General features: G+C 39.2%; 2 protein-coding genes and 1 long non-coding RNA gene across 12 annotated transcripts in view; all 3 read left to right on the forward strand.

Moving 5' to 3' along the window:
- The first annotated feature begins 1113 nt into the window (after nucleotides 1–1113).
- Nucleotides 1114–118629, forward strand: fgf11a (fibroblast growth factor 11a). The gene is made up of 5 exons (XM_065248638.1): nucleotides 1114–2706; nucleotides 49456–49566; nucleotides 95699–95802; nucleotides 115581–115779; nucleotides 115887–118629. The coding sequence occupies exons 1-5, from the start codon at nucleotides 2514–2516 to the stop codon at nucleotides 116021–116023; spliced, it is 744 nt and encodes a 247-aa protein (XP_065104710.1). The 5' UTR covers nucleotides 1114–2513; the 3' UTR covers nucleotides 116024–118629.
- LOC135730734 (uncharacterized) lies at nucleotides 54698–61291 on the forward strand. 9 transcript variants are annotated; one of them, XR_012335223.1, is made up of 9 exons: nucleotides 55164–55234; nucleotides 55393–55467; nucleotides 55562–55711; nucleotides 57588–57629; nucleotides 58182–58410; nucleotides 59520–59592; nucleotides 59695–60049; nucleotides 60152–60310; nucleotides 60909–61291. It is a non-coding gene; the product is annotated as an uncharacterized lncRNA (long non-coding RNA). The 9 variants fall into 9 exon arrangements; XR_010526079.2 differs by having other exon boundaries at nucleotides 54698–55467; nucleotides 55549–55711; nucleotides 60909–61290; XR_010526078.2 differs by having other exon boundaries at nucleotides 54698–55467; nucleotides 60909–61289.
- An 8062-nt stretch (nucleotides 118630–126691) lies between the features above and the next one.
- The window catches only part of chrnb1 (cholinergic receptor, nicotinic, beta 1 (muscle)), a 26098-nt gene continuing 8610 nt past the window's right edge, over nucleotides 126692–144179 (forward strand). The window contains exons 1-9 of one of the 2 annotated variants that reach the window (XM_065248640.1): nucleotides 126724–126853; nucleotides 127393–127551; nucleotides 127673–127806; nucleotides 130314–130358; nucleotides 130778–130887; nucleotides 141182–141290; nucleotides 142586–142730; nucleotides 143093–143278; nucleotides 143516–143739. In XM_065248640.1, coding sequence (XP_065104712.1) covers nucleotides 127542–127551; nucleotides 127673–127806; nucleotides 130314–130358; nucleotides 130778–130887; nucleotides 141182–141290; nucleotides 142586–142730; nucleotides 143093–143278; nucleotides 143516–143739 — 963 coding nt within the window. In that variant the 5' untranslated portion in view covers nucleotides 126724–126853; nucleotides 127393–127541. Of the gene's footprint in view, nucleotides 126854–127392; nucleotides 127552–127672; nucleotides 127807–130313; nucleotides 130359–130777; nucleotides 130888–141181; nucleotides 141291–142585; nucleotides 142731–143092; nucleotides 143279–143515; nucleotides 143740–144179 lie in introns of both variants that reach the window. The other variant, XM_065248639.1, reaches the window with a different exon arrangement.

Below are 144179 nucleotides of genomic sequence, written 5' to 3' on the forward strand. Positions count from 1 at the left end.
CAAATCTTCCATAGCACCAATAAGCGTGCTGGCGGCTGATCAACACGCAAATAGAGGCGTCACAGGCCATGACTAATTCAAACTTGCTGTGGTTATAAAACCTTATTATAAGACTCATTTCAATTAAGCTGCTGGTGAAGAGATCAGAGCCCCATTCAACCTGTGTGCTGCTCAGCTGGCTAAATGTCTCCGCACTGAACTCAGACAGAAAAGAGGAAAAGATTTAAATCAGCATTCACTGTGTGTGTTTTAAAGGGTGATTTCTTCTCCATAAAAAGCAGTGAAATGCTGCTGACGCACGTCAGTTTCTTTGGTTTCCTGTCTTAGATGAATCATTTTTGTTTTTATCAACTCATACATGAATAATTTAAAAGAAATAAATGTGATGGATTTAGGGTTAAAAGATTGAGAAGAATGGAGATGAAAATCATGATATGAAAGATATTAAAAATTACAGATAAGAGTTCTTATTCACAGTGATAACTAAAATAAGTAATATCAAGCAAAAAGTAATTTGTATTAATAGGTAATAACATAGTAACAATGTAGTAATTAGAACACATCGACTTTCAGTACATGATTTTGATTTGTCAGCAGAATTGTGTGATCTTGTGTTACATTAATGTGAGTTGTCCTCACAGACCTTGCAATCATGTCTGTAATGTGTTGATTCACGTGGGATGTGTGTTTGTGTCTGTTGGAAAGAGAGCAAATAAGGACTGAGTGTTAAACAAAAAAGAGGCACCTCTGTCTGACTTCCTTTTTGTCACTATCTGTCGCTTTAAGGCAGCATGAGGCAGGTTTAATTTTTTAATGCTCCCAAGCAGAACAGCAGAGAGAGAGAGAGAGAGAGAGAGAGAGAGAGAGAGAGAGAGAGAGAGAGAGAGAGAGAGCAGACAAGTGGGAGGGAATAAAGAAATGAGAGGGGTGGGCGTGAGGACACCGAGAGGAGGGATTTTGAGTGATCGGAAAAAAAAGGAGGGATCTGAGTGACAGAGAGGGAGGGAAAGAGGGAGGTCAGAAAAGAGGTAAGGGGAGGGTTTACAAAGAGATAGAAAGAGAGAAAGAGGAAGTAAAGCGAAGCATGTTGCCAGTGGGGAGGGAGAGCAGACACACAGTCACTGGTTCACACACTTTCTCAATCACTCTCATCCGCGCACACACACGTCCTCGTATGGAATCAGAGGTGCCTTGCTAAAGAGACTCTTATACAGACGCTTGTGGGAGTAAAAATACTTTCATCAGTCTGCGCTCTGAACAAAATTCTGGAAAATTGGGTTAAAGCTGAGCACGGGAACACAGGACCTAAAGGCACCTGGGGATGTTCTTTAGACGGGACCTTCATGGTAAAACCAGCATCTGGAGTTAATCGATACCCAGGAGCGTCTGTACCGGACAGATGCCTGCAACATTCATCCTGAGCATTTCTTTCTCTCCCTCATCTTTTCATTATTGCCTCCCTGCTCTCCTCTCAGCTGGTGTGAAGGACACAGATCTAAGTCCTCCTCAGCGCGCTCTCAGTGCCTGGATGTCTTACAGGAGGGAGGTTTGATGCTCCCCTGCTTGGTCTCTCTACTTGCTCTCGCTCGTTCATGAATGTCACCTCTATCCGTGGAAGCCGCTGGAATTTACAAACATAGGAGCTGACGGAGAAGAGCAAAGGGGAATGTCAAGAGGGCTGAGGAGGAAGATAACTTTCCAGATTCATCTGTCAACTCATCTGCTGACCCAGACATGAGGTCCAGGGTCAAACGCATCAGTTTTTGACTTGTACTCATTGTGTCTTTCTTTCTTCGCATTTGTGGTCACAGTCTGATGGATGCGATACTTGAAACCAGGTAATGGATTTTCTGAGTTCAAGTACGATTGTCTCAGGATATCAGTGTTTATGTCCATAGGATCTGTTTTTTTTTATGGTCTTCTGTCACTTCTGAGGATGTAACGATTGGATGTTTTTCTGAACTTGCATGATATTTGAGGATCGGCAGTTGATCCAAAACTAAAACTGAAAGGAAGTGAGGCACGAGAGTTTGTGCCTGACAGGGTGGAACACAATCGCAGGAACGAGTGATATAGACAGACCGACGGAGAGAGTATGGTGGCACGGTGTCTATTTCAATTATCTGTCAAAATACAACTACAGCTACATGGATCATGTACCGCCACTTTCCAACTGTGCAACACTAAACAAGTCTCACCAAGGAGATCTTTTATTGACCGAAATTACAATATCAGGAATTCTGCATGCCAGGACTAGTTTGATAGCCAAAAAAGAAAATAAAGTTAATTTTGAACTTCGCTAGGGTTATGCCCCACCCCCTTTTTCCTGAACCTAACCCCTTTGGTTGCCTATTTAGTTGTGACACGTTCTCCCATTCGGTATTGTGGGAGAGTCTGCTTCACTCTAAACGTCTGCCCTAGTCTGGTCCTCTTCTCTGTGGCCCTGGGTGATCGAACAGGTGGGCGGCCCACTGACGCCCTCTGCGCCCCACGGGTGAGCGGGGAACGGCAAAATGGCTGCCCTCGCCAGCTCGCTGATCCGGCAGCGAAGGGAAGTCAAGGACCCCCAGGCCAACCGCCAGATCACCAACAAACGAAAACCTTGCCCCAAGAGCAACAAGTCACTCTGCCAGAAACAGATCCTAATACTTATCTCCAAAGTCCGGCTTTGTGGCACCCGAGGGAGAAAGTTAGAGAAAAGACCCGGTGAGTTTTTCAAAAAAACACATTCATGTAAATGTTTAAAGAGTTTGTTTTAAACTTTATGTAGTTTTTTATACTTTTCACTTATGTTGAATCAAAAAGTTTGTGAGTTGCATTAACAAACGATGTATAAATTGCATGTACACATACGAAATTAATTTCTTTGAGTTATGACATATTACCTACAACACACATCATTCTGCATGCATATTCTTTTATTTCAAGTTTCGGCTTTGTAGTTATTGTAGTTATGGTTTTAGTACCATTAACAGTGTATTGCGTTCCAAGAGATTACACATTTTCCCTCAAAATCATTGCAGAAAGTGTGATCAAAGTCTACAGATTTCATCTTGGAATGCTTATGTGTGATTGTTTTAAAGGAGTTCTCGGTTATGGGACTTCGAATGAGTTTATGGGTTACATAAAATAGAATTAAAAAATGACATTTTCAATTATGATTTATTGCAAATAATAAACTGAGCTGTTTGAGAAGAGACATCCTTGATTAAATCTTTACTTGAAAAAATATTGCCTGACATTTATAACTCAAGAATGTACTTTTCCCCTGTGTCCGATGGTAAGTGTATGTGTGTTACATCAAGTCTTTGAAGGCTGATAATCGTCTAGTCCTTGCTGAAAAGCTTGTGTAGGCTATATTTTGGATCAAGACCTGCTCACAGTTTTTAGAAATTGCCATGATCTTTTCTCTTTATGTTGCAGTACTGCTTTTGACATTGTCTGATCACATGAACAACCAAATACAGTACACACATCGATTCTTTACACGCACATAAAAATGTCATGGCCTCATTTGGAATGAGCTGTTCCTGTCTTTTCCTTTCTCTCGCACCCCTCCATTCCCTAACCGTGTGTTTGTGCTTTTTGGAGAGGTCATACAGTACATGTAATAAACCCTATTGACACCTACCCTTTATTTGAACAAATCATTCAGTCAGTTGGGTGTTTAAAGCAGAAATGTGTCCTTCTTTGCACAATTAGCACTATTAAAGGGAATAAAAACAAATAAAAAAGATATCTGCCACACTGTCAGAAATAAAAGTATAAAACAGTACCTTTATTGTCAATGGGGCTGTACCCTTAGGTTTCAGTTTGGTACCTTTACAGGAATACAAAACAGAATACAATTTTGGGTAGATTACCGTACCTTAAGGACCTTCATTGTTAGAAAAAAGTCAAAATATGTACCCTAGCTGTCAGTGGGGCAGCACTCTTTAAAAAGGTAATTGTATGGACCGTTAGGTACAGTTATATAAACATTTAGTACCAATATGTACCTTTGAGATACTAATATGTATTTTTGAGGTACTAATAAGCTCTCTTTGGTCCCAGTATGTACCTTTGAGGTACTTAAATGAAATCCTTAGGTGCAAAGCTATACTTTTTGAAAGGGTACAGCCCCAGTGACAGAAAAGGTACATTTTTGTACCTTTATTTTTGACAGTGCACCAGTTGGGCAAACATAGTCCTGCCCCAAACTTACATTATTGGTTGATCTACTCTTCCTTTATCAAACCAGCAGCGAAATGTTTTGAATGAGTCACAGAGCCACAGTCTTATAACTAACAAATGGCTTACAATTTTCTCAGAATATTAGGTTTTGAAATAAATAAATGAGACTTTAGCTTTAAGATATCACAGGAGAACAAATATGGAACAAAACGGATCATCCATATGCATTGCATTGTCATTTATATTTTCATATCAAGTACAGTTAAAGGCGGGGTGCATGATCTTTGAAAGCCAATGTTGCCCTTTTGATAGACCCGCCCCACACATAACCCAGGCAACAATGTCGTTTAGGAGACACGTGCCTTACTGCTGATTGGGTACAAGTATGTTTTAGGACTCCGCCCGACTCCCTTTTCCAAAGTGTTTTTTTTTAATCATGCACCCCTCCTTTAAGTGAGCTTTAAGTATAATTTTTGAGGAGAAGATAACACTTACATGAAACTGAAAATGACGATTTGTAGAACACACACAAATTATTTTATACGATTTTTGCTGTGGAAACATGCGCTGACTGATATATAAAAATCAAGTGTTTTTGCCCCTCACAGCAGGGGGAGCCGTAGAGATTGATGAAGTGAAGAAATGCGAAATAAATCTGAGTTTGTTCGGGAGATCGCAGCATGAACATGACTTCATGACCCCTCCGGTGTTTGTTAAAATAAATATTTCATCACAGTAAATGAGTAATTCTTTATAACTTTATTTTTTAATGCAAATTACTTGCCGTGGCCCGAAGGAATGTTAAATGCAATTTTAAAATAGAACAGTAGGCTCCCAAAAGCTCATTTCAAACAGAGATAGTAATGTTTGGAAGAACTGCCTGTGAATATTTGCCTTTGTGCTTATGTTGCTTATCTAGAAGTACAGACAAGCCTTTCATATATTTTAGTAGGATTGATTTTGGACTAGGTTTGATAAACATAAAGACTGCATATTTGTAACAAATCCTTATTTGTGTATAAATACTGTACACCCAAACTTGAACCCATATTCTCACAAAGCCACTCTCCTTGGGACCCAACCTGCTCTTAGGGCCCAGCTGTGTGAATGTCACCGCTGTGGGATATTTATGACGCGTGTTTTCCAAGTTAATCATGGTAATCGCCATGGAAACCATATTCCCGTAACGCAGCATCTGCCGCCGCAAAGCGCTCACACGCCAGGCTGTAATTACCTCTGTGAGAAATGGTGCCGCTTGGCGGTATTTGGCGCAGTGAGGGCAGAAACGATTTCTGTCAGTTTTAGGTTGTATGTATAGCTCAGTCTGCTGCAGTAGGGCGCACGTTCTGTGCCTTTCTTACCTTTTGATGGAAAGGATCAGAGAGACTGCATGACTAGCGTTGCTTTTTCAAAAGCACAGTTTTGCTTGTGAGCACAAAAGTACTGTAGAGAGAGCTGCTTAGTGCGTACTTTATGGAGTGTAGGTAAATTTTCCCTTATTTGATTTAGAAACCGACTGCCTTTTTAAACCTATTTCTTTTTTCCCTTGTATTTATCATACTACTGTATATCATAGCATCAGTGTCACTTCTAAAAAGTGACCCTGTCTGTGATGTCCAGCCCAAAGTCTTATAATCTTATTATGAGAAGCACCAAAGTTTGATTTCACATTGAATTTTTGGCATAGCCTTACTCTGTCAATATTACAAATATCAATGTTATATTTTACTGAATGTTTTTTATGTAACGTATATCGATTTCATGGAAAACTGTATATCACAAAAAATACTTTAGCTGGGTTTTCACAGGCATACAAGCAATAAACCGGCAAAATCCTCTTTTTATTGTAAGTTAATATTTGAGGTTAATTTGATGTTTACAGGTTGAAAATAGCATGTGGATATTAGAAACAACCAAGCAAGCAAGCAACCAAAACTACCGTATAGCATTTCTAAATATTATTAACTATCTGTCAAAATAGAAGTCTCTATCAAGTTTATGCATTTTGTTTTAATATATAATAGTTGCTTAATACAGTTAAAAGTGTATTTTATGTCGCTTTTATAGTTAGTCACTAGCTGTTGTTTGTGCATTATTAATAATGACCGCATCTTTTTGGATCATTAGTCACCAAATCCTGTGTAAACACTTAAAGTGTAATGATATTTCCCCTGACACCAATGCAATACTTCTGGATATCAATGACAACACAGTGAGCTCAAGAGAGACATCAAAGACGCTGTCTTCCTCTGAAACTGTCTCTGCTGGTGATGCTGTTAGACAGCATTCCTTTAGAAAAGCATTGTCTTAGAGACTATCTGACTAGTCTTTCCACCTGAAGACATGATATATTTACTCTTTTCAGCCTATAGTCTGGGTCTTAGGCATTAATGTGCATTACATCTTTTAACTTCTTTTCCACCTGTCTACAATAGCTACGATTCATGAATTTCATTAAAGTTGCATCTGTTTGCCTGTAGATGTATATTAGTAATCATTGTATATTCTGTGGCATTTTATTTCAAATTTCACAGTAACAAAGCAAGCAGATGAGTGTGCACGGTCACCGTCTGAGCTGTTCCAGACAATTTTATGAGTCTAACTTATGCCCAACTAAGTTCTTATCGTGAATAACTCTTAAAGGGGACATATCATGAAAATCTGACTTCTTTCATGTTTAAATGCTATAATTGGGTCCCCAGTGTATTTATCAACCTGGTAAATGTGAATAGGATCAACCCAGTAACTTACTTTTGGTAAACCATTCTCTGCCAGCAATTAAAAATATAGGTCATTGACATTTGGCTCCCCTTGTGATGTCAGAAGGGGGTAATATCGCCCCTTAATCTGCATTATCCAACCACAGCACTGCCATTAAGTGCATCAGCTCATTTGCATTTTAAAAGACACCCAAAATGGCACATTTTTGCTCACCCCTACAAAGCGTCAATTATAACATTACATATAATAAATGATCTATAGCAGGGGTTTTCAAACTTTTTGTGTGTGTGGACCACTATTTGTAATAAAAAATTTTCGCGGACCACCTCATAATACTTATAATAAAATATGTCTACACAAAGTCCTGAAATAATCTGCACCTCTAAACAGGCTTACTAGCACTAAAACTATAACTGGTCATCACATCAGTAACAGGTTTGTTAAAAGAAAGTTTACTGCACAAAATGGAAGCCACATATTTTATTTATTTATTTACTCAAGCGCCCGAACGCATGGTTCATTTGAACAACGGGCTTATTTCCATAGCAATCGAGTAGTATGAAATCCATGCAGTAACAAGAACACTTGGATAGAGTCAACATATAAAAAAGTTTTTTTGTAACATATAAAAATTTTTTTTTCATATAAGTTGCCTATAAAGGCTATGCATGAATGAATTAATGAATTCTTCATTTCGAACAATTAAAAAATGACAATTTAATTAAACATTTATATCAATATTCTTATATCAATATCTTTATATAGATATTCTTAAAAATATATATTATTTTATATTTTATTTTGCCTTTACACGGACCACCTGCAGTACCCTCATGGACCAGTGGTCCGCGGACCACAGTTTGGAAATGGCCAATCTATAGGATATTTTGAGCTAAAACTTCACATACGCACTGTGGGAACACCAAAGATTTATTTGAAATCTTAAAAAAGGCTTGTAAAATGTCCCCTTTAAATGTCTTTTATAAAAAAAATATTTTTTATAACTGAATGCATGATTTTCCTTCTATGCGTTTCAGCATATAAATAGCCTTGGATCTAATATATGGCACTAAAAATGTAGAATTAACAACTTATAATTACGCTAAGGTCTGCCACTGACAAGAGGAACTGCTAAAGCCGTATAAAGGGAGATTTAGAAATAGTTTTAATATGAAGAGATATAATCACAGGTGCTTAAGGCAGCTAAGGATTTGGGTATTGACAGCTAAGCGAATATGTGCCCAAAATATCCTCTCAAGTGGGATTAACAGACATTAATGAACAACCAATCACCAATCACGACTGCCCACTCAGCACTGAACTGAAGGTCATACCCACCCCAACCCAACACTGCACCAAACATCTGAGACATGAGTACATTTGACACTTTTAATCTGTGAGGTTGATTTGAATCAGGAGATTACAACAAAGTTTAAATGTGTAAACACATTCTTCACCCCTAGACTATAAAGCTTGTCCTTTTGCCTCAAGAATGTATGTGTGTGCACTGTGTGTTTGTTTGTAAGGCGATAGGAGGACAACAAGCGATTGATAATGGAAATTTGTATGCGTTGCGGTATTTGCAGATCGTTGGAGCACTTCATTGTTACAACGTGATTCTTTCGTCCGCACAGTCTCCCTCTTATTAACACACTCGGATTCATCAATAACACTGTCCAGTCCAGCTCTCCTTATTTCATTCCTCTGTTTCCAGAGCTCTCCATTACAACTCACACACACTTTTACTGTCTATCTTATTATCTCTGTGTGTGTGTGTGTGCGGCATCTTGTATTGTATCTCTTTCTTCTGTTCTTTTGTTTATTCTCTTCTGAGTTTTCCTTTTTTACAGTAAGTCTTTACTTGCAATGCTTTTGGCTGGCTTGGGTTGTTTGTCTTATGTTGCCAGTGGCACAGACAGTCATTGTGAGTGTATAATGGGAACGTTGTCGGCTCTTTTTCTGGGCTAACGTCTCGCTCTTATTGGGTGACTGTAGATTGCTGTTTCGAGCTTATTACACTGTGAGTGCATGTGGTTGTAATTCTTTCTGTTTGTTGTTCAGTAGCCCGGATGACGTATCTGTTGTGTTTCTCATTTTATTGTGTGCTCACAGATTTACACCTTCACTTTATTGAAAAATTACAATAAAAATCCTCTTGGTTTGTGAAGCTTCAGCTTGATATATATTCCAGTAAGCACTGTAATGCTAAACAAGTACCAGATGGAAGTGTTGTGATGACAATTGTGTCAATTTTCATGTTTTAGTGATTGTGGTTTACATAAGAAATGCTAAACAGGTGTTAGCAGAAGTGGGTTTTGTATTTGGCTTCCAACATTGTTTTAACATCGGATCCAATGTTCTGTCCTTTCTCACAGGAGGAGAGACATGCTGATGGAACGCTGTTGTGTGTTGTATTTGTATCGCTTTATCTGATCTTGACGTGACCTCAAATATTTCCTGCCAAATTCGCAGAGGGACCATAACAGAGGTCACACACGCACGCACACACAGAGAAAGACACATACTGAAAGACACACACTGAAAGGATACCTTTCAAGGTAGTGTAACCCAACACAAGAAAACCAATTTAACAAGAGCGCAGGCATCAACAATTTAAAGCATAAAGACAGACACAAACACACTGAGAGCACCCTACTTGTGTAACTTAAACCAAGATGACTATGGTAGCTTAATAAAAGAACAGACGTCATTCGGTGTGGAACACACACGCGCACGCACAGACACAGACCAAGAGAACTTGAATCCATAACCTAAAGAGTAACTCTGATCAGATCACGTATACTAATACATACAAAAACGCAGATTTTTTTTTAAATTAATTAAAGTATGCTGTAAACAGTAAAATCAGTTCACGTGAAGCAATTAAATGGTTATAATGTAAAACCAAATTAGCATGTAATAATATGGAATCTCTACCTGATATACAGGTAAGTGGCACTGTGCTGATTTCCCTGAATTTTTGGGAAGAAATAAATTTTTTTTTTTGAAGACATTCCAGAATATTTCTCCATATAGTGACTAGTGAACCTCGACAGTTTACAATTAAAATGCAGTCTAAAATTGCAGTTTCAATGCAGCTACAAAGGGCATTAAACGATCCCAACCGAGGCATAAGGGTCTTATCTATCGAAACGATCATGGCCCGGTTCCCCAAAACGTTCTTATCGCTAAGTAGTTCTTAACCTATTCCTTAACCTCTCTCTTAACTCTATGGCACGATTCCCAAAACGTTCGTATGCTAAGTATATCTTCTGTAAGTCACACTTTCGTAAGGTTGGTCTGGACCATTCGTAAGCTCTCTCTTAGCATTGTTTGAGCGCAAAACGCTATCGCCGCAGTCTTTAGAAATCAGCAAAGCGCAGTACAAGTCAAACTATGGTATGCTAACAATGATTTTATGTTATGGACATTTTAAGACTTATAATAAAATATGTTTGCAATGGATACAGGACTATTTATGCAGTTCACTTTATTTGGTATCAGAACTAATGAATCAAAGACAGCGCCGGTGTTTGTTCCTCATTGAAGTCTGTTCCCTCTATGTTTATAGCGTTTTCATCACGTTACATTTATAATTTATTTAGAAAGATTAAAGATTTCAAGATTTGGTTACACTAAAAAGCAATAATATCATGTATTCTATTATACAATTTATTAAATATTTCATATGTGACAGTTTTATGTCTTTTAACATATAGCCTGTCTTTTTCTTTTCTTTTTTTCTCTACTGTTTGTTTTAAAACTGTTATGTTTCCAAACATAATAAATATATATTATACATATAATATGATTCATACTGTAAAAATAAATGACTTACAATCAAGAACAGTCAAGATACATTACATAAATGCCCACATATACATCTCAGTAGCCATTAAAACTTTCAATGTATATAAAGAATAAACGTATAATGTGATAAAAATGCTATAAAAACCTTCGCGTGAAGTGGAAAATCGATCCCTGAGTGATCGATCGCAAATAATTCAGCACCTTCACTTGGGACAGCGCCATTGTACGTCGTTCTTAAAGGCAGCGTGTTAAGAATCTTCTTAAGAGACACTTCGGGGAACACACTTAGGAACATCAACAACTTTGGTAAGATATATCTTTTTGAGTCTTCTTAGCACGCTAAGAGTGAACGTTATCGGGGAACCGGGCCCATAATTTTCATCTAAAAAAAGTACTTTTAAACTTCTCGAACAAAGCCAACACCTGCTTAAGATACAAAAACACACATTATGCATTTAGAGCACAGTGTCTTTAAACAGCAATGTCATTGTGTTTCAGTGAGTGTTAGGTTGTCTCGGGTTAAATCCCCTTGTGGATCAAGTTTACACGCTAGATACACATGCATACTCATACAAACACTCATTGGGAACTCACATGTTGAACATTCACACCTGCTGGGCTGTTAATCTCGGTCTCTGATGTGTGTGTGTGTGTGTGTGTGTGTGTGTGCGTGCGTGCGTGCGTGTGTGTGTGTGTGTGTAATAAAGAGAGAGAGAGAGAAAGCTCACTTGCAAGAAACTTGTGTATACTGTACATTTCACCATTAGAAAGGTTTGATAACAGGTGTGTTGGATCAGAGGAAATAGTTATTTTGATGTGCTTTGAACACAAACACACTCAATAGGATCCCTGTTACTGGGTTGCATACAGTATGTGAGTGTATGTCAATCGACAGTCCAAGTCCTTGTTAATGTGACCACACAATGACGTCAGTGTTTGATTGAAGCCTGGAGTATAGTCTGTTTTTTGCAACATCATCTCACGGAAAGTTGTGTTATAATCACGAAAAATTTGATGAATTTATTTGTGTCTATGGCACAAAATTTGGCTTTTTTTGTGCCTTGACCATGAATGTCTTTTTCGTGCCACTCAGCACGAATTTTTAAAAATAGTTTTTTGTGTCCGTGGCTCAACTTTCTTTTAAGTGTCATTTTATGTATTGTTTTCTTTTATCCCCCTATTTTTAAATCATTGTCGCTTGGGGATAGATTTGGGGTTTGGGTTAGGATGTACTTTTATGCATTATTTTCTACATGTTTTTCTTCCACTTTTAAAAACTATTCTCGTCTGGAGTTGGGGTTAGAGTTGGGGTTTGGGTTAAGATGTCTAAAAATGTAACCGAATGTGATCTAACCCCAAGCGACAATGGTAAGAAAATAGGAAAAAACAATGAGACCACAATACATAAAAATAAAATGAAACGAAAAAGAAAGTTGTGCAATGGACACAAAAAAACTATTAATAGAAATTCGTGCCAGTGACACGAAAAAGACATTTGTGCTCAACGCACGAAAAAAGCTGAATTTCGTGCCATGGATATGAATAAATTAACAAATTTTTTTGTGACTTTATCACTTTTCATGAAATCAGTCTGTTTTTTTATATCTACACAATCATACGCGCACGGCCGAACGCACAGCCTTAAAAAAAATTTTTTTTCACTCATACGTGTACAAATGCACCTTCTCCTGTAGGCACATGCGCCACCTATGCGTACAATGTGCGCAGGTTTTCAAAAACCCTGCGGTGCACATATAGTACTGTATAGTTATAGTGAAAATTGCATCATGTGCATTGTAGGTGGACCCTCACATATGCATAAAAAATTGATCATGCTTCGGCCTTGGCTACTTTGTCCTTCAGATCTTACATAAAGATAAGCCCACCATGCTTTATGCAGCTATTTCAATATTTTTATTATTCGATTTGTGAAAGAATTGTTGAGAACAGTTTTGTGAAAGCTTAAATGTTAGATTTTATACATTTTAGATCGGCATTAGACGTTGTGATAATTCTTTCAATATGCATCACTAAACAAAAGTGCATTTGCAATATCAGGCAACGTTTTAAACTATTCAGTATCTAACTTTTACATATCAAGCCATGACGTTGTAGATTACATAAAAAATTTATTTTATATTTGGTTTTAATAATTTTAATTGCACCAATAGACTGTAGCAGATGTACTGTAGACAGCAGTGTTATGAACGTTTACAAAGATTGAAGCTAGCAAACAAATTACCAGCCAGCAAAGTCAGCATGCTAGCAAATAAAATAAACACACCTCGAACAGCTGACACCTACACAGTATCAGTATCCGCTGGTGTAATTTAATCTGTCCTTTCAAATAGTTGTTTAAGTGATATATAATGAAATAGATAGGAAATAGAGATTATTTCATTTTGAAGTGGAAACTTTATTTCTTGTTTATCTTGCCCATGCCCAAAATGTAAAATAGTTACATTTATTTTATTTTTCAACAAAAAAGTAAATGTGCCTTCTTGCAATAAGCGTACCATTAGCTTTCTGCGCAGAGCAAAAATATGAAAAAAATAATGAAGCATTCTGGCAGTGTTGTACTGTACTGTGCTGTCATATTTTTTATCTTTAGAGTACATTGGAGTCAAAGAGATCCTGAGAGAGGAACATGGGTCTATCCGTACTGTACATCATTACGGGACTTGTATTCGCTCCACAGGCTCACTTTAAAGAATGTGCGTGCAGAGGCGATTCTAGGGTCTATGGGGGCCCCAAGCAGAAAAATCCCTGTGTGCAAGAAGTGTGCAAAACTTTTATACAATGTCCTTTGCTTAACCCACTATTCCGGCCATTCCCAAACTGTGGTCCGCAGACCACTAGTGGTCCGTGAGGGTACTGCAGGTGGTCCGTGAAAAGGCAAAATAAAAATATGTATATTTTAATATTTTAAATATGTTCATATTTTGGGCGAACGTGTACTGCTGCCTAATAAACGTTACTGTGAACTCATTCATTCCGGTGCCTGTGAACGGCACGCTCTCTCAGTTTAACGTCGTTCAATAGGGTGCCAGATTTGTATATTCTTCCAGGCGAAAACCTGACTAAAACACACTGTAAACAGGCCTTAATGTGTAGCGGAAAAAACACCCAATCTGGCAACACCGCCACCACTCGGCGTTCACCAGTCACGCTGCAAGCGTCATCACAACAACACAGACGCTGCAGAAATTCCTGCCGCGCAACTAAAATAGTTTAACATTAAATAACATCATATTTGTCCTAAATCGTTAACGATTAACATAGGCTGCTAACGCATATTCCGGATCTTGAAATAGACTTTGAATAAGCTCACGCTATTTAACGTGCACGTGTGGTGTGCAATACCTGCGAGTTGTCATACACGCAATGCCTCGCAACGCTTCTCGCCCGGGGTGCGACCCCCACCCAGCTAGCCTTTCAAGGTATGTGTAAGCAAATACAAAAATTAAAAGACAGTCAATGCTAATGTAAACCCTGGTTGGATAAGGATTTAAAGTTGGACATGAAGATGAAATCTGACGCATTTGGCTTCAGTGTTAAAACTGATCAAATAATTGCTGTCTGTGGTGGTTCTATATGGGCTATAATGGCAATCATTTAAAAAAAATAATATGGGAAAAAATAACTATAAATTAGTTCATTTTAAAATTTGTGAACTGTGAACTAAACTAGTTCATGTAGAAAGTGAACTTTCCCAACACTAAGAATATGTATATAAATAATTATGATATAAGGTTAAGAAACCTGTTGTACTGATGTGATGACCAGTTATAGTTTTAGTGCTATTAAGACTATTTAGATGTGCAGATTAATTCAGGACTTTGTGTAGACATATTTTATAATAAGTATTATGAGGTGGTCCGCGGAAATTCTTGATTACAAATAGTGGTCCACACACACAAAAAGTTTGAAAACCCCTGCACTATTCTACAGTGCAACAGTTACTGCGAAAGATACATATATACAAGTGTAATCTTCATCATACCTAACATTATTAACATGTTTGGATGCATAAATGGCATAACATGTTTGGAAATAATGACAGCAGAGAAATATTTTCTACATTATACAATGATAGCAATGATTAATAACTTATTTTTACAAGAATTTTTTAAGAAACCATTCATTTTATGACTGCTATACTAAATAATCTCAGTCATAGTTACTGCTAACTGTTATGTAAGTTAGTGTCCTAGAGTTAAATATTAGTAAACTAAATATTAATTTCATATCTGAAAATACAGAACAGTATAACACATACGTATGTTGATTTTCTCAGCAACAATGCAATTCTATAGACTTGACAAGAGGTTTTCCAGAGATTTGTTTGATAATGTTTGAGACCTGACAGGGTGAGGATGTAGTTTGTCTTACCTCCCTTAAACTTATCATCTCTCCTTTCTGCTTTCCTTTCCCTGCTGTGCACAAAACATTTCTGATGTCCATCTACAGGAACCAATAATGATCGAGTCAAAATAGGATTTGCATTGTTATTTAGAAACTCCCTTTAGTCTCGTCATGTTTTCATAAGCTAACTCACTCGCGTGGCGTCTTTTGAATGCGGTTGTGCGCGAATGAACGCAAAGACGCGCACGGACATGAATATGTGCGTGTACGCGTCATTGCGACTGCTTTGTTGCTTTTACAAGCGTAAATTGGTAACTACATTGCATATCCGTATTTGCCGCGATTGTCTTTGTAAAGGATTGCACTAGTTAACTGCTAAAATTTAAACATGAGATTTACACTTGGGCACGTGCCTGACTGGAGCTGGACCGGACACATTAAACCGCATGTGGGTACGAGGCTGCTCACTTTAGCGCCTTTCTGCGGTTAAATTGTTTTAAATCACTTGAGTGTTAGCATTTGCAAGCCTTTGAAACACGTGCAAATAATAAACTTTTCCTATTTAAATTTGCGTATTAATCTGGCAATCGCAAGCAAAACCGTGGGTCGTGATCCGTACGGATCAACTGCGACAGCACGACTGAACGATACAACGTCACCCATTCGCTACGTTCATTTTCGAAACTGGCAAGTTATCCACCTGGGTTGGATTTTGACTGGGCTAAGCCAATGTCAATCAACATTCCATCCAATCGGAATTTTGATATGCAGTCATGTTGAGTATCTATGTTCATCTACCGGGTGTAGCTGGCCATCCGAGAAACAAACTCGGGGGCCCTCTAGTGGCTCGGGGCTCCAAGCAGTTGCCTGCCTTGCCTGTTGACAAGGTGCGCCTCTGTGTGCGTGCATGTGATTGTGTCCCTTGAGTGATATGCGGTAAAGCTTAGAGGGCAGTTGAATTTAGACAGTGACAGCTGTGTCACAGTGACTGTGTGTGCGTGCGTGTTTATGTATGTTTTAGATTTGTATTTGTATATTAAATTACCTTTCTTTTGGATGTGACATGCAATTGTGGACACCCCATGGCGGATTACTTATTTGCAGAATTGGTAAGCAGAAAAACTGTAAGTGGAGGAAGAACCACCAGTTTAAGATTAATCATCATTTTTTTTTATAAAATCTTTGGTTCCCTTTAAAAGTCGTAATTTCAGTGATGGAATAATAAGTAAAATCAGAACGGTTTTAATTGCTGAAAATGTATGGATACATGATCACTGTAATCTCAAAAATTATTTTTTACAAGAATAATTCACAAATATGCAAAAAAGATTTTATAAATGTTTCGAAAGTTGCAACATTTCAGCACCTGGGAGAGCGCTGTGAGTGTTTTAAAGGAAAACACCACCGTTTTTTAAATATTTTACTATGTTCTTACCTCAACTTAGACAAATTAATACATACCTATCTTCTTTCAATGCGTGCACTTAATCTTTGGACAGCGCGTAGTGGATGTGATAGCATTTAGCCTAGCCCATTCATTCCTTAGGATCCAAACAGGAATGAATTTAGAAGCCACCGAACACTTCCATGTTTTCCCTATTTAAAGACTATTTTTACATAGACAGTTACATGAGTAGTTACTAGTGATGGGATTTATGGCTCTTTGAGGTGATCCAGATCTTTGCGATCCGTTCCTTTTAAAGAGCCGTTCAAAAGAACGGCTCTTTTGCTCTTTTTAAATATTTTGTTTTAAGAAGCAAGCTTAGGGGCATCTCAGTTTATCCTGGAAATAATCACTGGGAGGAATGATGAGGTGAGATTTATAGTCAAATAATTAAAACTGAGATATCACACACCAATATCTGAGTTTGAATTATTCTGAAATATTTATTATTACCTCATTTGTCATGTGTAGACTATATTCCATAGGGTTGCACAACATCCCTCTGCTTGTACAGTGACATCACTATTTTGGATTTACCTTTAGTACAAAGTGTGTGTATGTGTAAAGCAATGTTGACTTATTTTATTCATACAATACCTACTCACAAATAAACATCAAAAACAAAGCCGGCTGCAATGAATTTCTGTGCAAAACAGCTTCCCTACTACAAACACTTCCACAAATTAGAATAAATAAAATGGAAATGTCTACATTCAATCCACTATTACTACTATTACTACTGTAAACTTTGCAAATAGGACATCAGCCCCTTCAAGTCTTAAATGAATGTCACAAGGTGACGATCTTTTTAAGGGCGGAACCAAAGTTAAGGAAGTTTGGTTCCGCCCGGAAGGTTTCCCACCGGGCCGCATTCAAGGACGGACCTTCTCACTTCCTGGTTTCCAGGGAAACCTAATCGGGCTTTACGAGCCACAGGTGAGAAGAGTTAAGTAAGCGAAGTGTGATTGGAGGCTGTGGGAAAGGGAGATGAATAAATAGCTCTGCTGAAACACAAAGAGAGGCACGTCAGACACGAGAGGCGATCGACACGGGGAAAGCTCCTCTGCTTAAGGCAGCAAGAGTATCCGCACCTTTTGAAGAGCCCGTAGCCTCTGTTGATCCGGGCTGCGCTACGAGCGCGCGGAAAGAGGACAGGAGCCACGAGAGGCGAAAGAAAGGCAGGATGGGAAGAGAGAGAGTAAAAGAGCACCCCGAAGAGAGCTTTTGCTGGCTGGAATAGTGCGATTGTGAGGACATCGTGAACCTTAAAGGTTATGAGGAGAACGAACATATGACGGATTGAGACGAAGTGGAAAAAGGGATCTAAAATGGCATCGCTGTGAGTACTAGAGCAAGCTGAAAGTGACTGTTGTATTGACCTGGTTTATGGTAACTCCCTTCAGGAGAAGGAGGACGGCCCTACCCCTCATAGAGCGTGGTGGGTGAGCTGAGGAAATATTTACCGAAGCAGACACAATAACGAACGTCACTAGCTGGGCCGCATATTTCCATCGCCACACCTGAACGAAGCGAAGTAAGAGAAGACGGGCGTCCTTTTTGTACACTTGGAGTGGTGGGTGAGTCTTTGTGCTGTGGAAACCTTTATTTTTGACGTGGTGCTGTCTATTGCTGTGGGTTGCTGTGTTTGGCTGTGTGTTTTGTCAGATTAACCCCCGCCTTCACACACTTCGTCAAGGGAAGACAAAGAGGCTGCTGGCGTAGTTAGTATAATACAGGATATGTTGTGAGCGTGCTTCGGGCCTCCAGAAATAGTACGGTGCTCAGAAACGATTCTTCCCCCCTGTCTAGCCATTGGGTGGGTGTGAAGAGTGGCGGTGAAGAGCTGAAGAAACAGCAGAGGTGTGAGTACGATTTGGGGCTATTATTGTTGATGTTTTCCATTGCATAAACATTGTTGTTGCAGAGAGAGAGGTGACGTAATCCCTTCGTCCCGTGGCCTCTACAAAGGGGCGCCCCTGTCCAGAGTTCGAACACCTGACGGTAACGAGGAAAGGGCAGCGCTCTGCCCGGTGAGACGCTGGGATTTTCCGCCCCTCTGCTACCATCTACTGGTCGTGAGGGTTCGCCCCCGACGCTACCTAGGAATTACTTACCCCAGCACACGTCGCGCCGATTGCTGTAAAGCCCGCCACTGTGTTTCTGTGTCCAAGTCGATACCTGTGGAGAGAAGAGGAGAGAGAGTGATTATTCTGAGGAGAAACAGAGTGAAACCTGTACTTACGGTACGCTGAGTCCAGCTAAGAGGTGAGAGCCATCGTAAAGCCAATTTACTGTGCTTTTGTGTCCAAGTCGATACCTGTGGAGAGAAGAGGAGAGAGAGTGATTATTCTGAGGAGAAACATAGTAAAACCTGTACTTACGGTACGCTGAGTCCAGCTAAGAGGTGAGAGCCATCGTAAAGCAAGTTAACTGTGCTTTTGTGTCCAAGCCGATACCTGTGGAGAGAAGAGGAGAGAGAGTGATTATTCTGAGGAGAAACAGAGTGAAACCTGTACTTACGGTACGCTGAGTCCAGCTAAGAGGTGGGAGCCATCGTAAAGCAAATTAACTGTGCTTTTGTGTCCAAGTCGATACCTGTGGAGAGAAGAGGAGAGAGAGTGATTATTCTGAGGAGAAACAGAGTAAAACCTGTACTTACGGTACGCTGCGCCCAGCCAAGAGGTGAGAACCGTCCAAAGCAGAGTAACTGTGCTTTTGTGTCCAAGACGATGCCTGTGGAAAGAGAAGAAAGAGAGCGAGTGAACGACCTGAAAAAGGAACTGCGTGAAACCCTGCCAGGGAGATAACGAGAGCCTGAAGAGGCCGTTATTTTAAGTTCCCCTCCCTCTCTCCCCTATTTATTTTATTTTAAGTAATTTAAATAAAGAGTATTTTAATATTATGCTTACTGTGTGTGTCTGGTCATTGGGGTGGCTTTGGGAACCTCCTCGAGGTGGAGAAAGGGGCGTGACCTTATTAACATCTGGGTCCCTACCCCTACCTGTGACATGAACAATAACATCTGTTCATCTGTGTGAAACACGCATAGGAAAAAAGAACGACAGAAAGAACGGCTCCCCTCCAGCAGCGACTCGGCTCCCATCGTTCATGTTTATGAGCCTTTCAAAAGAATCGGTCCGTTCGCGAACGTCACAACTCTAGTAGTTACAGGAGTACATTTGGTGGAACAAAATAAAAGGTGGCGAATTTTTAAGCGGTATTGTATCGTGGAAGAGCACTTAGTATGCAGCACTTCCACCTCGGGCACAGTAATATTGATGGGAGTTTGAGCAAGAAGAGGAGTAGTCAAGAGTGATGTTATTGCACGCGAGGTCGAAGTGCTCTTCGGTCATACAATATAGTTCTAATCTTTATCTGCTTAAAAATTCGCCACATATTATTTTGTGCCAGCTTACTTACTCATGTACCTACTCATGTAACAGTCTTTAAATGGGGAAAACATGGAAGTGTTCTAAATCCCGGTTTGGATCCTAAGGGATAAATGCTAACACAGTCACAACACTGTACAAAGATTAAACACACACATTGAATAAAGATAGGTATGTATTAATTCGTCTAGGTTAAGGTAAGAACATAGTTAAATATTGAAAAACTGTGGTTTCCCTTTAATAAAAAATAGCCCAGTTGCCTATCACTTTCCCATCTCACCATATCCAGAAGTAAAAAGTAATCACATACAATAAATGCACACAGTAATAATCTTTTACATTATAATCCTTGAATTTTCCATATTTAAAACATTTTTGTGTGCTGTTGCATGTCCCGTATGTAATAAGCAAAGTGTATGCACGTTGTTGTCCCGTCTATAGGTGCATATTTACTAACACGTTTTAAATAACAAAAAATCTGTCTATTTCAGTTGCCTCCAAATAGCAACTTGCCAACAATATGCCTTAACACAGGGGTTTTCAAACTTTTTGTGTCTGTGGACCACTATTTGTATTCAAGAATTTTCACAGACCACCTCATATACTTATTATAAAATATGTCTACACAAAGTCCTGAATTAATCTGCACATCTAAATAGTCTTACTAGCACTAAAACTATAACTGGTCATCACATCAGTTCGACAGGTTTCTTAAAAGAAAGTTTACTGCACAAAACGGTTGCCACATATTCATACACCAATCGATTTTGGACGGCACTGAACTTGAACGTCACGGCTGAGCGCCACTGGCCTATTTTAGTAATCACACAATAACTTGACAATTTAATTTAAAATTTAGATCAATATTCTTATATAAGTTTTATTTATATACATATATTCTTAAAATATACATATTCTTATTTTGCGTTTACACGGACCACCTGCAGTACCCTCACAGACCACTAGTGGTCCGCGGACCACAGTTTGGGAATGGCCGCCTTAACACACTTCGTTTTCAGATCAGCATGGTGCACACATGGGCACAAATGCATTGGTATTTAAACAACTTGACGCAGGACGTGAAAGTGATAACTCCGTTGAGCTGAAACTAGCAAAAAACACTTGCGCTTTTCGCTGCATTGAGCCAGGTGTATAATAGGCATAGAGTTCATTTGATTAGTATATTATAAATGCTAAATGTTCAGTTTATTATCTTAAGCCTTCCACACGTTTCCTTCATGTACGTAAATGTAGGTTGCAGTAGCCGAACATAGTCATGCTGACAGATGGCCCATGGGGTTTCAATTTTTCTGCAGAAAAACATTTATTGATATCTTTCCTGAAAAATGAGGGATGACTCCATACAACAAAAACATGAACTCTCCATCTATGCACGGGCACAAATAAAGATGTGTGTATTGATCTCGGAGAAAATGAGCAGCCCTTGGCATAACTGTACTGTAAATACTCTTGTGGTAAATACCTTTTAGATTTTATGGATACAGGCTGTCATAATAAAAATGAAGACAAGTAGCAGTGAGGTTAAACAAAATGACTCTGAAATAATGCTAATTGTTAGAAAAATTTTAAAGGCTTGTGACAATTATTTTCTCCCTGTGGTCCACAATAGTGGTTTTGTTGTTGCTCTAAAAGCATCAATAACTACTTCTTCACTGACCCTCAGAATTAAATGGGCCATTTTGTGATGCTGTTCTTTAAAAGATTTTGAATTCCCTCTTCACGTTTAAAATGAGTATGCTTACTCACAGGCTGATGGTTTGCTCTTGGGTCCAATATTGCTGGCACTTACCCATCTTTAAATAACAGCCTCTTTGCAAAGCCCGCATTATATTGTGACAAGTTCACAAAGCACTCTGTGCCGTATTGTAATGTTCAAACTTTTAAAGTTGGACTGATGTGATCAGGGACATTGTTAAAAATAAGCTTGTGTCTGACATGCAGAACGGCCTGTGCGTTTCCTTGTCGACATAAAGCACAGATTAACCTCATATTTTTTATAATTAGTTTGTATATCTTTATGATAAATAGTATTTTATTTTTTTATATCTCTGAAATTTTTTTGTACCTGTTCAAATAATATTGGAACAAACTGTTAGGTAGCACAATTAGTGGAGTTAGTGCTGAAATTACACTACTGTATGTGCAGTACAGTATGCATTATGCTATTTTTATAATAGTTTTTTCTTCAAGGGTAATTTTGCAGAGATTGTGAACATAAAAGTGCACTTTTTTCACATAAAATCATTGGTACACTCATTTTCAACCAAGTGGTGGGGAAATATTAGACAAAACACAATGATGGGTTGCTTCAACCCAACTACCGGGTTATTATAACCCATGGTTGGGCAACAACTACCCAGCATTTGGTAACTTCCAATATTTTCCCAACGCTGGGTTAAAAATAGTGTAGCCAGGCCTTCAGTACTGAAGGTGTGTAATTCATGGCAGCTTTCTTTGGCCAATGCCGGCCCATGAGGCCATTTGACCGACATGTCAAACGACCAATAACATTTTGTTTCAGGGAATGGAAAGTCCCCACAACAACAGACCGGCGTGCAACATGTCAGTCATTGAAATAACCAGCCACAACCAAATAGCATCTAAATAAACAACATTACTCAGCATAGAACAACAGTGTGCACTTCATCAACAGCCACACTAATGAGACGCTCCCGGTAAACATCTGTTTAAAGCATATCTCTCCACTTTTTAACACCTACATGCAATTCGGGAAAACTGAACACAAGACTAAATCAGCCAGCTGTGACATACAGCATGCGGCTGATATACCCTTCCCAGTTAGGTACTTTACTTGATCTTCTATAATCGATACGAGGGGGCACAAAACTAGTACAATCAAATCTGCAGGGAATCCTTCAAGCTGCTGACAAAGGGTCAGCCAGGCTTGAAAAATAATACTCTTCCCAAATACCATTGGCAAACAGGTCCAAATATCTCTTTTTGGCTCCACTCAAAAAACAAACAGTGCTAAATAGCACTAAAAGTGGTTCACTGGCTCGTATTCATAGGGGAACCATTTTAAGTGCCATATAGTATGTAGTACCTATTGTTCTATATAGAACCATATCTGGTGCTATAGTGGTAATGAGCAAAAAAAAACTACCTGTGACGATCGGTTTTTGCTTATGCCGTTTATGGGCTTTCCCCGATAAAAGAAAACCGTTTTAGACGTTTACATGACCCCACACATTATCAGTTAATCGGAAAGCATAATCGGCGTAAGACTGTGCATGTAAATGCACTCATTATCACCCACGTAAACGTGACTGCTTCACTTCCTCGATCGACTTTAGAGCTTTGTTTCTTGGGGGACACAAACTAATTGCGACACACACTTCTCCTTGAAATCCGGTTTATTTCAACAAATCAAAAGATGACTTCAACATTCCTGAAGTGTTTCTGGTTAAGTGTGCCATAGGCATCAGACGTTTAGCCAACATTTCGTGATGTCTGAGGCTGAGACTAGGTTGAAAATAACTCACAGAAAAATGTCCAGTTCACCTAGGGTAGTCTTGATTATTACAGCGGTTCTATGTTGATCCACATCTTTGTTAATATATAGTTAATAGAGGAACTTAAGCATAAGCTACTGTACCATATGACTTGGATAAGTGTAAAGCATAAGTGGGTGTTTTTATGCCTTTAGCATTGTGATGGTTTCATTTCACTGACAGTACTTTATACCTGCTCCAGTGATTTTAAGAGAGTTTGATTTTATATTCTTCTAAACCTTATTTTTTATTTATCTGTTCCAAAGAGAAAATCATAAGTCACTGTCTGTCTGGTTAAAACTTTATCAACCTCTTAAAACTAGACCTGAATTAATTAAGTCTGAGTGTGCTACTTATCTGTAGAATATAAAGATTCTCATTACAGTTCAGCTTTGCTCCTTGGAGAATCTATAAAAGTTAATATTTAAGAATATATAAGATGGATTTGTTTGTTTGTTTAGTGCTGTTTCTCTTGACTATCATAAACGCTTAAACTGTCCACCGGTCTTCAGAAAAATCTTTAAGATTTTGCAAATTCTTTGCTTTTCCAGTATCTTTGCATATTTTATCCCTATTTCTACAGTGACTGTATATTCATCTTTTTACACTGAAAACATTTAAAATCTCAGTCACAACAATAACACCACAACACAGTACCTATAAAACTATGGGTATGTAAACGTTTGTGGGTATGTAAACTTTAGAACAGGGTGAACAGTGTAAATTGTTATTACTTTAAACAGGTAATATATCTTAGGTAGCTTCTGAAGGGCATTAAATGAGAAATTATAAACAAAGTACATTCTTCTTTGTGTGTGTTTCCTGGTGATTATAACCCATGACATTTGAGCTGCTTATGCAATGCTCTACCAATTGTGCTACATTTGGCCCCCCGTCTATCCAATTGAGCAATAGTATGACTTGGCAGAACATGTTGCCATCTAACTTCATGTTTATGCTCTTTGTTTGCACATTGTTGTATTACATAAAAACTAGGGCCGGGACTTTAACGCGTTAATTAAGATTAATTAATTACACAAAAAATAATGTGTTAAACATTTTTAACGCATTTTAATCGCACTTATTTTTGCACCACGGAACATTTCTCATTGGATGAGTTTCGGCGGACCGATTATACTGGAGCACAAACTAGCGTTCATGAGACTACAACAAACCACAGTGAACATGAACGAAGAAGCTGATGAGATCGCTTTGGTTGGCCTCGTGGATGGGAAATTCTTTTATAAAAACGAACGGATGGAAGCGTCGATAAGAGCATGGTTGTGTGTAAGCTATGCAACAAGGAATTCACATATCACCGCAGCACATCGAGCCTCAAGTATCATCTCAATGCAAAACATAAAGCAGCTAGCGTGGACATTAACCCGACTCCAAGTACAATGACTTGGTTGAACAAAAATAAACAATATGTTGTTGCTTAAGCTTATGTATTCAGTCATTATTCATGGTATGCTAAAAATCCATGTGAAAAAATAACTTCTCAATGTTCTCAGGTCAAATATTTAAATGTGATTAAAATGTGATTAAATTCGATTAATTAATTACAAAGCCTGTAATTAATTAGATAATTTTTTTTAATCCTAATAAAAACCTTTTTCATTTACAATATATTTTACATCACAGTTATGACAACTTTTTCAACCAGTTTGCATTTAATGATTCACATTTGGATTCAATGATTTAATTAACTAATACCTTTCAATTAAATTGAAACCAATGATTTAAAACAAACTTTTATTCTCCAAATCTCACAATTTTAATATGATTACGACATTGAGTATTGTTGTGTCACCTATGTGAATTATTGCAGTTGTTATGGACATAATGTTTTGGTTTAATTAAATCCCTTATAAATAATACATTTATTTCAGTTATAGCATTCATTTATTGCTTCTCCCCTGTCCCAGCCTGTACTGTTCTCATTTCACCTCTCTATCAACATCTTGAAATGTTAGCTGGCAGATCTCTCTCTCTCTCTCTCTCTCTCTCTCTCTCTCTTCATCCAAGTCTAGCATTCATCTGTCCATGCTCACCCATCATTAATCTGTTTTTCTCACTCTCTTTTTTTCCATAAAATGAAGGCATCTGTATGTGCGCTTGGACCCCTGGGTTGTGTTTGTGCTGACTCAACATACATTCAATTATAATTCAGAATCCACTCAGACTGGTTCACAGAGCCTGGGATTTCATCTAATTGCAATGTGTGCCCCCCTGCGATGTGTCTGCAAATGGGCGGGGCCACTCTGCACTTTCAGGGAGTCCCTAGTCAGCAGAAAGTGTTATGGGGGACGGCAGGGGGCGTGGCATGGTCAGAATCAGAGTGTCTCTATGGGAGAACAAAGTGTAATTAAAAGATTCTTAATGGATTTATTAATGAATGAAACATCTCTCTCTCTCTCTCTCTCTCTCTCTCTCTCTCTCTCTCTCTCTCTCTCTCTCTCTCTCTCTCTCTCTCTCTCTGTGTGTGTGCACACTCAGCATCTGCTAACACCACTTTACTCTTAAATCGTTTCTGCATAGATGAATATGCAAGAGTATTACAGTTTCATTTTCCTTATGATTACAATTAAAATTCAATTAATGCTTTACATGCCTTGCTATTCAGGAATGTGGATAGCAGAACGTTGCATTTTTGAAGACTTGTAGCGACTTTACTCACTCTTTTATTTACATCTGTTTTTTCTGGTTATAAGTTATAAGTCTAAGTTATACAGTGTTGTTGTAAGCGATAGTGTATAAAATCTTTAAGTAATTTCTCAATGGTGCCAACAGTAGCTTGTACAAGCACTCAATAGTTTTAGTCTAAAAAAAAAAACATGCTGACAGAGAGAAACTAAACATGATGGCATTTGAAATGTGTTAACCTGGATCATAGTAGCTGCTTGTTTGCAAAGTTCTGACTGATCTTCTATTCATTCTCATTTATCATATTATCTATATCCCTACAGTTTGGATTGCTGCTTGTGCATTAGCTATGTCTGCACTTAAATGCACTCCTGTTAGAGAAAGAAAGGATTTAATAGCTTCTTGTCGCCTTTAAGCAGAAACCCTAACCCAGCCTGCTCATGTCCTCTAATTCTCTATTAGCTTCATCCAAGGTCAGCGGCTATAGGTAAACACGTCGCCTGAAATATGAATGCCTCTTTAACAGCAGGTCACCCTGCCATTGTTCCTAATCAGTTCTTAAGCTGCAATTTCCCATATAAATGTTAAATGGCAGTCAAGGGTGGAAGTGGAAGATGTATTTGTTGGGGCTAGCGTAGCGTGTCATGGTCCTGCTAGGTGCAACAATGTTAACGTTGGCAGCCAAGTAGAAAACTGAAAGAATGAGACCCTGGGCCAAATAAATTGCACCGAATAGAAAGAAAGACAGATTGGTTGACGTTCAGGTTAAGTAAATCCTGTTTACCAATGTAAAAAAATGTTTCTTGTTTGTTAAAATGAATGATTCGGCTATTGGGCCATCAATACATACTGAGGTTTTCTAAAGAAATATATTTGAAATAAATGTCATATTGAAGAGCTTGAAGAACAAAGGCAAGGCTGTTAATATCACTAAAAAACTTTTTTACCCACACAATTCAACCTCACTGGGATCCAATACTGATTTTCTCCAGGTTTCCAAAACTGTAATTATTTCATTGAAATGAAATTTAACGAAAATGCATTTAAGAAGTTGCCAGACATTTTAAAAGGGGGTTATCAGATTTCCTCAAGGCTGCTCAGGGTTTTCTACACAACTTAAGGAAAGCCCTTTCCCTGTGCAGACTGGAAAGATTCGTTTGAGGAATACGTGGCAACCCAGATTCCGCATTACTGCAGTGAATCAATGCAAACGTAGCAGCAATGAATGAATCACCTTTGAGGAGAGTGTGAATGAGAGAGAGAAAGAGAGAGAGACGAAGAGAGAGAGAGAGAGAGAGAGAGAGAGAGTGAGAGAGAGATAGAGAGAGAGAGAGAGAGAGAGAGAGAGAGAGAGATGAGGGGCGCAGGGGGAAGCCTCTGTATGTGTGTGCGTGTGTGTCTGCAGTCTCTGCAGGGTGTGTTCCCATCATGTCTAAATGAGTACAAGTTGTGTGAATAAATGCAGTGCAGTGTTATCACACCTTTATGATAACTGATAACTCCAACAGATTAATGAATGACTCAATTAAATCTTCATTTTCTAATCTGTTACTGTGAATTTATCACATGCACATATTAAGCACCTTACTGTGGCATTACAGGGTGCCCCTAGATTTTGTCATTTTGAAAGACAGATATATAAACCAATAAAATTGGTTGGTACCCTTCTAAACAACCCACAATTTTTTATGCAATAACTTGAAAGTGACTTAAAGTAATTGGCATGCATCACTTTTATTCCAAATTTAAGAAAATCTGAATATTTTAAACAAGTAAACAATTTAAATGGCATAGACATTTCCTGTTTAAGAAGAGTCTGGTTTAAAGTCTGGTCATTCTTTAAATTGCTTGCTTCAGCATTTTGTCACAGCCCCAGTCTCCCTTTGTATTCGTCATTTGACCTTACCTGGACTACATTTCCAATCATCCTTCACACTCCCTCACCCGTCCATTGTCTGTAATCATCCTTATCTGTCAGCATTCTTCTTCATCAACTCCCCTATATAAGCAATGTCTGTTGTCTTTGTTGTTTTCTGGTCTTGTTTATAGTGATGTGTATTACACAGTTTATTGTGATTAAGTATATGTTTTAGAATATCATTGTTGTCCTTACCATACACCCCTTACACATTTTCCTAAGATGTTAAATAGGATTACATTCAAGGCTCAAAGAAGGTCACTTTAGAATGGTCCCATGTTTTGCCTTTGTGCTTTTAGCTATATAGGTCATTGTCCTGTTGAAAGACCTACAAGATGAATAGGACACAGATCTGGCTGTAGGAGGTACACGTTTCCCTCGTGAATTCCTTGAAAGTTTTGTGATCCATTAAACTCTGCACAGAGTCAAGGCACCCCATGACAGAAGCCAAAAGTATAACCGAGCCTGTTTCATGTTTTGCAGTAGGTATGATATTCTTTTCTTTAAAATCTTCTTTCATTCTTCTGTGAATATCGAGTCATTTTGAGGCCAAAAAGCTCCAGTTTTCTCCTCTATCCAAAGGATATCGGCCAGTAGCATTGTGGCATGTCATTGCAAATTCCAGTCACTTCCAGCAAAACTTTTCAGGATTTTCTTCCACTGACATTGATGCACTTACAGTTCAACTTGAATCACTTTGGTTGGTCACGATGCAACTGTGTCCGGCCACCGATTCCTCCTGAAGGGACAAACCAACCCTTACCTCGCAAGCCTGCAAGCACTCGTCCGCTCTGACGTAAGTGTAAATGATTTGTGCCTGACAGAAGGACATGTACAGTCAGTACTGAACTGCTTGAATTTGTTCAGTTGCAAGACAAAGGTACCACTGAAATTATTTCAAAGGCTCCTGGGGCATATGGCAGCTGTGACAGGCATAATACTGCTTGGGATGCTCCATATGGGACTGCTTCAGCGCTGGCTTCACGACTGAGTCCTGAGGAGTGCGTCGCAAAGCGTCATGGACCGGATGAACATCACAGCGCCATGCTACAGCACCTTCACTACGTGGTCAGACCCCTCATTTCTCCGGGCTGGTGTACCCCTGAACAGGTCTCTAGGCATGCTGTCATATGCACAGACACCTCCAGCATGGGGTGGGGAGCCACGTACAACCTGCATGCAGTCTCAGGGATTTGGACGGCACCCCAACTGCACTGGCACATCAACTGCTTTGAGTTGTGGACAGTGAATTTGACACTCAACTGCCTCAAAAGCGAGATTTGAGGCAAAGATCCCCTTGTCCGAACAGACAATTCTGTGACCGATGTGTATATCAACCGTCAACGTGGTCTGTCTTCTCGTCACATGTCACAACTCGCCCTTCAGCTTCCTTTTGTGGAGTCAGAAGCATCTGAGGTCCATTTGCGCTGTCCACATTCTGGGTTCCCTCAATGTAGCGGCCGACAGTCGTGACTCCACCACGAAGCACAGGTAGATCTGTTTGCCTCCCCGGATCTGTAGATCTGTTTGCACACAGCTGGCCATGGGCCTTCATAAGTATGCCTTTCCCTGTGCAACGGCAGGTAGTACAAGGAGCATGTCCTACTAGTGGCCCCAAAGTGGCCCACCAGGACGTGGTTCCCCAAACTCATTTACAATCTACAAGACACATTTATGCGCTGTAATGGAACCTTTTCATCAAGTTGTGTTTTTCTCTTTGAGAAGACCCCCGGAGATACCCTATCAGTGTCATGCTTTCTTTCCTTTAGCAGTGGTTGGAGAGGAGGCTGGCCCCCCTCCACCATCAAAATATGCATTGCTGCTATACCCGCTCACCATGACCCAATAGAAGGTAAGTCAGTTGGCCAGCACGACCTGGTCATTATGTTCCTTAGGAAGGCGAGGATTTCGTCCACCTTCTATACCCACATGGGACCTGTCCATGGTGCTGAAATCTCTCAAGGGCGCTTCCCTTGAGCCTTTAAAGTAAGCAAATATCAAGTGTCTTTCAATGAAAGCTTTGATGCTGACTGCATTGGCCTCAGTAAAGAGGGTAGGGGACCTACACAGATTTTCGGTTGACGATTCGTGCCTACTGTTTGGGCCGGCTGAATCCAGTGTAACAATGAGCCCCGGGCCGGCTTTGTGCTCAATGTTCCCACCACTCCTTTCAGAGGTCAGGTGGTGAGCCTGCAAACGATCCAGCCTTAGCTTTGCTGTATCCAATCCACAAACTGCGACTGTATATGGACCGAACATGAAGCTTCAGGACCTCAGACCAGCTCTTTGTTTGTTACGGAGGACAGCAGAAAGGAAAAGCTGTCTCCAAGCAGAGGATGTCACACTGGATAGTGCACACTATTGCCCCAGCCTTCTAGAAGCAAGGCATGCCATGTCCCTTTAACGTAAGGGCGCACTATACGAGAAGTATTGCAGTCTCTTTGTTCCTCACTGCCAAACATTTGTAGAGCTGTAGGGCTGGAACGACTGTAATTACCACCGCACCACCGCGGTGGTGGAGTGCGACCCATGGTCGGGAAGTGCACCCTGCGGTGGTGTGCACGTCACAAATTATGAAAAATATAAAGTACAATCTCGCCCAGTGAGATGTCTTCAGGTTCGTGTTAACGCAGACAGCCAGCAGACGCGGAGTTAATGAGCTATTTGCAAGGATATCAAGGCTACTGATATCAGTGATGACCCGCTGGCTTGGGGGCGGAACAATTAGGCAAGATATTGGACGTTTCTCAATCCGAAGACTGTAGCCTCCGGAGGTCGAATTTGCAAGCTGCATACGTCACGTCATCAAGACTGTCTTATAACATTAACAATTGTAAAGTGACTATTATTCTTTGTTAATCATACATTGTTGTAATATGCTTATGACTTGCAAATGTCTAAAAATAATAAATCAGGCTTGATGACATATACAGCCTGCATATGCGACCTCTGGAGGCAGCAGCCTTCGGATTGAGAAACGTCTGTTCTCTCTTGGTCACGAAAAAGTAGCACATACGCACAGTTGCTTCACATTTATTTCACATGTCACGTGTAAAACCACGTGGAAAGCGTGACCGCGACTGTGAGGAGCACCCACCGGCGGTGAAAGAATTTGGCGCATATAAACACGCACGTTTGTTAAGAACTGTATATCTGATCATTGTTTACATTTTTATATTTCAAAATATATGTATGCATTATGTATAAGACCTATATGCATCAATGTGCACGTGCGCATGCGCACCCCCCCACACATACACACAATATATAACCACCGCACCACCGCGGTGAATTTGTGCATTACCACGGCGGTGACAAAAAACTACCACCGTCACAGCCCTATAGAGCTGCACGCTAGAGGACATATAACACGCTTAATACACGTTCACTTAGGTTTAATAGTGTTCGTATGAAGCTGGTTTCCTCTTGTGTTCTTACTCAAACCGGTAGAAGCATTGAGAGCCCTGTCTCTTGTGTCAGCTTGCAGTGCTATATTAGTGCCATAAATCCTTTTTTTTTTGTAGAATTTGGTACTTCCTCCAACGTATCGGACTGTCTGCAGCCAGCCTTTCATTAGCTGAATTCTTGAAACCTATGTTAAGGCTTGGTGTCCATATGAGGGACCCCTAAGGGGGATCCCATATGTGTAATGCTCATGGAGTAAAAACTAAGCCCATGTTTTTCACTCAGTAGAGTTGTCCCTGCGGTCTCTTTGTACCCCAGAGAACTCGATATGCAGTAAAACCCTCTAAGGTTATTCCATATTGTAATATGCCATCTAAGAAACCTCTAAGGGATGTGGCTCCGCAGCTTCACAGTCTGGCCTTATAGCCTTTACTTAACATTTGTTCTTTAAAGGTGGCGTGTGTAAATTTTTACGGCATCTAGTTGTGAGATTGCAACCAACATCTCACCCCTCAATTTCAAAACGAATATGGTAGATGCCACTGGACTAACATCATTGTCATTGTTCTGTAGAACAGTTGGTCCGTTTAGGGCTACTTTAGAAACATTACGGCAACTTCCATAAAAGCGGACCTGCTGTGTATATAGAAAAAACAACTCTTCTAAGGTTATAGAAACAATACAATTCATAAATATATATGTATATTATATTGCATTTCTGTCAAGAGCTCTTTCTAAAAGTTACACAATACACCTTTAATTTTCTTTCTCAGTACCTCAAACAACAACCACACAGACTTTGAAGGCGAAGACTTGGCCTTCAAAGTACACAAAGGTCATATTGAAATGACGTAGTCTAGCCTACAAAGGATTTCATAGATGCTTCCAACCCAGGGGTGTCAAACATGCGGCCCGCGGGCCGGATACGGCCCGCAAAGGTGTCCAATCCGGCCCGCATGATGATTTATACAGTTTTATTAAATATTAAATACATATTTTAAAAACCCTTTTAGGTTTAGGTAAACCACCATGTCTTGTTCGTTTTTAATATGAGAGACTTGCGGAAAGCAGCAAAACGCGGAACATAGAGTAAACACGGTGCCCAAAATCTTGCCGTTTTATTGTTACCGCTCCGCTAAAGATCCACCGATTCTGGTAATCCACTTCATGTTTTCCGGCCCGCTCCGCAGCATCTCTGTGTCCACTCTCTGCCTGGAGAGCGAAGACGACAGTTTCCGAAGTTCGTTGCATTAACAGGTAGATTCATTACATTATATCAGTTGTTAAACCGCAGAATAAGTAATTTGTAAGTATGTTTATGTATTTCTTCCGGTAATGATTTGCTGTCGGTGTTCTAAAAGAGCTAACAATTTAGCAAGCAAACAACAACAAAATATCCACATTATTAACGTTACAATGCTTGTCTAATCGATTTAATGTTCCCGATCAGATCTAAGTTAATATAAACACTAAATTTGCTGTTGTTGGCACACTTTGTAGACAAAAAATACAAAAAACACCAATGCCTTCACAAAATAACGACAGAGAACGGAAAGAGAGGCTTTTAGCAGCAGTTCAACATTGCAAACATGGATTCAAAGCTCCATCAAGCCAGCAGGTGAATCATATTGAATATTTAGCAGATTGTCACACTTTAATTCTTATTATATTTCCCATTATAATCACTTGTCTAAGTTGATGCTAGTAATATAACACATAATATTTATAATACTTTATTAAAACCATAATAATAGTACCACCCCCCATAGTGCCATTTTTGGTTTGGGCCACTGCCCCATCTAGCATTTTCATTTTCTAAATGACTGTTCTCATTACAAATATATTCCAAAGAAAAGTGAATGGTTTATAAATAATTTTGGCATTAAGGCAAAAGAAGTTAAATTATAGCTTTTCATCCTATAAGGCCAGTGGGTTTTGTTCAGATTTTTGTTTAAATTTGTGTGTATAATGTATAGTATGAGTGTGACCTTATGAAATGTAGTTTTCACAGAGCTGTGTGTTTCTCTGGTTTTCTTGCTAAACAAACTAATGAATTGGTTTGTTTAGTTAATTTTAACACAATTATCAGCACACTAAGGTTTAAAAAAATTATCCGGCCCGCACTTCATGGCGTTATTTACCATCCGGCCCTCAGCCTAAAATGAGTTTGACACCCCTGTTCTAAACAGCTAACCAGAAATTGTAGTTACAGTAAATATGATAACTAAACAGTATCAAAATAAACCAACCTTAGAAATATATGTAAAATGCAACACACACAAAAATACAGCAGTGATATGAATGCAAAAGATCATATAAAATAGTAACATAGGGACATGAGCCCTTTTACTGGTAATTACATATTTAACTTGGGTTTTAAGTGTTTAATAAAAAAGTATTCAGTCATCATAGGCGTGCAATGTCTCTGAACTGGAACGGCCTTTGACCTTGTTCACAGTGTCAGTCCAAATCTAATTTTCTACATATCCGATTAAAATTTGATCATATTTAGAATGTGTGAACGGCAAAAACAAGGTTGTTTGCAAGGTTGTTGTGTTATTGTCGATGTGTGTGTGGAGATGGACTGCGTATGCCAGCCTCCTACGTCTCCTAGGTTTCTGCTGTCGCTGTATTAGACGCAGTAGTCCAGAGCCACAGCTACAGTACACATTGTCACATTGTAAGACAACATTAAGTGTTTGAATGTAGCATTATCCAACCTTACTTACAGTGAGAATGATTTGAAAGAACTTCGCTCTTGCAGTATTTTGATGTCACACGCTGATCAGTCCGCACAGCGCCGCATGAACTCGGGCACACCTAAACACCGCGCAACGCAAATTGAATGCTATAGAAACCAATGCAAACGAACAAGCGCTGCAGGACACACATATCAGACCTGAACAGTAGTGATACACAGTGTGGACAAGTCAGTCATTCAAACCAGATATGCACAAAAATACAGTACGATTTGGGACAGAAGGGTGTGGATCAGGTGTGGTGTTTTCAGGCTGTCAGTGGGACCCAGGAGATGTAAAGAATAAAGAACAATTAAGATTAATTAACGAATATTGACTCGTGAGATGAGACTGGAGGCTTATGGCATAGAAGGTATGATTACGGACTGATTACAGTGAGAGAATGAGATAAAGACAGATAATAGAGAAGAAAAAGAAAGAAAGGGGTCGAGATGAGATAACCTGCTGGAGAAATATACAAGCAGAGAGAGAGAGAGAGAGAGCGAGAGAGAGAGAGAGAGAGAGAGAGAGAGAGAGAGAGAGAGAGAGAGAGAGGGAGGAAGAATTGGAGGACAGGGAGAAATGTGAAGTAAAATGTAGACAGCAATGAAGGTAAAGAAAAGAGAATAAGTGTATACTTTTCAGGAAGTGAAAAAAAACCCCACTGTATTTCAAAAGCAGTTGAATGAAGCTTTGTCATAATTGGTACGGCATCTTTACATGTAACCATATTCTTGCCAGTGTAATGATATAATCCACATTTGACCAAAATTGAGTTTAAATGGACATACGTGCATATTTTACAGTAACGGTGGTCGATACGCGTTCTTCCGATCATTAATTAGAATGGTCAAGTCGCGTTTCATATTGACAGATGAATACACTCAGTTTATTACAGTAAATAGCCTACGTCTCAGTTTATTAAATATGCTTAGTTTATTTAATATTAATTATAAAACGGGCAGTTCTGGTTCTTCATTCTGATTGGTTGAAACGCGTTCTAAGCCGTGATAAAATACACCGGTAACCTCACGGTTCAGACCACATTACATAAGTATCACTGCGCCACTGTTGCTTCGTACTGATTTATGAAAATAAACAACAGTGTCTTTAATCATATTTTTAATTTGTCTACAATTGCACAATTAATGGCGATATCCAGATAAATGTCAATAAATATTGTTGAGTCATCTCGTCGATAAAGAGAAAACGTTGTCTGAGGAGTTCATAACTCAAGTTCATACGTCCGCTATTATCCACTAGATGGCGATCTTACCTAATTTAAACACTGACACATTCACTCAACACTGAAAACACAGCGTGTAAGTTTTGATGGCTTTGAATCTGATCTCTTACATAAGTTATTCACATAAATGGAATTATCTCCGCTTTTAGCTAAAACATTTGAGAGGTGATAAGAGATCAAATGAAGGTAGGATGAAACGTTTTTTTTTTTTTTGAAGGCGGATGGTCTGTTCTTTCATTTAATATTTTATGTTTATTTAAAGAAGATAATTTTTCTGCAAGGCATTAAACTAAAACTGGGTGGCAACTTAAAAAAAAAAAAAAACGCTGACGGGGAAAGAGTTCAGCATGCTTCCAAGCATATTTGATCATCACTTCAACAGTTGCACAATATAAATGTTAATGTATAAATTAGATGAATGTTGATTTATAAAATAAACACCACAGTCTTAAAGGTAGGGTAACACATTTTGAAAAATGCTAACGGTAGCCGCCTAGCAATGAAATCCCGATCCCACCCTCAAGTCAAATCGCCATCCAAAGTCACGCCTCTTTCCAAACACATGAACACGCACATATCAGACGGTCACGTCTCATTCACCAGTGAAAAAACTTGGCAGTACAAAGTGAATAACACTTCCAAAATAACCAACATAAACAACTGGTTTACATCAGAATTAGTTTAAGCACACGTTCGATTGTGTAGACGTAGTAACTATATCGTTATGCTAATCCCGAAAACGAACACAAATTTCATAAGCAACACAACGTTTCATCAAAGTAGAATATCTGAATCCATCTCAATACAAACATATCGCGTACCTACCTTACCAAAATAAACAGTGCAATGACCCTTTCAGACCTTTGGCCTCCTGCAGCTGTTTGCATCTTGTGGTAAAGCAGTAAAGTTACCGATGTTAATTTGGGTTTTTGCTCTTGCTGATCCAGGCAGTTTTTGCTGTTGTTGTTATAAAAGATGCCTTTAGTTTTGTTGCTCCTGTGTAGGTTGTCAATTCAGCAGAAAAGTTTGCTGTTCTCGCTGTTTACAGACAGAGCGCACGTGAACGCGCCGATGACGTATGGTATCTGCGTGGACTCGCTGCGCGGTGGGAATTCAAATTACACTTACGTATGAGGGACATAAAAGGAAACGTCCGTTTCGGACCGAAATCTATGATTTGTTGAACATTTTTTGGTCCTACGCCTTTCACAGATGACATAAATTTTTACAATACATTTAAACAACTTAACACAGTGACTGCTATCAGAATGTGAGGAGACTTTTAACCAGCATAACTAAAAATGTTTCAGGATCAAATCTGTTACCCTACCTTTAAATCATATTTTCATTGTGTCTTTGCTGCATCTGTGTTGGTTGGGAACTGCGCTCTGTTTCAGTCACAATTGATTCTGAGGAACTACTTTGTTTGGCGGAAGAGTAATATTTGTACTAATATTATTACAACTTATTTGTGTTTTATTTTATAAAATCCCGCTAACGCTATGCATATGAAGTAACCGTTTTATAAACACAATAAACCCCCTCGAAGCAGTGGGGTTACAGTGCATTTTATAACAGCTATGGGGGTCCGCTTCGCGTCGTGCCTAACAACGCCCCTTAGCTGTTATAAAATGCACTGGTAACCCACTGCTTCTTGGGGTTTATTGCTTTATTGCAAACTATAAAGGGAAAAAAATCAATACACTGGTAATGCTAGAGAGATACTTTGTTCGCACAGTCCTACCATAATTTTGTCACTCCTAGACGTACGTCTGGCGTCAGGGGGAAATGTTTACCTCGACGACGGAAAGTCATAGCCAGGCTATGTTTATTCGGCTATCCAGTGCTGAGCTTCGATGAAACTTCACGAGACCGACGAGATGCTTCCACAGGGCGGGAGATACGCGGCGTGATTGACAGCTTTGACACCAAATGTATATACATGAAAATCAGATGACATGATTTCACAACTTTTCATTGGCCATTTAGATATGTGAAGCATACTGTATACGGAAATGAACCTGGACATTCAATCTGTCGAAAAATCTCAAAAATCGGCAAAATGGAAATACGTGGTTTTCATTGGACAGCGACGATATACAAATTAAAATCTGCTCATCTTTGTATTTGTCATTTGGTACTTCTTTATGGTCATATATGTGCAAAGGGTAGCATGACTAGCAAATTACACTGTCTTTGAAGTTTTATTTTAATAAAACATGACTGATGTATTTTGATCATTCATTACTGGCCTTTTGTAAGTTGCCACTATGCTTCCTGTAAACAACGAGTTCTTGACATACCTCAGCCAAACACAATCAATCCTGACATTAAAAACACTTTCACCCAAGCATAAACTAAAGAATGTCTGCCATTAATGTTCGGCATTGTCTGCTATGCAACCTTGAATGAAACAGAGAAAACAATCATCTCCAATGCCCCTAGTTGACACTCTTAACACTTTTCAGGTTATGCAGAAATTTTTAAGTTAAAATAACTTGAATTTACAAATTATTTAAACTTTCTTACCTAGTGCCGAGTTGCTATAAATTATAAAAATAAAGTTGAAATAACTATAATTTATGGCAACAGTTTATAGCAATGTAAATTAGTGTGGCTTTTTATGATATTACCAATAACCACAATTTCTTAAAATTCACAGGTTTATACAATACTCAAGATTAATTGGTGACCATTCTAATACTTCATCGCAATGCAATTTTAATGTCTCTGCACTGGCATATTGTGTATTACATTACCAAAATTATGTGCTTATCCATCACCAGTGCCGTATCAAATAAAATAAAGGGGATTGGTACAGTAAATGAGGATGCATTATGTTCTGTTTAATAGTTGGCTGTGTATTATAGGAGCAGTTTTTTTGCTGCTTACTTTACATTGCACTTAGGGGGAATTGCATCTGAGCTGATACTGTATATATAAATTTCATGGACAGGCTCTTTTGACTTAGGACAGTAAGCAACGACCCAGAACACCCTACATTAGCAACCACTCAAAACACCGTAGCATTTGGGTGGCAACTTCTGCATGAGAAAGCATCTTTGTCAGAAAAGGTCAAACTTTAGTCTGTGTTTTTGTGTTTGTGTCCCAATCAGAGGCAAGACAACCTTTTATGTAAGTCAGCCTGATATTGTTGTATCTGAATTAGGGATTGAGTAAATGAAAGTGAAGGGATGCACAAAGTGCAGCCAGGCTGTTTTCTGACATTATGACTTCTGACATCGCAGCAAGTGGCAGAGAGGCAAAAGAACTCCTGATTAGCATTGTGTTCATGTCCCACTGCCGTGACTCTGACTGGCTGAGCGAGAGCAAAAGAACATGGGCGAGAAGGAGGTGGAAGGACAGAGCGAGGGGAGAGCCAGCTCAGCACTTTCAGAGGCCACAGCGCAGAAAAGAGAGGCTGGTGAACCTGGAGGAGTATGAAAGCAGACACACACACACCTTTCTCAAAGGCTAATTGCTTCTCTATCTCCCTTTCTCTCTTTTCTTCTCGCTCGCCCAGTTTTCTGACTCTTGAGGGAAGGTTAATAAAGCAGGATGACAGTGTCAGGAGCAACTGTTGTTCTCTATAGGAAAACTTTATCTCTGTTCTGTCTCTGAGGTTAACAATGGAACAATACCACAAGAGAGAATACAGCAAGACCTATCCAGAAAAACACATATAGACTTCTGGAGTTACGTTAGTAAGGACCTTACATCTAATAGATGCTATAGTTTTCATGATATTTACTATCCTACACTTACCTGACACACCTGACAGTATTCGATTTGATTTATGAGGATTGTCTATTTTGTGTTTTCAGGACAAGGTCATATGAATTGGTTAGATGTTGACACATTTTTAGCCTTATATAATGATATATTGTAGGCGTGACTCAAATTTACTTTAATGGACATGTGCGCAAACACACACACAATTAACGTTGGAGAAAGATGGAAGTTAAGCACGCAAGTACGGCGACCTGGTGTTAGTTGTGTGTGTGTGTTAGGGCTGTCAAAATGGCTGAACAAGTACATTCGAAATTCGTCCTTGAAAAATAATAAAATTCGAATTATATTCGAATTATAAAGACCTACTTTATCTTGGAGAAAATACTCCTAAAAGCCCACAAGAGGGCGCAGCACAACGCCCCAATAATATAATCATGCAAAGCATATTTTTTGTTAAAACGAATGTTATAAACACTACTAATGAAATCAAAATTAACCAGTATAGTTGTGCACCTGTAAATGTACAAAACGAATGCCATACATAGACAATGCATATTAATATAGGGCATTTTATATAAGTAGATAAGTACGTGTTTCTAATAAAGTATAAAAATGAATTAATCTTTATTTAAGCCAAAATAAGTGGGAAAGATCATTAATCATTTAAATTTTGTCAAGCTTAAACGCTATTCACAACAACTTGTATTATATTTTGTGTGTTCCTTGGTTGAAAATATGTAGAAATATATGCGAGTAATAGGCTAAAGTACAGAACAGAAATGTTTAACTTACGCGCAGAGCGAAGCCGTTAATAAAGCAGACTCTCCGTAATTAATAGAGGACGTGCTGAAACAGTCGAGTTGGCAGATGATCATCATGTTTATATTTCACGCAGATAATGTTGATAAAAAAACTTGCATATTATCAAATGTCCAGGTGAAAGTCAAGTTTCCAGTCAGTTATAAAAATAAAGCCACCGCGGCGTACATATTGCAACTCTCTCATATGCGGTGTGGACTCTGTAGACGCACATATGGTTTTAATGTTGCTAAACAAGCAGCTGAAATATGGCACTTTCGTGTTGATCAGTTATTTTAAACTTTAAAACTGCATTTAGAAGCAGACGACAATAATTCATCTCAGTTAGTTTCACTTTGCGGTTGAATTCCAGTTGATGCTCCAAAAACCAAAGCAGCATCACACAGCCCTTTTAATATGTATTCTGTCCGACTCGTAATCCCCACTGTCTTTTCTTGCTATTTTTCAAATGAATAACGCTGGCTTGCTCCGCATAGTTGGCTGAGCCGCTAACGCTCTGTATAACAATCCGCGTCAGTTACGTCATCATCACGTTGCGTGAGCTTCCTGACACAGGTAAAATTCGAATGCAAAGTTTTACGTTCGAATATGCATATTTTTTTTACATTCGACGAATATTCGAAATTCGAATTAAAATTTGACAGCCCTAGTGTGTGTGTTTGGACCACTTATCTGTATAAATGACTGGATTGCGCAAAGAACGCTTAACGTTACTGTGTGAGGTGAAGCCAGCGCAGAGTTCGAGCGGCCATCTTGGTAACCCCAACCGGCAGAGGGCGCCATTGACTTGCATTCAAAATCATGATCTAAATTCACCAGCTTTACAGGTATCAGTCACACAAGATTAATTTTTTAGGATATGTGTACGTAAATTAATTGTTAATTCTGGTGTTATTTGCAATGTTTATGTTTTAATCGGGCAGGATAATGGATTTATATATATATATTTTTGACATTCAGCTAAATGGTCAGCGTTATTTCTCTGAATAAGTTTAGGTAACTTGTAAGTTTAGATACCATAATTACAAAACCAACAAATTATTGCATGCACATACGGTACAAAGCATGAATATTTATTCAAATTTCAGAATGAGCACGATTGACATTATACTAAAATGCTGCGGTCTGTCTGCTGATCTGATACTGTAATAAAGATGAATGTATAATAACTGATTAAAAAGTAAAATGTACAACTTTCAGTAAATAACTAGGTACATGCTTAGGACATTTGCTTTGTAATAATGTACAGGGTAACTTCAGATATAAAAACGAAGACGAGTAAAGTGATGTTTTATCATTCAAATCTGATAACGTCCATTGATTAAATAAAATGTTTGGGTATACAAACATGGCTGCGCGGTTGCTTCACAATTGTGACGTCATGCACAATCCAGTCATTTATATAGATCAGTGCTTTGGACCAGTTATGGTCATTAACTAATGCATGGTTAGAAGTGTGTAAGGACAGAAAGAGCTCTGGCTCAAGTAGCATTGACGCAAATACACACACTAGACCATCCCTCCATCAACACTTTCCATTTATCTCTGTCACACTGCTTGCCAGCATTTACAAACACACACACAGAAAGAGAAAGAGGTTTGTATTGATGAATTATATTGTTGTCATACAAGGATAATTATATTTTTATCCACTAAACCCAATCCTTACACACACATCAGAAGATTAGCAGTAAATCTAGACATATTAAACTTTAGGACATTTAAAAGGAGAAAAAATAACCATTCCTATTTACACTTTTTTAGGGTTATGAAAAAATTGTCAACGAATGTCATTATCGATTAGGTTGTATGTGACGTCCAGCCCAGTCTCCCGAAATTTTGTTATATAGTCACGTTATTTTTTTTAAATCTTTTTTCGTGAAATTATCACGAATTTCCGCGTTTTTTCGTGATCGTATAACGAGTTCATGTTTTGGTCTGATTATCACGTATTGGTTACTCAACTGTTTTGTCCTATTTTCTTACCATTGTCGCTTCGGTTTAGGGTTAGATTTACATAACCGTAACGCCAGGTGACATAAAAGTAGTATACACCAATATATAAAGTGAAATTCTATTGCAAGCACCAAATCTAACCATATACCGAAGCGACAATGGTTTAAAAATAGGAAAAAGCAGTTGAGTAACCAATAATCACACGAAAACTGGAATTCGTTATACGATCACGAAAAAACCTGATAATATCAATAAAAAAAATAAAAAAATTACGTGACTATATAACAACATTTCGTGAGACTGGGTAGCGACGTCACATGCTACTGCACCACTGTCTGCTTCATAATAATTGGCCGATTAATTGATTCTAAAAATAATCGTTAGTTGGAGCCCTACACTTTTCTTTCGTTCCTTTGCTTTTCTATCTTATTTTCTCTTTCATTGTGACTGTGCTGTACTTTTTCTTTCTTCCTTTACTCCTCAGTGCATTCTCTCTGTCTTGGTATTGGCAGGCTTCAGACATTTCTCTGTGCATTTAGACACAAATCATTAAGCTTTGAGTAAAAAGGCCCATTAGTCTGACTTTAATTATACCCAAACTGGAACTTTCTGTTTGTTACAACCTCTTTATGTGTGGGAATTTCCCATAATATTTCTTCTCTTTATGTCCATTTTTAGAAAAATAATGACAAAACCAAAGCATGCACTTCAGCTCAAATTGGGTGCTTGTCCAAAATATATATAAAGTCGGCAAACAAAAGCTTTAAAAAAACAACATGATAATGGACTCTCATAGCGATGTGATGTTTCGAGCATGCAGGCTCTTCATCAGACATGATGCAGTTTTTTTCATAGATTTGACTGTGTATATAAATGTTGCACTGTGACTCTTAGTTTATAGCATGTTCTTCAATAATAACCTAACTAATACCCCTGGCTAACACACTTTGGAGCCTCTTGCATTTTAGATGACCATAATTGAATAAATTACAAACCGCTTTGACACAGTGAAGATGTGAAATTATTATTATTGATTTTCTTAAAAAAAAAAAAAAAACGGTCTTAGGTTTGCTGTGTGTTGGAGAAGTTGTTCTAAAGTGTGGGGCAATTGTTTGATGAGAATTACGAAAGCCGTTGCCGGGGCAAATGATTGATCGTCCTGCTAAATATTGTCATTACAGAGTTGGCTACCACTGCCCCGCCCCCTTTCATTACTCACAGTCACATTAGGCCGCAGGGCGCATCCACTGTAATTTTATGCACTTTGGCTGAATACGTCTCCTGAATATGAAGTGTGCACTTGTACACTTCTACTCCTGTTAGTTCAGCAGAGACAATATTGGGCTTGACATGCAGGTCTGTGTATTTTTCTGCAAAAAATGTCAGCTGCAACTTTTTACTGTTGAAAGCCTGTTGCAATTTACATGAGAAAAGTCTTAATTACATTACTATGCCTTAAGTCAGTGGTTCTTAACGTTATTCCTGAAGGCCCACTGCTCTGCACATTTTGTATGTCTATCTTATTTAACACACCTGATTCAAATCATCAGCTCATTAGAAGAGATCTCCATGAACTGAACTGAGTCTGTCAGATAAAAGAGACATACAAAATGTGCAGAGCAGTGGGCTTACAGGAATAATTTTAAGAAGCACTGCCTTCAGAAACTTGCAACTACGCTTATATAGCACTGTATGTTGAGCAACGGACGCACACTTGCGTGCACGATCAAGCACGAGCAAAGAAAGAGAGAGAGAGAGAGAGAGAGAGAGACTGCAGCAAGATTGACAGGAGATGACAGAGGAAAAAGCCCTCAACAAAGTGTTTTAACAAAAAGCTTATTGTTAATAACTGTTTTTTTTCTTGTTTAATATAAGCATGTTATAGGAAGTTTTTGTTACATACTGCTGACGCTCTTCGTCATTCTATGACATGAGATGAAGAGTTAAAGTTTTTCGTTCTCCATGCTTGTGCATTCAGCAGACAAATACCCAAGATCGCCATAGCCGTGCCTTTCTCACACGCAGCATAGGGTGCAAAAATGGCTTAATTTTAAATTATAAAGGAAATATAGTGCTGTATGTTTTTTTTGTGTGTCTTTCTCAGACACTTTAAAATGCTTTTACCAACATATTTCACTCTCGGCTGGTAAATGTTTTTATTCGTGTCATAAAAGACCTCATTGTTTGGTAAAAAATATTCGGCCTTTTAAATTGCCGAACACTTTAAAATAGTTTTTTGCTATTTTCGGCTGAATAATTTAATCCGGTGCATCCCTAGCTACCTTGTAAAATAAACTGTAAAAAATATTGTCAAATCAACATATACTATATTTATATGTTATATATTTATATGTTACATAAACTTAACAAATTAAGTTAAAAAAATTAACTTTTTAAGTTTTGTCAACTTATGTCAAAACTTAAAATAGAAGGTTGAATTAACTTGCAAAACCAAGTTGTTTTAACTTCATGCTGCATTGTTTTACAATGATACGTACGAATTGACATGAGATTGTATTGGATATTTTCAGCTTATGAAGAGGCATTGTTGGTGGGTGTAAGATTTTGTTTATTGTACATAATTAAAGTCCCTCCAGAAAAATGCGATTATGTGATCACATGATTCAACATGAATCCGCATATTTAAATTGCAGATTTCCGTGCGCAAAATATGCAGGGGTTGCATGATTTCATAATTTCCGCATTTTCATAGCAAAAATCACATACATCTTAGCAGAAAGTTGAAAAATGTTGCATTTACTTCACACAAGCGCAGCCATGTCCCCTGTTGCCATGGGAACGTTATGAAGTGACGTGATCATGTGACGTGAACATCATGCAAAAGCTGCAAACAGTTTTTGCAAGTTCCTGCAGTTTTTGCAAGTTGATGCCATTACTTTACATAAAATAGCATAAATATCGCATTTTTTAAGAAAACGTGCTGCAAGATCAAGATCAAAAAAAAAAAACTCAGCAGTTTTCTGGAAGGACTGAACTAAATTATAAACAAATAAAATATGGAAAAATTTGTCAAACCTCGTGCTGCTCCTGGCTAGGTGCACACTCTAAAAAATTCTGAGTTAATTTTATTTTGGGCTAAAAAAATTGACAAACCCAAATTAACTTATAAAATGTCCATATTTAATCCAACAATGGGGTTGAATCAATCCAGCATTTTGAGCTAAAACAACCCAGTATAGGTTAAAGCTCGTACGTGCATTCAACCATATGTGCATGGTCGATCCACGCATGCCCATTGCGACAAAATGAATCTCCTTGGCTACATTTTTCTGTAAGCGCATGCGTGACCTACACATTCAATGTACGTGGGGTTTGAAAAATCTGGCGGCCCGCGTACAGTACGCACGTACTCTTCTGATGACAAAAATTCCTTTACCAGCACAGTAAGCGTTTTGATATTTTAATTCCAATCCTCACAATATGTATGGAGCATTTTATAGTATAAAAATGTAATACGGACTGGGAAAGGCACCCTCTCCACAGATAGATTGACAGACGACACAGCCTCTTAATAACAGCTTCCCTGCTTTCCTCTCAACCATTGGAAAAATGCCAGGCTGAAAAAATGTGTCATTTTATTTGTGTGTGTTCAGCTTTGTGCACCACCGCAAGAACCATCAAAGTAATGCCCTAATATGCGACATGCGGAACAAAGGTTCAAAATGGTTTGTGGTACAACGTAAAGCGGGATGTGTGGTCCCCTAACCTGTGCCCTTGGTGTTGCTAGTGCCAGCTTTACTATCAATTGTGCTACAGAAAAGCCTGTGCGATAGATAATAAATACTGTCTTACTTTTGTTTGTAGCCTATCTCTCTATCTCTCCGTTCTCAGAATGAGAAATGGCATTGGAGAGGAAAGACTTTTGTTAAGAGGTGTTATGCCTGAAGGGTTTATCGATGGATTGGGTGAAGTATGAGAGTCTTCCACCGTTATTTAGCGTGTGAATGTCTTCCAATAAAATAACCATGTCATAACTTTCACCCACTGTGCTCTTGTTCTGCCTCCGTAACGCTCTTTTACTTTCTCTCTCCCTTGGGAAGGTAACCACTCCATCTCCAGCTGATTGGTTGATGTATGGTGTTATTCAGTGAGATGCTAAACCACATAACTCATGCTGACGGGGGAGATAGTGAGAGAGTAAAAGACAGAAATAGAGAGGGGGGAGGCAGAAGAGGAAAGTGGTAGATCTCTAACCAGGTGATGTCCCCTGTGTCTGTGTAACTTTTTTCGAAGGCTGGGCTCTTGGCAGACTGGCATCCCTGAGTTCACAGACTCAAACATGCATCAAAATTACCCATCAGAATTGCCCTTCACACCCTCTGTCCCAGAGAGGTGTTTTATGGTTATGCAGTGCAGACAGAAGGCAGAAAGGGCTTGTGTATCGCTGCCGCTCTGTGTGTGGCTTTCAAAGCGTGTCATGCCAGCAGTACTAAAGAGGCTGACAGAGACGGATCTGTGGGGAATTTACTACAGGACCCAGATCAACTGAGTCAGACGAGACAAAGGAAATGTGCCTTATCACAGTGGAATATGGCATTTAATCTGGGAAACTCTTTCTATGCCTGCTCTTCTCCCTACTGTACTGCAAAAGCATAAGCGCACACACATACACGCTTGGTGTCTGCTTTTGAGAGCAGTGATTTGTCTGTGGACAGTGGAGGTGGCAGCCAGACAGTGTACCTTGTAGCTGAATGTTAAAACTAGTTTAGCCCCTTGGGGCTTCACCTTCAGAACTGATCAATGGACATCAGCAAATAGAAGCCTGAAGAGGGAAAGACAGAGAGAGAGAGAGAGAGAGAGAGAGAGAGAGAGAGAGAGAGAGAGAGAGAGAGAGAGAGAGAGACCCTCAAATGGCGAAGTGTGGTTATGGTCTAATATGGTGATCCGAAAACCGAGATCTGAGGTTTATTTTCGTTAAATTTTGAATGCACATTTTAGCGGTTACTTTAATGGCGTCATCAGATAACAAATGAAAGTAAATGGAGCAGTGGGTCAAATTGGATGCGAGGCCACTTGGGTTTCGTTCTATCTGATTGGAGCGTGCGGGGCTGCAGACTGCACACACGTCGGTGCCATTTACATTCGGGTCCAGCCAGGTTCTTAAAAAATGCCACTTGGTCGGGTCGGACTTGGGTCTAATTTTTTCAAGTTAGATCATAAATTAATTAATGTATACACGTCGGGTTCGGGTAAAAAGTGATTTTAGTCATTTCAGGTCGGATACATTTCTTTGGACCCAAGAAGACCTCTCGCTCCCGGCACTCCACACCTCCACCACTCCACGGGGTGGGGGTCTAATATGATGAAATAATACAAAGATGTGGACTTTCGGTGAATGCTGACTCAGCTACCAGGACAACAGACACTTAACCTGTCGTCCGTGCTTTTTATGGGATTCCTAAATATTTCATGCGCTGCCTGTGTTCGCACTTTAAATCCACCTCTCCAAACCTGGGATCTTTTTTGCAGAGGTTTATGTGAAAGAATTGTGCACACACACATTTCGTTTTATGGGGACTGTTCTATACGTAATAACTTTACTAATTGCGTATATACTGTGCATTTTTACATTTTTCAAATAAACATTTAGTATGATTTATAAGCTGTTATCCTTATGTGGAAGCTGTTTCCCCCCAGTCTGGTAGGAGCAAACTTTAATAACTTTTATAGTTAATTTGAAGTTGTGTTTCCTCCCTTTTTATTAGAAACCTGAGTGTTTAATAGTCTCTTTCTTGTATCATTCGGTTCTTTGACCAAAAGCTACAGTCTGCCAGTCCTTGAGCAAAAGGCTACAGTGTCATATAGTACAGTGATGTATCAGATGGTAATACTGTGTTTTATGATATTAGCATGATGTTCCAATGTACTTCATTAAAGTTTATGCATTTGTCAGACACTTTTATCCGAAGCCACTTACAGTGCATTACAAGGTAAACATAGTTTTATAAGCATTTGTGTTCCCTGGGTTCAAACCTGTGATGTTTTGCTAATGCAACTGAAGTATACAGGAGTACTTCAGAGAATACAATGCTAATATTTTTTGATAGTAGCCCAGTTTTATTTCCTACGCAACAATAATAGCAATAGTTCTATCTTTGTTTATCTCTCTGTTTTTCTAGGTCATAATAAATATTGATGTCAATAAATTTTTTTTTGAGATCTTAGTACAGCTACTGAATATGAAAAGAATGAATTACCTCATGCGTAAAACGGAAACATTATACAATCATTTAATTTGTTCAAATCCAAACTCATGGGAAAATGAATGTATTCAAAACAGTCTGGATAAATTAAGGACATTTTAATTGTTTTTATCATTTGCATGTCTACATTGTTTAATAACGTGATTCACAAAAAATAATACAACACAGCCAACAACACAGCCATAATTAAACTTAATTTGTGCATTTAAATCATGCAGCAGACTACCACAACATATTGGCTTACTTACTTAGTATTTTTGTCTTGTTTTCAGTAAAAATATCAAAAAATTCTTAAATTAAGATGTATTTTCCTGATGAGCAAAATGACCTAGGAAAATAAGTCTAGTTTTTAGACAAAAAAATATAAACTTTAAGTAAATTAGTGCTTAAAACAAGCAAAAAAAATTGCCTGCGGAATAAGAATTTATTTCTTGAAATAAGTTTATGTTTTTCATAAACACTTAATTCAAGAAAATTTGTCTTATTCCATTGGCAGATATTTTTGCTTGTTTTAAAGCACAAATTCGCTTAAAAAAGTATTTGTCTAAAAACTAGACTTATTTTCCTAGGTCATTTTGCTCATCAGGAAAATACATCTTAATTTAAGAATTTTTTAAAATTTTTACTGAAAACAAGACAAAAATACTAAGTAAGAAACATGCAGCATCACTTTGCTTTTGTGATCCAGACACCTGAATCAGTACGAATAAGTACATATGGAATCTGGATTCTTCACCATTTGATCAGAATTGTAATTCATCTCAACAGCTTGAAATTATTGATGAAATTGACTGGTGACATGTTTGTGGTAAAAATCTTATGGCTGTATATACTAATTTAGCAGTGTTTGACTGTTAACATCTTTATATTTTGCTTTGTTTGATTTTACTATTTCTTTAAGCATAAAATGTTTTACATAACAAATCCATGAACTCTTTTTATGTTGGTTATGTTTGTGCTGTAAACTTTAAGAAGAATATAAGAGGCACCGAATGTTTTGTTCCCAACATCACAGTTCATTGTCCAGTACAGACAGAAACAATGTCTCGTCTTGCTAATATGCTTTGTAAGCAAGTAATGCTTGTAATTTTTGCTGTTTAAGGCTGAAAGTCTTTTAGGTAAGCTGTGGCAATATAAAGATGTTTTGGCTGGTTTGTGTTTGTTATTGAGTCTCTTTGAGTTTCAATTCTGCCATAAGCACACATACAATACAGCATGTTTTATGAATCTCTCTCTCTCTCTCTCTCTCTCTCTCTCTCTCTCTCCTCTCTCTCTCTCTCTCTCTCTCTCTCTCTCTCTCTCTCTCTCTCTCTCTCTCTCTCTCTCTCTCTCTCAGAACCTCAGCTAAAAGGCATCGTCACTCGTCTGTTTTGTCGTCATGGCTTCTACCTGCAGATGTTACCCAATGGCACCCTGGACGGCACAAAGGACGAAAGCAGCTCCTTCTGTAAGTGCATTTGCCTGTTTGCGGAAATGAGGGCATCTGGGGCTACAGCCCTCAAATATGTTTCGAACACGTTTAAAGGTCTTCAAAATCACCCTTATCTTATCTAATCTTGACATCATTTACATTTAGCTAGGGCCACACTTAAAGATTTTAAAAATGTAAGATACAACAAACATGATGGCAAAAACATCTACGGTTAGGGACATATCATGAAAATCTGACTTTTTTCATGCTTAAGTGTTATAATTGGCTCCCCAAATGCTTCTATCAACCTCGGAAATGTGAAAAATAACAACCCAGTAACTTAGTTTTGGTAAACCATTTTCTACAAGCATACACAAATTTGGCTCCCCTTGTGATATCAGAAGGGGATATTACCTCCTCTTAATTTGCACTATCCAACCACGCCACTGCCATTTAGTGCAGAGATCAGCTCATTTGCATTTTTAAGGACACACCCAAAACGGCACATTTTTGCTCACACCTACAAAGTGGCAATTTTAACATGCTATAATAAATGATCTACTGTATATGCTATTTTGAGCTAAAACATCACATATGTACTCAGGGGCTCAGGGGACACCAAATATTTATTTTTTATCTTTTTTGTTGTTTTGTTTCTATAGTGTGTGGAGTGGTGATCATGACAGCACAACACACAATCAGATTCCAGTGTTTCCCACACATTGACTTTACTTGGGCAGATGCCCAGGTATATTAACAAGTGCCCATATATCTGTTTGTATCAATTTGTATCTTTTTTCCTCTTTAATAATGACATTTCGCATGTCTCTCCCAATGAGCTAGTGCGCTTGCAAGCTCTGTGTCAGCGTCACATTGTATCCTTCCATGTTTGAGCAAAGTTTTACCATTAGAGGTCTGCACGGAGGACCCGGGACCTGTACGGTTCCTGGTTTATATTTTACATGGTCAGCCGGATCCGGGACAATCCTAGTTTAATTACTTTGGGTCCCAAGTCTGATTTGTGTGTAAAACCAGAGTAGATTGGAGAACGGCCGTGAGCACTACCGCGCTAAAGCTCGTGTATAGTTTCAGTGTGCCTCCGGTTTCTGTGGCGATAACAACTGACTCTTGTTTTGAAAGTCATGACCAGGCTCTGCATTTTCTTTCTCCCATTTTTTTAAATATTATTATTATTAATAAGCCATATCTTTTCTAAAATCTAAAAATGTTTGCACAGACATGGTAGCAACAAAGCAATGCTAATGTCAAGTCCATTAAACTGAACGAACAAAGCACAATTGACTCAAGATATAAAAAACACAAAGCTGTAATGTAAAGTCACCTGTCACCGGGACAGCAAGTAGACTTTTGAATCTGAAATAATGAGTGGATTAAGCTTTTTAATCAGCAAGAGAGAAATAGAAAGAGAGGCACTTTTACTGCTTCTGCTCTATCTAATAGAAATTATAGCCATTATAACATCAGTCACATTTATAATTTATAGACCTGCACTGTCTATCATTATTATATAGCTACACTGTAAAAAACATATTGTGAAATTCACAGTAATTAACTGGCAGCAATTGACAAGTAACTTACTTTAGTAAAAGCACAGTAAGTTACTTGTCAATTGCTGCCAGTTGACTACTGTGTTTTTTTTTCTATAGTAAGTTACTTGTCAATTGCTGCCAGTTAACTACTGTGATTTTTCCGTACAGTAAGTTACTTGTCAATTGCTGCCAGTTAACTACTGTGATTTTTCCGTACAGTAAGTTACTTGTCAATTGCTGCCAGTTAAATACTGTGATTTTGCCGTACTGTAAGTAACTTGTCAATGGCTGCCAGTTAACTACTGTGTTTTTTTTCTATAGTAAGTTACTTGTCAATTGCTGCCAGTTAACTACTGTGATTTTTCCGTACAGTAAGTTACTTGTCAATTGCTGCCAGTTAACTACTGTGATTTTTCCGTACAGTAAGTTACTTGTCAATTGCTGCCAGTTAACTACTGTGATTTTTCCGTACAGTAAGTTACTTGTCAATGGCTGCCAGTTAAATACTGTGATTTCTTTTCCACAGTAAGTTACTTGTCAATGGCTGCCAGTTAACTACTGTGATTTCTTTTCTACAGTAAATTACTATTGTCAATGGCTGCCAGGTAACTACTGTGATTTTTTTCCACAGTAATTTTCTGGCAGTCATTGACAAGTAACTAAGCAGAGATTATATGTTTTTAATATATAGTTCATTGTGGTTTTCCCTACAGCATTTGATTGGTTAGTTATTTTCTGTAAACATTCATCAATGTTAAAATAAAGTTGTAACGGCCAGCCTTAAAGGTTGAGTTACAATTATTTAAAAACTCAAGACTGTTAAAAGAAGGAAATACAAAAAACAAATCTAAAACAATATAAAAGTCCAAGCGTGTTAAAAGTCCAAATGTGCAAAGTTTCCACTGTGTATATAAAATCCAAGAAAGTGATATCCAAAGTCCATAAAACGTAACTGGACAGGTAAGCCCAAATACACAAACTCCACAACCCAGCAACCGCTTGTTTTAGCTATAGCGTCAGCTAACCATGTGCTCCTGCTCCTTCCTTTTATACAAAGTTCCATGTCATGTGACCCCTCACATGACAGGCAGACGAAGCAAAGTAAAAGACTTTAGGTGTGTTCGAGATCATCCGGCGCTGCGCAGACCGATCGGCGAGGTTTGCCGCTTGCAGACGAGGGAGGAACTAAAGACGGAGCCGTCAAGCCGGAAACCTGCTGCTTGCCGTAGTGACGTGTGCGCCGTGTTTCCTTGTTTTTAATCGCAAATGAAGTGAATTAAAAGCTGAATTTCATAAAAACAAACCTTTTAATAAAAAGTTGCAACCAGAAACATTTTATATCGAATATTTTAATTGCTGCTTATACTGTATACCCGAAAATAACGGGAAACAAGCCTATATTATTAAAATACCAATAGAGTTTGTTATTTTCATTTTTATTTTATTACACGACACAATATAACATATTTAGGCATATTAAAGTGTTTTTTCCTGTTTTAAAACATGAATTTATAATGTTTATAAGTGGAACTAAAGGTTGGATTAAACTTGAAACGCACGTGATCGTTGTCATCAATGAGGCGACCAATCACGTAAAGCTGTTACGTCATCACAACTCCGGGCAGCCGCTCTGGAGAAGCTGCACCGGCTGAGCTAGCCGGCTACTCTCGAAACGCTCTCGCGGTACTTAAAAACCATATGACACAGTCACGTGCCTGCAGCGCCAGCTGAAGTCGGACAAAAATACTAACCGGAATGCACTGCTTCAAGTCAGCCACCGATCGGTCTGCGCAGCGCCGCATGAAGTCGAACACACCTATACACACATAAAATAGCAAAAGGATAAAATGGCTAAGAAAACACGTAAAACTAATTTAAACTCAAATATACATAAGTCACAATATAATGAGTGGTAAAACATGTATCTTGTGTGATCATGTCACAACGTTAATTATCTAATTTAAATATGCTAAATTACAAAACAATACAATAAGTTTTCTGATTTTAGGGAAAATGCTACTTCATCTTTCACAGATATGTACTAAATTAAAAAAAATTTTTTACAGTCAAATACATTCAATAAATGCATGCTAACATTTGTAAAATAACATTTTAATTTGGATGAAAAAGTATGAATTCCCAAGAAATGTATCTTAAAACATCTTAAACTTTTGTTACAATCTAAAAATATCTAAATATAATTCAGTACAATCTGTAAATAAAACAAAATCATTAATTATAAATCAAAAGTACACTTCAAGTAAACTGTTAAAGTTTCCTCCAATTTTTATTAAACACAATATTACTGTGAAGTATAATAACTGAAATGCAAAACAAATTTATGTCTACAATATTTTCACTCCAAAATAAATAGTTCTAGTGCACAACACAACCATTGATTCTAAAAATGATTCTAAATTCAGAATCCTAATTTTACAGTGTATAAGTAACATTAAAATATGTTACAGTAAAGGTCAGTGAAACCATACCACAACAGACAATGTTAAGAGATTGAAAAGCTGTTTTCATTTAAATTGCTAGTAATCTACTGGATCCTACAGTATGAATAAACATATTTACAAGATTTACTAAAAGTTAGAATTTATGTTTAATTCTATTCAACATGCTTAAACACATTATTGTTTAATTTACATTAAACGTGCCTGTATTGACATTTAAGTACGAAATAATATCAGCTTTGAGTGGACTAGTTATCAGATGTTTAAGTGAATCACCAAAACATGACTCCAAACAATGGACCTTTTCCAATAGATTATGTATCATATATGTGAACAAAGTTATTTATTAAGTTATTTATACACACTTCACTTTGATGAAACTGTGCAATTTTATTTCCTGTGTGCAGGTTTAGCCACTGGTAAAACTCTAATGGGACTGCTCTCCATTCAGATGGCTTATGTGTTTTCATGTCTCACCAGCATATGGCCAAGATGATTTCAGTGTAATACTGTTTAAAGTATCTATTAGCCTACCATGTGTATTTTCTCTAAAATTAAATATTTTAGCAGCAAAAGAAGTCACAGAAGCTAAGCAAGTTAACCCACAAACGAAGAAGAAACAGCAACTTGTTGTGTATAATTTGAGAAGACCAGTAATGATGGAAGTAAATAAGCATCGACTTTTGATGCAGTTTGAGTTAAATCACTCCTCAACTTGGCTCATTTTTGTTTTGACCGTCACAAACGGAAATACCTATGACACAGTTTTTTTTACCTGACCGGAGGGGTTCTGGTGGACCAATCTGACGCGCTGTAGATAGACGCGCGTCAGTAGATCTGATGCGCTGTTAAAAATTTTGTGAGGTGCGCGTCAGGCTACGCAGAGCTATGCACAGGCTACGGACCTATGCACGACTATAAATCGCCCTTTAAACTGACATACTGGGTGCATCCCAATTCAGGGGCTGTGGCCTTCCAAGGCCGTATCTGAAGGCAAATGACATCACCGCCCAGCTAGCATGTATAATCGGCCCGAGCTCGGCTGCCCTGCGGCAGCTGCGGCTCAGACTCGGCATTGGCGTGTGTTAACCGAGCCGATTGTGCCCCGCAGCTCGGTCTGGCACATTCATTTTTGTTCTGGCTGTAAGCACTGGGCCGATTCATGTTCACCGTAACTGGTAACCCAGCTCTGGCTATATGATCTGGACCACTTTGGGAAATGACTCGGCTTATGTTAAATCAAGGATGGTTTTAATGGATGCCATTCAATGTAGGCGACTTTCTTTAACACAAATGTAGATTTTTAACTCCAACCGTTTTAGTCTGTCCATAACAAAAGACAGTAAAAAACAAAACATGGTCAGACAAATCCAAATTAAACCCTGCTGCTCGTTGATGTCCTAAGACACGAAACGATCGGTTTCTGTGAGAAACCGAACTGTATTATATAATTTATACCTCTAATACGGCGCCTTCTTCTTCTTTTGAGTTTTAATGGCGGGTTGCGAAGCAACGTCATAGTTGCATACTGCCATCTACTGTATCGGATGCACGGCTTGAGGGCTATACAGGGACACCCGAAACCGTAGGTGGCGGTATGCACCTATGAAGTTGCTTCGCAACCCGCCATTAAAACTCTAAAGAAGAAGGTGCTGTGCACGGGCTCATTTGACTACGCATAGTACTGTATTAGAGGTAAAAAAATTATATAAATACTGTTCGGCTTCTCGCACAAACCGATCGTTTCGTTTCTTAGGATATCAATGTGTCGTCACGAGCGGCAGGGTTTAATTTGGATTTGTCTGTGCATGTTTTTACTGTCTGAGATTTTGTTACTATTCACATGCATACAGACTGAAACGGTTGGAGTTTCTACATTTGTGTTGTACTGAAGAAACAAAATCACATACATCTTGGATGGCCTCGGGGTAAGCTGATAAATACAAAAAATTCATTTTAAGATGAATCCCGTACGTTGGCGGCTGTTTTAAACTGGGTGCTCGGCTCAGACCCTTTTGCCAGTATGAAGCCGATTTCAACGGTAACTGCAGAAAGCGTCAGCACGCTCAGCTCATCACTGGAGTAACGTCTGTACAACGGGTGAGATAAAACTCAACGCCTGACTGAATCATCCATTCCCTTTTCGATCCTACGCCATACGTTAAACTTGAGGTAAGTCTTGTGTTCAGTTTCCTTAAAAGGCATCAACATTCACGCTAAGCATAGTTTCAATCGAGTTCCCGTCACATCATATATTAATATATATTTCGAACTGTTGCTGATTACATGTTGGTTATTATTGATTCGTTCATGTTCCTTTGACATGTTCATGTACTTTTTTCCAGATGAAACAAACATAAAGAATTCATAATTCATTTAAGAATTATTAATTAGGACAACATCAAATTATTTATCATGTCTGAGAAAAGTAGTGCAAATTTTGGATAATATGAAAGTGGCTCCAACTTTTATGGCGCGAACGAAGCTAGCATTGACTAGCTGGGATGTTAAATAATGCAGGGGCGTCAGTTTGTGTTGAAAAGTGGTGGGGACAAAAGATCAGATAAAAAACACTACAGCAGGACTGGAAAAATATTGAATAATGGCGCATCAACATAGGCATAGCGTAGGCCAGTCAACAACACAAAAATACTCAGCATAAAACCCTCAACAATGTCGACTGCACATGTAACTGCAACACCAGCTTAACTGAACAGTGCCAAAGCACCATACTGTAGAAAACAGCAGCACATTAAGTCAATGATAACAATGAAATTTATTACATATGTAAAAGAAAACACACCATAAGCACACAACGCAACATACACCCGTACACGGCAAAAAATGATTTTCAAGAAAAAAAAATTCTTAGTATTTTTTTCTTGTTTTCAGTAGAAATATCAAAAAATTCTTAAATTAAGATGATTTTTCTTGATGAGCAAAATTACCTAAGAGAATAAGTCTAGTTTTTAGACCAAAAATATCAAATATAAGTGATTTTGTGCATTAAACAAACAAAAAATCTGCCAATGGGGTAAGCAAAAAATCTTGAATTGTTATGTTTGTTTTATGCTCAAAATCACTTAAATTGGATATTTTTGGTCTAAAAACTAAAATTAATTTATCTTAATATAAGAATTTTTAGATATTAACAAAATACTAAGAATTTTTTTCTTGAAAATCTGTACACTGCAAAGAAATTACTTTCTTACTAATTATTATTGTCTTGTTTTCAGTAGAAATATCTAAAAATTCTTAAATCAAGATGTATTTTTTTGACGAGCAAAATGACGTAAGAAAATAAGTCTAGTTTAAACAAGCTAAATTATCTGCCAATGGGGTGTGACATTTTTGCTTATATTAAGTGTTTAAGAAAAAAGAAATCTTATCACCCCATTGGCAGATATTTTTGCTTGTTTTAATCACAAATTCACTTTTGTGCATCTTGATTTAAGAATTTTTAGATATTTCTACTGAAAACAAGACAAAAATACTAAGTTAGAAAGTCATTTTTGCAGTGTAAGTCGCACAGGTATTGCTTGATTTTCAGAACATTTTAACCAAATGCTTTCAAAAAGTGGTGGGGACAAAATCAGCCATTTCAAAAAGTCGTGGGGACATGTCCCCAGCGTCCCCAGTGTAAATGACACCTATGAAATAATGGGACGCAATTTTTATTAAATGCAATTTACGTGATTAATTTTTACAAGCATAGTGTTCTTTGGAGGAAAATTAAGTGGAACAAAATGTTAGCTGGTAGTGCTGTGACAAATCGCAGTTGATCCGAACCACGGTTCGGCTCGCATGTGATTCGCGGATTAATATATACCAGTGTATGGAATGTCACAATTATAGATTTGTGTGTAAACTTAAACATGTCTTGATGGACCCTAATTTATGCACTGTGCAGTTATGCTGGTAGTTGGGTAATGTCATAATGGTTATTGGGTTGGGCTTGGACTAAAAAAGGGAAATTGTAATGGTTTAGTATAATAAGACATTATGTATGGTTTTGTACAATGCTAATCTTTTTTTCTTTTTTCCTCAGGTAATCTTGCTTTTGCTGTTCTAAAATAAACACTGCTCTTAGGTAAGAATGGCTGATCAAATGCATTATTTTAAATCTAATCTGAGACACAAAGCAGTTAAATCGTTGTCTAATTTGCTGCAAGGTATTAAGAACGACAGTAAGCTTGTTGACGATGATCTGACTGATGACTGATATGTGTGATGAGATTAAAACTATGGCTGTGCAAAAAAATCGATACAGCTAACTACCATGATAGTTAGCTGTATCGATAGTGTATCGATATTTCGATCTCTACTGTCGATATTTTAAAAAACATCAAATCCCTCTGTGTGCGTCAAACGACCTCCTCGCCGCTGCTATAGTTGTCACTGTCCAGTTGTCTGCCATATACGGCCATTCGGCCAATGTCTCAGAAGTTAGAGGGAGTGAGAAAATGGCAGAAAATTTAAAAACACCTGCATCTTTCAAAGAGCTGCAGGTGTTCAGCTCTATTTTTTACATTTTTGATTGTATTGTGATACGTATCTTATCATGACCCATGTATCGTGACACGTATCGTATCGGGAGGCCCTTGCCAATACCCAGCCCTAATTAAAACAACTTTTCTTTTAGCACACCACCCATACATGGCACACAAAACAGGTCTTGTGAGGGGGCTGTGCCCACAGGTAGAAATTCTGTAGGTCCACGGGCTTCTCCCCTTTCAGCGAACATCACAGCGCTTAGTCCACCATCGTGGTCTCCAATCTCCATTACCAACAGCCTGAGTGCTACACCTACAGACACCCCAACCCATGCAGCAGCTGGCAGAAGTCAGACATCAGGCCAAACTGGATTTCAAGTAAGAAGGGCGAGATAGCCCATGGAGAGAAAAAAATCACTTTGGTATTAGGGCTGGGTATTGTTTCAGATGTCTCAAATCGATTCAGATACATTAGATCTCAAATTGATTGGATTGCGATTTTCGATTCAATGATTACATTTTCACTGGCCCCACCACAAAAAAAGTAATAAATGAATGAAATAGTTTTTGTAGTTTTTACCCATTTATTCTTGTAATAAGGTTATGACACCCAATATTTTAAATACCAGTGAAAATTAACAATTATCAATTCTATTTTTGATACTACAGCTAAAACTACTAATATAAATTTCATAGATTAAAGACAAGTTAATAGTTGTTAATAAAAATTAAATGCAAGCAATGCAATATAAGTACAATAGAACAAAGATACAAATGAAGAAATCTGTGCATTTCAGGTAGGTCTAACAGTATTTTTCAGATACAGAAATTGAAAAAGTAATCAAATGTAAAATAACACGGCATATCTTCACTAATTAGGATTAACCTTTATTTAATCTGCACAAAGTTACAAATCGTTATTCAGTGAAAAGCAGGGAGTGACTTCCTCTTTTGTAGTTTGATTAACATTTAAAAACACAGACAGGTGAAGGTTACTACCACTTTAAGACTAATGCACGGATCAAATTATGATAGGCAATGAATGCATTCCTTTTCTACTTCTTCTCATAACCGTCTGTTTACTCGCAAAGGCCGGCTTTTTTAAAAAAATTTGTGAATTTGCAAGTAGAGAACTAGAATTAATTTCGTAATTTGCACGCTGTCGCGCAGCTGTAAGCGCTTCCAGTGTGTGCTCTTCTCACATAGCTCATGCAAGTTCTCTTTCGCTTGAATGCTTAAATTGACAAGGCTTAAAAATGCGTGCAAAATGTAAACTTTTATGATCATGCAGCACTGGCCCAATCGGGACATTGACAGTTCCTTCAACCGGAATGCTTTTCAGATATAATGTAATGAAAATAAATACAGAAAAACGATGAGAATTGATATTGAATTGACCACATTTAAAAAAAAAAATTTCACTTTTTTTTGCCTATTCCTATTTGGTATATGTGATGAGATTAAAACATATTTTTCTTTTCTTTTAGCACACCCCACCCTTACATGGCACACAAGTATATGACACACAACACAGGTCTTCTCAGGAGGCTGTGCCTACAGGTAGGAATTATACAAAGTGATCTCTCTCGGTTTACTCTGACATATCTACATACAATGTTTTGCTAGTAATCTGCTATGCCTGCTTTTTCTTGTGTTCTACAGCAATAGGCTTTACGCCCAGCTGCACTACTTCCTGAACTTCAGCCAGCTCCTTGTTTCCTGTCTGCCATTATTGGACAAACTGATTAATCCAGGTGTGCCTGAGCTTAGTAGTCACAACAACAATAATCAGACACACCTGGATTTATCAGTTTGTCCAGTAATGGCAGACAGGAAACAAGGAGCTTAAAGCCTATTGCTAAGGAGATCCTCATCCAGCTCGATTTTATTAGAGAGCAGCAGTTGCAGACTTCACCCCAGACCCAACACATTTTGGGCTCCCACTTTCAACTATTGAGGAGCTACAATGTTTGTAGGAGACATTAAATAATCCAGATGAGAAGAAGAATTTGGTGAGGTAAATTATGGTTTAATCAGATCATTCCTAAAAGTCAGTCCTCATTTTCACTCATGCTATATTCCTTAAATAACTAATAAGGTACATGTCTTTTTGTTTCAGACTGTTTTTCCTGGAATGGTCGGAGACAAGACTCTTAAAGACACCGTGGGGTGGGTCCTGAAAAAAACAATGAACTCTTCGTGGTGAGACTCATCAATTGAAGTGGGGTCAACTGAACGCCTGCATTCAAAGGGCTCACTTTGAAAAGTGTGGTTTTGGGTGAGTGTCAGTGCTGGAAACGGCACTGTAGTGACATCCCAGGGCTCTACAGTGCGACTGACTCGATCAGTGGCTGGTTGCATAAACCTTTAAGACTAGTCTTAAAAGTTAGTCATTTTTTTTTCTTCAAGACTGATCATAATTGTATTTCTATACTCAAACTCTATTTAAAACATTAACATCATAACATTATCATAAATTGAAATGCATTAATGCTACTTCTGAGCCTCATTAAACAGTCTGTAAATATAACTAAATCCCACATTTCTGTTATATGCCACCTCTGCAGTGCAAAGATGAATTGTGTTGCTACTGATTTCATTTGATTGGTAACTTATTCTTCCTGATTGCCTCTTATTATTCTAACTCAATTTATGAATTTGAAATTTAATAAGGTTAAAATTTTATAGTCAAATATCTCCTTATAATGGGAAGGTGATTTTGTCATTGATCAGAATGTGCTCCTAAATTTTTGAATGTGCTCCTAAACTAAAAAGAAATGTAAGCGTACAGCCCTGCATCCAAAATAAGTTTTGGTGGTTTTATGAGTAACATCACATGGTCATGCTGACCTCTTCTATCTTTGTTTTTTTTTCAGATGCAGTCCGCCGGAATGCCCTGACCAAAGATAACACAGAAAAGGAGATAGAGCTCCTCATCACCAGGTGGTCGGTGCTAGCATATGACAGGGATGGTGGCCGAATCCAGACAATAGACAGACAATGAATTAAAATGTTTTAAATTTAAAAATTTTAAATTTAAATTAAGATTTTTGGAAAATTCGTATTTGAACTGATTGTGTGTGTGTGTGCACCTGGTAATTATCACGTTGTGTCCCCACAAAGATAGGAATACCAGTATTTTTGTGACCTTGTGTCCCCATGAGGAAACAAGCTTATAAATCAAACAAAATGATGTTTCTTGTAAATGTGAAGTAGGAGAAGGGTTTCTGTGATGGTTGGGGTTAGGGAATGGGGTAGGTAAGGGGAATAAAATATACAGTTTGTATGGTATAAAATGCATTACGTCTATGGAATGTCCCACAAAACATGGAAACCTGTTTGTGTGTACGAGAGAGAGAGAATGTGTGTTCAAGTGAATAAAAAATGCATTAAACGTGAAATCCTTGTTCTTCCTTGTGTGTTTTATTTTCAGTTAATGTTGCATAATGGTTGCTTAGCAATTTTAGTATTAACCAATCAATAAAATCAATAAATTAAACAAGCCCAAATAAGGAACAGGATTGGAGGGGAGCTTACGTCCTCTCACTCGGGGTTCCGCAATCGGGCCGCGTTAAAACTGAGTGCTCGGCCGTGTCCTCGGGGCGCGTGAAAACCGAGCGCTCGCAGAGCAATCGGACCTAGATTCATGCCGAGGATCGGCCGAGTGTTCCAGCATTAATCGTTCCGATTTCGGCCCGCACAATTTTTGCTAGCTGGGCGGGCTGTGACGAAGGCTGTCACAATTCGAAGGCTCATTCATATAAAAGCCTCTTACTGTGGCCTTTTCCCCACTGATTCCGAGTTAGGGCTGTAACGCTATAGCTTGTCCCATTATAAAGACCTGCCTGATTATGCATCAAAAATCATAATCATTCAAAATAAAACAAAATCATTCAAAATATTCTTTATTATCATGAAAATACCTGAAACTATTTGAAGAACAGCAATATAAATATTCTTGTAGACATTTCCTGGAACAGCGTTTGCAATTCTAGCCTACTTCTTCTGTGGCACAAAGTTAGTTTCTGCACGAGAGCGCCCCCTGGCTTTTGGATGTGGCGGCATTTCACCGTAATTCATGCAAATTCATTAATTGAGAAAACGCGCATTTGCACGATAAATCGTTACAGCCCTACCGAGGATCCATAGATGTATCCTTCACAGCCTTGGCTATCCCAAAATTCAATATGAAGTCTGGGTATTTTGAAATAAACATTCAAAACTGTAGTTAAATAAAATTGTATATTTTGCTAATTAAAGGTCCTTGTGTCTGTTTTACTATTATAAATGATGTTTTAGTGATGTAAATTAATATTATTGCTGCAATGTTGTGTGTTGCATTTTGCTTTTGTATATTTCTAAGGTTGGTGAATTTTACATACTGTTGGATAGTTTAATCTGCATCAATGTGTTATATTTTCTAAAGTATACAAAGAACAATTCCCGCACACTATCTGCTTGCTGAAAAAATGTATTTAATGAAAGTTGCGTTGCAACGTTTCGATCAACTGATCTTCATCAGGCAACTGATGAAGATCATGTTGCTCTTCATGTTGCCTGATGAAGATCAGTTGATCGAAACGTTGCAACGCAACTTTCATTAAATACATTTTTTCAGCAAGCAGATAGTGTGCGGGAATTGTTCTTTGTATATTTTGAGACTTTTTGTCGTCTTATCCTACGCACCCATCTATTGACTTCAGGTGTGCGACGCTAATTTGTTTGAATATTTTCTAAAGTAAAATAAAAAAATCTGCCACCATATTTATTTTTAAAAGTCTGATAGGTCTCAGCTTTTGTGTCCCAGTGACAAGCGTAGTAGGCGGGAAAAGCAAGTGATGCCCCCGTAGGCTAGACCGTCTCATTTCATTTCACTCCGTGGCGTTTAGAGGCTGCTGCCTTCAAATATTGAGCCTTGCCTTCAAAGTCCGCGGCCTTAAAAGGATCCAGACCCTGAATTGGGATGCACCCTTAGTTTGTTCAAACTAAACCAGTGCTCACACAGCAGTCATTGGCCAGTTTACTGAATGACAGTCATATTAACCAATTATACTCAAAGCAACATGACGAGTCAGCCAATACAATTTGGTAACACTTTTTTTCGATAGTCCACTTTAGACATTTTACTAATTATAAGTAACTTTGCAACTATTTATCCTACCAATCTTTACCGTATTAGTAGACTGTCTGCTTAATATCTATTCACACTTTATTGTGATGATATTGTGATAAGTATCTTTGCAGGTGCATGTCAACTTATTCCACTAACCCTAACCTCTTCCCTAACCCTAACAGTCTACTAATACTCTAAGGACAGTTAGACAGTTAGTTGAGATATAGTTGCAAATTAGTGAAAGTTGGTTCACATAGTTGAAAACTTATTTATAGTTGTATAAGTATTAAGTGTAACCTACAATTTATTTCAGTGTGGTAGCATATTTAATGGAATGTTGTGTGTACCATATTGTAGACAAAACAATAATCATAGTGACTTTCTCCTTTAAAGAAATAGAAAATAAATCTAATTTGTCATTACTAGCATAATACTCAAATATAATATAATAAATATACTTTAAAAAGGAATTCCCAACAAAGATTATTGAAGAAATAATTTTCTTCAGTTTATTTTGAGTATCCTGAATAAGATTAGACATCAGCATGTTGCTAACAAAAATTGTTGTTGACTGGACTTAAATACATTTACTGTAAAATGTGCTGTAACACACAGAGGCGGCCTTAGCTATGTTTCAACCGTTTCAATTGAAACGGGCCCCGCCCTAAAGGAGGGCCCCAGCCCGGCGCAAGAATGTTTGAACGTGGGGCTATGATTCCTGCACGGGGGAGCTCACATTGTCAGTGCCTGTGGATGTTAATGTAACGGGATCTACTTTTATAACAATTATTTTTGAGAGACTTTTATTTTGACGAGCAGACTGGTTTACGTGCGAGTGGTGAGAGTGCACGAAGAAGAGCGCGCAGTAGAAAAAAAGTAGAAGAGTAAGCTGAAGTGTGTGTCGTGTCGTGTCCGAGAAGCTCGTTCGATAAAGTTGCTTTAAGAGAACTAAATCGGAGTTTTGGTCGGACAGAGGACAGCACTGTATTGTGGACTGTAAGTGTTTTACAGTTGAAGATTGCGTTTTGACGATCGGTTCACGAGAAGCTCAGCTGTTGCTGGAATGACGCAGTAACTTTATGCTGGCTGCAGGCACACTTTAAAGTGCTTAATATGTGAGTTTTCTTGTCGTATTTGTGACATTTTTGGTATATCTGACATATTTTTGCTGTGTCACGTTATTTACTTTACACTGAAGTGACGTTTTTGGTCCGGACGGATCACGTCGTTTTATTTTGTGGTTTACTCGTGTCTTTACACGTGAGACAGCGGCTGCTGTATATAATCGTGATATAAAGCACTGTTTTGAGAAGATTTGAGTTTTAGTTTACCCTGCCATCCAAACGACATCTCAGCTGATTCATCTCGAGGGTGGTTCGTTTGTAATTCATCTGTGTGATTCATCTGATCGATTTATCGTGATATTGCAACTGAAAGAGGCAACTAAGTTGTATTTCTCGAGTTAATTTCAACGCACGCTACTTCAAGACAACGTATTTCCACGCATCATTCTACAGACTGGTATTTCCTATTTGTTCTTTTGGGACATTGTGGTTTGATGGACGGTACAGTTAAAACCTTAAAGTTGGGTTATAAAACTTAAAGTGAACTGTGGTTGAACATTTAACAAGGACATTCACCAGTGTTTTGAGTGTGAAATTGTGAATGCTCATTGAAACTGTTATTTTCTCACTGTTTAAAAGGTAAATTAAGTGGTGTCATTTAATTCAAAGTAAAGTTATAAGTAAAGTTAGAGCTAAAAGGGAGATTGTAAGTGTTATTGGTTGTCACTTTAAAGTGATTGACTCTATAGTGAATACATTGAAAGTGATTGGGTGACAGTACAAAGAAATTCACACAATACACTTGTTTATGTAACTTTTTATTTATTTTTCTTTGTTGTTTTCATTCTTATTGAGTCATTTCAAATAATTTCTTGTTTGAGAAATTATACAGGAAATAAACAAAATTTATATTTCTTTATACTTACCTGAAGTGTAATCGTAATCTTTAAGTGAAGTCTGTCAGGGAGTAAGGGCGTCTCACTTACCTTAATAGACCTGGGGAGGGAGGATTATGTGAATTTTATATATATAATTCTGTCTCACATACACTTTTACTTCAGAAGGCTTTCTCGTGACGTTAAACTAACTGAAGCCTACCCTTGTCGGTCTGTAGGGGCTTTCACCCATAAGGTAGGGAACAGCATACATACTCTAGTGTGTACAGAGACTAAAAGCACTGGGGGCGGGGACAAAGATCCTTTCGTTACTCAGTCTTCCAGGGCAGCACTAATTTTATCCCTTACTAGACGAGAATAATTGTTCCCGTTACAAAATGGCGTCACGAACAGGATGCGTATAAGTACAATTAACTAGTCACACATCTCCAGGCCCACAAGTTGTTTGTCAAGAAAGAAGATGGCTGAACTCGAAGACTTAAGAAAAGAGATGGCGGAGATGCAAAGGCGATTTGCAGAGCAGTCGGGTGCCCTTGAACAAGCCCGAGCAGAACAAAGAGAAGCTCTCTCTCTCGCAAAGGTTGTAATTGAGAATCAGGCCTCTGCACAAACGTCTCCTGCTGCTATCTATATCCCACGAGATCGAAAACTACCTGAATTCAGTGGTTGCGGGTCAAAACCCGGCGAGTTAAGTATTGAAGAATGGGTGACATCGATGAAGTCTGCATTTCAAGTCATGAGGGTGCCCGCTGAGGACAGGGTTGAGCTAGTAAAACAGCACCTAAAAGATGAAGCCAAAGCCACAGTGAAGTTCATGATGGATGGAAAGGAGGAGACTGTTGATAACCTTTTCTCTGTTCTCCGTGACACTTATGGAGATAAAGTGCCCATTGGAACAAGGCTGAAAGATTTCTACGATCGTGCTCAGAATGCAGGAGAAACAATACGGTCCTACGCATATGACCTTCGAGAACGACTGAATCGTGTTCAGCGTCGAGAACCAAACAGAGTGGCTGATGTTGAAAACGTCCTGAAGGAACAGTTAGTGCTTGGCTTGAGAGATGACTTTCTACGACGCGAGATGAAGCGCAGGCTTAAATCTGAGCCAGGTCTAACTTTTGTACAGTTGATGCAAGCAGCAATTACCTGGTCGGAAGAGGAGGAGACGCAGACTTCTAGTAATGTAAGGTCCAGTACTCGAGCCAGAGGAGTGGTGAATGTTACCGCAGCACAAGATGCTCCTTCTGCCCTGTCACTAGAGAAACTGCACGAAGCGATCCAGAAAATAGCTGCTCGTCAAGAGGAACTATATCAAGCTGTGTACGGAAAAGGAAGAAATAAGCCACAACCAAGCCAGCCTAAGAAACAACCGTTAAAAGACAGCGAAGGCCGGTATATTTGTTATTCATGTGGTGAACCTGGCCATACCAGCCGTTACTGTTCACAAACTGGCAATTTAAAGAGAGAACCCGCTCCACCTCAGCATGTGGATTCAGCTGAAATGTTAGAGGATGACTCAAGAGGAGCAGTGCAAAAAAGTCCGGGGCCGTCGTTGATTCGATGTCACACAGTAGAGTGGACAGCTGACGATACCGCTGAAAAACTGAGAGACAGCGCTTTTGGGGACTGCCTAGTTGTTGATGTGAAGATCGCCGGTGTTGGAACCAAATGCCTCCTGGATACAGGATCAGAGGTATCTACTATATCTGAGTCACACTTTAAGGAACACTTTGGAGAGCAAAAGCTAAAGCTATCCTCTGCATGTTGGGTCAAGTTAACCGCAGCCAATGGATTGGACATCCCTGTCTTAGGATGCCTGCAGGCCGATGTAGAATGTCTTGGAAAAGTACTGCCTGGAAAATGTATATTCGTCCTCAACGACACAAGTCCAGATGTGAAAGAAATGAAAGGTGTGTCTTGAATCATCGGAATGAATATACTTAATGAAATTCAGTCTTTGTTTATCTCAGCAGAGGGAATGGAGAAAGTCAACAAGTACACTCGACAGGATGAGGCTCAGGTTCGAAGAGTGCTAGCCAGAGTGGAAAAGGAAGTAGGACCACTGGGACGTGATGGAAGGATTGGATATGTTAAGATTGCTGGAAAACAAGCTGTCACTATCCCCCCTCGTTGTGAGAAGGTGCTGGAGGGACGTTGTGGAGTGTCGTCCAAGATAACGAGCCAAGTGCTAGTTGAGCCAACAGCTGGGACAAGTTTGCCAAAAGGGCTTTTAGTAGCACATGTTCTTGCTAGAACAGAAGATGGAAAGGTCCCTGTGCGTATGTTGAACTTGAGTGAAAAGACAGTTAGACTTGCTCCTCGATCTAGAGTCGCTTCTGTGTACAGACCAAAAGAGGTCATCACAAAGGATGTGCTTGAGTTTCAGGAAAACGACGGCGTACTTCATGTAAAAGAAATGGCAAGAGAAAATGGACCAGCCGATGAAACCTTGCTCGCACAGTTACCAGTTCCTATCGAAGTGAATTCTGAAGGACTAACACAGGCTCAATTCAAAAAGCTAGTGGAGTTGCTAACAAAGCACAGAGACGTTTTCTCCAAGGATGACCAGGACTATGGCTATACTACAGCTGTCTTGCACAATATTCCAACCGGTGACGCACCACCAATAAAGCAGCGTCATCGCCGAATACCACCACACATATTCCAAGAAGTCAAAAGACATGTCCAGAATCTGGTGTTGCAAGGAATCCTCACAGAGAGTAGTAGTCCTTGGGCATCACCGGCAGTTATTGTCATGAAGAAGGATGGGAGCATCCGTTTCTGTTGCGATTACAGAAAGCTAAACCAAGTGACGTGTAAGGATGCGTATCCTCTTCCAAGGGTGGATGAGTCCCTAGATGCCTTGGGTAATGCCAAACTGTTTTCTACCCTAGATTTGACTGCTGGGTACTTCCAGGTAGCCATGAGTGATAAGGACAGAGAGAAGACGGCTGTTACTACCCCATTTGGCCTGTTCGAGTGGTCTCGGATGCCATTCGGGCTTTGTAATGCCCCAGCCACTTTTCAGCGCCTTATGGGGGTGGTTTTAGGTGACCTAGCCTTTGATGTTCTTCTTGTCTATCTGGACGATGTTATTGTCTTCTCTAAAGACTTTGAAAGCCACTGTGAGAGGTTGGAACTTGTCTTTAACCGTCTGAGACAGCATGGCCTAAAGCTAAAGCCAAGCAAGTGCTTTCTCCTACGAGCTGAAGTTAAGTTTTTGGGGCACCGAATTTCTGCAGAAGGAATAAAAGTAGATGACGAGAAGGTCAAAGCTCTGGAAATGTGGCCGAACCCCAAAAGTGTCAGGGAGGTTAGGCAAGTACTCGGATTTATGAGCTACTACCGAAAATTCGTCCCAAGGTTCGCTCAGATTGCTAAGCCTTTGCATGCATTGGTAGGAGGAGGAAAGAAAAACAAAACCCCAGTAGCTTTCGTTTGGAGTCAAGAATGTCAGATGGCATTAAATGAGTTGAAAAAGTGCTTGATGTCACCCCCCATACTTGCATACCCTGATTTCACTATGCCCTTTACACTTGCCACGGATGGGAGTCATAATGGATTAGGAGCTGTGCTGAGCCAAAAACAAGGAGGAGCTGAACGTGTTGTGGCGTACGCCAGCAGAGGTCTGAGAAGGTCAGAGAAGAATGACAAGAATTACAGCTCATTCAAGCTAGAACTACTCGCATTAAAATGGGCAGTCACGGAAAAATTCAGAGAATACCTCATGTATTCAAAATTCACCGTCATTACGGACCATAACCCGCTACGTTACCTTGACTCAGCTAACCTCGGAGCTGTTGAACAACGCTGGGCAGCACAGCTAGCGGAGTACAATTTTGAAGTAAGTTATAAACCTGGCCGCCTCAACACAAATGCAGATGCCTTATCAAGAATCCCCTCCAGGGAGGTTACAGAGAAAGATGATGATGGGAAAGATTTCATACAGCTGAGAGCTGATGAAGTGAGAGCATGCTTGTGGCCGGCAAAGAAAGTTGACCAAGAGGAATCAGTTGAAAAAGTGGCAGTTCAAGCGGCAATACAAGGAGAAATTAGTGGTTACAGCTGGAGTGATATTGGAAAGCAGCAGAGGAATGACCCTTTGATTTTTCCTATTCTTAAAGCAGTGACTGAGAATAAAAGACCAAGCAGAGTGGATCAGAATGGTATGGAACCAAGAATGAAAAAACTTGCCAGGGAATTCGACCGTCTTAAGCTGCGTCATGGAGTACTGTTTAGACGCATTCTGGACCCTAGAGATGGAGAGGAGATCTGGCAGATAGTGGTGCCTGAAGTTCTACAGCGTGAAGTGTATGAAAGTCAACACGAGCATGGAGGCCATTTCGGGGTGAGAAGTACCTTGAATAAGATGCGTCGCAATTACTACTGGCCTACTATGTCTGCAGATGTTTCATGCTGGGTAAGGCAGTGTAAAAGGTGTACGTTAGCCAAGGATGTTTTTCCCAGGCTTCGAGCTGCTATGACTTGTAGTAATGTCTCAGCCCCATTAGAGGTCCTCGCCATGGATTACACACAGCTTGAGCAGTCCGCTGGAGGGTACGAAAATGTACTGGTCCTGACCGACATGTTCACCAGGTTCACAGTCGCTGTTCCTACTAAGAATCAGACAGCCAGCACCACGGCGAAAGCTCTGCTTAAGCACTGGTTTGTGAATTATGGTTGCCCAGCTCGTCTACATTCTGATCAGGGCAGGTGTTTCGAAGCCAACGTGATCAAAGAGCTTTGCAAACTTTATGGTATAGAGAAAAGTCGCACCAGCCCCTACCATCCACAGGGGAACTCTCAATGTGAGCGCTTTAATCGTACCATGCACGATCTATTAAGAACCTTGCCACCAGAGAAGAAAAGAGATTGGAAGACACACTTACCAGAGCTGGTAATGGCATACAACAGCCATGTCCATTCATCCACTGGATATTCTCCATTCTATCTACTATTCGGAAGGGATGCACGTTTACCGATGGATGTGCTTGGAGAGAAGGATTTAGAAGAGGATGAGATTGATAACCTGGATGATTGGGTAAAGAGTCACCATACAAGATTGAAAACTGCTGTGGAGATCGCAAATGCAGCATCTCAAGAAGCTTCCAGGAGAAGAAAGAGGATATATGACCGCAAGTCGTATGGAGCTCTTGTGAGGCCTGGAGATCGGGTGCTATTGCGTAACCACAAGCCTAGGGGTAGAAACAAGATTCAAGATAAATGGGAAAACACACCATACATAGTGATAAAACAAAATCACGCAGACATACCCGTGTTTACCATTAAACCAGAAAAAGGGGGACTGACAAAAGTAGTACACCGGGATCAGCTCCGACATTGTTCGTTCCCGACACCTGCGACACAACGTACACACCGACACAGAATGAGAGAACAATCAGATTCAGATACTGACATGTCAGACATTGTCTGCTTTCCAGAAACTGCAGAACACCCTATTCACCATGCACACACCGGGGTGGATCAAGAGGGGTTAGGGGAAGTAGATCAACCTGAAGGTAATGAGGGTCAGGATGACATTTCTGATTTGGAGTTAAGAGAGCAAGATAATTCAGATGATGCAGATGTTTCTGAGAATGAAAGAGAAAGTGTCCCTGAACTAAGACGTTCTCAAAGACAAAGTAAGGGCACTTTACCTGTTAAGTACAGAGATGACTATGTTTTATAATAAGAGTCTACAACAAAAATGTTTTGTTATGATGTTGTTTCAGTATCTGGGATTATAAATGTATAATATAATGTTCCCCTAACATGTTGTTTATTTTTCAGAGATGAAGCTGCTGGAGATGTCGATGGAGTGGCAGGGTTTAGTGGGGGGGAATGTAACGGGATCTACTTTTATAACAATTATTTTTGAGAGACTTTTATTTTGACGAGCAGACTGGTTTACGTGCGAGTGGTGAGAGTGCACGAAGAAGAGCGCGCAGTAGAAAAAAAGTAGAAGAGTAAGCTGAAGTGTGTGTCGTGTCGTGTCCGAGAAGCTCGTTCGATAAAGTTGCTTTAAGAGAACTAAATCGGAGTTTTGGTCGGACAGAGGACAGCACTGTATTGTGGACTGTAAGTGTTTTACAGTTGAAGATTGCGTTTTGACGATCGGTTCACGAGAAGCTCAGCTGTTGCTGGAATGACGCAGTAACTTTATGCTGGCTGCAGGCACACTTTAAAGTGCTTAATATGTGAGTTTTCTTGTCGTATTTGTGACATTTTTGGTATATCTGACATATTTTTGCTGTGTCACGTTATTTACTTTACACTGAAGTGACGTTTTTGGTCCGGACGGATCACGTCGTTTTATTTTGTGGTTTACTCGTGTCTTTACACGTGAGACAGCGGCTGCTGTATATAATCGTGATATAAAGCACTGTTTTGAGAAGATTTGAGTTTTAGTTTACCCTGCCATCCAAACGACATCTCAGCTGATTCATCTCGAGGGTGGTTCGTTTGTAATTCATCTGTGTGATTCATCTGATCGATTTATCGTGATATTGCAACTGAAAGAGGCAACTAAGTTGTATTTCTCGAGTTAATTTCAACGCACGCTACTTCAAGACAACGTATTTCCACGCATCATTCTACAGACTGGTATTTCCTATTTGTTCTTTTGGGACATTGTGGTTTGATGGACGGTACAGTTAAAACCTTAAAGTTGGGTTATAAAACTTAAAGTGAACTGTGGTTGAACATTTAACAAGGACATTCACCAGTGTTTTGAGTGTGAAATTGTGAATGCTCATTGAAACTGTTATTTTCTCACTGTTTAAAAGGTAAATTAAGTGGTGTCATTTAATTCAAAGTAAAGTTATAAGTAAAGTTAGAGCTAAAAGGGAGATTGTAAGTGTTATTGGTTGTCACTTTAAAGTGATTGACTCTATAGTGAATACATTGAAAGTGATTGGGTGACAGTACAAAGAAATTCACACAATACACTTGTTTATGTAACTTTTTATTTATTTTTCTTTGTTGTTTTCATTCTTATTGAGTCATTTCAAATAATTTCTTGTTTGAGAAATTATACAGGAAATAAACAAAATTTATATTTCTTTATACTTACCTGAAGTGTAATCGTAATCTTTAAGTGAAGTCTGTCAGGGAGTAAGGGCGTCTCACTTACCTTAATAGACCTGGGGAGGGAGGATTATGTGAATTTTATATATATAATTCTGTCTCACATACACTTTTACTTCAGAAGGCTTTCTCGTGACGTTAAACTAACTGAAGCCTACCCTTGTCGGTCTGTAGGGGCTTTCACCCATAAGGTAGGGAACAGCATACATACTCTAGTGTGTACAGAGACTAAAAGCACTGGGGGCGGGGACAAAGATCCTTTCGTTACTCAGTCTTCCAGGGCAGCACTAATTTTATCCCTTACTAGACGAGAATAATTGTTCCCGTTACATTAAGCAATCACATATCTTTCATTTTAAATCAATTAATTTCTGCTCTTTATTTTCTCTCGGACGTTCATACGCGCTTTAGCCTGTAGAAATCGGATTATTAATATGAAATGAATGTATTTTATAAAAAAAATATAGAACTGCATTAATATTTATTATATGTCATTTAAATTATTTTTAAAAGTAATTTCTTTCATTTTTATAAATCAATGTAGAATCGTTTACAGCAGCATCACAGTGCTTCATAAAAACTCTAAGAAAACGTGCACATGTGGATAATTCTAGAGGTTTAATTATTCTTTAGCATCGGGATCACTAGACGAGAGCTTAATATCCTTATTTTTGTGAAAACCGACATTTCTTAAATGTGTTACCTGTCGTAGTTAGCCCGTGCGCATTCTTTCCGACAAATTTTCCGTCACAAATGGAGAGAATATCAATTTGAAGTACTCATCGCTATATGCCCTATTTATTCCTTTCAAATATCAGAGCTGTGCAGAGAGTTGCGCAATTGTGTCTCATTGCGTGACTGTGACCGCTAAAATACACTTGGAGAATAGAGCAATGAAAGCAACGTCATTTTCATTTTATCTGGAGTGAAAGTTTAAGCGGCTCCCTTCCCGAAGTGCCCTTCAAGGGCGCAAAAACGCAGTTTTGAATTCGACCATGCTCTCTCATCAGGCTTGTCTGTGCAAGTGCGATTCCAGGTTTTTAATAATACATTATTTTAGGGACTGATTTCAATGGGGTTTTTTTTTAAATAATATTATTGGATTTTATACTAACCTTAATGCAGTATTTAATTGTATTTAAAATATGTGTATAACATCTGTGTGCATTTACTGACTGCCTTTAATATATTTTGTGCATGACGGCATTTTCCTCTAACGCAACATCCACACAATGTTCCATTAAATGAACATAATGACCAAGAACTTTAGATAAATGAGGGGTGATTTTTTTTTACAGTGGCTTGGAAATCGTCTATTTTTGTTTTGCTCCCGCATAACAATGTAAACTGTTTTTATAATAGCCTATTGAACATAGATGCCGTCAGCTCTCGTTCAGATTTTTATTGAGCACGAGGTGACAAAATCGCTGGACAAAGATAAACTTATCAGGGAATTCTCAGCACCCAAACACAGAAAGGTGGATTTCTAATAAGGTTTAGGTGAAATCTACGCTCGCCGCCAGGTGAGCTGTCTACGGTGCTGAAAAAACGCGGAGCCCATCCTTATTTATAAGTTCGGTTCAGTGTCAGTCAGACACTTGTCTTGTTTGCTTTTGTTAATTAATTCAAGTTGAGGGGATGTTTGAGATGTTTTTTTTTAAAGTCAGCCCAGACAGCTGAAAATATACTGCGCAAATCAATTAAGCAGAGAATTTAGCGTCCATGAAAGGGCGAGGCAACTATAATTGTATAGTTGTAATTAAATAAGGTTGGATCATTTCTTTTGAGCTGCCTGTTCGTGAAGCTAAAAGTGCACGTAATAAAATAATATACCATTGATGCAAACCAACAGGAATCCTTGCTTTTTGCTCTATTATGCTTATGTTTTATGTGGGTAGGGCCTCCTATTAGCAGGGCCGGCCCTGGGCATAGGCGGAATAGGCAAATGCTAAGGGCGCCCCCGACCCCTTGGGGCGTCCGTGCGCCCAAATTATTATTTTTTAATATATGTATTATAAACATTTAACTATAAATATTTATATATTTTATAATATAAATATTTTGCACAAGAAAACAGCAGTTATTAATGAATTATTAGTAGCATAGTATCGCGGAAGATCGTGCTTGTTAAATAGCTCTGTGGCTATGCACTGAAGCAGCAGTTTAAAATATAAACCCAGAATTCAGCGAACGTCAACAACAAGAAAACGGAAACAACAATCAGACAGAGACGCGGAATTTACATAATGTTACACAGACCATGTTTAAATTTCAATGTTTCTGCACAGAAATACCAACTTGTTCACTTTGTTTGGTATTAATAAGTGCTGGCCGCGGTGCTGAAGACGCGCTCGGACGGAGTACTGGTGGCAGCACAGATATTTACGTGCAACCTATTGGAAACTATTATTCGTTATAATATAATTATTATTCGTTATTTTACGTTATTACTTCCACTTAAGAAGAGTTCTGCACTTTTTATTTCAATATCTCTCTTTATATAAATACTATTTTGTACTTAAATCTATAATTTCATTATTTTACTAACCCCACTAACTCATCTGGGCTTTCCGATAGGTTGCGCGTAAGGGGAAAAGAATAGCTTTCTTCCCCTTGAGAAGAGTTCTGCACTTTTAAACTTAAAAAAATTTATCTCTTTACAAAAAAAACTTTTTTCTTCTATTTAAAAGCTGTAATTTCGTTATTTTACTAACCCAACTAATGACTCCTCCACTTTCCGATAGATTGCACGTAGATATCTGTGTATATGTGCCATCACGCGTCTTCAGCACCGCGGGGAGCAGCCAGCACTCCAATGTGCAGCTTATTAATACCAGACAAAGTTGGTATTTCTGTCCAGAAACATTAAAAATGTATACATGGTCCGTGTAACGTAATTTAAATCTCGCGTCTTGGCCTTATTGTTTTTTTCTTGTTCTTGACGTTCGCTGAATTCTGGGTTTATATTTTAAACTGCCGCTTCAGTGCAGTATAGCCACAAAGCTATTTAACAATGAGCACAATCTTCAAAAAACACTAACATGCTACTAATAATTCATTAATAAGAGTTGTTTTCTTGTACACAATTAAATATTTTAAGTTAAATGTACAGTGTTAAAACATGTAAAAAAAGACAACATTTTAACAATGTCAAGATCAAATGCCTGAGTAACAGGGTATTGTGTGTATGTGTTCGTGTGCGTGTGTTTGTGTGTGTTTCCAAAATATTTTCAAAATTAAGAAAAACAAGACAAAGCTGTGCAGTTTGTTTCTGTGTAAGTTTATGAACAAAATGATTGGAACACAATTGTGATTCTGTGATTTAAAGGGCACCAGGCGAAATCTTGCCTAGGGCAGCAAATTGGCCAGGGCCGGCCCTGCCTATTAGTTATTGAAACGGGCCACCAGATGCTTAAGGCCGGCTCTGGTAACACATCATGAAGTTTGATTTCTCAGAGTTTTAAAAAATAAAACTCAATCGGGTTTAAATGTCAGGAGTTCCTGTCGGGATGAAAGTAACACTTGTTACTCTTCTCCTACTGCCAATACTGTTGCATTATGTTGAAAATGTATATTTTTTTATTTGATTTAATTTTATTGTGTTCAAACTGTTAAAAATGTTTTTTTTTCAACAATTCAAGTTTGTACTTTAGGTTGCTTTAGAAACATTTGATGAAACCAAAATTTAACCGAAAATACATATAAACAAGATCATAGTCATGTTTATTTACTAAAAACAAGTGTAACACAAAAATCTATCTTGTTCTGTTCTGCTTTTGAGCAACCTATGTGTTACTTTCGTCCCTGCTGACAGAGTCTAAGGCCATTTTGTTTCCAAAATTTCACCTGGAATTCATAGTCCACACTTGAGTTACTGATCACAGCAAAAATATATCTGTCTAAAACTTTATCTTTTAAAATTAAGTTTTTCTGAAAAATTGTACTTTCGCCCCTGCTCACCCCTAATGTGAGTCTCTACAGTACAATGTTGGTTACTGTGAGTCTCTACAGTACAATGTTGGTTACTGTGAGTATCTACAGTACATTGCTGGTTACTGTGAATCTTTGCAGGATATTTTATTTACTGTGATTTTCTACAGCACATAACTTTTTACTGTGATTTTTACAGTTTAAAAACACTACTGTGATTTCACACTGAATGCACTGTAATCCACTGTGAACTTTATTACAGTTATTTGCTGTGCATGAACACAGTTAATTACTGTAGATTTCACAAGCATTTTTTACAGTGTACTATATTCAATAGAGTTTGATAAAAGGGGTCATCTATCAGTGCAAAAATGGTAAACTGTTTTTGTGGTGCTTTGACAAACAGCGTCAGCTTTGTTCATGGCAAAGAAATCTGATAAGATAATTGGTTCAACCACAAAGACAGTCGGGACTTGATTGTTGTAAAGGAGGAAAATCTACAGTACCCAAATTTGGCCCGATTATCGTGTGTGGCGGCCTTAACATATTATAATACACTGCACTTGTCACAGCACCAAAGCTAGCATCTGCATCAGACAGATACTCTACTGTATTTTTATTGTCCTTTCCATACTGTGTTTAGCTCACATCAGAGGTCACTCTAGCATAGTTCAGAAGAATTAAAGGGATAGTTAGGGTGCACTCACATTATCCAAATTAATCAAAACCATGCCCCGGTGCGATTGTCCCCCCTCCCTACTCCCCCAGAAACACACACTCACACTGTACATTTATCGATCCGAGCCCGGGCACGCTTTCGTCATTAGGATGCAATTGTTTTGAACAAAGCTGGAACTAAAGTGCTCTCTTAACACTGGAACCCATCGTAATGTTAAGTCTGTGTTTTTTATTCAGAGTCGTTTGGTGCGTAATGACACACAGCCCTCGTATGCCAGCATATTGCTTAGTTCGTCTGTCACTCGTGCAGCTCGGACATTCACTTAACCCTGCTGCACGCATCAGAAGGTTTTTAAGAAGGCAGATGAAGGTGAGCGGTCGCGCAATTGACGTCTCTCCTTTAAAATCGCTCAGGCGCAGGTTGCACTCACACTATATTCTTCTGCACCTGAGCCCAAGTGAACAACGCTCCAGCCCACCTCTGCAAGCCGGCCAGGGCCGAGTAACCAAATCGCGCCTGTGCGCAGTACAGAGCGATCACACTAATCAAACAAACCAGGCTTTGGGGGTCAAATACGCCCCCCAGGCGTATAATAGTGTGAGTGCGCCCGTAACCTAAAAATGAAAGTTTGGTCTAATGAAGGCTCTTTTGAACCCTTTGAGGACTGTTAGCCTGAAGCTATGGATTACAGGTTATAATGTTCTAAATGAATGTTTGTTTTATTGCACAAAACAATTGTTTTACTTCATAAGACCTAGCTATCAGAAGCTCAATTTTGGGTTGCTTGTGTCTGTCTGCATTTTTGACTGCAGACAGGACTTGCATTTTATAAATCACCAAGGACCATGGTTTCAGGTGATGAGTAATGCACCATTCAGACAGCCAGCGACCAGCAGTTAGAGCGACGCAATCTCATTCATTTCAATGGAAACCTGGCGGCTTCCGGCGACACGAGCGAAAGTGACCGTTGGCGACCATATGGGCGTGTCCAGCGATGCAAGAAAGTTAAGAAAAGTTTAACTTTATGCAAATGTTGAGCGAATTTCGGGAGCGACTGCCAAAGAGAACGAAGCGGTGGAGTTCACGTCATCCTTCTCTCGGCAGTTACTGGCGTGGATGGTACTCATTTGTTTATGACAAGCAGATTTAGAAACGCCTCATTGAAAGAGGCGAGCGACGCACAGCGATAACGTCGCGTGCTGTCTGAACGAGGGGTAAATGAACAGAAAATTATTCTTTTTTATTCAGTGAATAATCGCTTTAATTGAGATCTTAGTAATGGTTAATTTTAGGATTAACTTTCAGAAATGACTAAACCTAGAGTAGGAGAAGCAAAGTGAGACACCAATGAGGCAACTGTTAATGGAGTAAAAACTAATTTAGATTATGAATTTATTTAATGTATCTAGCACAGCTCCAGTAATTGGTCCTGGACAAAAATGAAAGATAAATGCTTGAGTTCACAATAAAATGGATGACTTTTAATTTCACAGCATTTGGTACCTTGGCAAATCTTACCATAGTCTGAGGCATTGTTGAGATCGTATCTAAAGCTCCAGAGGAGGCACACAGCGTTATGGTAATACAATAGGAGATGGAATATGGTGGAACATCTGACAGTCTTATTAAATATATGTTTATGTTCTCTTGACTGCTGAAAGAGAAATGATGGGTACATGATGGGTCCCTTTAGTGGCTCTTACTTTGCCACATTGAAGGTGGCCAGAGGCATGCAAGGTTACAAAGTCTTTATTTCACGGGATAAAAATTTGAGACACATGGCGACCTTAAGTAAAAGCCTTTGTTTGCTCTCTTTTAAATTACACTGCGGTCTCGGACAAACAATTGAGATATTAAAGAGATCTGATTCTGGGTTTTTTGCCCCATGGGATAATTCCAATCTTAATGTACAGTACGAGTTCTCCTAAAAAATGCAGCATTCTCCTCATAAATTACAACTTTTTCTCTTGAGACGCATTTCTGAGCACAGCAAAACAGATGCCCTGTAATGTCTTTTTAATATGAGAAAGTAATAAACAAAACAGTCAAATCCCAAAAGGTTTTTCCACACTTTACTGCAGATGTCTGGAAAAACTTTGGGAGACTAAAGCATTATGCCAGTCGATAAAAGGATTTTCGTAAGGGTTTTCATCCATAAATCTTGAAAAAGTAATTTAACAGTGAGCTGCTGGCTGATTCGGAGAGGGTGAGGTGTGTGTCAGATATTGTGCAAGTATGTGTTCGCCGCAGTGGGTTTGACAGAGAGACACCATCTGGGAACAGCTGTGTGGTTGGTGTTTGAGACAGTGTGAAAGTTAAATAACTTTTTATGGTGCTACTTAAATTGTGTCTTTTTTAAAGGTGAAGCGAGATGAAGGGGCAATGCTGTGTGATCACTGTCTAGCTTTTATGGCTATATTATCAAGGATTGTGCACTGAACTGTGATCAAGTTGAAATTGTGGTGTTAACTTACAATTTGCCATTATACTGCAAATCAGGCCTACAACTAATATTGTATGTGTGTGTTTAAATATATGTTTACGAGGATATGGTTAATGTGGTTTACAGATTGATTGCAGTAAATGTGGTTTACAAATGTGTATTTATTTATAAGCAAGGCCATGGGCCTTTGTAAACTAAATGGCTTAAACAAGACACTAAATAAAAATGTTCTCCTGTATAGACGGTTTTATGGGACGCACGTGCAGTGACACGTTTACGTGTCTGGTCAGTACTTTACTTCCGGTTTCGGTTTGTTTAATGGTATGACTAGTTGCTAAACTGATCTCTTGAACAAATACCTCGTAGAAAATAAAACATTTTTGGTTTCCTAGGTAATTTATGTGTTTATTTAGCTTGTTATACAAATAAACTACTCTAAAAGGACATGTCCCATACGGAAATGTAATATATGTGAATATATGAAATATCCCTATATGAAATATATGGTAATATAAAGCAGAAACATATATGTGCATATATGTACAACTATATATGACACCTATTCGAAAATGGAACAATTTCATATATTGACATATATGTCTATCCCATACAAATGTATATGTCTATGTGTGCAAAAAACATACATAGACATATATGTCATCTATATAATTATTTATATATGTGACATACATGACTTCACATATATGTGTAATATATGTTGCATACATATACTTATCATATATCATAAAATAATAAAATTTGAATTGTAGTTTTTTCCACTTTTTGCACATTTCACACCACAAGTAGGACATACAACCCATTCTCACAACTTAACACACAAACACAACTTATTATTTGTAATGTACCTGATGAGTCCAGTCGGGCCTCGAACCCGGGTCCTCGCTTTGAAAGTCGTCCGCGCTATCCACTGATCCACCCAGCAGTTGGATAGGCGGCGTTAACAACTTAAGCTATTTGTGTGTTACTGAAGTAGGCGTTGTTTAGCTTGTGTTTAGCTTGTGTTTATAGTGTTTGATTTCTTATTCCTCCTGTTTTCATTTTATGCAGGGGTACACAGTGCAAATTTAACCATTGTGTTTTGTTCAAATTTAATACATCCACTAAATTAAACATCTGTAAAAATGTATCAGATTATACTTTTTTTTTCACTTTTTTTGCATAAATCTGTTAATCACAGTCAGTACTGATCAAAACTACCAGATCTCAACAAAAATTCCATGATTTTAACTCTTTAATTGCCAAGTTCATAAGTGGATTTGGGGAAAAAACTAAAAGACAAATTTTCAATATTAAAATTGACCTTTTTCGCTGTTTTGGGCATGTCAAAGATAAAGTAAAAACATTGGCTTTTGATTATTGTTTTCTCCCTCATTTATTGTTAGTGGCTGTTTTTGCCCCATTGACTTCCATTATAACAACATTTTTTGATTGCAGAGCAATGACACTTTGTTATCATGCATTTTTGAATGTTGGTGGTTTTTCCTTTTGCAAAGAGGTCAAATTTGTCATTTTTACTGTAGATCACCATGTGGCACCATTAACCCTTTAGTAGACATGTGCAGAGCTTAATTTCTAGCTTGTACATTGAGTAATATGGAGCATAAATTTTGAAAGTGTAGCATACTATAGTACATAGCCTATAGTGGGGATTGTCAGTGGAATGTACAACACACTCAGAAAAAAAGTACAAATGCTGCCACCGAGGTGGTTTTTAAAAAAGTAACTTACACCCTATTTGTGCGTGGTATTAGTATAATAAAATATTAGTACTTATATAATACTTATTAGTACTCTACCACAGAGGTACATGGTCCAACATGTATTCATATGACAGCTTTTCTTCTGAGACTGCAGTTTACTAAAATAACTAGTATTTTTCACATGGTTTATTATATTATGATTATAATGAGACAATGATACATTTGTGGTTAATATGGTTTAACTACAAAACCATAGTTAATTGTTATGAAAGCTAGATAATGTTGGTGAGGTTTTTTTAAGCTTGCAATAGAAAAATGAATGACACAGAAGAGCGTTTCACTCTGGAAATAGTTAACGCCGTGTTATTCTAAACACCGGGTTAACGGATTCCTGGGTTATCTTTGCTTCACACTATTAATACTTAGCCAGGGGTTAAGAGAGAACCCTGGGTATTCATAATCTGACATTTCACACTGTGCATTCCTAAACCCTACCCTTACGATCACTAACCATGGTTTTACTACAGTTAAACCAAAAACCATGGTTCCTGTAGTAAAACCATGGTTCTCTCTAAACCCCACTTTTAACTCTAGGTTAAGGAGCATTTCACACTTGTAATTTAGAAGCAGGGTTATCCCTGAAATTAACACAGGGTTATGAAACACTGCTCGGAAGCATGGTTAGCCCTGTTTTTGTGGGATTAACCCCGCATTGCGGTGCCAAATGCATGCAGTGTGAAACTAGGCAGGGTTATAAATGTTATGACCCTAATAATGTTTAACAATATATTTAAAGACCTATAGGCTATGTTGTTTTAGACATCTAGACATAAAACATATTGATATCATTTGGTTGGGGCATACAGTACCATGTAAAAATCCATCTTATATGGTTGTAAAATACAAACCCATATAAGAATTCATACATATACATATTTTAAATATATGCATTTAAATACATTTTAATATGAGTATTCCATATAGGTTTAAAACATATATCTTCATATATCAAGAGTATCTATATATGTGACATTCATATATGTATTTATATACATTTTAATATGAGTATTTCATATAGGTTTAAAACATATATCTCATATATCAAGAGTATCTATATATGTTATATTCATATATGTATTTATATACATTTTAATCTGAGTATTTCATATAGGTTTAAAACATATATCTTCATATATCAAGAGTATCGATATATGTGATATTAATATATGTATTTATATACATTTTAATATGAGTATTTCATATATGTTTTAAACCTATATATTCATATATCCAGAGGATCTATATATGTGATATTAATATATTGCATATATATGTAGCATATATGCCAAGATCGGTTTTGATATAGGGACATATATGTCATATATTACATTTCCGTATGGGGTTGTTATTTATTCTTAGCGGAACTTACCAAGTTACGTGTGTTCCATGAAAGCCGCTTGTTTATGTTGTCACTGCTGAAACCGTCTATAGCTCAGTGGTAGAGAGTTGCATAAACAGCAAAAATGCCAAAGGTAGGAACCTTAAATAGTAAAAAATAGATGTATCCGTGATGTCACCTGTAGGTTTGTGAAGAGCATTTTTGAAGCCCAAAGTTGACGGAGCCTGCCGTCGCCATCTGGCAGTGCGTCACCACGTGTCACTCGCAGATAACTGAAAATGGGCAAAGAGGCGGGACGTGGGTGAGGCTGAGATGCTTGGTTGCTAAAACCATGCCCGCTTCGCTTGACTATAGTGACAGCAGCAGCAATACATCTGTCACTAAAGTTATTCACCTGTAACCTTAATTATGCAGAACTTTAAGGCTTAATATAATTAAAACTGTGTGTCACCAGGTGACTATGGGAGGGCGGGAACCAAAAGTGGCGGAGAAAGGTTCCGTGAAGATGGTTTCCGCCCAGACCCGATTTTAAGAACACCATTTCGCTTCCTGGTCTCCCTGGTAACACAGAGTGGCAGAAAATGAGCAACAGGTGTGGCGAATGTAGTAGAGAGACACGATTGGAGGAGGGAGTAAAGCCAAGCAATATAAAAAGGTCCAAGGAGGCACAAAGAAGGGAGCTGTTTTCGGGCGTGAGTCCCTTTATGCCTTGGGCAAACTGCACCACACGCCCCGTCCCTGGAGGAGCCGAAAGGGCGCCGTTGATCCGCGATTCACCTATGGTGCAAGGAAAGAGTGCGGCTGCCAGAAGAGGCGAAAAGGACGGGGCTGTGCAAAATTAAAGGGACACCACACCGGGGTGCTTGTGGTGTACTTTGTATACGCTGTGTTGCTGCTTTGCAGACGGACTATGCTGGCTTGATCGTTCCCCTGGGGAAGAGAGAAAGGCACAGTCAGCTAGCGAAGGAATACTGGGAGACTTCATTCGTGAGAGAGCGGACACAGAGCATTCAACAGTGCAGATATTAGAAATCATTGATAACGAAGAGTGAGTCACAGCTGTAATACTTATCTGTATATTACTTGGAAGAGGAGTTGCGGGTGTGTGTTTTCCTTGTGTTTGAGGTCCCTGGCCCCACTGGAGAAGGGAGCGTGGGCGAGCCGCGGGGTGACCGGAAACACGGACGAAGCAATTGGTAGGAAGCACCGTTCTCCAATCGAGCAGTGGCCCTGTGGAAAAAGGAAGCGCAGGTGAGCCAGAGGAGTGATAAACAACACGCCGGGCCTGTGAATAACGCACATCTCACTCTCATCGGTGGTCTAGCTATCGCCCAACTATCCTCTCGAGGGAGTCGTAGCCAGGTGGCGAGGGTGATCTAAAAACCACGTGAAGTTGTATAAGAGTGCTGTGGGTGAGTTTCACTGATTGATGGTGTTTACGTTTTACTTGCTGTGTGGATGCTGTGCTTGTAGCGCCCAAACTGCCCTAGCCTCGGACGAGTCGCGAGACGACGACATCTGTTGTGGCCTGGGTCCTACGGAGAGTGAGAGGATTTAGCCCTGTGCCCCGGGCGTGTCAACGAGAGCGTCGCTCCTCCAAAGAGCAGACAGTGGTGAAACCCAGTGAGTATCGTAGGAAGTGTACCGTGCGGATTGAGGGTCATAGCTGTGTGTGCACTGACCTTTCCAACAGAAGCTCGTGGTGTGCGGGGCCCCGACGAAAGTTTGCCCCAACTCGTGACCCCGGCTGTGGAAGTAGGAGGGGGAGTTCGGGAAGCGTTCGGCTCCGTGCCACTGAGCCACTAGTCCCTACAACGCCCGGACAGCTTGAGTGGATGGGCGAAGGATCACGGTACACTGACGCTGTAGCGAAAGTCCACTGTCTGCGAGCGAACGAAGACCTTCAGTACTGTGAGTAACATACTTTGTGAAGTGAAGTTAATCTGTGCTTATAGCAAACGCTTACCTGTGTGCTAACGAAGGCTCTGTGTGAACGAAGATCCCCAGTGCTGTGAGTAATATATCCTGTGAAGTGAAATTAACCTGTGCTTGTAGCAAACGCTTACCTGTGTGCTAACGAAGGCTCTGTGTGAACGAAGATCCCCAGTGCTGTGAGTAATATATCCTGTGAAGTGAAATTAACCTGTGCTTGTAGCAAACGCTTACCTGTGTGCTAACGAAGGCTCTGTGTGAACGAAGATCCCCAGTGCTGTGAGTAATATATCCTGTGAAGTGAAATTAACCTGTGCTTATAGCAAACGCTTACCTGTGTGCTAACGAAGGCTCTGTGTGAACGAAGATCCCCAGTGCTGTGAGTAATATATCCTGTGAAGTGAAATTAACCTGTGCTTATAGCAAATACTTGCTTGTGTTCTAACAAAGGCTCTGTGGGAACGAAGGCCCTCAGTACTGTGAGTAACATACTCTGTGAAGTGAAGTTAACCTGTGCTTATAGCAAAAACTTACCTGTGTTCCAACGAAGGCTCGGTGCGAACGAAGGTCTCCAGTACTGTGAGTGACATATTCCGTGGAGTGCTTACCATTTTTCGAAGACCCTCTGTGAGCGAAGAACCCCGGGGTTGGTCCAAGGAGCCATGCAACTAAAACCTGAGGAAAAGAAAGAGAAAGAAGGGTGAGAAGAGTAACGACCTAGAACAACGTACTACTGCATAACTTTTATTTGATTCTGCCTCCAGGAAGAAGCGGAGCGCGCCACGGATTCTCGGACCAGAGCCCCAAAAAGAGCCCCTGTCCCTAGTCTTTGTCCCAAGTGGCCCTGGAGGCAAGAAGAAGACGCACTAGTTTTAAATTGCCCTTTCCCCATTCCCCCTTTCCTTTTAAATATTTAATAAAGTTTATTTTAACTGTAGTTACTCGTCTGTCTGGTCATTGGGGTGGTCTTGGGAAACTCCTCGAGGTGGAAGAGTTGAGAGGGGCGTGACCTTTAGTTATTCGGGTACGCCCCCGGCCGTGACATGTGAGTTACAAAAAAATTCACCCCCCTCACAGACCAAATTTGTACTACATGTAAGCTGTATTTCTGCTGTAAGGTTGGGCATTTTGACATGGGGGGGTCTATGGGATTGACTTCCTTTTTGAGCCAGTCTCTGTCAGCTAGTCAGTGAATTGCAGTATAAGAGTGCATTATATCTTATATATTGGGAGTGTCCTCCCAAGTGATGGGAATAACAGCGTTATAAATAACAATGTTCCTTATGGCGTTCCTTTTTTCAGTTTCGATTAATCAAACTAATTACTGTTTCCCCCATTATAATGCCATTACCATTACGGACAATATAATGCTATGCGTTTCTATCTCACGGAGTAGGCTCTCTTTCAGCCAGACAGTAGGACCTGAAATGTTTTTTCTCTCGTGTGTGTGTGTGTTGGGGGTGGGATACGTAACTGATGATGATTGGTGTGTGTGTGTTAAAGGGGGTGGGAGACAACCACATAGCTGATGATAATTGGCTAAATTTTCATCATAGCCAACTAGATGCAGAGTGGTGCTTGTGTTTGCTCATACACAAACACACAGTCCGAGCAGTTTTGCCAACTTGGCAACTTTGTCGCTAGACTTTTTCTAGACCCCTTTTGCGACTGTAAAGAAACCTCTTCAAGTTAAGAACACAGTTGTAATTATTTAGTTTTCTTAAGGGGTTTCTTGCAATTTGCTGATGATGTTTTAGCACATTATTATAACATTTTAATTACCTACATACAGTATGAAACATTAAATTTCTTCACCATAAATACCCCTTTTAGCTCTGCTGCGTTGACATGATCTTCATTTTAAAATGTAGAAACGGCCAAATGTTTTTAACTATTATTTCTAGTGTTCTGCATATGAGGTTCAGATTCAGACCGTTAATTGGTGACCACCTGGTCAGACAAGTCTTCAAGCCACATGTTGTTGTGGTCAAAGGACTTCTTTCTAATTCAAAGAGGAAGTGCATAAAAATTACAGTGCAGATAAAGTGTAGCCCTATAAACTTTAATAAACTGCAATTTAGCTTATTGTCCTTTTGTTCAAAAATTTTGCAAATATGAACACACACTCCCTCTGTACTGTACATAACAGCAGCTAGAAGAACCCTAAGAAGAAATTGTTTCAAAGATAAATGCCAGTGAGATGAAATTCTAAAAGAAATTTTAAAAGGTTTGTTGGGACACACCTTGTAAAATTGGAGTGCCTGGTCACCCTAGTTACATTAGTCTGTTCTCACATGACTGATGAAACTTTTTCAGGGAAGAAGTAATAAACCAAACACAATTTTTATAATATGGACGAAAGGTGTTGATAAATAAGACTGCACCAGAAAAACGTAACTTCTCGTAATCTCTTCTTACCACAAGCTCTGACCGTGACTTTATCATCCAGAATCTGATTTATTTAAATATCATTAGTGTTGTAGTCAAAACCACCTAGACAAAAACAAGACCAAGACTTGGAAAGGTTTAGACCAAGACCAAAGCAGGGTGAGAACACGTAAAAACCAAGACGAGGGCAAGTAGAATTTATCTGTAGGTATAAGTTTCCTTGTGCAAACAAATAAAAATACTCGAGCAAACAAATTAAAACAAAACGATACCAAGAAGCTAATATGGATTTTTTTCGAAACTGTTTTTAATGCCAAAATGCCAGAGCAAAACTTAAAAAAAGAAAGTTAAAAATTGAGTCTAAAATGTAAGTCACTTAAAAAATTTTTTTTTTATAAAATCACCATTTGCAGTGGTGCTCATGTTTATAAAAACAGCTCTCTTGCTTTTGTGATACTGCTTAATTATCTAAGATTATAATATAAAATTAAGTTCTCATACAAGTACACTTTCTTTCGATAGTCCACTTTAGACATTTTACTAACTACAAGTAACTTTGCAACTTCTTATCAACTACCAATCTTTACAGAATTATTAGACTGTCTGCTTAATATCTACTAACACTTTATTGTGATGATTTCTCAACAGACATTCAACTGTCTATAAGTATCTCAGCAGGTGCATGTCAACTTATTCCACTAACCCAAACCTCTTCCATAACTCCAACCCTTACAGTCTACTAATACTCTAATGACAGTTGGTTGACGTATAGTGGCAAATTATTGAAAGTTAGTTGACATGTAGTTGCAAAGTTATTTATAGTTAGTAGAATGTCTAAAGTTGACTATCAAAATAAAGTGTAACCAAAGTACTTTTATCAATTATATCTTGGATTTTAAGGGTGTTTGTATTAATTTTGTTGACATTTTTGACATAGGAGTAACAAAAGAAATCAAATAAGAGAAACTAAAACTTAATTTGTTACTTAAAGTAACACAAAATATATGTTGATTTGACAAAAATGCTGCATTTTTTAGTTGTATATCCAATCACATTAATGATGTTAAAAAAAAACAGTAATTCTAAATTCATTTTTGTAATCAATTCCATCAATTTCTGTGATTTTCCCACAGTTGTGGTTCTGACTGGTTTGAAATAAAGTCCCCTTAGTCTAAAACTAAGTCCAAATGCAATTGAAACTCAGACAAGACCTTATAGAACTAAATAAGGTTGTATTTAATAAATACTGTGACCAGGTCACAAAATGAATCACAAAAAATATGATGTAAAAAGGTTGGTAATCTCTTTCTTGTTTGGGAAGGTGGTAATGTAATATTTAATTTTAGATGATTTTCTACAGTTCATCTACTTCAATTTGCAGTACAACAGTTTTTCCTTTATTTATTTACTCAAACTTTTAAGTTTTTACACAGATTAGTACCAGGTTCCCAGATGGCACAGAACGAAAAGAACAGCTGCTATGGCAGTGATAGGTGCTCCATCACAGTATGTCCCCCCTTGGAGAAGAGGGGACACAGACTGGCAGACGGGCTCTGCTCCTTTCATTACCATCTTCAGTTAAACCAAGAGTTGATTATGTAATGTCTTAATGAACAAAATGTAGGAGAGAAATGATGACACTCTCCCTGTATATGTGTGGAAACTCCTCATCTTCAGCCAGTGAACATCTTGACCTGACTGTGCATTTCATCCCTGCTCAAGTATTTCCACTTGAGCAGAAATAAAGGGTAATGTACAAGAGAAAGGAATGAGAAGCAATCAGATGAGATGGTTTCTTTGCATATAGATTTCATTCTCTTTATTAAGATATATTGCTACACTTACAGTTCATCTTCACCTACAGGAAATTAATGAAATGTGGGGGGAAAAAATTCAAAGTGACTTGTGCAATGACCTAGATGAATAAAGAGATTTATAGAGGCCAAACACACGCTGCAGAGTATTAAAGGTGACAGCAACATTTACAAACGTTGACAATGGCCACGTTTACATGCACCCTCATAATGCGATTATAATGGGCTTTTGGCAATATTGTAATTATACATTACCTCATGTAAACACAATACTTTGATAAAAATAATGCAATAAGCTCATAATCGCAGCAAGTATTATCGTATTAAAACAGCTGGTGTACGCTGTTTTCAATTGCAGTATGTGGCCATGTAAACACTTTAATCGCATCTATACCTGAAGTGCACGTGTGTTTTGTCATGCACTCTAAGCGCAAATTCATTTTAAACTTGACATAAGGAAGTTTTCCCTGAACTCTGTCAACACAACTCGCTGTTGCTCCAGTTTAGCTCCAGTTTCATGCTATTAAAGCCGGGGTCCGTGATCTTTTGAAAAACACTTTGGAAAAGGAAGTCGAGGCGACTACCAAAACACACTTGTAGCCAATCAGTAGTAAGGTGCGTGTCTACTAACCGACATCGCTCCCTGGGTTGTGTATATGTGTGGGGCGGGTCTATCAACTGAAGGTCCAGATTCTATTGGGGTAGGGGTGTGTTTGTTTAAGTGATTTCAAATGTCAACATTAGCTTTCAAAGATCATGCACCCCGCCTTTAAGTGCTTACTCTGATTATTGGAAATAATTGCATTATTGTACATGTAAACAAAGTGACTGATAACCTTGCAATGGCATTGAATTGCATATTGCATCTTCTGTCAGTGAGAAATATGGATGCCAATTTTTTGCTCTTAGATATATTTCATCATAGTAACCACTTTAGGAGCATATGTGGTGAATAAAAATGAACTGGTGTTGAAATGTGAGTCAAGACACGTACAGTACCTTTGAAAAGAGATGCACGTATCTCAGATGAGCTGTTAGTGTTTAAAAGACAGTGGGATCACAACTACTGTAAGGCTGGGCTCACACTACAGGATTTTTTTAATCCTGGCCAATAATGAAAACTGGTTGCAGCACACACATAAGGAGAATCTTGACAGATTTAATTTTCTTAAAGAGCACCAATTTTCCGATTTACATTTTCACATTTCCTTTGGTGTGTAAAGGGAATTGCACACCGTCCGCGCAGCTCAGCGTCTAGGACAACTCGGAGGTATTATAAACCGGAAGTGCACATTAAATAGCGCAAGCTTCGTCAGATAGCGTCTACTTCAAAATGCAAATTATAAAACGGGCAGTTCTGGTTCTTCATTCTGATTGGTTGAAACCCGTTCTAAGCCGTGATAAAATACACCGGTAACCTCACGGTTCAGACCACATTACATAAGTATCACTGCGCCACTGTTGCTGCGTACTGATTTATGAAAATAAACACCACAGTCTTTAATCATATTTTAAATTTGTCTACAATTGCACAATTAATGGCGATATCCAGATAAATGTCAATAAATATTGTTGAGTCATCTCGTCGATAAAGAGAAAACGTTGTCTTAGGAGTTTATAAGTCAAAACACAGCGTTGAAGTTTAAATGGCTTTTAATCTGATCTCTTACAGTTCTTCACAAAAATGGAATTATCTCCGCTTTTGGCTAAAAATTTGAAAGGTGATAAGAGAACAAATGAAGGTAGGATGAAACAGGTTTTTTTTTGTTTGTTTGAAAGCGGATGGTCTGTTCTTTCAGTTGATATTTTATGTTTATTTAAAGAAGATAATTTTTCTGCAAGGCATTAAACTAAAACTGGGTGGCAACTTAAAAGAAAACGCTGACGGGGAAAGAGTTCAGCATGCTTCCAAGCATATTTGATCATCACTTCAACAGTTGCACAGTATAAATGTTAATGTATAAATTAGATGAATGGTGATTTAATATTTGAAGAGTAATATTTGTACTAATATAATATAACTTATTTTTGTTTTATTTTATAAAATCCCTCTAACGTTATGCATATGAAGTAACCGTTTTATAAACGCAATAAACCCCTCGAAGCAGTGGGGTTACAGTGCATTTTATAACAGCTAAGGGGGTTTTAGGCAATCCGCTTCGCGTCGTGCCTAACAACGCCTCTTAGCTGTTATAAAATGCACTGGTAACCCACTGCTTCTTGGGGTTTATTGCTTTAATATACGTTAGCAGCCAATGTTAATCGTTAATGATTTGGGACAAATATGATGTTATTTAATGTTAAACTATGTGAGTGGCGCTGTATGGCGCGACAGGGATTTGAGCAACTTCCTGAATCACAGCCGTCAGGTGGCGCCTGTCCGCGCCGGTGTGCATATACTCATAGAAAACAATGTGTTTGATTTTTTTAGAATGGCGCGGCGCAGAGCGGCGCGGCCGGTGTGCGATCCCCTTTAGTGTGTATTAGTACATGTTAACGATATGTAAAAGGTACAAACCCCAAAGTAAACGACGACGCAAGTTATCATCTCCAATGTAAATCTCTTTTCTTGGACTACAACAAACACACGGATTGTAGGCAACAGTTTACTTCCTGGGATTGGTGATGTAGACAAGATCGACATTATCTTAATTCCTCCTACTTCAGACTCACAGCCTGTAAGTTAACTCCTGTTAGCATTGCATTGTGACAGAATCTTTTAAACATGGTAAGGAGCATCACATTTCCGGATGACATCAGAGGTATTCAGGCCATCACCAGGGTTTAAATTGGGCCGGGGCCGTCCGGGGCTAAGCCCCGGCACATAGGCTGAAGGTCGCTCTCTGCTCTTGCCAGTGTACTCGCTGCGCTGGTGCGTGTGCACTGACGCGAAGGGAATAATGTGTTTTCATTCATTATGGGGCATACTTACCAACGCAAGTTCAACGATTTGCGCGAGCAGATTACATACAAAGTCAATGCAAAGACGCAACCAGGCGCGTCCTCGCACGGGGCGATGAAAATGACGCGAATTGGGCGCCGCAATTGCCGCGAAAACACCCGCTTTTCTCTTTAAATGCGTCTTCGCGCAAGTTATGCAACTCAAGCAAAAAAACTCAGAGCTTCAAGAACGCGCTCTCACGCAGGATCATTTGACGAGAGAGAGAGAGAGAGCGAGAGAGAGACAGAGAGAGAGAGGTAATAATGGTGCCCACGTCGAGAAAACTTCATAGAAGACTAGAAACGTGTAAAGGATTAAAGTATGTATGTCACTCATCTAATTACATTATGTTAAGGATAACACTGGATATAACTATTGTATAGTTTAATAAAATAATGTATTTTGATTAAACAAATCAAACCTAACTATATGATTGTTTTAGCTGCTGACCAGCATAGGGAATCTCTATGGCTAATTTATAAGACATGTTGCTGATACAGTACTGTGTGTTGTATCTTTTCTTGTTAATTGAGTCTTTTGGGGTAGTCTATCTTATGCCTAGAATTATTCAAGGAGGTTAATTCTTTTAACTTCCTTTAAAGTTTGATCAGTTGTGCATGATGACATGTGCAACAAATGGATATAGGGTGTCAATCTCATAGATTTGCATCATTTATAATTCAGATGCTCTTTTTAAAATATTTTGGGTCAACCTCTGGCACAGCTTTAAAGCTGAAACTTATCAAATCCTATCAGAGGTCCAGAATGTCATTGAAACACACCAGTGGCTTTGCTATCATCAGTATTAAACATGTTACCCCTTGAAGTACCCCTCCCCGCAGAGCCCCCCCCACATAACAAATCCCAATTTAACCCCTGGCCATCACAACATACAGATTAGCTGACCAATCAGGGACACGGCGCTTTTCAGATCAATGAGTTTTGTACTTAATCAATGGGTTTGAAAAAGCAATATATCTGGAGCTACAAAAATGCACGATATGTGGAAAATAATGTTTTTTTAACCATAAACCACCCAAACACATTGTATTATACGAAATACATAACGTTGTTTTTAGCAATGAAAGAGGTGCTTAAACATGCTCAAGATTTGAAAAGCATGGCGCATCACACACTACAAGATATTAGTAAGACTATCATGCCAGAGCAAGCGCTTCACCTCACAGGGAGTTGAATGTAAACAAATGGAGATGTGACACAGTATTTTACGTTTGCTACCTCATACACTAGCAGCTTTCTACAATCACCTGGTGTGTTTAATTGGGATATAAAATGAAGGTAAGGATCAGTAGGTAAAAAGTGAAAAAAATAATCATAAAACAAAATAAAAGGTTTATTAAAGGCTACGCTCAAGTCTAAGGTGAAGTACCGATGGAATTAATTTAATCTTGGGCTGTAAATGTCCTTCTGGCGACAGACATTTTATAAAATAGCACCTGGCCAATATGGCCAACTAGAGATGAAAATATACAGCAGATATAATTTCCTCACCATTGCCCCCTTTAGAACACTAAAACTCACAGTGTTTTACTAATGTCATACCAACATTTAACAACCACCATTCAGCAGAGTGAGAGAGTTTACAGAGAGAAATAAAGAAGCTATGAAAGTCATGAACAGACACCGAGATATCAAAGCTCTTGACAGTGTACTAACATAATTTGCTTAGGCATATTGAAAAAAGAAAAGGAAGACTATCCATAATAGAGAGACAGGGAGAGAGAGAGAGAGAGAGAGAGAGAGAGAGAGAGAGAGAGAGAGAGAGAGAGAGAGAGAGAGAGAGAGAGAGAGAGAGAGAGAGAGAGAGAGAGAGAGAGCTGATCGACAGGCAGTTCAGTTTTGGTCTCTGTCCTGCAATGAACCATTGGGACCCCTCCCATATCCCAAAATGCCAAGCACAGATCGACATTGTAGGAGGCAGATCTACTGTAAGGTTGTCGTGCACTTCTTTAAACCTCTGAGAGTAACCAAGACAATATAGCAAGATTGACAGATGCTTTGGGGTGACAAGACACCAAATATAAACACACTGACACGCGTATACCAACTGAAGCAGACTGATCCCTACACAAAGTCACACACGGATACACACAGACGCGTGCGCGCAAAAACATGCTGACTCATACACAAACACATGTTTTTCTGTAACTGACACTTTAGTTAAAAATTAAAAAGCAACAAAAGCAGCTCTCCTTGTTCATCTGCACACACGAGGAGCACTGTTCTGCCCCTCTTGTGTTCATCTCCAATATTAAAAAAATGTGATTATTGTAAGAGCAATATAAAGAGAAAGTGAAGATGTGGTGGACAGAAAAAATACTGCAGGTAAAAGACAGGGGTGAGGTCAGAAGCTGCACTGCCTATTGTGGAAACAGAGAATGGTAAAATTCAATCATGTAATACTGTAAGAGGCTTTGAAGAACGTGCTGTGGATCTCTTTGTTCCCGTTTGTTGTAACTTGCAGTAACTATGTTGTACCGGGTATACAATTGTGACAAGAACCGGTTAATCTACAAACAAAGTTAATCTATACACAACTTTGGGGAAGGGCAATTTGACTTTGGGGAAGGACCATTCTCTAATCCAGCTAACCTGCATGTCTTTGGACTGTGTTAGGAAACAGGAGTCCCAGAGTAAACCTGGTAAACAAATGTAACACGACACTATAATTTTTTTACGTAAGCTAAAAAGAATAGTTTACCCAAAAATAAAAATTAGCCAATAAATTATTCACCTCCAATGTTACCTAGTTTGTATATAACTTCCTTTCTTTAGCTGAACACATTTAGGGGCTGTTTACACTTGGCATTAGGATGTGTTTTCGTCAATCCGATCACAAGTGCCCAAATACCAATTACTAATCAACGAAATCATTTAATCTTTAACCTGCAGGAAAAAAAACAACTGGTGGAAACAGTTTAAAGAGTAGCCCAAATCTAAACATCGAAAAATGCAGAAGACTTGGCAACGGTACACTGCAGACAGCATCTCTCGTCAAGTTCACGCTTTATCTCTGGATTAAAGTCAAAACTGAGTTGAAGAAAGTTGTTCTTAAGAAGTTTTCTTATAGGTGATTTTCTAATGAGGAAAATAGGTAATGAAAACACACTTTTCAAAAGGCACAACGCTATTTTATTACTTAAAGTAGCCTAATGTTTTAAAAGGATACATAAACGATGCAGAATTTAGTACATTGCATGTACATCGCGTTACCCCATTAACGTTACCTTAATAATGCATGATGCTATTGCCTTGCTATTGCGTATTTTTGTGACGAGAATCATGTGATATAAGAGGTAAATATGATACGTGAACTTGGAGCACAAATGTTCTGAGCATGTGCACAATGCATTTTTGCATCCGATTTAGAAAATACTACGATTCACGAGTTTACATGCATACTTTTCCTGCTGATCGGAGCACAGATCGGAGTTCACCACCCCCTTCAATACAATCCAAATTTGCATCTCCAAGAAAAGAGATTTTCGTTTACGTTGGGGTTTGTACCTTTTGCATATCATTAATATGTACTAACACACACTTACACATCAAAGGTGTTAATGTGTTAATCTTAATTTTTGGGTAAACTACAATTTTGGAACTATTCCTTTGCTCTTGACTGATTTTTATTCAGCAGACGCTTTTCTTTACGGCCATCGGGTTTCAGGTTCACTCGAGGTCTGCATTGTCATGCCCACATTTGTCATGACACTGATTAAATCTGCATTTTTTCCATGGAGACGTGTTGCCGTCTGCGATTTGTCAATACCGCTAAAGTCAACATGTCGCTCGAGACCAGTTGCCTCCTCGGTCAACAATCCACACTGAAAAATGCCACACTCTCATCCTCACCACAAAAGGCTTCTAAATGTCACACAGTTGCAGTGTCACACCTAATTCACCCTTTTGGAGCTACAATTCCAGTTTTGGAAAGACTGGAAATCCTGTTGGCCACGGCTGGCAGAACGATGATAGAACAAAAGATGTTTGGTGTAAGGAGATTTTTTTAGTTTCTCTTTAATGTGTCTCGCAGAAAGCTCATGCAGCTGGGTTTGTAATCCCAGCATATTTCTGCTGAAACAATCGGCTTTTGGGTCTTGTCATATATATGGAATGAGAAATTCTCATTTGTTATAAAATCTTAAATGAAAACATTAAGAATCCTTCATAATTTTTTTGTAAACAGTGAATTTGCTCACACTGATGTTTTAAGTCTCTCTTTTTCTATTTGAATTGCAGTGTTGTTCAACTTGATTCCTGTGGGTCTGAGAATAGTTGCCATCCAGAGCACCAAGACAGGCCTCTACATCGGCATGAACAGCGAAGGCTACCTCTACACATCAGTATGTTTAAAACACAACACAGGTTACAAACCTACAACCAGATCTGCCCTATAACACATGAAGTTAACATTAGAATTTCATTCAAGGAAGCAGATGCTTTCTTTATGGTTATGAATGGGGTGGTACTAATGAAGTGAAAGTGACATATATGACAATGTATGGAAAGTTTGACCTCTGCGTTTAACTCATTCAGTGAGAAGTGAGCACACACACACACACACACACACACACACACACACACACACGCACACGCACACATACACACACGGAGCAGTAGGCAGCTATCACTGCAGCGCCCGGGGAGCAATGGTACACACTTCATTAATCCACCATATTTTTCTACTAGTTAAACTCTTGTAAAACTGGTCTTATCAAGGAGGTCCATTGCTATGCATTGTAGACATGAAAACATGAAAACGTTTCGTATGTTAAAGGCAGGGTATCTGATTTGATCCAGAAACCTTTTTAGTTGTGCTGGTTAAAGTCTACTCACATCCTGATAGCAATCACTATGTTAGGTTGTTTATTTGTAGAAATTTATGTCATCTGTAAAAGGCGTGGAACCAAAAAAATGTTCAACCATTCCTAGATCTCAGTCCGAACAGACTTTGCCTTTTTTGTCCCTCATCCGTAAGCTTAATTTGAATGCCACCGCGCAGCCTGTTCACACAGACACCATACGTCATCGGCGCGTTCACGTGTGCTCACCTCCTGTCTGTAAACAGAGAGAGAATGGAAAACTTTCCTGCTGAATTGACAACCTGCACAGAAGCCACAAAATGAAAGACATATTTTATAACAACAACATCAAAAACTGTCTGGATCAGTACGTCTACACAAATGAAAGTGGGCTTTAACTAATTCTGATGTAAACCAGTTGTTTATATTTGTTATTTTGGTAGTGTTATTCACTTTGTACTGCAAAGTTTTCTCACTGGTGAATGAGACATGAGATGTGGAAATCTGATCTGTGCGTGTTTATGTGTTTTGAAAGAGGCGTGACTTTGGATGGCGATTTGAATGGATGGTGGGATCGGGATTTCGTTGCTAGTCGGCTACCGTTAGCATTTTTCAAAATTAGATACCCTACCTTTAATAAAGAAAACTGACCTCACATTGTGTCAATAATTTTTACACACTGTCTTAAAAAACTTGGACAGGGTTATATTTTCTGTGTGGCAGACATCTTGAGCGATGTTTGACATTCAAAGCCAACGTACAAGCCAACGGCAAAATTCAGAATAGCATTTGACAACTCCGTCTCGCAGCACAAAGTATGACAAACAAAGTGTGGAATACAAAGAGGTGGAATATTAACCCAAATTGAAAGTGATGGGATGGTAGCCCATACTCAAAATGTACACACGCACCCACAAAAGAGTGGAGCAGCGCCCGGGGAGCAACTGGGGTTAAGGTGCCTCAGGGGCACCTCGGTCGCAATCTGCTGGCCATGAGACTCAAACTTGTGACCTTTGGGTACCAAAGATTATACAGTACAGTTTTGTGCTAAACATAGTGACTAGTGCCAACTTAATGAAGACATTTTTTTGTGGTTTAGTAAATATGAAAATGTCGGACTACAGTGTACAAAGATCTTAAGACGTTTAACCAGGGCCGTCGTCAAGGGGGGGCATTCGCGGGCAAGTGCCCCCCCGAACAGGTTGTTGTGCCCCCCCCACAAAGTTTTTTATTACTTTAATATATATCAAGAATAATTAAAATAAATTAAACATTGAATGTTTCATGACTTATACTGTAATCAAATGAGGAAAATATAGTTGATATGTTTTCTTTAATTAAAATAGACCAGTTTCTCTGATTGGATGTATTGCCGCGTCTCACCCGTCTTACGTCTTTAGCATATTTGTGACTTGACACTAGCAACGTGTTTTTTCGCGGCATTTTATGGATCGTGTAAAATATGGATATTAGAACATTTAGAACCAACCAGCACCGCCTGCTTCATCTTCATGCAAACACAGACTGGCTCAAACTCAGAGATTCGAGGTTGAGGTGGAATTTACAAATCTACAGGACAATCTTTTAAGGAAGTTTAATGTTCTTACACGCCGTCTTCAGCTATTTCAAAGGTAAGTTAGCGTTGTTTTAAATTACGTAAGCTTAAATGTGAAGTGTGGCTATAGACCGTTAACAGCATTACGATGTGATTATGGTAAAGCGGCTTTTTTAAAGCTAGGACGAGGTGTTCGCTGCGCTATGAAACCCATTCATTTCAATGGCTTGCGCCGCGCGAGGGCGGTTTGTTGTTGCGTCGAGTTTAGCGTGCGCGAGTTTTGCGTCGAGTTTAGCGTTAGCGGAGCTCAGCGTGCGCTCACACCGCGGTCGAAGTTCAATAGTTTTGCGCATAGTTTGTGGTCTTTTGCACTTTATACGGGAAATGAGCTGACAGTCTGTACCAGTTGTATGAGTGTGTGCTTGCTGTATTTGTTGTTTTAATGCCTTGTTTTTGCAAGTTATTGTTGCTATTGCGTGCCCCCCCGTTGGAAACCAAGTGCCCCCCTGTTAGTTATGGTCTGGCGCCGGCTCTGAGAGGTGTAGTATGTACAGTGGCTTCAAAATGGCAAGCATCTGCAAAGCATCTGCAAGCAAACTGTTCTTTCTAAACTTTCTAAGAAATAATTGAAGTTAAATTGGCATAGATCTGTGCAGTGCAATATGGTATTAGTCATCAATGATCTATTCTCCCAAAATAGAACTTAATTTTTGTGTAAATTTATTTTGTCAACCTTTGGGAATACACTAGCATAGTTACTAATAGACATGTACAAGAAGTCGCAACAATTTCATTTTGATTGCATTGTGTCTTTAATGATGCTTACAACTAATAAAAACATCTTTGCTCAATTCATCTTAGCTTGAACACGTTGCACTAAATGAGGAATATAATTTGTCACTCATTCCCCCTCTCTGGGATGAGTAAAAAATCTCTGTCTCTCTTTCTCTCTCTCTCTCTTTTTCTCTCTCTCTCTCTCTCTCTCAATTTAAGAGGAGAGCATCTGTAGAGCATGTGCCCTCCTCATGGGAAGAAAAGTGACCCATTTTTTACAGAGGGAAATGACCATACCTGAAAAAATACAATAAGAGAGAAAACCCTTATCCTAGAAAACCTCAAGCAGCAGGGACGTGCACATGGGGGGTTGCTCAGGTTGCCCGGGCATATGCCCTTCTCGCCTCACGTTGCCCTTCGGAGGTGTAAAAAAATAAATTGTACTTTTACTTTGTTACACTTGGCGGCGTTCCTTCGTTCCTGTATTTTAATTAATTACAAAATGTCTATTTTATTTTTAAATTGCTGTCTCGTGTTTCTGGGACATTCGCAAATTTATGACTGGTTTGAGTCGATTCCTTACAAAGTATTGCAAATAAATGAGTCTTTTAAGTCGATTCTTTACAAAGCAAATGGGCCAAACATTTTTAATTGGTTCGCGAATCAGTTTGAATGAATTGTTCAGATCGCTGCAAAAACTGAATCGTCTGATGCGGTTTAACTCGTAGCCTATGTAGAAACCCGCAGAATATAAAGAATGTTGGATGACGTGAATACTAATTTCTAATCTTTTAACTAAAAGCAAAACTTCACACATGTACCCGCCATTATATACGCGTGACCTGTTTGTCGTCAGACCCAGTTAAACGCGTGCAACCTACAGAAACACTGTAGCACAGATTGAAGAAAACTGACGTTTGATTCGCTGTATACTGTAGTGTAGCCTACTGTATGATGTAAGTGCTTTTCACACACGTGACATGAGATTCACAACATAAGAAAACATGAGTTTTTTCTAAAATCAGTTTGTATCATGTAAGTGTAAACCATTTATTCAAAATGGTTAAAGGGTTAGTTCAGCCAAAAATTATGATTTACTCATCCCCAAGCTGTCTGAGATGCATATGTCCATCATTTTCAGACTAACACATTTTCTGTTATTACATTTGGAGAAACCTATCAGTGACTTGATAGGATATTGATAGGGATATTGATGTAGGAATTCTCATGACTCAAGTCATTTTTTTTTGTGTTATTATTAGTAGTAGTCGTTTCTCCGGGAATGGCTCCCAGCTTCCAGGCCTGATCCTGCTAAGGGTGCAGTTACCAAGCTTGCGAAGGGAGACCTCAGTATAACAGTGCTGAATCGGTCTGCTGGTTCATCTAGCGGCTCTCAGCGCCCTGATCTGTCGTCAGCGGAGGTTCCAATGGAGACGAGCAGCCCGTGTTCTACGGTGTCCTCGCCCTCTGTTGTGCCTCCCTCGGATGCTGTGTTCACCGTAACATCGGAGGGGGGGTTGTCACCTTCGGAGGCCAATCCAGATTCGGTCCCTCCTTAGGGTAGAGTTGGGGATGCTGTGTTCGATCCCGAGATGGCATCTCTGCTCACTCGGTCGGCGTTGGCAGCCGACTTGGAGTGGACTGAACCTCCCCCACCCGAACCTTCACGCCTCGGTGATTGGTACTTTGGGGGTGCTCTGGCTGCCCAGTTCTCACCACCCGTGCCCTTCTTTCCCAAGATGCATGAGGAGTTGACGCGGTCGTGGAAAACCCAGTTTTCCACCTAGAATCGGCCATATCAGTCCTCTCCCCTCACCTCTCTTGAGGGTGGAGTTGCCATGGGGTATGTCGGTATCCCGTCAGTGGAGCACCTGGTCGTGATGCAGCTGTGTCTGCCCGGTGTTGCTTTCCCCCTGGCGGGAACGACGTACTCTGCCCTCACGGGCCTGTAAGCATTCCCAGGCTCAAGTTCACCATGCTAAGGCTTCGAGGAGCTTGCACGAGGGGGGTCACAACTTGGCAGAGTTTTCCGAGCTTTGTGCGGCTACTGAACTGTCCTGCAACGGCCGCCTCTGTTCCTCCCAGGTCGCCAGCAGCCCGCCCCACCTGCTCAGCCCACTAAGCAAGGTGGAAAAAGAATATCCAAACGGCCCTGAGACGGACGAGCTGGAGGTGGAAGGGATTTCTCTTCGGGAGATGGTGAAGGCACAACCCCTCACCCCCCCCCCCCACCCAGTTGGGGAATCTTTGTTTTCAGTTTTTTTTTCGCCGGCACCCACTTTTCCACAAAAAGAGCAAATTCCACTTTTATCTCAAGGTCTTCTGAAGGGAACCAGAGACTCAAGCGGGCTCATAACCCCTCCTCTCAAACGGGCTCATAACCCCTCCTCGGGCTCTGTCTCTTTACAGGAGCACGGGAGTCTCGCACGGGCTCATAACCCAGCTTCCTCCTCTCTCTTCTTCGCCACCTGGTGCATCGAGCGGCTTGGGACATCCTCTACAGCAGGGCTATTTAAATCTTACCCTGGAGGGCCGAAGCACTGCAGATTTTAGCTCCAACCCTGATCAAACACACCTGAGCAAGCTAATCAAGGTCTTCATGATCACTAGACAATCACAGGTGGTTAGGTTTGATTAGGGTTGGAGCTAAACTCTGCAGTGCTCCGGCCCTCCAGGGTAAGATTTGAATAGCCCTGCTCTACAGAGTCTCATCCATTCTCCCACCCATCAGCGGGTGTGTTACATCACACAACACAGTCGGTGTGGCCGATACGCACACACCGGCAATCAACTCCAGCCCTCCTGCCAAGGGTACAGCAGCCGTGCCTTTTGTTCCTCTCGCACTGTATTTTGGGGTATGGAAAAAGCTTCCCAGCCTGTTGCGTTGGCTGTTACGCACGATCCGTCTCGGCTATGTGATTCAATTCTTCCTGCACCCCCCCAAAATTCGAAGGTATTCGTTTCACTACTGTGAAAGATGCCGATGCGCACATACTTCGTACAGAAATTGAAGTCCTATTGGCAAAGGGCGCGATCGAGCCGGTCCCTCCAGCCGAGATGAGGTCAGGGTTTTACAGCTCTTACTTTATTTTACCCAAGAAAAGCTTAAAGCTTTACAGGACGTTCCCTTCGAGCCTCTGCATACTGTGAGTATTAAGTTTCTTACAATGAAAACGTTAATGTTCCACGCATTGGCATCCTTTAAGGGGATAGGGGATCTCCATACATTTTCGGTCGAAGGTTCATGCCTACAGTTCGGACCTGCTGAATCCAGTGTAACATTGAGACCCAGGCCCGGCAACGTGCCCAAAGTTCCCACCATCAGGTGGTGAGCTTGCAAGCGCTGCCTTTTGAGGAGGCAGACTCAGCCATGGGTTTCTTCTGCCTTGGTCGTGCACTATGTGTGTATATAGACAGAACGTAGAACCTCAGACCAGCGCTTTGTTTGTTACTTTGGCCAGCAGAAAGGGAAAGCTGTCACCAAGCAGAGGATGTGCAGCACCCTGCAGCATTTGGATTGTGGATACTATAGCCCTTGCATACCAAAAACAAGACATTCTTTGCCCATTTAATTTATGTGCTCACTCTACACGTGGTGTGGCATCATCTTGGGCATTGGCTTGTGGTTCCTCGCTAACAGACATCTGTAGAGCTGCAGGCTGGGCGACACCTAATACGTTCACCAGGTTTTATAGTGTTCGTATCGAGCTGATATCGGGTTATAAAGTGAGAACTTTGAGGGTCGTATGTCGGCTTGCAATCTCTATTTTGGTGCTGCACATTTGCACCACTATGGAAGGCCATTAGCGGAAATACGTCACAAAACTGTTTTTGTTCTACTCCACTGCCTTGATAGCTGATGTTGCGGAGCATCAGCTGTCAGCCTTACCAGATGTATTCCCTGTAATCCTGCATTGGCTAGCCATCCACACTGGGTCCCCTACGTGGGGTTCCTATATGTGTGTTTAGTCTGTGGGGTTAGAATCTTCCACGTTTTCCCTTAGCAGAGCCAGCTCTGCGTCTCCCTGTCATACCATGTATGTTCAGAGTCCTCTATGAGCAACCTGTCGGTTGTTTTATATGTTTTATGTCATCCAGTTAACCTCCATAGGGGATGGCTTCCGCAATGTTCTTAGCTCCGCCCAGACTAAGTCGCTTCCCCAGTTTGCTGTTCACTATCGTGGGTTAAGGAACAAGTAATGACCAGCCTTCTGCATTCAGCCTCTGTCCGTCTCTCCAGTGGAGACGGAAGGCTCTTGCAGGCACTGGAAGGGTCCAGCTGCAGTGGCGTTTTGGTAGGGATTCCCAATTCGTCTGTCACAATGTGGGGATGTCTTGGTTACGGATGTAACCCTCGTTCCCTAAAGGAAGGGAATGGAGACGTGCCGTCGCCACAGTTTGCTGTTCCATTGCTGATACCAGGCCGGGCACTGATGCTCGGCTTTCTCAGCAAATAATATAGCTGATTTGGTATTATGCACCTGCTGCTTATATACGCACCTGGCGGGGCGGCATCAGCATGATGCAAATACCTGCATGCCAAGATCATTGGCGTTTTGTTAGTTTCTCGAAGTTCGTCAGTCACAACGTGACGTCTCCGTTCCCTTTCTTCAGGGAATGTGGGTTACATCCGTAACTGAGACGTTTTACTTCTTTGTGTATATATATTCTAATAAAGACCCTGTTATTCTCAGTCCTTCATTTAGCCCGTGAGGTTTTTTTTGGGGTGGGTGCCCTTTTATAGGTCAGAGCAACTTCCTCTTAAAATTCCTGTGCACGTCCCTGTCAAGCAGAGCGACCTCTTTTTGTGTTCTGTGAAGCACTGTCACTACTTGTCTTCTAACATTCAGTCCCAATTTTCATCTTGTTTTAGCATAATATTTTAAACCATGTGACTATAGTAGTATTGTATGAAGTGAAACATGCCACAAAATGCTACTTCAGCTCTTTTTAGTTGGTGTAAAAACATAGTAAAATAGTGGTGTTTTCCTTTAAAAATGTTTCTCATCTCACCATAGGTAAGATACAAAGTACAAAGGCATATATACAATAAATCTGTGGGGTAGCATTTAAAAAAATATCTAAATAAATGCAATATTAGCACTTTTAAAAAAAAAAAAAAAAAAAAAAACTGCGTATACCAGCAAGTAAAGCAGCTTTTCTGCCAGCTGATCTCAGCTTTAGGCCTTCTAAAGTCCTGTAAACTGTCCTTATTTTTTATTTTATTTTTTTTGGGATGGTACCACAAGACATTGCTCATTGGCAGAGCACAGGGATATGTTTGCAGATACGTTATTTGTGTTTCTTTAACGCTTTAACTGTAATTCCCCTTTTTGACTAGGGTGTAAAAAGGTGATGTGCACCTTCAAATTAATGTAACTCTGGCATTCTTTGGTCTAGAAGCAAAATCTCTTTTTACTTTCAAGTTGTTTACTAAAGGAGTAATACTAAAAATATTAAAGAAAAAATAGTTATACCAGTTTAACTGTATAAAATAATAGTAATACAATGAATTATATATTTTATATTTAAAAAAATGTTTTACACCCAAAATGCTAAACAAATAAAGCCACAAGTCTCAACTACTTCTGATTCAAATTTCAAGTTAAAATCACAAAAAATTAGGTTTATGTCACACTTTTAGTGGTTATACCAACAAAGGCCACTAGGTGTCAATGGTTAGCTACATAATCTCATCTACAAATTAATAAATTACTGTCATTGCATTATTATTAATGCGAAATGGTTTTGAAATATGAAAACAACATTTCTAGAGCTTTCCAATTAGGTTGTCAAGATTTTTTTTAAAATGTATATTATTTTGATGGGTATTATATATAAATATATACAATTAGTATTCCTATGGGGTCAATGACATTTAACAAAATGACTGTCACTATAAAATTTCTATCACCAAATGACCTTGAAATATGAAAACTACATTCTTAAAGCTTTCCAACAATATATCATTTGTCAAGGTTATTTTTTATCAAGTTTATATGATATTGCCATATATAAATATATAATCATTTGTATTCCTACCGGGTCAGTGTCATTTAACAAAATGACTGTCACTATACAATTTCTATCATCAAATGCCCTCGAAATATGAAAACTAGATTTCTAGAGCTTTCCAACAATATATAGTTGGACATTTTAGGAAATTACTCTCACAACATCATTATTTTTGCAAAATTGTGATGAAAACTACAATCTTAGAGCTTTTCAACGATATAGTTTGTCAAGAGTAGTGTAGGTTTAGACAAAGAAGCACTTGTGAAGCAGTTTCATCTTTCCTCTTTTTGTTTGGAAAAGAACAGCAATATGTTTATAGTATATGCTTATATCTATTTTAGACAATGTTTCATAGAAAGACGAAAGTAAATGATTAGATAAACTTCTCCTTTAAAACCTTAAACTTGTTTTAAAGGCTTTGATGTGTCTGACTTTGACATATTGTTCTTTTTTCTTTCACACAAAAAATATGCATACAAACAAAGGTGTATAATAGATGATTCTTCTAGGGCAGTGGTTTTCAAACTGGGGGCCGGGGCCCCCAGGGGGGACGGGAGATGGTGCCAGGGGGGCCCCAGTTTTATGACATTTTAAATACATTAATTTATCATGAATTCTGTGTAATTAAACATAAAAAATAAGGCTACTAACCAAAAGCACTACTTTTTTGGATAATTTAATTTATTTTTATTAATTAAAATGTTGAGTTTTTGAACAGTTTTTTGTCACAAATTTTCTTTGGGGGGCCGCGAAGGAATGCACCGTACACAAGGAGGGCCGCACGCTGAAAAAGTTTGGGAACCACTGTTCTAGGGAGTCCTAGACAATTTACGGGTACATGAGTGAAACCATTTTTGTCTCCAAGAAACTGAAATAGGAAGTGGATGTGTATTACATAACTTTACATTGTCACAAACCCACTTCTGTGTGAGTGTCTTGTAGGATCAAATGGCCTGAGCGCATAGCCTCTCCATAACTGCCCTAAACGGAGCCTATCAATAATTCATGTTTTCCAGGCTGACAAGCTCAGACTTGGACCTCCACAGAGACTAAATCACTCAAACACACCTAAAGCCTTTCTTCTTCTCTCTCTGTGCGATTTAATTTTCTACTTGGTTGTTCTCAGCCACTCTTTTCCTGTATCCCTGTCTCTTATTTCTCTAACATTGTTACATTTGAGTTCTCAGTGGTATTTAGCATGTTGCTGTGCACTTTTAATTACAGTACCTGCTAAAGACAAAATAACTCATCCCCAGATCTCTATGATACTCTCATACATTAATATGGCTGTTCATTTTAATCATCTGTCAGGTGAAATTCATAAGTCAGATCCCTAATATAACAAAATCTGCTGAACAAGCCACATGATTTGAGGAATTATGCATTGTAATCACAACAGACCACCCGCTCAGAATAAAATCATCTCACTTACTTTTTAGAAACTACACAGCACATCTTAAACATGCTGAAACTCTAGCACTGCTTTTAATGATATTTCTCATTATTCTGTCTCAAGAGTGTGCTTTTGTAGGAACATGGTCTTCTCTCCTTTGATCAAATGCAGTGCTTGAGAGGAATAAGAAAGAACATGGTTGATGGAGATAAAGGAAGAGGGAAGAGTATGGTAGCAGAAGCAGAGAGTAGTACAGGCCAGCAGGGTGTCCTACAGCAAGAGCAAAGACCATCATCATCCATAAAAACTGAGAAACAGATGGATTGACAAGAGAAAACATGCTGAGCACTGCCAATTGGGTTGCATTCATCACTCAGTTTTATTATTTCTTCATTCTCTCTCTTCTGTTTCTGTGTGCTTTATTGTGTCTCTGTTGAGATTTTCTAAAGGGAAAGGGGTGCATTTCATGTTTAACTTCCTCTCATCCTTCATTCCTGCCCTCTGTGCATCTCCTGAGGTTAGATCTGGTGAGAGTTGTAGGTAAAGGTTAAGGTATTTGGGAAACATTGTGTCATTGCTGTCTTACCTGTAGGGGGGCACTGGAAATTGCTTTCTGATAAAAATAGTGCTTTGTCTCTATAACCTGACCTATTTTTTAAACTCAACACTCAGTGGAAGCCCTCCTGGGCCAGGAACACAAAAGAAGGTGGGAAAGAGACACTATACACATACACACAGATGCATACAGTATTTGCACTGATAGAGGTGACCTGACAGAATTGGAGCAGATTTTGTTGAACTGGCCAGGTTTTTCATGACAAAGTTTTTATTTTTCCTTTTCATTTCTATCCCTTTGGCTTGTCTCCCTTTCCCTTCTCTATAACAAAATGGTCAAAAAGTGGTCTCACTGGAGTGGTACACTTTTGCACCTAAAGAGTTCATATTTATACCTAAAATGTGCAAGGTATTGCTACCAATTGTATACATACCTGTACCATATATAGGGCCCTATGAAATCTGTTTTATGTTTCCCATATTACATTTCATTAATTCTTAGATTCCATTTTTTCCGTTTTATCAGTGGTGGCTCGTGATTGCTCTTCTGAGGGGCGCATATTCAAAATATGTGTTTGTTGCGTCATGTGAGCCATGTGCATCACGTGTTTTGTCAAAATAAGTGCCTGCTGCACACGCATCAAAACCGTTTATGATAAAAGAGATACTCACGTTCACAAAATACACGCAAGACACTAACTTAACAGTAAACTTTAATTACGCATGAGATTATGCGAGTTTCTCTTTTATCATAAACTCTTTAGACACATTTACAGCAGGCACTTATTTTGGCATGACATGTGATGCACACAGGGTCTCTCAAAGCGCAGAACACATATTTAAAAAAAAGAAAACCACACACACATGACAGGCTAAAGAAAGGTTGTGAAGGAGGACTTTGCATTGAGCGGCACAGCTATTGATGCACTTAAATCTCGTTTGATGGCTAATTTATTTTTGCATTTGATGGTAACTCTTATTTATTTATTTTTTTATTGTGTTGTATACATTTTTAGATTATGGGCAAGATTTACTAAACTGGGCAAATTAGCGTGAGAGCGCAATTCGCAAAATGCGCCAATGGGAGTGGAAATATCTGCAGGTTATTTTTCTCTTAAAAAGGTGCAAACTAAATCACACAAGCGCAAATTATTTTCAAAATGACCGACGCAAAACATTCAGGGTGTGTAATCCCAGCTAACGAAGCCATAGGACAATGAAAAGATAGGACAAAAAATAAAGGTTTACAAGAAGTTTTGAAACGTTGGATATTTGCTTTAAAAGCACCTATTTTCCAATTCACATTTTTAAATTTCCTTTGGTGTGTAAGTGTGTATTAGTACATGTTAACGATATGCAAAAGGTACAAACCCCAAAGTAAATAATGACAAGAGTTATCATCTCAAACGTAAATCTCTCTTATAAATGTGTGTTTAATACTGTAAAATACACTCGATGTTACAGTCACTGCCCATGCCATCCAGAATGAAAGAGAACATTCACACTTAAAGGTGACATAGAATGATTGAACGGAGTATTTATCCTTGTTCTGTGATGTGACATGTAAAAAAAAAAAATTTGTTTGGGTCTATAATGCCTTAGAAGCTTCATAAAAACCTCTCTCAGATAGCTCTATTAGGGTGGGTGATTTTAAACAAGTTGTTTTGCATCTATTTGGCTCCCCCTACTGGCTTAACTTGCAATCTCATTACTGATTGGCTGACTTTGCTGCCACTCAAAAAATGTAGCCAATTATTTTAAAGTGGAGGGGCAGTGAGATGCCTGTGATGTCATAAGCATCAGTTTTTCAGATTGGGCCGTTTTCTGGCTGACATTTCTAAAAGAGGAATTTCTATGAGACTGAGATGTTCCGCATGTCTAGAACTTTTTGTATGTTCGTGAATGCGGGTAGACTACCATTATTCAACAAAGACAAGGTAAAAATGGTTTTTCATTCTCTGTCCCCTTTAAACCCATTGTGCGAGCTGTCTCTTTAGTACCGCGTGGTTTATATACATATTGCTGCTGATTGGACTAGGGTTCTGTCACACCCACCAAACAAGAGAAAACGTATCTTAAACCCTGTTGAACATCGGTGCACACAGGAAAAATGTCGTTCAACAACGTTTTGCTACGGTTTCCGGGTTGAACGACATGTTTCCTGGAAACGGTGTGAACCGAATTGCAACAGGGTTTGAGATAAGTGTGAATGTTGTCTTTCATTCTGGACGGCAAGGGCAGTGACTGTAACATTAAGCATATTTCACAGTATTAAACACACATTTATAACGATTTCATCAGGCTCCAGAAACATTTAAAAAATAATATAAAGCATGGCCTTCTTAGCTACCGTAGTTGCAACTCTTGAGTCATTACAACAGGGAGTTCAATGCATCACTGTTTCTGTTTAATAAACGTTGTGCAACGTTTTGTTGGGGCTGAACGCAGCCCTGGTGAAGAGCGTCACATTTCCGACTGACGTCAGAGGTATTCAGGCCAATTACAACATACAGATAAGCTGGCCAATCAGGGAAACAGATTTTCAAATCTGTGCCCTTAAGGAAGAAAGTGAAATTTGGAGCTACAAAAGTATACGGTATGTGGAAAATAATGTGTTTTTACCATAAACCACGCAAACACATTGTATTATAACAAATACACAAAATAACATTGTTTTTAGCAATGAAATAGTTGCTCTTTAATGTAAACAGTTGTTGATTTTATTATTGTCTATGACGTATGGACCTCTGTGTCATATGTAAGCAGTTGGTTTTCAGTACGCATGACTGGACACCAACAATAAGCCAAAGATTTGGAATGGATGAGCTGCAGACTCAAGGGTGTACAGTATTGTACTGTGAGTCAGGATGTGTTTGTGTGTTTTGTTTTGTTGTGCCCTTTGGTTCTGGCAGTATTATTACTCATTTCAAGTAGACAGTGTTTCTGCTCCCTGACTTTGACACACACATACACACACACACAAACACACACACCCCAATCTGTGCCTTGAGTCCCCACACACTCACACTGATAAAATAATTAGTCTGTAACTGCTGATCCCGAATGATTCCAGCTGACCTTAGACCACCTATCGCACACTCACTTTAGCGCTTCCTCGAACACTCATGCTTTCTCATCTACAGTATACACATACTTGTGACCTAGCCATGATGGTTAGAAATTTTCTTTAGTTCCTATCACTTTGTTTGGTTTCATTTACCTCCTTCCGTTGAAAAAAATGCCCTAAATGACTTTGAATTTTTCACATGTTATGAAAAGCAGAAAAGGGTATTGCTAAGGGTGCTGTGAATTGTGTATGAACACTACAGTAACTGTAAAAAGTGTGAGTACAGTATCTGAGGGACCTCCAGTGAGGTACTGCTTTTTTGAAAATCCCCAAATACTCAGCTGGATCTAGTCAAGGAGATCTGTAGAGGACAAGCTCACCACTACAGCTGTTGTGAGGTCAGCATTGCAGGGCTGAGCAGGTGTTGTGTCAAGAAAACCCATTTCCCACCCTATCCTGAGGTCAGTCTGTATGTCGGTTATATAATGGCTTTAAGAACATCAGTGATCTGGGCTGTTTTTCTTTGTGTTTGAAAAAAAGTGCCATGATTACTCTGAAATAGCTTTGATCAGAAATGAAAAAGGAATTCCAACTGTTTGTTAATTTTCTGCCAAATTAAAGGTGTTAATGCTGGTTAAAATAAAGCGCTTCACTTTGCAATTATAGTTTAATTGGAACACATTAAAATATAACAGCATGCTTTTGGTCTAAAAAAATATTTGTCTGATCATTATGCAATATATATATCTCAAGAAATCTTTCCAATGTCTAAATCAGCATCATTAACTACTCCATAATGCACATTATCGTCATCCTTTACAAAAATCATATAGCTGAGGTTTAAATTTTTTGAGCTGTAAAAATTGTTCACTGCTTCAGGGAAGAGTTTTCCTTTACTGCGCAAATGTTAATGTTTCTGAGGGAATCATTCCTGAAATCTTCATGTCTGTTAAAGCCAGTTATTCTGCAAGCTTGGCAATGCTTGCTCATGTGTTAAAAAAAAACCCATTGCTGAGCTGTTTTAGGATTGCCCTTTGCCTGGGCACTGATTAATCCAAATATTTTTTCAAAGAAAATATGTTGTGATAACATACATGAAATATATTAGTCTGCTGAAGTTGTTACAGACTTTAAATAGTTCCTGTAGAAAGATGTTTGCTTTGGGAATGTATATGTGTGATGAACATGGGTTACTTTTGCTCTATTGTTTGTAAGGTATTGGTATGTCACTTTTTATTCTATGAACCACAAAATCAGATTTTCTTTTTTTATTTTGAAGTATTCAGCTCTTCAACTGTACATTCAACAATGTAGCACAATATAAAGCACAGCAAAATGTTAAAAATGTCTTTAGAATGGATCTTAATTGATGCCATTTTCAATGCTACATATTCAAACTGGCATGGTGTCAGTATTGTTTTGGAATATGAGATTGGATGTGAATAGCATTTCAGAGCTATACCAGAGGTCAACATTTTTAGTGAAGACATTTTAAGATTTTTTTAAACCTTTATAAACACTGTTACTGAACTGGCATAAAAAAGACTTCAAAATCATTTATAATTTACCTTTTCTATTCCTTTGAAATAATAACAGCTCATAGTTTTAGATTGGCATTAGAAATGAGCAGATTTTTTCCTTTGCTGTTTTAAAAATATGCTGCCTCTCTGAAGGCTGATGAAGTGTTTACTCCTGATTGGCAGAGGATTTCTCCAGCCTCACTCCTCAGCTACTCCAACTTTATATAAACATAACATGTTAAAATTTCGTAATACAAAATAATCAGATTTCCCAAATTGCTTATTCCTACATTAAAAAGGCAGGAAAGAGAAAACTGAGAGATTGTGCTGTGATGTTGTTCAAGCCAGTGAAAGTGGCTAAGCAGTGAGGCAGAGAATCAAGATATTATAGGCGTTTTTAAACTGGGCTTGTTTGCTGCGGTCCGATTCGATCAAAGCTCAGTGCTTTTGCGTTAATCTCACATCATCACCAACACGCGTAAAACACGTAAAAAAACATGTGAAACACAACGCGACTCAGCATATTTTTTGTTTTTTATATTATGATTGTATCATGCACAGCAGAGAGAGTGATGTGCTTTGGAATTCATCAGTTGTCATGGTAAACTAATGATCTACATCTTTGGCTAAAACGCATGCCCAGGTTACATTGCTTTCTAAACAAGTGCACACCTGAGTCCGAGGCAGAGTTGTATACTACTTAAGTATTTTTACTTTCTACATAAAAGTACATTTTCAATTATTCGTATTTTATTAGTGTTTTTCTTCGGAAAACATACATTCCAAAACATATTATCATAATTTTTACTCCACTACATTTCATAATTTCAAGTTTTTGGTTTATATTTAATATTTAAGTACATTAAACATCTAGTAATTTTTTGTACTTTTACTTAAGTAAAAAAATGTTTCGTACTTTTACTCAAGAAAGTAAAAGTACACATTTTTTATGTAATTAGGCATTACATCAATTTTAATATGCAATATATAATGAATACACAGTATGATTCTTTGCTTTAGAATGTAGTGAACATTTTTTAGTAAAGAAAAGTAATTTTTTTCTCAAGACAAACACTCTGATAAAGCACAGATGCTTGGAAAATGTAACTAATATACTTAAGTATTATACACCTCTGGTCCGAGGCAGCTAATCCGCCTAAGTTAGTACTGGATCAACAGTACGCTCACGCTGAGGACTGGACCATGTGTTGTCTGACACCTGCTGGTAATTAAGAGCACTGCATCCCAAAATAAAACCCAGAGGCCAGTTTTAGATAGCACTATTGTCTCTTCCGGAAGTTCCGGTATCTCAGTTACATTCTTTTACTTTTCCACCTTCTTTAAACATCAGTTCATTAACTTATAAGAGTGTATAATTTGATCGACATGATCTCATGGCTTTGATTCATTTGATTAATTTATTTGTGTCCATGGCACGAAATTCAGCTTTTTTTCGTGCCTTGAGCACAAATGTCTTTTTCGTGTCACTCGCACAAATTTATATAAATAGTTTTTCGTGTCTGTGGCATGACTTTCTTTTTCGTGTCATTTAATGTATTGTTTTCATGAATCATTGTCGCTTGAGGTTGGGTTTAGATTTGGGGTTTGGGTTGTAATTTTATGTATTGGTTTATACATGCTTTTTTCCGCTTTTAAAACTATTCTGAGCTGGAGTTGGGATTAGAGTTGGGGTTTGGGTTAGGATGTGGAAAAATATTACAATAAAGTTATTCTAACCCCAAGGCACAATGGTAAGAAAAAAGGAAAAAAACTATTAGAAAACAATACATAAAATGAAACGAAAAAGAAAGTTGTGCCATGGACACGAAAAACGATTTATAGACATTCGTGAGAGTGACACAACAAAGACATGCACAAGGCATGAAAAAAGCTGAATTTCGTGCCATGGACACAAATAAATTAATAACATTGACTATAACACGACTTTTCGTGAGATCAGTCTGAATTTGATTGTGCTCACTTATTTTTAAATGCCACCCTAGACCAATGTTTCCAATCAGTAGCCCTTGATCAACACCAAACCGCAGTGTTACTTTTAAAGGAACACGCTGACTTTTTTGGACTTTAGCTTATTCACCGTATCCCCCATAGTTAGATAAGTCTATTCATACCCTTTTCATCTCCGTGCATGCCGTAACTCTGTCTGAGGCACCCTCCGCTAGCCTATTAGCACAAAGACTGGAAGTAAATGGGTCCAGCTAGCATAGTGGGAACTATAATTCTCAAAAGCTTCTCAGGAGCAAATCACTCCGCCCAAGTAGCAGTGCTTTGCCTTCTGAAAATATAGTTCCCAGTATGTATACGATTAAAAGATAACCTTGTTATTTGTACACGCTGTGACTATACAAATCACAACATTATATTTAGGAAAATGTTGGCGTTATTTTGTCACTTATTGGGAGCAATAGTCTAGCTGGAGACATTTACTTCGTAGTGGTGGGTGCGTCAAACAGAGTTACGGGATGCACAGAACAGTGAAGGCTGGTGACTTCTTTTTTTGAAGGACACGATGCGAAGTTCGTCACAACATGTATGTAGCTTGTCGTGTGGTTCGTCATTTCAAAATATGTGTTCTGCGCTTTGAGAGATCGTGTGGGCATCACCTGTCATGCCAAAATAAGTGCCTGCTGCCTTGAACTTGAACTTGAAAAGAGAGGCTCGCGTTTGCCAGATACTCGCATAATCTCATGCGTAATCAGAGTTTACTGTTAAGGGAGTGTCTTGCGTGTTTTTAGGGAACGTGAGCGTCTCTTTTATCATAAACAGTTTTGACGCGTGTGCAGCAGGCACTTATTTTGACAAAACAAGAGGCAGAGAAAGACCAGCAGCAAAGTTATGTGTGAATAAAAAAATGAAATAGGACATTCAAGAAAACTACAATAGATTTAAGTGATTTTAAGTATTATATATTCAGTTATTAAATATCACCAGTAAAATGCATATCATTCTTTACCTTTATAATGTCAATATCCCTCTGTACCCACATATTTATAAACCACTAGAGGCTCCTTATTACTGGGAAATTGAAAGTCAGCAGGTACTGTATTACCATATCTGTTTCTCGAATGTTTTAGAAATACCCCCTAAATTATGCACACATACACATTTGGTTTTACTGAAAGCTCCAATTAAATTCAATTTGGTAATTAATTTAAGTTGACAGATACTTTTAGCCCGAGCACTTTACTCTGAAAGGTGTTTAATGTCCAGCTGAAGCCTCATTAAAAGTAGAAAAATAGGCCTGCAAGAAAGATTTACACATCGCCATAACAGCATTTAAATTGATATTCATTATCTTAATAACTACAAGCGGAAATGATTCTAAACTATTTCTAAATCATGATTATTTATCTAATATTATGATTTAAAACAGAAACCAGTCAAAAACATAAGAAAGCTCTATATGGCCTAATTATAAATATACATATATATAATTATATATATATATATATATATTAAACCAGTGGTTCTCAAACTTTTTCAGCGTGCAGCACCCCTTTTGTATAGCGGATTCCTTCGCAGCCCCCACAAAGAAAATTTATGACAAGAAACTCAACTTTTGATTAAACAAAACATATTAAATCATACGAAGTAGAGCTGTTGGTTAGAAGTCTTATTTTTTTAGGTTTAATTGCACAGAATTCATGATAAATTTAATTATTTTATAAAATGTCATACAGTAAAACTGGGGCCCCCCTGGCACCATCTCGCGGCCCCCAGTTTGAGAACCACTGTATTAAACATCCAGTTGACCCACAAATGCATTTTATGAAGACATCAGTACTTTCTTTTGTTGACAGATGAGAAACAAACATGTTAGAGCAAAAGAGAGAATGAGGGAAATAGAGAAAGAGAGGAGCAAACCCCTTATTCAGCTGCTTTGCTCACCAGCCACACCAAGGATCCTAATCAATCCTGGAAATTGGTTTGTTCCCTGACAAGGTTACGAAATGACAGGGGTTGAGAGAGAGAGAGAGAGAGAGAGAGAGAAAGAGAGAATGCAAAAGACAGATGGGATAAGAGAAGAGAGAATAAAAGAGAGAGATGTTGGTCTTTAACTGTCCGGCTGCGATCTCCAACAGGGATATAAGGAGTAAAGGACTTCGGTTCTGTTTCGGCTTGGGGCAAGGATTATGTCGGCACACTAATGTTCACCTGAACAGAACATGTATGTTCAATAAATACATAAAGTAAAGGCGTGTACGCCTGGATGTTTTTGTGTGCGCACATTCACTCTAATGCACACTAATGCTTTCACAACCCTGTCACAGTGAAATGTGGGCCCATTTTCTTCCCGTCCCTGCTGAACCCTGTATGTAAATAAATATATAATAATGGCCTGCAGTTACAAATCTCACTGTCTCTCTCCTTTTTTCTTTCTTTCTCTCTCTCTCTCTCTCTGTGTTTTCTGTGTTGCAGGAACATTTTACACCCGAGTGTAAGTTTAAGGAGTGTGTGTTTGAGAACTATTATGTGACATACTCATCGATCTTGTATCGTCAGACACAGTCGGGTCGGGCTTGGTATATTGGAATTAACCGAGATGGAGAGGTCATGAAAGGAAACCGGGTCAAAAAGACGAAAGGTGCAGCCCACTTTCTGCCCAAGCTCATAGAGGGTATGACCTTATGTTTTTGTGATAACAAGACAACAATGTTTGCAGAGTACTAAAATCCTAAAAAGATGAATTTTTGTATGGTTACTTCTCTCTTTCTTTATCTCTAGTTGCCATGTACAGGGAGCCATCGCTACATGAAATTGGTGAACAAAGTCCACCTAGGAAAACAGCCAAAACGTCAGACTCGCCTGTCCATAAAAATGGCAAGAAAGACCCTGTGCTACCTGCCCCTGCAGCATCCTAGCGACAGGAGACGGAAAGCAATGTGTGTTGACCTTTCACTGATCCTCAAAACTATTTTCCTACACTGCATCAGGGCTTGAAAAGACCCTTGTCGACAGGTCTAAAGCCCATTGCATTCCTTGGTCTCTCCCACTTTCCTAATCCAGTGGAATACCGAGCAATAATAACGGGAATGGTCTGGATTCAGAGTGTTTCTCAAGCACACTCCACTTTGGAGTGGCCATGCCACTTTCATAAGAACACCTACACTTGAAAGAAGGGATCTTCGTCTTCCTTATTCTTTTCTATTTACTTAACAAGAAACACTGTCAAGCAAATTCTTAATTCAATTTAAACTCCCCTTATTTGTTCAGGCGTCCCCCATATCTGTTTAACTGAAGTACCTCTGAAATGTTTTGTCATGACTAGGACGGGTTTATAATCTCCTAACCCATATTTACCTCGACTGCACTTTGATTAGCTTGAGACATCAAAGCCATTTTCCACATCATAACACAGGAGCCCTGCATACTCTCTCGGGAACTATTAGGAATGCTGGCACATACATACATACATAATATCTAAATAAATAAAACTTCCCCTCCTCTTAAGATGATAATGTTGAGAGCCTTTCGACCTTAGGCAGTGAAACCCTTTTTCTTTGCTCATCATCTTTATGCTGATGAGTCTGTGTAGGGGAGAAATGCGTGTGTGCGTTTAACAGCAATACGATATCATTTGTAAGATGACTTATAACAGAGGGAGTAGGGCTGCATTATTGTTTCTTTTTGTTTTGATAAGTTGTTGTTTCGCTCATTGCAATAGCAATATTGTTACAGCTGTACTTTTCTCCCCTCTTTTTAGTATGCGTGTTATTTCGGAGCAGGGCAGAATTGATGCAGTGTGCTGACTACTGGGGCTGCAAGTTTTCCAAAGTTCATGTCCCTATATTCAATTCCATTCTATTAGATTTGCCTGAGAGCAGGGCAAATGAAACAAAACAAATGGCAAAAATGTCCAATTCTTGTTCGTTTCTCTCTGGTAAAACTGGAAGAGCTTTCAGAAAAGAAACTTTGGAAGTGACCTCTTTTTTGTTTTTGTAGACTTTGCACAAGGACCTAATGAAAAATTATACTTGTAGATTTACTGTAATCATTTTTAAGCTTCACAAAGATTTGCTATAGAAAATATAGATGTATACAGTCTTGTTAAATGTGATTTTGGAGATAACGTATTATCCCAATTTGTTACGTGTCCTTCTGGAATACTTGATTCTGATTGATTAATCACACAAATGATCTGTCTGGTATCTCAAATGGCTCCCACTCTCTCATTTTAATTGCCGTCATCTTGCCTCTCTGTTATTGATTTTATTGGAAAACACCATGGAGGACTTTAGTATTAATCTTGCTGTAAAGTTGTCGCTGTGATCAGTTTGCTGTTAAGTAGATTGTTTTGTGTTTTGCAATGGATTATTTTTCTTGGCAGAAGCTTTGGGATTATAAGAAAAAGTCTGATTACGAAACAAATTCAACATTAATCCAATCATTATTTCATGTAAAAATATTTATATGCTGAGTAGGCATGTATTATGTGAAATAATGTATAGTCAGTCTTTAAAATAAATCCAACAGGGTGATGAGGAACCTTTTTTTTGCTATGCAAAGCAAAGACCATTATAAAAACATGCTGATTGATTTGCCTTTAAAGAGGACCTATTATCTACAAAATCTTGATTTAGTTTTCTGGTTGTAGAATAATATAATAGTACATCAAAAAACACTCACATATATTTCATTACTGCAACACCTCTCATCCCAGACTGTCTGTAACACTTCCAACCTTTATGAAACCCTTCCTTCTGATACAGAAGTTAAAGCCGGAGCAAGAACCAGGTTTGCTAAGTTTTGTTTGTCTGATTATTCTGACTTGTTGTTTCCGGACGGTTTCGGTGCATGATATACGTCACGACCACATGTTAGCGATTGGCTTTGGCAGATCCTGAGTGACTCTGGGCAGATCCAATAGTTTTAAACTTCAACAATGGACCCTCCTTAACAGAAGTAACGCTTTGCAATGGAGCGTGGCCAGACTCTCTGTACAAATGAAATGAATGTACGAGAGTCTGGTTGGACCAGGCTAGCTAGTGTGTTAAAGCTGTATTAAACCTCATGTATAACACCGAATATTCATTGAAAGTCCTCTAAGGGGCCAATCACACCAAATGCATTTGAAACGCTGGGAAGCCGCACTGCCTTTTTTGTCACTTTTAAAAAGAGCAGTACGGCGCGACTTTTAATATTACTAGGCAACCACTGAATCAGCTGTCTTGTCAATCAAATATTGAAGCGTGAGCGCTCTTTTGCTGTTAACTGTCATATAAGCATAAACTTTAAAAAGAGGATGTTTGCTCTGACCTTGATCGAGAGTGAGAGGTGTACACAGAAAAGAGTGATGAGTGAGTGTAGTCATTTGTTGCAAACAACTGTAAACTTCCGTCACCACAACGGAAGGCCCGATTTTCCCCTCATTTGATTGGACAATGAAAAAACCCGAATGATGTCAGACGTTTCACTCTCAGCGATCCATCAAAACGTGAACTGCGCATGAACAAAACGTGTTTGGAGCGCATTAAAGGAATAGTCTACCCTTTTTCCATATTAAACTATGTTAATACCTCAACCTAGACGAATTAATACATATCTATCTTTTTTTCAATGCGTGCACTGAAAAGTGCGTTATGAATGTGTTAGCATTTAGCCTAGCCCCATTCATTCCTATGGTACCAAAAAAAAGTTTTATTTTGTGGCACCATACTTACTAGTATAACTCCTCATGTAACAGTCTTTAAATAGGGAAAACACGGAAGTGTTTGGTGGCTTCCCTGTTTGGTACCATAGGAATGAATGGGTCTAGGCTAAATGCTAACACATTCACGACGCGCTGTACAGTGCACGCATTAAAAAAAGATTGATATGTATTAATTCGTCTAAGTTGAGGTAATAACATAGTTTAATATGGCAAAAGGGTAGACTATTCCTTTAACAGCGCGCATTATGCTCAGTGCCCATAGAATAACATTCAAAAAAGGCGCCTGCAACCGCCATAAACATGTTTGGTGTGATCGGCCCCTAAGGGTTTTTTTGGGCATGGGGTGATTGCAACAGAATGAAACACAGAATGAAATGCCTTGGACAGGAATTATTTAATTGAGCGAATCTGTGAAGTCACAAGAAGCAAATTGTACTTCAAAAATTGCTTTCTGTTAAAGATAGATACTTAAGGTACTTCAAGTTGCAGATTTTTGTTATGCTCAAATAGCAACATTTCACACTAAGTAAAGTTGAAAAAGTAAAATCGCATAACAGGACCCCTTTAAGGTTTCAGTCTAATTCATTCCAAGTCATTATCATACTGATTATATATATATATAATATATGAAGAGTTTGGTTCCAAAACGCAATAAATCCATTTTGAACAATTTCGGTAAAGCGTGTTTTCTATACCAAGAAAGTGACAAGATAAAAAACACTATTTTCTGTTACAAACTTTCACATAGCATCTTTAGGTTATAAAAACATAAAAAATTCAAATCTATAACTTGATTTTCAAAGATTTATTTTAAAAACGAATTATTTTTTTCCACAAAAAGTTTTTTTTCAAAATTCTATAAATCTATTCAATCAATGTGTAAATGTGCATTCATGTTTGCCATTTTATATTCATTTAGTTGAACAGTTGTACACACTAATTAAAAAATAAACATTAATGGCATTAATCAAAACACTTACTTCATATTATGAACACTGTCATTGCTGCGCGGTTATACTTGTCGTCGTCGCTTAACATTTTTCACAGCGATCAGCTGTGATTCTTGTTGACTTTGAGTAAAATTATGGAAAGTTTATCATAAGATCCCCTGGGGTCAATGTGTTAGCACGAGAGAAGCTAGATGATGTCGGGAGAACAAGCACCCGTCCCCCGAGTGCCTCTCGCATAAATTAGTAGATGTTGATGGCTTACGTTTCTTTCCCGTCACAGAAAAACATCACAGGTTTATCAATGCAATTAAAGTATTATTTTGTTTTTGTTTGTTTGTTGATCACGAAGTACAAAGTAGATGAGGAAAACTAGGACTCTGTGTACTCAACGCGCCACCATTGTTTGTTTACACTGCATGGCATGGTGCGCTGTACTGTAATTTGTGGAGCGGATTTATTGCATTCTGTAGAAAAGGAGGAGTGGCGTTTATTGTGTTTTGGGAAAAAAGGGAGAAAAGATGACAGAATAACACGGCGGATATTGGATTTTGCATAAAATTAAGAATTTACTTTAAATACTGACCTGATATAATTTGACCTGGCGTTAATTGCGTTTTGGAACCAAAAGAGAGCTTAAACAAAGTATAGTACATCAAACCTTTCTCATGTTGATATGAATAATTTCTCATAACATACACCTGCATGAGAGAAACTAATATCTATACAGTATAATAATTATTACTTCCTTGCAGCAACATGTTACAGGAAAAACAAAGATATTAAGACAAAAGTGAAAACTAGATATTAGAAATATCACAGAAAGAAAAACTTTCAAATCTTTATGAAAATTTTCCGCATTTAGATCAGTGTTAATATTTTCCCGATTAGAGCCACAGAGGAAAGTTTCCTAACTGCTGATGGGCATACAAATCACAGTACCCACGCACAATTCACAATGTTTCTGTCTCAAGTTTTTGGTTGTAGCATTTCTCTGGGGGCTAAATTGAAATCTTATAGCTTCCGGGTGCACATCAGTAATCAAGATTTTTCTTCATAAACAATAATGTGTTTTTTAATTTTACCAGCGCACCTCATAATCCGGCCTTCTAGCTCTCAGATTGTTCACAGTTCACTCAGCTGCCACAGTTTGCATTAAATCTTGAAGCACTGCAATATCATGTGGTTTTGCAGAATAGCCTGTAAATGTAAACATAGGAGGAGGTTAACAGAAAGATATTTTTACATAACTACTGGATGTCTATCCAATAGGCTAGGCTGCAGAGGTAATGAAAAAATACAATTTAACTACGTCTTATTAAGCCATGACTATGCTGTAATGAGCTTCCCATTGTGTAATTATTTAGTTAAATGACACAAGTGCTAGTTACCATTTTCTCAGTAGGGATTCTGGACTCTTCTAGTCAAATCAGAAAAATAAGTCACAAAAAAAATTATTTACAAAAAACAGCTTTTCCCTCATTTTTACTGCTGTTCCTAGCCATAAAGAGGCTACACTGTCAGAAACAAAGGTATGAATATGCACCCTTTGGGTATCAAAATCTACTTTTTGAAAAGGGTAACTCCCCAGCGACAGCTTTTAAGTGCTTTTAAGATCATTTTTTAAGTGCAGGAGATGAAAGCTAAGGGCTAATGCTAGTCAGTAGAGACAACAAACTACAACACTGTATGTATAAATCGGATAAAAAAAAGCTTTTTTACATTTGCTAAACTAAATATGTGATACCCATTTCTGAGATTGAGTTTTTTTTGTCATGGTCACGTTGAAAATGTATGTTTTTCCATCAGTGGAAATCTGTAATTGAAAGAGTAAACTTGTGTTTACTAAACTCCCAAGAGTGAATTTAAATATTGTTTTCAAATTTATATAAATACATACTGTAATAATAGTTTGTTTAAAATATATTTGGTTTTCAAAGCATAGCATATTCAAAATTATTGAAGTTTTGGGGTGCTTTTTATTTTTATCTATTTATTTGTTTATTTTGCTGTCATTGTTTGGTTTTTGGTTCAGAGTGTTGTGATGTGTGTCATACTGTACTGTAGCTCCAACCCTTTATCTGCAATGCAGCAGAAGACAAAAACTCAACCCTCCTCCTGTATTTCGATCAAAGTCTTGTCCCGTCCCCTATGATACTCCATCTCTTAACCCTCACAAAAGCTCTGGGCAAATGTACTACTCTTCTTTTCAGCTGAATGTCATTGCCTCGGCGTGTATGTGACAGAGAGAGAGCCCCACTGCATTTTAAAAGCACGATCTCACACCACATCTGCATTGCATACGCAGCTGTTGGATATTAGTCTCTCAGCAGATGTGTGTAGTGAGGGTGACCTTTAAAAATCTCAGCCCCTCAGCTCCATCCCAGCCTTTAGATAATCACAACATTCTCCTAACGTCCATCCAAGATAACCTTCAGTGTTAAGCTTTAAGTTAAACTGCCATTAATGTAGCTGTTTGGAGGTGTGACAGACACACTGGGTCGATGTTACTGTATATGGATTAGCGCAAAATACAATCAGTTGTTCAGTTCATTTTTATTCTTTTTTTGAATTGGCAAAGCGTAAATGCAAACTACACCTGTCCTGTCTAGTTTAATTTCATTAGATGTCTGTTAAAACATAAACTAACATAACTGTGTTTACTATTGTCAATTGTCTGTCCGTTGTTCATTTTATTTTCCTTAATGAGTGAAGCAATGAGGATATGAGTTGCCATCTCTGCATTCAGTTTAGCTCAGTTTGGGAATATGAAAAAGACAATTGGTGACGAAGGGAAAACAGGCCAGAACTCATGTCCTGTGTTATGAACATTGATCCCTGCTCTATGAGAGGACAAAGGTCATAATCTTATACCCTCAATGGACATGGGACCTACAAATCTACTAGTCAGCGAAAATGACTGCAGATCATTGCAGTCACTCTTTCACGCAAACTGCACACATTACGAACATTGAGAGTCTGCTTTATATCATTTTTGTATGTTCTGCATGGATGATCCAAATTATGGTAATGACGTCTTCCGAAAAAAGGAAATATAAACCATAGTACTTTTTCTTGTCTTCCAGACGAAGCAAAGGTCTTCCAGTCAAAGCCACGATGACACTGTTTTTAATTTTTTATAGCTGCAAAAACCAATATCCATTTACTGGACTCGACAGAATCACCCAAACTTTGGCTACCCCATTTTACAACCAGAACGGAGAGACATGAAACTGTTACCCAGTCAACTCAGACAGAAGTGGCACACTTTGGAATATTGGGAGGAAGAACGCAATACAGTCATGCATGAATCAATATTTACGGGACACATTAAAAATGAAAAAATGAGGAAGATGATTATTCCTGTTTAGTATTTATTAACCCACTGTTACTCTTAATACTCTTATCTGCATACACTCACAGCCCTGCATTTGCAATAGAATCTATATCTATTTATATAAGAGTCTATGGAAGACATATTATTAAACATTATTGAATAAACTAATATATTTGTATTATTGTAAAACAAAAGTGTCATGTGTTATTTGTGCATGAGAGTCTTTAATGTGTAATTCAGTGTAAAGCATTTTAAATGGTGTAGGTAAGTGCCACAGTTTGCCATCTCAATAGAATTTTACAGGCAAGTCAACATCTGTTATGGGTTGTTAAGTTGACTTCTATAATGATTATATTGGCATCCGACCAAATGAATGAGGTGTATGCGGGCGCCATAAATTAAGTACAGGACAGCTGAACAGAAGTGCTCAAGTGAGGATGAAGAGGAGACAGGTGACATGTGTTCAGACTGTCTTGCCTTTTGTTCCTATGCAACATGCAAAAGTGGCTAATAAGCAGTTTTAATATTTATTTCCGTTTCCTCACAATAGCTATGGAGGAAAATTTTAGGCAAAACAATGATCCTGATTTCAAAAGCCCTATCAAAATGTCTACACTCCATAGCATAAAAATAAATCTCATCCTTTAAAGCAACACCAAAGAGTTTTTTTTACCTTAAAATAACGCTTCCAAAACAGTTTCAGTCGTTCATCCACTCTAAACAGGGTGAACAGCACTTTCACATTCGCTTTGCAGCCCTCTATCGGCCAAAACCGCACTAAAGAAGTTTCCAAACGTCGGGTAGTGGTCCTGTAGTCCGAGTGAATACTACAAAAACTTGTTTTACGGCAGACCTACAATCCAATCAGAGCCAGCTATGCCTCAGTATTTATGACAGTGGGTAATGGACAATTACGCTTCTAACCTATAGGGGGAGCAAAGAGCCAAAACTCTTTGGTGTTGCTTTAATCCAATTGCTAGGATAAGTGTGCATGATTAATTTTAACAGCTCTGATGAATTGCACAAAAGCACAGCACAGTAAAGCTACTCTTCTCCGGCCTAAAGCACCCTAAACTAAGTAAATATGCTGGCATGGGTTCAAACACATCCAAACTATTTGCTCATTTAAGAAGCGCATTTAGGTGAAGACTACGTAAGCCCTGACCTCAAAATACTGTGTTGTTTTTAGCCCATGGTTGGGTAAAATATGGACAAGTTGTTAATTTAAATTAACCTAGAAAATGCCGGGCCTATAGGCAGAGTAGGCAAAAGCCTAGGGCCTCAAGCTTGGAGGGGGGTCTCCATAACTGCTAAATCCATGTGTGCTAGTCCGACAATCACTACTGACAGCAATAGATAAACTTTTAAGGTGAGTTCGACTTTATGCGGCACAAAGAGAACCGCAGGCGGATTACATTAAAGGTGGGGTGAATGATCTCTGAAAGCCAATGTTGACATTTGAAATCAACAAAACGAAACACGCCCCTACCCTAATAGAATCTGGACCTTCTTTTGATAGACCTGCCCCACACATACGCAACCGAGGCAACAATGTTGGTTAATAGACACGCCCCTTACTGCTGATTGGCTACAAGTTTGTTTTGGTTAACCCAGGCTCACAAAATTACGTACCTATAATCACATAAATTTCCATGTTTTTTCGTGACCGTATTACGAATTTCTGTTTACATGTCATTGTCACGTATTGGTTACTTCCTATTTTATATCGCTTCGGTTTAGGGTTAGATTTGGTGTTTGTGTTAAGATGTCACTTTAAGTATTGGTTTATACTCTTTTTTTCAGATTTTTTTTTATTTTCTAATTTTTAAACTGTTGTCGCCTGGCGTTAGGGTTAGAGTTGGGTTTGTGTAAGGATGTCATTTTATGTAAATCTAACCCTAAACCAATGCCACAATGGTAAGAAAAAATTTGAGTTACCAATATGTGACAATGACACGTAAACAAAAAAAATGTATAAGGTCACGAAAAAACGCGAAAACTCGTGACAGTATCACGAAAAAGAATCAAAAATTTACCTGACTATACACTAGGTACGTAATTTCATGAAACTTGGCTGGTTTTGGTACTCGGCTCTACTCCCTTTTCCAAAGTGTTTTTCAAAAATCATGCAACCTGTCTTTAACTCGAGAACAATTGATAACTCTCTGTATGACTTCTCGAATTGCTTTCGCGGTACTTTGATGTAATCTGCCTATTGGTTCTTGCAGCGCTGCATGAAGTTGAAGAAGATTAATAGATGAACTATAAACAGCATTCAAATCTCTGCAGCTGATAGACTTTAAGTGACGCTGAAAGCAACTATCACGTCCTTTGTTTTCTGCTTAGCAAAACCGGCATGCAAAGACAGTGCAGCACATGATGCAGGTATTTTAAAATGATTGTAATGCATTGTAAAAATAAACTTGGCTTTGTTCTGTGTATCAAAGTAATTTCAGGACAGATCAAACTTGAGCGCTGCTGACTCTGTTTAGACACTTTGAATACATGTGCACGATAGCATCACGTGGGGAGCTGACTACCAAAATAGTCAATTTAAAAAAGTTTAAATTCAAAGAGCAAACAAAACTGGCGTTAATAAAGTACCTACTACCTATCAGTACCTTGTAAAGTAAACTGTCTGTATATCTTCTAAGTCCTCTACACTTTATTTTAGTTTTCAAAACATGAAAACATGCTGCATATTTATTGAAAAATGATCTAACAATTTAATTATTCTGCTTAGTAGTTTGTCTGTTTAACTTCCAGTAGCAGCTGATTTGTATGGATATTTAAGGTATATATAAGGTATTGCAATATATATGAATATGACTAGAATAGATAACTTTATACTGTATATTGGTTCAGTAAGAGAGGAATTTCTCTTCTTACCCAGCAAAAATGTAAAAAAAAAACAATAAAAGATAATGATGTTCATTTAATTAAATAATGTCTAGGAGGTGTTTGTCTGTAGTTTTTTTTTAGGTTAGGGTTTTTGCAATGTAGTGTTATCTTTTTAATTTTACTCTTTGGAAAAGCAAAACTGTTTTCCTGTGTTATCCCCAAAACTATGGGTTTTAAAATAAATTACTGCATCTACAACAACAAATTTTACCTGCTTTAAAATGTTTAACACTAGTGGTTTTGTATAATTTTTAATTACATTTTAACATAAATTTAATCAATTTGTAAACTTGATTAAAATAAGAGTAATGGGAAAACATGTTTCATAACTGTAGCCCTTAAATGATTTCTTAAATGATAAAAACACTTTCTCACTGAAAATTAGAGGGATGTGAGGGGCCTCCAGCTTAAATTTTGCCTAGGGCCTCCAAATATCAATAACCAGCTCTGAAAAAAATGTCCAATTTTGACCCAGCCATGGATGCTCTGTCATCATTCCTTATTTGTATTCTAGAATCAAATTTAAATGTACTATAGCACATAACATTTGGACATGAATTTATGTCATTGTTTTTTCAAAATGTAGTTGCTTTGTTAGGCTACATAAGATAGTTTTTGGCTAGATTTTGCGTTTTGTGTACATTTGGTTTGGGGCGCATGGACACTGTGAGTGCGCGCGCGCCTGTAACCCGAGTAAAGAGTGACAGCCGTCTGCCTTAAGGGCAACTGTTCTGAGAAAAAAACACGAATGGACCCACACGTTAACTTTATATGAAGACAACACCGTGAATCTCAATGAAGGCCCAGGAATGGATTATATTTACGTGTTGCCTCTATGGTTTGTGCGCAACAGGAGGTAAGTTTTGCTCTTTATATGAGTTGTTTGGAAGAGTACCAGTCTGACTGAATTCGCACATTATTCTGAGGACGCTTTAGCACGGGCTGTGTCAGTGTTTGGCAAAAAAAATGTATTGTCCGCGAGGCATCGTTTATTTCTTTGCTCAAGCGCTTATACTGTACATGAAATTTTTCTCCACACTTTCATAACTGTAGTGGTGTTGGGGTCCCTGTTTCTTTTATTAATAAAAGCCACTTTAAGTTATTACTCACCAGAAATGTCGGTCAAAAACACTGTAAGCTGTTTGTAACTGTAAAGCCAGCAATCGTTGATAGTGGCGCGTGGTAATAAAGGGGGCGCGCGGGCAGACGCGCGTCATTTGTAACTGTCATTCAAATTCTGAAAGGCTCGACCTGCGCGAGAGTTGATAAATGTGACTCCACTTATGAATGCGCGTAACCTTCAAACACAGAGGAAAACACAGCAGACGCGATGCATAAAACAGCAGCCAAAGCAAGGGTGGTTGAGGAAAACACTGTCAAAATTGTGTGTTGCAGGTCTAGGAACACCCAATGCTGTGATGAGCCTTTTATCTGTAACCCTTTATGTTCAGAGTTCAAATGTGTAGGTTCTGAAGCCCCCATCACTCCACATTTTGGAGTCTCAGTCATCTAACTGATTCAACATCCATACATCCATCATTATAATGTATACTGGTATGTGTGGCAACAAGCTGCCTTGGCCTTTCTAGGTATAACAAATAAGAATAGAGACAGATTAATGTTTGGCGGTTAATGGTTGCCTTTCCGAAAAGAAAAAATAACATCTTTTCTGCAGGTGCATCAGAAATGGAAGATACGCTGATGAAGAAGCTCTTTTCGAAATATAACGTCAAAGTGCGGCCTTCAAAGACACCACAGGAAAGGGTCGTTGTTAGGATTGGCATGACCCTGTCATCATTCGTCAGCCTGGTAAAAAGATTTATGAGCACACACACACACACACACACACACACACACACACACACACACACACACACACACACACACACACACACACACACACACACACACACACACACACACACACACACACACACACACACACAAAATTTCCTAACATTTACTCACCTCATCCTTGGTGTATATGACTTTCATCTTTCAGTCAAACACAAACTGAGTTATATTAAGGGGACATATTATACAAATCTGTCTTTTTCATGTTTAATTATTGGGTCCCCAGTGTTTCTGTCAAAATGTGAAAAAGATCGACCCAGAAACTTAGTTTTGGTAAACCATTCTCTGCAAGCATGTAAAAAATAGGTAATTGAAACTTGGCTCCCCCTGTGATGTCAGAAGGGGATAATACCACCCCTTAATCTGCACTATCCAACCATGACACTGCCATTTAGAGTAGAGATCAGCTCATTTGCATTTTAAAGAACACACCCAAAACTGCAAATTTTTGCTTACACCTACAAAGTGTCAGTTTTAACATGTTAAATTATATATATAAAGCTTGCTAACTGCATTGAAAAGTCTCTATGTTTTTGAATTCAATGACATTACAAAGCAGGATGTTATTAAATATAACTCTAATTGTGTTCTGCTAAAAGATAAAGTCATATATACTTGAAATGGAACTGTGGTGAGTCAATTTCAAAGGAGAAATCAAATGTTTTTGTTGAAATATGCCTTTATCTTTTCAAATTTAACATTTTGCAAAAAAATAAAAATTGAAGAGACAAGTTTGTAAAGTTTTTCTTTTTTTTTCTTCTTTTTTAAAGTTTAAAAAAGATTCTGTTGATATTGGCCATCATAACTGGATATAGAGGTTGCTGTCCTATGGCAAAAAAGTATGATATATTCAGCTAATCAGGAAGAACACTGCTCCGATTCTTTGTATCACTAAAATAAAAAGTAGCTTAAAGCAGGTCTGGTGGTTGTGGTTCAGCTGTTTAGTGTGAGAAACAGGTCACAGTATCCTTCACTTCCTAACACAGGGATTTAATAAGTGGGTCTCGGGTAACAACAGTACACACATATGCATTATCATAATCAAGGGGTCTTTTTTATATCTTCAGTACAGAAAGGAGTCAGTCTGTAGCGGGTATGATTCGGTCCTCCGGAAACCTAAAATGTGTATCCAAACAGCCAAAAACAAAAATACTCTACAGCATTGATATATAACTTACTTAGTATTTTTGTCTTGTTTTAAGTACAAATATCTAAAAATTCTAAATCAAGATGCATTTTTCTTGATGAGCAAAACAACCTAAGAAAATATGTCTAGCTTTAGAAGAAAAATATCAAATTTAAGTGCATTTGGGCATAAAACGAGGAAAAAAATAATAATATCTGCCAATGGGTGAGCAAATTTTCTTCATTTTATCTTGAATTTGGTGTTTAAGAAAATTTTTCAAGATTTTTTCGCTTAACCCATTGGCAGATTTTTTGCTTGTTTTATGCACAAATTTGACTTAAATTTTGTTTAAAAACTAGACTTATTTTCTAATTTTGCTCATCAAGAAAATGCAGCCTGATCTCACGAATTTCCGTAGGATAGTCACAGAATTTTTTGCTCATTTTTCCATAGCATTCTCACGGATCTCCGCATTTTCCGTGGCATTCTCACGCATCAACTGTTTTGTCCTATTTACTTACCATTGTCGCTTCGGTTGCAACATTTTACAACCTTTTACCATTCTTGCATCTTGATTTAAGAATTTTTTAATATTTGTACTTAAAACAAGACAAAAATACTCAGTAAGAAAATCATTTTTTACAGTGTAAAGTGTCTATACAGGGCAATACAAATGTTACAGTCAATATTGACCCATCCCCCCTCTGTGTGTACTCTTTGCCAGATACTAGGCCAGCTGTCTTGTCTGACATTCCTACACTAGTTTTAAATAGCATTACGGGACTGTGTGCTGATCTAGGATGCGTTTCCTTCACACTGATGTAACTCACTGCTTAACCACTACAGTACGATGCATCATTGTAGATGTAGAAGCTACCTTGAAAAACATATAGTAACTTTGTTGCACTTTCATCAGTCGAACCATCTTGGTTAAACAACATAGTGAACTCTTTCCCTGCCATTGATGAATTATCTCGTCAATTGAGAGAAAATTCTTCCCTGCAAGACGAGTTTTTATGGCAATCCATATTATGCACTAGGTGGATAGGTTATGCACTTACCCACCTTATAAAACACCACAGCATATACAGATCCAAATGCAGTAAATACTCTGTGTATGTTTTGATCATCATTCTGAATCTGATCTCTAATAAAAGACATTTACAAAAATGCAATTATAAAATTTGGTATTTTTGAAGAAACCTACCCGTATTTGAGAGGAAACATGAATAAATTAAGATAGGATGAAACTGATTTTTTTAAAACAGTTATTTAAAAAGGTAATGAACAAAGTTAACTATTTATTATTTTATTGATTTGTGTTTCTGTGCTATAGAACATGAAAGATGAGGAAATGAACACTATTGTTATCATGAACCTGGTAAGTCAACACAATTTCTCTGGCTCTTCTGTGCCTGTGACACATTTTGAGAACTAATATCCTGAGTGCAAATTAAATTCATAAAGCGACATTTGCAACGAAGAAAAGAAAACTCATCTGTCACGATAATTTAATGGGTTGAAATGTCAACGCTTTGCTACACATGACAAACACTGCTAATGATGACTAGGATCAATATAGCACAACTTTGAATGCAAAATGAATATTATGCAAATGCTACAGATAATATTCACGGACAAATGTGCAGAGATATTAGGTTTGGTTTAATTAATGACAGGGGCCATATCATTTGAAATAATTTAATTAAATGATGAACTGTTGTACTTACAATTTCTTTGATGGCACACATTTGTCATTACTCAGACTAAAATAACAAACCCTCACACCTTCTGTTACAGGAGTGGAATGATTATCGTCTTTCTTGGAACCCAAAAGAGCATGCTGGAATTGATGTGTTGCGTATCCCGTCTGCAAAAGTGTGGCTTCCTGACATTGTTCTCATCAACAAGTTAGTTTCATTGATATCTATGAACTGTGTATACCAGGGGTCACCAACGTGGTGCCCGCGGGCACCAGGTAGCCCGCACAGAGTCTGTGAGGTGCCCGCCAAAGCACATTCTATTAATAGTCTCAACTGTAATATTTATTCATTACATATTTTTCTATATTAGCTTGGCTTGGTTTACGTATGTTAAAATTTTAAACAATACTAAAACATATAAACAAGTCAAATAAAATAAAATAAGTAAAACAAAAAAGTTTTAAGTAGACTATATCAAAAGTAGCCCTCCAGATTGTTTTATCCATTGTGGTAGCCCTTGCTCATAAAAAGGTTGGAGACCCCTGGTGTATACCATAGACTGGAAAAAAAGATGGACGACACCATCTTCCATTGGTGAAAAGTGAGTCCGCCAGTGTCCTGATACGGCGCTGACATCTTGGGGCTTGAGTCTGCGCAGTAGCGATTTCGGGACCAGTCCTGCGCAGTAGTGAGCAGGAAGTAAAGCCGCGAAATCAAGGCCCCTCCCTCACTCTTGCAGAATTCGCATCTCACAGCTGTCAATCATGACGTCACACCACTGTTTTTATAGCATTAAATAACTAACTAAAACCAAACACTTTCATCAGCATGATAAAAACTACAGTAAATGACAGAAACCAGATTCGGAAAAAAGATAATTGGGTAATTAAATTGTTTAGTTGGTCTCAAGTCCAATTGAATAACATGAGGGAGGAGAGGTTTATGACCTATACTGGGACCAGTCACTGGGGGGATGATTGAGAAGTTTTGGTTTCACTTTTCAGGGCTTGTGTGGCATGCTTGGTTTATATTGATGTATAATATTTGAAGAGTTTGGTTCCAAAACGCAATAAATCCATTTTGACAAATTTCGGTAAAAACGTGTTTTCTATACCAAGAAAGTGTCAAGATGAAAACCACTATTTTCTGTTACAAACTTTCACATAGCATCTTTCGGTTATAAAACATAAAAAATTCAAATCCATAACTTGATTTTCAAAGATTTATTATAAAAACGGATCATTTTTTCCACAAAATGCAATAAATCCATGACAAGTTTTTATTCAAAATGCTATAAATCTATTCAATCAATAGCCTTTATAAATGTGCATTCATCTTTGCCATGTTATTCATTTAGTTGACTAGTGGTATACACTTATTAAAAATATAAACATTAATGTCAAAACACTTACTTTGTCATATTAAGAATACTGTCATTGCTGCGGTTATACTTGACGTCGTCGCTTAACGTTTTTCACAGCGATCAGCTGTAAAATGTTTTCATCCTGCTCGATTTTCGTTGACTTTGAGTAAAATTATGGAAAGTTTTTCATAAGATTCCCTGGGGTCAATGTGTTATCATGACAGAAACTTGATGCTGTTGGCCCGGGCAAACAAGCACCCGTCTCCCGAGTGCCTCTTGCGTAAATTATTAGATGTTGATGGCTTACGTTTCTTTCCCGTCACAGAAAACCATCACAGGTTTATCAATGCTATTAAAGTATTATTTTGTTTTTGTTTGTTTGTTGATCACGAAGTACAAAGTAGATGAGGAAAACTAGGACTCCGTGTACTCAACGCGCCGCCATTGTTTGTTTACATTGCGTGAATGGTGCGCTGTAATTTCTGGAACAGATTTATTGCGTTCTGTAAAAAAGGAGGAGTGGCGTTTATTGCGTTTTGGGAAAAAAGGGAGAAAAGATGACAGAATAACACTGCGGATATTGGATTTTGCATAAAATTAAGAATTTACTTTAAATACTGACCTGATATAATACTGATTCTGGCAGTAACTCATTTTTTTTTCAAAAATGGCGTTTATTTCGTTTTGGAACCAAACTCTTCATTTATACCACGGGACTGTTGAATGCTTTATTCTGATTGGTTGAAAAATGTTTCACGGGTATGCAATTTTTTTCGATAAACGCACACCTGACCTGTCAAATGTCTTAAATTAAATTAACCATCAGAGCAATGTCTTAGCAATGTCTGTGATAACATTGGTATAAGCAGAACAATTGACTCGAGTCCTTTGAATTAAAGGCGGGCTGCATGATGAAATCACCTAAACAAACACGCCCCACCCCAATAGAATCTGGACTTCTTTTGATAGACACGCCCCACACATACACAACCCAGGCAACAACTGCCTTTAAAGGTCAAATTTTTCCTGATCCCATTTTTCAAACTTTAGTTGGTGTGTAAGGTTGCTGTTAGAGCATAAATAATACCTGCAAAATTATAAAGCTCACAGTTCAATAAAGACAGAAATCAGTTTTTATAAGCTGTTGAGCGGTAAACCCCAGCCTTTAAGGAGAAAAAAGTGGATCGCCGACTATGTTTCCCCCTAGTGGACGCAGTTCTACTAATAATAGTAATTTGAATAGTTGCCTGTTTCCACTTTTGTGTCTTTAAACGCTCGTTTTTTTGGGGTCGACAGCTTATAAAACTTATTTCTGGGGTTTTTGGCTTGTTAGCTGTACACCCTGTCACACAGCAGGTTTTAGGCATTATATGTTTTTTGTTTTTAAGCCAGAAATGACAAGGAGGCAGCCTCTCGCAATACAAAGTCAATGGAGACGGATGGATTGTTTTCCCCCCGGTGGGCGTGGTTTTCAGGTTATGACGCGTTGCGCTCTGTCTCTATACCAACGATATATACTTTCTTTTTCAAAGCCTACAGCGAATGGCCAGTTTGGACTAAAGCGCTTTACTTCTTGATTGAATGACGTCAATAAAACAGTTTTTGACAAAGCACCGCCCACAAGAATACGTCAGTCACCAGCTAAGTTCAAACGGCTCTGCTAAGCTAAGCTGTTATCGAATCACAAAACACTAAACAAACTACTCAATCAGAACTAGTTACGCATTTCTGAAGGAGGGACTTCATAGGATAAGGAAGACATCAGCCCGTTTTTTGGATAGTGAAAACAGCGCTATAGAGAAATAAATTTTGTGAAAAATACTGCGTTTTTTACACACAAAACATAAACAAATGTTGCGCAACATAAACATAATCAAGGATTCGAAAACACAGGAAAAAACTCAGGACGCGAATTACCACCTTGGGTGTGCATTATTTTTAATAATTAAATGGCCCATTGTTAGTTATTCCTTACATAGATAAGAACGTCTCGGTTACGGATGTAACCCTCGTTCCCTGAAGGAGGGAACGGAGACGTCACGTCGTGACCGACGAATTGGGAACTCGCTTAGAGAGACCAATCTGCTTCGTACTCTACTAAAACGCCAATGAACTTGGCATTGAGATATTTGCATAATGCTGGCGCCGCCCCGCCAGGTGCGTATATAAGCCACAGGTGCAAATATGGAAATTAGCTTCATTTCGCTGAGAAAGCCGGAAAGTGTGACCGGCCGATAAACAGCAGGGAGCAGCCCTGTGGCGACGGGACGTGACGTCTCCGTTCCCTCCTTCAGGGAACGAGGGTTACATCCGTAACCGAGACGTTCCCTTTCAGTCGGTCACTACGACGTCACGTCGTGACCGACGAATTGGGAATCCCTACCAAAACGCCACTGAGGGCTGACCTCTTCCAGTGTCTGCGTAAATCCCTCCGGTTCCACTTAAGGATAAGGAGAATTAGGTTTTAAGGCAGAAGGCCGGGCACTAGATGTTCCTTTAACCCCACAGTAGTGCTAGCGACTGGGAAGCGCCCTATCTGAGCGGTATAGGGACGCTGCGGAAGCCACCGCCCCGTTAAGGGCTATTGGTGGGCGAAAGTCAACCGTAGTTGAGGTATAAATGACAGCCGTGGCTGTGTAAGCAAAGCAGTGCTCTGCTGAGGGAAACGTGGGCTAGTAGGATTAACCCCACGGAAAATACTCACAAAGGAACCCGGTGGGACGCAATGTGGATGCCCGAGCCAAACACAGGTTCGCGAGGATGCAGCTAGTGAGAGGCTGGCAGCGGATGCTCCGCAACATCAGGCTGCCAAGGCAGCGGAGGAAGGCAAAACAATTTATTACGCGTTTTTGCCTCGAAGGCCTTCCATACTGAGCTCAGTTTGGAGCAGCAGTCGGAGGTTGCAAGCCGACCTGCGAGCCTGTTCTCTGTGCTTCCCCTAACGAGGAAAGAACACGAGAGGAGACAGGCTCGACACGAACACTGTAAAATCTAATGAACGTATTAGGTGTCGCCCAACCAGCAGCTCTGCAGATGTCTGTTAGCGAGGAACCACGAGCGAATGCCCAAAATGAGGCAACACTTCTAGTAGAGTGAGCTCTCAAATTAAATGGACAAGGAATGCCCTGCAGATTATAAGCAAGGGCGATAGTATCAACTATCCAATGAGACATCCTCTGCTTAGTGACAGCTTTCCCTCTCTGCTGACCACCATAACAAACAAAGAGCTGATCTGAGGTCCTAAGGCTTTGTGTGCGATCCACGTAGATGCGTAACACTACGGGGCATAATAAAGCCATGGTTGGGTCTGCCCTCCTCCGGGGGGCAGCGCTTGCAAGCTCACCACCTTATCTCTGAAGGGAGTGGTGGGAACTTTGGGCACGTAGCCTGGTCTGAGTCTCAGTGAGACAGCAGGACCAAACTGAAGGCACGAATCGTCAACAGAGAATGCATGTAAATTCCTTACTCTCTTCACGGAGACCAATGCTAGCAGGGTCAGAGTTTTCATTGACAAAAACTTCAGACTCGCAGACTGCAAAGGCTCAAACGCGGAACCTGTAGTAGGGCTTCAGCACCATGGACAGGTCTCAGGAGGAATAGAGGGAGGGCGCGAGGGGTTTAGCCTGCGAGCGCCTCTTAAAATCTAATAACCAAATAATGCTGCCAACTGATCTGCCGTTAATAAGCGAGTGATGAGCAGAAATAGCGGCGATATCAACTTTAATGGTGGAGGGTGACAGCCTACCATCTAACCTATGTTGAAGATATATAAAAGCACAATGTTAAGCATTCTCTGGGGTCCTCGCGTTGCGAAGAGCACCAGGTGACGAAAAGGGTCTCATTTAAGCGCGTAAGCCCGTCTTGTGGACGGTGCTCGTACCGCGTCATTGGTGTTAGATACCGCTTGCGATAAATCACCTAAACCTTGCGCGCACTCAACGACCATACATGGAGATCCCACAGGTCGGGCGCGGGTGCCATAATGTGCCCCTTCCCAAAGAAAGAAAGTCCTTCCTAGGGGAATTCGCCAGGGAGGGGCTGTCGCGAGGAGCATTAACTCTGAAAACCAATTCCTGGTCGTTCAGTATGGGGCGACTAACGAAAGGCTCTCCTCGTCCTGCCTGACTTTGCACAGTGTCTGTGCGATTAAGCTCACTGGAGTGAATGCGTATTTTCGCGTCCCCCGCGGCCAGCTGTGTGCCAACGCATCCACGCCGAGGCTGCCCTCGGTTAGTGAATAAAAACCGGCGACAGTGGGTATCGTCCGGCGACGCAAACAGATATATCTGCGCACGACCGAACTTCTTCCAAATTAGCTGGACCGTCTGGGGGTGGAGTCGCCATTCACCGGGGCGCGCAGCTCGGGAAAGCGCGTCTGCCGCTGTATTGAGCGAACCCGGGATGTAAATGGCACGAAGGGACCTCAGATGCTTCTGACTCCAAAGGAGGAGATGACGAGCGAGATGCGACAGGTGACGAGAGCGCAAAAACCGCCTTAACGGTAAATAACGCAACAGTCGCAATGTTGTCGGTGTCGGCTAATACATCCTTCCCTCGCATCTCCATAGCGGAGCGTACAAGTCCCAGATATACAGCGCACCGCTCGCGGCAGTTGGGGTGCTAGGCACACCCCTGAGACTGCAAGCCCGTCATACGTGGCTGCTCATCCCGTGCTGGGGGCATTGTATGTGCTACAGAATGCCAGGAGACCCGACTCAGGGGCATATCTTGCTATCAGAAATGCTGGGTCTGCCACGGGGTAAAATTGAAATGACACGCAGGTGTAATGGTTACACAGTGTATGCCGTTGCGCCACGCTCTCCTCGAGACTCGATCGTAAAACCAATGCTGAAGCGGTCTCATATGAAGCAGCTCGAGCAGTGTCACAGCCGCAGCATGCTGCCATATGTCCAAGAGCTTCTGAAATTGTTTCAGAGGGACTGCGTACTTCCCTCGAATTAAACCGAGGCAAGTCAGAACTGACTGGTTGCGCGCTCTTGTAAAACACGCCAATAAATCGATCGAGTCTATTTCCATACTGAGAAAAGGATCCTCTGCACGGGGCAAAGTTGCTCTTTTCCCAGCTGACCTGATGACTTAAACGAGCGAGATGCTGAAGCATTAAATCTCTGTGTTCGCGCACGTCTGCCGAGAACGAGCCATTGACGTAAATATAAGCAGAATACGAACAACGCTCTCTCTCTCTGAGATTTTAATGCCATGACTAGCACTTTCATGGAGCCACGGGGAGAGAGAGACAGCTCGAATGGTGTACTTAGTATTAGTATGTCCACTCCATGAACGCAGAGCGAAAAACGGTCTAAGGCGAGGGGAGATGGACACATGAAGTACACGTCTACAGGTCTATGCTGCAACCCGATCTGAATATTGAAATACGAGCCTCGGCGTATCATCCTAAAGGATCACATTTGTAGAGCCGGTGCGTAAATAAATCGGTCGTAACCCACCGCGTATTTTGGGTACTATGAGATAAAGGCTGGAAAAACCCTATCATCATTCTCGGTAAGAGGGACCGGCTCGAAACGTCCTTCGCCAGCAGGACATCGACTTTTGCACGCAGTACATGTGCATCGGACGCTTTCACTATAGTGAAACGAATGCCCAAGAATTTGGGGGAGTGCCGGTAATTGTATTACGTAACCGAGGCGGATAGTGCGTAAAACCCAACGAGACGGGCTGGGAACTGAAGCGAAGCATCCCGGGACCGTACGAGGAGAATTAACGACACTACCGAAGTACCCGCGGTGGGGCAGCGAAGCGAGACAGGTGATACTGCCGGTGCGTCTGCTGTGACAGCATAAACATCTACAGTATGTGTGTGTGAGACACTGACCTGAGCCCGCTGAGGGTGACGGTCGTCTGGTCTCCTCTGCGGAGAGCGCAGACTCCGATGAGGGTGCTGGTGGTCCGGTCTGCTCAGTGGAGAGCTCGGACTCCTCAGGACACCCGCTGGCGATAGAGGAGATGTAGGGTGAGCAGGTGTACGCTCACGGCTCTCTCGATCCTCCGGAGACCTGGAGAGGAAAGAGGAATGCACTCTTATGTGTGGTTAAGTGGGTACCGGCTGGACAGCCGGTGGAACATATGCAAACCAAGGATTTTCCACCCGACCCTCTACCGGGGGAAGGAGCGAATCACTGTCTCCTGAAGAGTGATCCTCTGCCACTCCGGGTCGCCCGTCTCTGGCCACTTAAACTCCCGATTTTCACGGGAAGCGGCTAAGCGGGCGGGGCGAGCTGCTGACGACCGGTTCCCCTGCGCTGCCGAGATGGGGTCCGAGGAGGGGAACGGAGGTGGCCGCCGCAGGACGCGGACGGCGAGAGGCAGACTGAGGAGCCGGCGTTGGTGGACCAGGGCAGCTCTCATCCGCCGGGGCACGACCTAGGAGATCGCCTCAGTCTGCGCAGCGGAGCTGTACGACTCCCCGGGCTCGCCGAAGAGGCCGGTCTGTGAGACAGGAGCATTCATGAAGTTGTTCCGTCATATAAGCCAGACATAGCCAAGGGTGGCGATCTTGAACACTGTGGTGGACATCGCACGACTGAAGGTCGCGGCTTCCCTCGTATATCTCTAAAGCCTCGTTTGGTGAACCTGCAGTACGTTAATGCGTGCAGGGCTGAAGCCGCGTCTCCGCATGCCTGATGGGCAGCGCCCGTAACCGGACGACTGTCTATACAAACACGGGAGGGAAGGGTTGGGTGGTCCCTCCAGGAACGCAGCTGCATCGCAACCCCCCGCTCAACTGAAGGGATCCCCCCTTAGCGGCTCCGTTAGTGAGGGAGATGAGGGGTGAAGCTGAACGGCCGAGACGGCCGCAAATCACGTCAGCTCTTCGTGCCGTCGGGAAAGGCAGGCACAGGAGGTGAGGACCGTAGAGGCCCGGACAGCTCCGAAGTACCAATCATGTGGGCGGGACGGTTCGGGCGGAGAGGGATTAACCCCTCCAACTCTACCGTTTCCGCCGCTCGAGCGGGCACGGCCGCCATCTCCGGGAAGACTCCGCCTCGGAGGGAAAAAATGGGCACCCCTCTGATGCTGTAGAAGTGACGGGACCAGAAGGAGGTCCAGTGGATTCGGCAGAAATCGCAGAACACGACTCTGCAGTCTCCACCGGAGCCTCAACCGGCTGAGGATGAGAAGGCCGGTAGGTGAAGGACGCATCCTCCGTCCTACTCAGCGTAGTGATGCGAAGAGCGTCCTGCGAGCGCTTGACAGCCGCACCATGGCGGCGTTCAGCACTGCAAAGGCGCGGACGCCGTTCCCGTAGAAACGACAGTCGTCTCCGCAATCCAAGAGGGTTATGCTCTCACAGAGAGAGCAAGAGCTCTCCACGAACGCAGCCTCGGAGTGCTCGATGCCATAGCACGAAGACAGCGCTCGTGACCGTCACTGGAATCCCTGTACTTCTCGCATCCAAGATCGCACGGAGGAAAAGCTATCCTGAAAAGGACGCTGATCTCCGAATATACGAGAGAGTGGCTGTCTTTAAAAAGACACAGAGCTCTCACGTATCACTCTTTAGGGAAATCACTCTTTAGGTGCTCCGCTGATGATGCGCACAGGGAGAGGCAACGCACACACTAAACTCAAAACAAAAAATATGCAGAGCAGTGGAATACTGCGAGCGTCCGCTGTGTCAGTACTGCTTGTCAATCAACTTCAGCAACCGTTCCCAGAAGAGCAGAGAGTAGCTTCTCAGTAGCAGATAATGCCGGCTTTCGAAGCGAAAAAAGCTAATTTCCATATTTGCACCTGTGGCTTATATACGCACCTGGCGGGGCGGCGCCAGCATTATGCAAATATCTCAATGCCAAGTTCATTGGCGTTTTAGTAGAGTACGAAGCAGATTGGTCTCTCTAAGCGAGTTCCCAATTCGTCGGTCACGACGTGACGTCGTAGTGACCGACTGAAAGGGAACTGAAAATAGCACTTGCTTGGAAAATTATTAAAGTTTTTATATGTGAACACACACAACTTTCTTTTTGTCTCTTTCTCTCTCTGACACACACAAATAAACAGAAACACCAGAGTGTCCCTGTCAGGCAGTGCATGCAGGTATATCCCCATCACTGCTGTTCTAAATATCCTCCCGCGCCGTTCATTTCTACTTTATAGGCCAATTAAACAACACAGCTCTCCACCACAGTCCTCGTCGGTCCTGCATTCACTTTCACACACACACAAAAACTGCATCCCACACACTGTTCAATAAGGGACATCTTTAAGCCCCAGAGCACCATTACTATAATAGATGGGATGTTTTAAAGGTCTTTTCTGGCCCTTTAGGATTATGCAGCATACCAGTGCTGTATGGTTTAAAAGCTTTAACAGTCAATCTATCTGTCATGCGGTGTAGAAATTATTCTTAATTAAAGCGGAGCAATGTGGTATGTACATATGGCACTGTTGTGTAAAAGAATACTTCAACTAAATAGTGCAATTCTGTCATGATTAATTCACCCTTGGTTCAGTTCTCATCTCATTTTACCAGACACGCAAACAAATGCTATTTTCCACTATCGATGTAAAACCTGGCGCATTTTGAAGTGTTCAATATTATATTTGAGTATTGAACTGATTTGCAATGTTTCAAGCTTAGTTATGAAGGTTTGTGACCACAGGCCATTTTCTGCTGTCTGAGAAACCTCCAGTGCTTAAGCTTACGAATTGCCTAAAAGGCACATTACTCTGAGACATAATACAAAGTCCATGTTTCCAAACATGCTCAGAGGCATTACTGAGCACCCATAACTACAGCCGGAAAATCAGTGGTTTGCTGTATAAATTCGTTAATGCTTTAGGCTGTGTTCAATATCTAATAAGGATTTCTCAGAGTGTTCAGAAGTGATGATGCGGTGAAAATCCACAATCTGTTTTAGCGTTTTTGAAGTGACTCCAATCTGTTCGTATTATTCTGAGAGAAAATGTGCTAATACTAATACATGCAGTTTATGTTCTTTTCGGTTTGCTGTACAAACTTAATTTTCATTATGAGTCTTTCTTCTGGTAAAGTTTTGATGTACCAACAATATAAGTTTATCATGTTTCTCTCTCTCTCTCTCTCTCTCTCTATCTCTCTCTTTTTGTATGTATGTGTGTGTGTGTGTGTGTGTACAGTAATGACGGGGTGTTTGGTGTAGCTCTGCAGGTGCACGTACAGGCCTACAGTAACGGCCGGGTGACATGGACACCACCTGCACTTTTCCGGAGCTCTTGTGGAGTGAAGGTAAATGAAACCTCACAGATGATAATCTTGTACACTCAAACTGTAGGTTCTTTATAGATTATGGTAACACAGATCAGATGTTATGTAATGTAGTTGTTTGAATTAGTGATGAGAGTGGCTCAGTGGGTTGCCTCACAGCAAGAAGGTCCCCGGTTCGAGCCCCGGCTAGGTCAGGTGGCCTTTCTGTGTGCTTTGCATATTCTGACTTTGTCAGCATGGGTTTACTCCAGGTACTCCAGTTTCTTCCCACAGGCCAAAAACATGCAAGTTAGGCAAATTGGAGATGCCAAATTGTCCCTCCCCCAACCTGTGTCTAGACTAACTTGTCTAAATCAACTTGTGTATAAATTAACCAGTTATTGCCATAAATATAGCCATAGATGATGGTGTATAAATAAAAAAAGAAAGAATTAGTGATGTCTAACGTGCTTGGATAGAAAGCCTAATATGTAGTAAACATTATCGCCTGTTTTCACAGACAAGGCTAAAGCCAGGACTTAGCGTTAGTTAAATTAAGACGTTTAAAGGAGCATTTCACCCGTAGAAACCTGAATCTTTATTGAAAGTGTCTCATATTTGTAGTCCAAATGTAACATACATTTAGAATTTGGTGCCTATTTGAGGTGTTTGTAGTCTCACTCCCTCAAAAAAGATATTGGACTTCCTTCTTTCAATGATGCAATATGATGATTTTTACATCATTGAAAGAAGGAAGTGCAACACTGAAATCTGTATTTCTCCTGTCTCAGTGGCAACTGAGAAAATTATGCATGATCATTCAAAAACATGACTGGGGTTCTTACTATACAAAGCTTTATGCAAATGGGTGAAGTGTCCCTTTAAGCGTATTTTATAAACATATTTTATCTTACCTAACCCTAACCCTAACCCTTAGAAAAAGATGTTGCCGCGTTATGGAAGAGACCTTTAAATACTGTAATGAAGTGTAACACCATAAGATGTGTAATGAAGCTTTAAATCATAATCTTTTGTTTATACTCAGCACAACTGCACTACGAATAAATGACATTAATTCACTGCTGGGGAGAATTTTTTGGTTTTACATTTTTTTATATAGCTTGGTATAAAGCTCTCTTTATCTCCCTCTCTCTCTTCTTCGTCTGAAGTGCTGCTTTTGTTGGCCTTGCTCTAGTTTGCTTGTTTGATGTTCTATCAAAAAGACTAAGAGCGAATGAGATGATTAAAAGATGATCTGAGAGAAATTACCCTAGATGCACACACAGAAAAAGTCCCAAGCAAACACAAAATATGTTTTCTCCCTTTTTCTTCTGCAGGTGACATACTTTCCATTTGACTGGCAGAATTGCACGATGGTTTTTCACTCGTACACATATGACGCCTCAGAAGTAGATCTGCAGCACGGACTTGATAAGAAGGGAAATGAAATCCGAGAGGTAGTCTACGACACAGGCTTTAGCGGTAATGACACTCAACACTAGTGTACTGTAAATCAAAGCAAATGAAGATAACCCTGAAATGCTGACAGTAATACTTCTTCCTCTGGGAATTCATGTATGAGGACTTCATGTATGAACAGTTTCAGTGACCCTAGATGTTTTAACCTGTAAAACAGTTTGTTTTTGTGACAATAGAATGATGCATGAAAAGTCTGTCATCATTTACTGACTCTCAAACCTGTATAAGTTTAACCTGAAGATATTTTGAGGAATGTTTGTAACCAAACCGATCTATCCTATTAATCTATTTAAAATCCAGTAGAGATTTACTACAAGCATTGGACCTGTACCAATTTTTTCACCATCTTTTTTATATCACCTCAGAGAGCGGAGAATGGCACATTCGTCACAAAGTTTCTAGGAAGAATGCGCGAGATGACCTGTACGAGGACATTACCTTCTACCTGATCATTGAAAGAAAGCCCATGTATTATGTGTTTAACATCGTCCTGCCCTGTATCCTCATCACCATCATTGCCATCTTTAACTTCTATTTGCCACCGGATGCAGGTAGGGCTCTCAGAGGGCTTGGGTAGACACTCACTACAAGTTGTGTTGTTGAGCTTGAGAGAGATGGGATGGGTGACCGCAGGTGATCTGGCCCCACTTTGTGAATAGGCTTGTGATAGCCACTACATAACTTAAATGAATTAGCAAAAGTGAATTCCCATGCTGATCTGGTTAATGTATTATATATAGGCTGCATATGCGCGCATGTGGTGTTCAAAATCTGTTTATTTTTTCCAGGAGAGAAGATGGGTCTTTCCATCAACGTGCTGCTGACTTTAACTGTCTTCCTGCTGCTGTTGGCCAACAAAGTCCCAGAAACCTCTCTGGGTGTGCCCATCATTGTCAACTACCTGATGTTTACCATGATCCTGGTTACATTCTCCGTCATCCTCAGCGTTGTTGTGCTCAACCTTCATCATCGATCACCCAACACACACCAGATGCCCCTGTGGGTGCGCAAGGTCAGTACAAGAGACGTCCAAGTCAAAGTGTAAGAGAAAGACTTACACAACTTATTCTTGGTCTTTGCTCCACCGGTTTTGTATTAGGAGCCCTGGTATGTGGCTTTGTTCTTTAAACATACAATTAATATGAGCTACAGCCTCTGTAATACTACAGTGTTTCTACCACACAAGAGATTTTGTCATAATCGTGTAATTAATCCAGAAATCAGTCATTTCTTTGCATGACTGAACTGATCTCATTATTTCTCCAAGAAGAAAATTGGTTCTAAAGATTGTAATAAAAATAGCATTTCTGTATTCAGAATCCGTTCAGTAGTGCAGGATATTCACTCATCACAAGCGCCCTGTTAAATCACGGCTGAGAGAGTGTCTGCTAGACAAATACAATCTGTCTCTTTGTCTTGGACACTTTGCGAATTCATGCAGAAGAAGCAAGG

Source organism: Paramisgurnus dabryanus, chromosome 2 (assembly GCF_030506205.2).
Source record: "Paramisgurnus dabryanus chromosome 2, PD_genome_1.1, whole genome shotgun sequence".
Lineage (NCBI taxonomy): Eukaryota > Metazoa > Chordata > Actinopteri > Cypriniformes > Cobitidae > Paramisgurnus > Paramisgurnus dabryanus.

Excerpts from the sequence above, each read along its gene's own strand:
- fgf11a (XM_065248638.1), top strand. The coding sequence starts at position 2,514 with ATGGCTGCCCTCGCCAGCTCGCTGATCCGGCAGCGAAGGGAAGTCAAG. Across the intron at positions 2,707-49,455 it reads AAAGTTAGAGAAAAGACCCG|AACCTCAGCTAAAAGGCATC; the intron begins GTGAGTTTTTCA and ends TCTCTCTCTCAG. Across the intron at positions 115,780-115,886 it reads TCTGCCCAAGCTCATAGAGG|TTGCCATGTACAGGGAGCCA; the intron begins GTATGACCTTAT and ends CTTTATCTCTAG.